The following is a 140,506-nucleotide window of genomic DNA, read 5'->3' as shown; positions in this document are numbered from 1 at the left end:
ACTGTATAATGCCCCATTCCCAGCAGTCACCTCTCCAGTCATCACCCAGACACATCCCCTGGTGTTACTGTATAATGTCACATTCCCAGCAGTCACCTCTCCAGTCACATCCCCTGGTGATACTGTATAATGCCCCATTCCCAGCAGTCACCTCTCCAGTCATCACCCAGACACATCCCCTGGTGTTACTGTATAATGTCACATTCCCAGCAGTCACATCCCCTGGTGATACTGTATAATGTCCCATTCCCAGCAGTCACCTCTCCAGTCATCACCCAGACACATCCCCTGGTGTTACTGTATAATGCCCCATTCCCAGCAGTCACCTCTCCAGTCATCACCCAGACACATCCCCTGGTGTTACTGTATAATGCCCCATTCCCAGCAGTCACCTCTCCAGTCATCACCCAGACACATCCCCTGGTGTTACTGTATAATGTCACATTCCCAGCAGTCACCTCTCCAGTCACATCCCCTGGTGATACTGTATAATGTCCCATTCCCAGCAGTCACCTCTCCAGTCATCACCCAGACACATCCCCTGGTGTTACTGTATAATGCCCCATTCCCAGCAGTCACCTCTCCAGTCATCACCCAGACACATCCCCTGGTGTTACTGTATAATGCCCCATTCCCAGCAGTCACCTCTCCAGTCATCACCCAGACACATCCCCTGGTGTTACTGTATAATGCCCCATTCCCAGCAGTCACCTCTCCAGTCAGCAGCTGAATGATCTTGTTGGCGAGTTCTAGTATCTTCTGGTCACTGTGCCTCTCATGTGTCAGTGAGCGAGGTGGAGGCACCGTGATGGGGCTCTGGGTCCTGCTCAGTCCTCCTGACACACAAGGATGGCTACTGGGTGTCCCACACTTCCCAGATGTCTTCCTCACTACTGTGTGATCCTATGTATTGAGAGAGCCATCAATAAAACTGAATGGAAAACGACATCTATATCTCATGCCTAAAGCTGGCGTCATTATAACCAACAGTATGTTAAAAGTAAAACCTGGTAAAAGAATGCAAAAGGACCATGTCACCGCTCTCCACAACTGCTCCAGTGGGGTACCATGGCAAACCAGCCAAGAGGCCACGACCATACAAGTCGAATGAGCCCAGAGGGACGTCGGACAGGCGCATCGGGAGATAGATATGCCTGACGAATAGTGGCAGTAATCCACTGAGCAATAGATCCTTTGGAGGCTAGTCAGCCACAATTGGGAGCTACCACAAGGATCAAAAGTAAAAATTGAAAGCAAGATCTCTTGGTTCAAATGGAAAGCACCTTAGGTAAAAAGAGGTCTTCGTCCGTAACACCACCCTATCAGACTTAAGGATAAGTAAGGGAGGCTTAGAAGACAGGGCCACCAATTCCAATATCCTCACAGAAAAGGCAATACCTAGGAGGAAAACCACCTTCAAGGTAAAGTAGCAGAATTTCACCATCTCAAGAGGCTCAAAAAGGAGGTGAAGAGTCTCCATAACTAAAATTTAAATTCCATGAAGGGATAGGAAGAATGTATGACGGGAGTATATGAAGGACCTCTTAAAGGAAAGCTTGCACAGCCGGAATGAAAGTCATCTTTGGAAAAGGACTGAAAGTGCAGACACTTGTCACTGTCACTCTCCCTCACCTCCCCAGTTATGTCCCTGTGTTAGACACTCCCAGATCTCACCTCCCCAGTCAGGTCCCTGTGTTAGTAATACGAATATGAGTGATGTCACTGTGACACTCCCGGGATGAGCATTTGTATTCACACTGAAAGTATGACGCTTATCCTGGACAATGCGGCAATAATTCAGTGAGACGCCCTGTCATGGAGCGCTATTAACAGCTTGTCCACACTGAAATAATCAGTAACAATTAAAGTGGGCACAATTCTACTGTGACAAAATACAACATGGATACATTTGTATATAAATTGGCTTGTGTGGGCAACATAGTGTAGAGTTCAGAGAACAGAGGATTGTTGAACCATATCTGCACAGCTAACTCTAATCAATTGATATCTTCATAAGTTTATGAGCAGTTGTATCCACACTGACAGCACGAGATTGATACTAAGAATCTGACTTCTGGGAACAGTCATTATTAAAAATTAAGACTGCAAGAGAACTGATTTATATACATCCTAATTAACTTTGTATGTGAACACAAAGGCTGATATTACAGCGAATAATAGAGTTTAAATATATTAATTTTGTGACTGACAGTATAGTTATCGACATTTTGAATCACAAATGAAGTAAATATCAGGAGTGTTCATTGACAACCCGGTACTATATATTTTAATTATTTTTTCTTTTCTTTATATCTATCTTTTAATATTTCACCTTTTTAGCTTCAATAGATGGGGATTTATTAATTGCATATATCTAATAAAAGTTATGTTTTATAATTGACCATTACATTAGAGTGTTGTTTTAGGTGGGGAATAATTAATCAATTCATAATCTAAATATATATATATATATATATATATATATATATATATATATAGTGAATGGTCGTGGTGACTGAGGCCACGGACCATGGACCCCCTCACCACAGAAGCAGGCGGCACTCCACGGATTTGATGGTGAAAAAAAATTTTATGAAGCAAAATACATGACAAGTCCAACGTTTCAACACCGCAATGGGTATTTTTGTCAAGGACACATGGTTTGCACCCTGTGTCCTTGACAAAAACACCCATCGCGGTGTTGAAACGTTGGACTTGTCATGTATTTTGCTTCATAAAAATTTTTTTCACCATCAAATCCGTGGAGTGCCGCCTGCTTCTGTGGTGAGGGGGTCCATGGTCCGTGGCCTCAGTCACCACGAACATTCACACCGTGTATGCATCTGAGGAGGGCACCCTGGTCTGTATCCACGTTGCTCCTGAGTGCCAACTATTTCTACTATATGTATATATTTATTTATTAATTAAAGATATATTTGATATTGATTGTGAAACTCTAATCGCCGTTGAGCACAATAATGCTACCACCTTTCCTCTGGTAGCACGCCTCCATATATGGCTACAATTTCTTTTGGGTAGACATTGTGAATGGGATGTAACCGTCGAATTGAACTTGTGCGGGAACGTTTGTCTGTCTGCCCCTCACCTTTCCTGTCAGCAGCTGGATGATCTCCACAGTGAGGTTTAATATCCTTTCAGTCACATGACTCCTGTCCTTGTCCATCCTCCGTGACATCATTTACGTGACTTCTAGTAAAGGGTCTCCGGTTCCTCACAGCTAAATGGTCTAAGAATAAATGTAATAATTAAAATAAATATCAGAGAGAGTTTACAAGTACCATAGTCATACAGCAACTCTGTATTACTGTCTGCATAATTCATTCTTCTAGTCTCACACATTAAGATTCCTTATAGATCTCTGGGGGAGATTCATTCAGGCTTAAGGTCTGAATATGGACACAGACCAGTCTGATACTTAATTCCAAATTGGAACTTTTAAAAAAATAAATCCCATCTCTTTGACCGACTCGCAGTCATCCGCATTGTCAGGTCTGGAGCTGCGACTCCCTCCCGTCATAGCTGCCTGAGATGTGACTGGAGTGCGGCCGGAGGGGTTACTTCCCTGACAGTGCAGAAAACACTAATGATCGCAGCACAATGGAAATGTATTGAAGTTAATGGCCGGACTGTGCAGCTAATGAGGCCCCAGGTGGCTTCCGGCATCTGACCTGCTCCATGAAACAGACGCAAACATGAAAATAAAATCTTATCTCCAAACATATAGATAAGAGTGCCCATCCCCAATTGTTCATCCCAGAGACAATGTGGCGTGTAAAGTGTGCTGATAAGCACTGCTCCTGCTGTGTTCATATATACGGATAAATGGGGGCGCTATTCCCATTTGCCACCAATTGAGCGCCATCATTAGCAGCTTCACATGACCCGGTTCCCATCACTCTGGGGGCGTGTCCAGCGTTCTCCGAGCTGCTGAGCTGCCACTGGACCCTTCCAGCACTGTTTAGGTGACGTGCACATTTCCTCCCCCAACCATCCCTCTCCGCAGGATGCTGGGGTTAGTAGGTTGGATGGTGGAGTACTGCCCGAGAAGAGGGAAGAGGAGAGGGGGGAGGCAATTGGCTGGAAAGTGTCGACCTTTTGGCTGTTGACCCTTTGACCCGAATGGCCTTTTGACCTAAGTACACCAGAGTACATTGCATCCGGGAAGTATTCACAGCGCTTCACTTTTTCCACCTTTTGTTATGTTACAGCCTTATTCCAAAATTGAACAAATTCTTTTCTCTCGAAATTCTACACAATACCCCATAATGACAACATGAAAAAAGTTTGAGATTTTTGCAAATTTATTACAAATAAAAAACTAAGAAATCACATGTACATAAGTATTCACAGCCTTTGCCATGAAGCTCAAAAAGGAGATTTATGGTAGACTTAACATTGTTAAAGCTCTTTCTGCGAGGTACACTGGATTCCACAGGGAAAACATCGGGTGTAGAGTGGACCCAGAGAAGCACCAACAAGCTAAAGCTTTAGGCTGTCCCAGGAAGTATTGGGGGGGGGGGGTGGGGGGGGGGGGGACTCCTCTATAACCCCACCTCCAGGCACTGTGAGCTCAGTTTTATTAACCAGTCCAATGCAGGAGAAGGTAAAAGAAAAGGTAGATGTTAGTCACACGACAGGAGAAGGTACCAGCAGCTAATGCCATACAAACCCATAGAAGCTAGGTGCGTCAGGGTGGTCGCCCAGTGGAACCCAATGTACCTCACAGAAAGATTTAACAATGGTTAGTCTACCATAAATCCCCTTTTCTGCAGCAGGGAACACTGTGTTCCACAGGGAAAACGTCGGGTGATATCCTAAAGCAGTTCCTCAAGGGAGGGGACGCGCCTTAGCGGGTATGAGAACCCGGCGTCCAAAGGAAGCATCCTGGGAGGCGGAAGTATCAAAGGCATAGAACCTTATGAACGTGTTCACTGAGGACCACGTAGCCACCTTGCACAATTGTTCCGTGGATGTGCCACGGTGTTCCGCCTACGAAGGTCCACCAGACCGAGTAGAATGGGCTTTAATGTCAACAGGAGCTGGGAGTCCAGCATGCGCATACGCTTGTGCAATCACCATTCTAATCCATCTGGCCAAGGTTTGCTTATTCGCAGGCCAGCCACGTTTGTGGGAACCATATAGTACGAAAAGGTTATCTGACCTCCTAATAGAGGCAGTCCTCTCTACATAAACACGGACAGCCCTTACCACATCCGTAGACCGCTCTTTGGGAGATAAGTCAGAAGAGATAAAGGCCGGAACAACAAGCTCTTGGTTAAGGTGATATGATGACACCACCTTAGGTAAATAACCAGGGAGAGTTCTAAGAACTACCCGGTTATGATGAAATATCAGACAGGTGCTTTGTCCTGTCGTCCACCCTAAGTCCAACACCCTTCTAGCAGAGCCAAAAGCCAGTAGAAACAGGACCTTGGTCGTGAGCCATTTTAGGTCCACCATCTCAAGAGGTTCAAATGGAGACTCTTGCAGGGCTTTCAGAACAATAGACAGATCCCATGGAGCCACAGAAGGGACAATGGGAGGCTGAATTCTTAACACACCCTGAGTGAATGTATGAACTTCAGGAATAGATGCAATCTTTTTCTGAAACCAAACAGTGTTAGGGTCTCCTGCCCTGTGCTGCCACGTCGTCAAGGCAACCGGGAGACAAATGCTAGCAGAGTAACCTGAGCGCAGCTGATACTCCGGTTCGGGTCTTTTGCTGTGCAGTGGTTACAGGCTCTGTGCACGGCAGGGGATCCGGTGCTGGTTTTTGTGCTCACAGTCTGTGAGGTCTGAGTGGGGCGTGGACAGCACCTGCTATATAAGGCCTCTTCTCAGGTTAAGCAGATGCTGAATCTTTGTTGGTTAGTCAGTTCCTGAAAGTTAGCCAGTACTGTGTAGCTTTGTATTTGTTGTTGCTTACTGCAAATAGGCCTGGGGATTTGGTACTACACTCTGCCAATCCAGACCTAGCAGTAAGACTGGAGTCAGTCGTTTAACTTGCTGGGGTTCTTTTGCTACTCTGTGAACTTAGCAAGTTTGCGGCTGTATTCTCAGATTTGCCTGCTTAAATCCTGTCTCACTGTGCAAGGTGTTCAGGTGTCAGTTTAGTGGCAGTAAGCTGAACCTGTGCACTGCAAGTGAGGATTAGGATTGTGGAGACTCTCCTTGTGTCTATCATTCCATCTCTGACCAAGGAGTTTACTGCCACACCCGTTGGTAACCCTTTAGGGTTTTGCTGTTGCCCTTAGCAACAGCATTTCGGGTTCTCTACGTATTAAAACACAACATCTTGCTTTTTCCATCTGAGCATTACTAATACTAGGGAGACACCCAGTTTTTTAGCCTCTGGGCTTCTCTGTTCACTTTGTGTTTATTTTGTTACCCTATCACCTTCTGTGTACGTAATGTCAAATTCCCCAGTCTGTCTGTGAGTTCATTTGTTTTGCATCCCTATCCGTTCAAACACCAGTACATTCCTGCAGGCACTGGTGTGCATAACAGCTCAGACACCAGTACATTCCTGCAGGCACTGGTGTGCATAACAAACAGACAACAAGGTAGATAAATGAACCTTGAGGGAGGCCAGATGAAGGCCTAAACCCAGGTCTTGTTGTAGAAAAGCCAAGATTCTAGAAGTTTTGAATCTGTAGGCATCAAAATTCTTATCAGCACACCAGGTGAAGTAAGAATTCCAAAATATAAAAAGTACTAAATTGCGCTATGAACGGGATTTTTTTAGCAGCTCAGTTCAAGGTTTTCATATAGTGTAAAAGTAAAAAAGCGCTTGATATGTGTAAATATGTGTATGCGCAAAACCTGTGAAAAAAGAAAGATTAGTAAAAAATGTTTACAGCCCTTTTTGGACTATTTGGGACTGGATTGCAGTTCAGCCAAAAAGAAGATCAGGATAACTATCTACCCCTATCTAAATAATTAGTCCGTAAGTTGTAAATGACTGATATTTATATTAGGAGTATCTTAACCCTGTTCGTTCTTGCTTCTTAGCAGCGGTCCCGACACCCATGGTACAAGGTGTTGTTGTTAGGTAGGCGGCTGATGTCTAGCCGCTCTTTGATCAGCGGCTGGCGGACTTGATTGGCGGCTAGCTGGCTGCTAGTTCCCCGTCCAAGCGGCTGGCGGCTTTAATTAGCGGCTAGCTGGCTGCTAGTTCCCCGTCCAAGCGGCTGGCGGCTTTAATTAGCGGCTGGCTGGCTGCTGGTTCCCCGTCCGTGTTCCACAGTCTGATTTTGCAAATTCGGTGCACAGTAGGGGTTCCTTAGTGTATAATCCAACGCGTTTCAGGCATAAGCCCTTCATCTAGGATAACTGATGGACTTCCTCAATCCCTTTTTATAGGATAAAAAAACTTTATTAAAAAACGGAAATTCAATTAAAACAGGCGGTTACCATGTGTCCTGATTTTTTGTTAGGAGTGAAAAAGCAGAAAGCTGTCCATAAAATTACTTTTTTCTTTCGATGTTTATATGGTTTTGCGCAATTCTAATAAGGTGATATGTATATAATAATATATTTATACTAATTTATAAAAAGGCATTAAGTTCTAGGTCAATGTTTAAACCCTTGGGAGTTAACGTATCCATGAAATAAATCCATTTGGTTTCTTTTTGTCTCAAAATTTGTGAAATGTCGCCTCCTCTCCAATTATTTTCCACCCTTTGTATGCCCATAAATTTTAACTTTGAAGCATCTTTATTATGACAGTCTAAAAAATGTTTGGACACACTGTGGGTCTCCAAGCCTTTTTTAGTATTTAGTATGTGCTCAGATATGCGAATCTTCAATTTTCTTTTAGTCTGTCCTATGTATCGGTGTCCACAAGGGCACTCTAACATGTAGATTACCTTTTCGGTGTCACAAGTAATTCTACCTTTTACATCAAATTCTTTTTTTGTGACATTGGATTTGAATTTCTTTATGGGCTGTACTGATGTTTGCTTGGTTGTCTTACATGCTACACATTTTAAGCAAAAGAAACTTCCCTGATTTTCCTTTAATTTGTTATCTTCAGATGGTAAATAACTTCTAACTAGACTCTGTTTTAGATTCTGTGCCTTTTTATATATGATCTGTGGTTTATCTTTGATCAGTGGTTTTAACTTGGTATCCAGTTGTAAAATATCTCCACGTTCCTGCATCCGGAGATCCACCTTGACGCAGAGAGAGGTCAGTTCGTCCAACGAATCCGGGAGTTCCCTAGTGACCAGCTCATCCTTCAGGCGATCAGAGAGACCATTCCAGAAAGCAGCTCTCAGGGCGTCATTATTCCAGCGAAGTTCAGAAGCAATGGTCTGAAAATGAACCACGTACTGGCCCACGGATCGGGAGCCCTGACGGATGCGTAGCAAGTCAGAAGAGGCCGTGATCATCCTGCCGGGCTCGTCGAAAATTCTTCGGAAGGACGTGATGAACTCAGTGTAATTGGAAACCAATGAATCAGATCGTTCCCATAGTGGAGACACCCAATCCAATGCAGAACCTTCAAGCAAAGAAATAGTATATGCCACCTTGGACCTGTCTGTGGGAAAATTATGTGCGAGTAGCTCGAAATGAACTTCGCATTGGTTTAAGAAACCTCGACAATTTTTGGGATTCCCATTATAATGGGAAGGGGTAGAGAGTTGAAGGTGTGGACTGATACCAGCCAATGGTTGAACATTGCTGGGGGCGGCAACTGGTGCGGCTACGGGAATCAGGCCCGGAATTACAGAAGCTAAGGATGCTTGAATCTGATCCAGACGACCGGACAACTCCTGGAGGTACTGCATCACTTAGCCCTGTGCTGCTTCCTGACTTTGCACGCGGGAAGCCAAGTTCTGGATGGCACTTCAGTCCGTGTTCCAATCCCCCGGGTCCATGAGGCCTGAGTATACTATCACTGACCTGGTTTGGAGGTGTTGTGGACTCGGGGTTTCTTCCGGTGACCGGGAAGAGGAACCGCAACTGGGACGCAGCAGAGACGGCCGAATATAGGTTTTCCTCATGCAGGATTTGGTCGGCAGACAGGAGGCACGTGTGGACGCTGGAGGTCTCCTGAAAGACAGAACTTGAAAAGGCGTTGATGAATCGGTGAAGAGTATCAGATGCTGGAGACACCAACCGCGCTTGAGAGCACTGGGTGCTTGGAGGCACCGAGGTGCTTGTAGGCGCTGAAGTGCTTGGAGGCACGGAGGTCACAGCTTCTGTAGCAGAATAGACGATACTCAGACGCCGGAGCTCTGCCCGGCGTCCGAATTTGAACTTCCCGCCAGCGTCTGATTGGAGAAGCGCTTGATGACGTCACCCGCACCTTCAGTGAACGCCGGGCGTAACCGTGATGTTCACACTATGAGCGCTGGACGGAGCGCCGGGAGCCGGGGACCGCCAGCGAGGACGGCTGCCCGGAGATCCAGCGCCCCCGGAGAGGCAATTACGGCGGCGGCATGACAGTCTGGGCGTTGAGGAAGTAGAAGAGGACGCTCTGTCGACAGACCCTGCAGGTTTTAGAACCAATGCCGTCTAGGCCACGCTGGAGCGACTAGAATTAGTATTCCTCCTTCTTGCTTGAACTTCCGCAGGACACTCGGCGGGAGTGACACTGGAGGGAACACGTATGGCAGCCGAAAGTTCCATGGAATGGCTTGTGCGTCCACTAACGCTGCTCGAGGATCCCTGTTCCTTGATCCCAAGACCGGAACTTTGTGATTGTGTCGAGACACCATCAGGTCTATGTCTGGTAGGCCCCACCTGTCCACTAGGAGTTGAAAGACTTCCGAATGAAGACTCCACTCTCCAGCATGTACGTTCTGGCGACTGAGGAAGTCCACTTCCCAGTTTAGGACGATCGGTATGAAAACTGACTATATTGCTGGCAGATGGCGTTCCACCCAACAAAGGATCTTTGACACTACCAACATTGCCATGCGGCTTCAAATGCCGCCTTGATGGTTTTTGTATGCCACCGTGGTGGCGTTGTCTGACCGTACTTGAACAGGTTGTTCTGTAGTAGAGGTGGGGCGAGGGTTAACGCATTGAACACCGCCAGCAACTCCAGAATGTTTATCGAAAGGAGTGATTCTTCTCTGGTCCAGCGACCCTGGAAATAGTGTTGCTCCAACACCGCACCCCATCCCCGCAGGCTGGTATCTGTTGTCAACAGGACCCAGTTGGGGATCCAGAAGGGATGACCCCTGGTCAGTTGCTGATCCTGGATCCACTAGGTCAGTGATATCCGAACCTCCGGAGTCAAAGTGATCATGTGAGACCTGATCCGATGAGGTAGGCCATCCCACTTGGAAAGGATTAACCTCTGCAGAGGACGTGAATTAAATGGGGTGTACTCCACCATGTCGAATGTCGACACCATTAGGCCAAGCACTTGCATCACAGAGTGTAACGACACTCTGTAGCAGGTAAGGAAGTATCTTATCCTGTCCTGACGTTTCAGGACTTTCTCCAGAGACAAGAACAGACATTGACTTTGTGTGTCCAGGAGTGCTCCCAGGTGCACCATGCTCTGAGCTGGGACCAGCGAGGATTTCTTCCAATTGATCAGCCACCCGTGGGCTTGTAGGAAGCTTACTATCAGTTGTAGATGACTGAGGAGGACATCGTGGGAGTTTGCCAGGATCAGCAGGGTCATCTAGATATGGCAGGATCCTGATTCCCTGACGACGGAGATGCGCCGTCATTACGGCCATGACCTTGGTGAAAATCTGACGAGCTGTAGCCAGTCCAAATGGCAGAGCCTGGAACTGATAGTGTAAATTGCCAATAGCAAACCGCAGATATTGCTGATGTGACTTGGCAATAGGTATATGCAGGTACACATACTCTCACAAACTTGTTTAGTGATTTGAGGTTGAGGATAGGCCGGAAGGACCAATTCAGGTTCGGTATTAGAAACAGGGTCAAGTCGTTACCACTGCCTCTCTGGGATAGAGGTACCGGCACTACCACTCCTGTATCCAGGAGAGAACTCACAACTTGCTGCAAAGCTTGCGCCTGTAACTGATCCCAGGGGATGACAGTGGCGCAAAAATGGTGAGGGGGGACGCCTCTTAAATGAGACTACATACCCGTGAGAGACAACTTCTCGCACCCATGCGTCTGAAGTGGTCTTTAACCAGACCTGGGTGAACTGTAGAAGTCAGCCTCCCACCCAGGGGAAAGCCCGCTCCGTCAGGTGGCAGGCTTGTCTTGTTTAGACGCAGGCTGACGGGGCGCTCAGGACTGCTTTGTCTTGAGCTAAGTGGTTTTGCCTGACCTTTTGCTTTCCCTTGAGGCCGAAAGGAACGAAAAGTGGTACCTTCTGCCTTCTATGCAGAAGAATTAGTATTTGTGAGGAAGGCAGTCTTAGCAACCGCCAGTTCAGACCCAATTTTATTTAGGTCTTCTCCAACTAAAATGTCTCCCTTAAAAAGGGAGTACCTCCAAAGGTCTTTTTGGAGTTCAGGTCCACCTTCCATGACCTTAAACACAGAATACGGCTAGCCAGGACAGACGTAGTCGACACCTTGACCGCCAACGCACCCGCCTCAGAGGACGCCTCCTGTAATAGGTGGCGCTGGTAATGTGAGACAGGTATTGTCTGGCACTGACAGATATATCGTCGGGCAGCTCATCCTCTATTGCCTGAACCCATGCTTCAAAACCTTTAGCAGCCCAAGGCGGCAATAGTGGGTCTACGTACAGCACCTGTAAGGGAGCAAATAGGATTTCAGGCATCCCTCCACACACTTATCTTTCGTTTCTTTCAGAGAAGTGACAGTAGTGACAGGCAGAGTGGATGACACCACTAGGCGGGTGACATGAAAATACACCGGCGGTGAATTTTCCCCACTTGTTACATAACTCTGCAGGGGGAGGATAGCGAGTCAAGGCCCGCTTAGAGAGAGAGGGAACTTTTTTTCCCTGGATTAGCCCAGGGTTCCTGCCGGATGTCCACCAAATTGTAAGAATGGAGTAATAGATCTTTAACCACCTTCTGCCTCTTAAACATATCAGTTTTCTTAGTGACAGTAGTGGATTCCTCATCATCATCAGTTTTTTGTAGGACTTGCTTAATAGCAACCACTAGAGCAGGAACATCAATCTGCAGTTCAGAGTCCTTGTCAGAAAAACTGATTCAGTGTCTGACAGGACAGTACCCTCCTCTTCAGATGAAACATCTGAGAGATTCGTGGATTCAGAGGAAGAAGCAGCCCGCTTAGATGACCCAGAGACACGGCAGTGACCTGAGGTAGATTAACCGCAACTGGTTAGACCAGAGGTTCTCAATCTCGGTCCTCGGGAGCCCACACAGTGCATGTTTTGCAGGTAACCCAGCAGGTGCACAGGTGTATTAATTACTCACCGACACATTTTAAAAAGGTCCACAGGTGGAGCTAATTATTTCACTTGCGATTCTGTAAGGAGACCTGCAAAACATGCACTGTGTGGGCCCCCGAGGACCGAGTTTGAGAACCTCTGGGTTAGACAAACCATCCGCTCAAGGCGGATTCATCACAGGGACAATTTGAGGCTGTAATGGCACAGGTGGTCCCATAGGGGGCGTCAAGCTTTCCACTAGAGTACCCAGTAGGTTTGAGAACGTAGCCCAGTATGGCTCCTGATTGGGTACGGACTGACTGAGGAAAGTATGACAGAGTAAACAGACCATCATACACAGATTCCCCGCTCAGGTAAATCTGTGGAGCATACTCTGCACGATGCAGGAGCGCCCCAGATTTCCCGCTCTTTCTGTAAGACATTGTACACAAATGCAACACAGAGCGATTTCGTAAGATGAAACCAGACAGAGTAGAATACCTGCCAATAAATCCGTTAGTATGTGACTGAGTCCCCAGTACACAACACCTGTGATTAATTCTGGTATTATGTGACTGAATACACAGTAGAACACCCGTAAAAGGTAAATACTGTGACGCGGTATATAAATGATCCTGACGCATCTAGTCCTTAGGGAAAGTGAAACCTCACAGCAGATACAGGCACACACAGTCACAGTGACAATGCAGATAATTATCAGTTATGACAATAAAACTGCACTGGACTAGTATACAATACTAATATATATATATATATATAATTTTTTTATTTTTTATTAACACAGTACAGTCCTAGACCGGAGGTATTTATCTATATCACAATACTCGTACAATGGGGGTCATTCCGAGTTGATCGCTAGCTGCCGTTCGCAGGCCAGCGATCAGGCTAAAAATCTGCATTTCTGCGCATGTCCAGCAATGCGCACACGCGTCATACGGATACAAAGCCTGTTGTCGTTGTGCACAGGTTCTAGCGATGTTTTCAGTCGCACTGACGGCCGCAAGAAGATTGACAGGAAGGGGGCGTTTCTGGGTGTCAACTGACCGTTTTCAGGGAGTGTTTGCAAAAACGCAGGCGTGGCTGGGCGGGTGTATGAAGTGAAATCCGGACACTAATAGGCTGCAGTGATCGCAAGCGCTGAGTAGGTTCAGAGCTACTCAGAAACTGCACAAACTGTTTTTGCAGAGCTCGGCTGCACATGCGTTCGCACTTCTGCTAAGCTAAAATACACTCCCCAGTGGGGGGGGCGGCACAGAGTTTGCACGGCTGCTAAAACTAGCTAGCGAGCAATCAACTCGGAATGACCCCCAATATATCCTGTATTTGGTACACTTTTTCTTAATGAACGCTGTCTGTACATGTAGAATACTCAAGTGTTTGTAAAGCCACAGCGCTGTATACAGGCGGCTTTACAAGGGAGACCTTGCCCTGCAGTCCTGAAGACCAGCTGCAGCTATTCCTAAGATGACGCCCAGCGTCTCAGTCAGGGAGTGAGGTAGTAGATGGTGCCCTGGGCTGGGGAGGGGCTACACGTCAAGTGCCGGCTCCCCTATGCTGGGCCTCACTGCCTGGTACTACGCAGCCTTACCAACAGGGGCGTTAGAACACCCGACCTGTACTCCTATGTCCTGGTGGATATAGTGGGGTCCCTGTGCGTAACAGCTACGAAGATGGCGTCGCAGTCCATCTCCCTAGACTGCGATCATAGCACGAGTTAGTGGAGGGTCCCATCTGGGGGACCCTCTTATCTCCTCCTTGTAGCAGACACGCGAACCAGAAGAGCGTCTGCAACCGTGTGCCTAGAACCAGAGAGTATCCGCCGCAAGTACCAACGAACCGAGCCGCGGGAGTATGCGACACCACTTGGGAGGTGACGGAGACGCAGCACTGAATGTCACTCTGATGTAGAGATGTGCCCTGTATCGCAGGGCACATCAGAGCAGCAGCGACAGTTGTTCGGTGCAGGGACCGCGTATTGGTTCCCTGCACCGGACCAGAGGCGGAGACGAGCAGAGCCGCAGCAGCGGCGCTTCAAACTTGGTGGTATTGGCAGCCAATCTGAAGCGCTGGCAGCGGGATTTCAAATCCGGCGCCGTCCACAAGCCAATCACGGCTCACGGGGCGCCGGCCAATCACGGGTGGGTGCGGCGATCCAATCGGCGCTCACCGCGTAATAGGCCCCGCCCCCAGGGTGTGATGTCAGACGCCGCCGGGAGCAAGAGAAGACGGGAGGCCGCGCTGAAGAACGGCGAAGAGCCGGGCGGTGCTGAAGAGGAGAGTACGCCGCGGGAAGAGCTCCGGTGGCTGCGGAAGAGGCCAGAAGACACCGGGCTCTAGAGAGAAGATGTCAAGCGGCGGCTGGGCGCTGAGAAGAGGCGGCGGGACGGGCCAGCGGTAGAACAGCGCAGCTGAGGACCCGGAGAGGCCACCAGGGGAGGAATGCAGAAGAGCCAACGACACTCCCCCCTGGTGCCTCTCCCACCGTAACAGGTAGGCCCTCGGTGAGGGCACCGGTTAATCCCTTCCTCCCTAGAGCACCAGGGAACGGGCATTAGGCCCGTGGGCACAGTCAGGCCACAGGCCTGTGGCGCTGCAGACAGGCACTAGGCCCATGGGTAATAGCAGGCATTATGCCTGAGCTACATTAGAGGGCATTAGGCCCTAGTTTGCGGCCACTAGGGATATAAGGTGACCCTGGGCATTAGGCCCAGGTCACCCCACGAGCCCAAAGTTAGGCGGGCGCTAGGCCCAAGGGCAAAGTCAGGCCTCTGGCCTGTGGTCAGTAAGGGGGCAGTAGGCCCAAGTAAGTGTACGGGAGGTGGGTAGGCTGTACGGCGCCCACTCCCCAGAGAGCAGGTAGGAATTTAAAAGGACAGCACCATTTAACCTTGTACTGTGATATTGTGTTGTGTGTTGTTACCATGCAGGTTTGCTGATAGTTTGTGTCTAGTTTGTTGCACCACACACACAGAGCTAGTTCGAGGGCTCTGGCGTTATAGTTAGTGTAGCGATGTTACACCAGTATAGAGTTGGGCCCTGCACGGCTGTTGTTTCTTTGCCTCCTTACAGGGACCTGTAAGTGGAGAAGGAGTTTGCAGTGCAAGATTGGCAACGGTGAGAGTAACATCTGTGTCCGTCTATCTGTCCCCTGAACGCCGAAATAGGGTTTTGCTCACGGACGTGAGAACCCCTTTTATCAACTACGCGCGAGTGTGTGTGTGTGTGTGAAAATTGGGTGGCTGAGGCTGTGATGACCTTTCACCCAAACGGTGAAGGACGCCGCCACCTCTGGGGTATCCCCTTTTCCGGTGGAAGAAGGATTGATACCCCCCCTTAAGCTGGTTTACTTTCTCCCCAGTTCGTCCGTCGTCGGCTCCGAGAGGGGATCACCGTGTCCAGATCCAACTGAAGATTTCCAGGTCCGTTGAAGGTTCCGTGACCTGAGGGCGAGAGAGTGCGGCGCCTGGTGAGTAGTGAGTCTACACCTGCACGGCAGCAGGCACTACACCGCACCGCCACCCTCTTACACCGACAGGTAACTGCGCTGCAGCCCTTGAAGTCTTTTTTACTTTTCTTCAGGCAGCCCTTCAGTTAGTGACCGCCCCCAATGCATCCTGGGACAGCCTAAAGCTTTAGTCTGCTGGTGCCTCTCTGGATCAAGATCCCACTCTACACCCCGATGTTTTCCTTGTGGAATACACAGTGTACCCTGCTACAGAAATTAAGCTATAAACATATTCCAAACAGCAGCTGCTGTATACCAGTATGACAATCGCCAAGTCCGATAGCGTGTGTCTTTCTGCACAGCTGAGGACAGGCGCCGCCCGCCATCAATGGGATTATCGGATAGAACCATCGATGGTATGATGATATGCGAGCGCACCATCGATGGTCACTGCCGAACGCGGCGCGGGACAACTGCCGCCCCCCACCCTAGTCCACCTGCCATCACCCGCGCACCCCACCCGCTCCCCTGTCACCCGCTGCCGCCGCCGAACCCCCCTCCCGCACAACACGACGGCCGCAATAACAAGTTCATGTCCCAGCATGCTGCAGCTGCACCGCTTACCTGCAAGACACCTGTACAGGAACTCCAACTTCCGGCATGCAGCGCGGCGACTTTATATACGGGGAGTGCGGTCTGAGTCCTCATTACCATACAGGGGCGGGGCCTCTGCTTCACGCTGCTGGGGGCGGGGACTGGTGACGTAATTCCCTCTTGTTACGCCCCCATTGTATGACTGCCGCAGCAGTCACACTCCTGTATATGTGTCAGTGTCACACGTGACATGTATAGTACACACACATAGCAGCAGCAGCATCACTGTAATAGTCATTCTATACCCAGTCTCCCCCTCCCTAATTATACCTGCCCCATCCCTGTGCTCCCTGTATACTGCCCCTCCCCACCCCACTGTCCTGCACCCTACACACCCCTCCTTTTCTGTCTGCCCCCCACGTGCCCCCTTCTTTTCTGTCCGTTTTCCACACGCCCCCTCCTCTTCTGTCTACCCCCCAAAGGCCCCCTCCTCTTGTTTGTGCCCCACACGCCCCCTCCTTTTCTGTCTGTGCCCCACACGCCCCCTCCTCTTCTGTCAGTGCCCCACACGCCCCCTCCCTTTCTGCCTGCGCCCCACACGGCCCTCCTCTTCCGTCTGTGTCCCACACGCCCCCTCCTCTTCTGTCAGTGCCCCACACGCCCCCTCCCTTTCTGCCTGCGCCCCACACGGCCCTCCTCTTCCGTCTGTGTCCCACACGCCCCCTCCTCTTCTGTCGGTGCCCCACACGCCCCCTCCTCTTCTGTCTGTGTCCCACACGCCCCCTCCTCCTCTGTCGGTGCCCCACACGCCCCCTCCTCTTCTGTCGGTGCCCCACACGCCCCCTCCTCTTCTGTCTGTGCCCCACACGCCCCCTTCTCACCAGTCTGTGCCCCACACGCCCCCTCCTCACCAGTCTGTTCTCCACATGCACCATCCTGACAAGTCTGTGCCCCACACGCCTCTTCCTGATCAGTATATACCCCACATACACTATATGGACAAAAGTACTCAGACGCCTGACCATAACACCAACAGGGACTGTAATGACATTGTAGTCACATACATATACTGTAATATGGAGCTGGTCCCCCTTTTGCACCTATAACAGCTCCCACTCTTCTTGGAAGGCTTTCCACAAGATCTTGGAGTGTTTCTGTGGGAATTTGTGCCCATGCATTCTGTAGAGCATTTATGAGGTCAGGCGTTGATGTTGGAGGAGAAGGCCTGGCTCACAGTCTCCGTTCCAGATCATACTAAAGGTGCTCGATGGGGCTGAGGTCAGGGCTCATCACACCATGGGGGTCATTCTGACCTGATCGCTCGCTGCAGTTCTTTGCAGCCATCAGGTCAGAACTGCGCCGGCGCCACAGTGCACCGGCGCATGGCTGTCATTGCCTAGCGATCGCCTCTGCCTGATTGACAGGCACAGGCGGTCGCTGGGCGGCACGGCGGCATTTGACCGCCGTTTTAGGGGCGCGGTCCAGCCAACACAGGCGCGGCCGGACCGCGTGGGGGGCGGGCTGCAGCGGCTGCGTGACGTCACACGTATTCGCTGCGACGAGTAACTCCCGGCCAGCCACAGGAGCTGCACTGGCCGGGAGTTACTCTTCAAGTACAAGAGCGGCAATGCTTTTATACTTGTGCGGGGAAAGGGGGGGCGGCCAGACATGCGGGGCGTACTAGCCCTGTGCTGGGCGTCCCCCCGCATGTCTGGGAAGATGTTTGTAGCTGCTACGATCAGGTCGGAATGACCCCCCATCTTTATAGTCCTTGCTTTGTGCACTGGGGCACAGTCATGTTGGAATAGAAAATGCCTTCCCCAAACTGTTACCACTAGATTGGAAGCATAGCGTTGTCCAGAACATAGGGGGTAATTCCAAGTTGATTGCAGCAGGACATTTTTTAGCAGTTGGGCAAAACCATGTGCACTGCAGGGGGGGTAGATGTAACATGTGCAGAGACAGATAGATTTGGGTGGGGTGTGTTCAATCTGCAATCTAAATTGCAGTGTAAAAATAAAGCAGCCAGTATTCACCCTGCACAGAAACAAAATAACCCACCCAGGGCCGGTTCTAAGACTTGTGGCGCCCCGGGCAAAATATGGGGGCATGGCTTCAATTGGAGGCGTGGTCACGACGCTGAAAGAAAAAATAAATAAAAAGTATACTTACCATCCCCGTTCCTGATCCAGACCCCCTCCGCCGGCGGCGGCGCTCTTCTCTCCTCTCTTCTCTTCGATCTATGGGAGAGACGTTATTACGTCTCTCCCATAGAACAGCATAGACACTAGAGGTCAATTATGACCCCTAGTGTCTGTGCCACTATGCTGTGCGCATCGCACAGCATAGGCCCTCTACACGAAGGGAAACTAGACCGTAGCATCTAGTTTCCCTTCATGGAGAGAACCTTTGCTGTGCGGTGCGCGATGACATCATCGCGCACCGCACAACTAAGGTCCTATTAATGAAGGGAAACTAGACGCTACGCGTCTGATTCCCTTCAGAGCGGGGGGCACAGCAGGGCACAGCGGGGGGGGGGGGCACAGTGGCGGATCTTGCCCTGGAGCGGCGCCCTCCGGATGTCGGCACCCCGGGCAAAAAGTACCGCTTGCCCGTGGCAAGAACCGCCACTGAACCCACCCAAATCTAACTCTCTCTGCAAATGTTATATCTGCCCCCCCTGCAGTGCTCATGGTTTTGCCCAACTGCAAACAAAGTTCCTGTTGCGATCAACTCAGAATTACCCCCATATTGCTATGCTGAAGCATTAAGATTGCCCTTCACTGGAGATAAGGGGCCTAGCCCCACCCCTGAATAACAGCCCCCTACCATTATCCCTCCACCACCAATCTTCACAGCTGGCATAATGCAGTCAGGCAGGTAACGTTCTCCCAGCATGCACCACACCCAGACTCGCCCATCTGACTGCCATACAGAAGCCTGATTCATCATTCCACAGACCACGTTTCCACTGCTCCACAGTCCAGTGTCGTGTGCTTTACACCCCTCCATCCCACGCTTGGCATTGGACTTGGTGATGTGAGGCTGAGACTGAGGAAGCTGCCGATGTCAGGAGGCAGTGAAACGCGTCTCTGTATTCTCACCTGCCAGTGACAACTGATTCTACCACTCACGCCGAGCATCAGGAGGACTTTGGACATATCTCCGGATAAGGCTCGTTGGAACGGTTAATTAGCACCAGAGCCGGGAGGACTACAAAGACGAAAAACCTGAGGCAGAGTGGTAAATAAAACTAAACATGGCCATGTCTTCTAAAGACTGTAATTATATTCATTAATTCTACTGCTTCATGATAAAATTGCTGCTAATCAGATCAGCTTCAACTAAAGTGAATATATATAAATTTTTAAAAAAAGCTGCTAAATACTATACGAACTTTGTGTGATTGAAAGCAAGTTCTATCGTATATATCATACATTACCTAATGCTATAACATCTATTTCAAGATTACAATCATCAAAGAAAGGAAACAGCAACAAATTAAATGAAACTAAGTAACCAGTTAATGGACTTAGCTGTTGCAGCTTTATAACAATCAAGTGAAACACCGGGACTCACTGAAATCATTGTATCTTTTTCCCTGCAAAAAGGGTTGGTTAAATTAAATCTGTGGAGCAGAGCATTTTCTTATATATATTATTAATTGATGTTAATGCGGTTTTTAGTTCTTTTATATATGTAAATGTGTTGTCAAGGCAAGGAAAAGCTTTTTTAATAATCTATATCCTTGGTACTAAAATAGTACTAGTGGAGAATCATCATTGTGATAATAGTTAATCAATAAATTTATTATAATAATAAATCTGCAAGCGCTATCTGCATTTCTTTTGTTTTAGTTGTTTTGTCCATTTGAAGGGGGTTGGGAAGTCCCTCTGTGTATGGTGAGCTGCATGCGGATTTGGGACATATACATGTTGATAATCAAACAAAATTAATCATATTGGCGCCAAGGGGACTACTTAAGTGTAGGTGTTCTTTCTTTTGATGTGAGGCTTGTATGCAGCTGCTCCGCCATGAAACCCATTCCATTAAGCTCCCGCCGCACAGTTTTGTCAGTGGAAACTCTTCAGCTATGGAATCAGCAGAGTGTTGGTGACTTTTACGCACCATGTGCCTTAGCAGTCGGTGACCCCACTCTGTGATTTTACAGTGTGTTCCGCTTTGTGGCTGAGTTGCTGTTGTTCCTAAACGTTTCCACTTTGTAATAATATCACTTACAGGTGACCGTGGAATATCCAGCAGGGATGACATTTCACAAACCGTCTTATTGTAATGGTGGCGTCCTATCACATCACCACGCTGGAAGTCACTGAGCTCTTCAGAACGACCCATTTTGTATCACAATTTTTTTCAAATAGGGACTGCATGGCTAGGTGCTGGATTTTATACACCTGTGACAACGGCTCTGACTGAAACACCTGAATTCAACATTAACAGGAGGAGCCAAATACTTTTATCCATATAGTGTATCTTTTCCATCACCAGCCTGTGCCCCACATGCCCCCTCCTCACCAGCCTGTGCCCCACGTGCCCCCTCCTCACCAGCCTGTGACCCACATGCCTCCTTCTTATTAGTCTGTGCCCCACATACTCCTTCCTCATAAGACTGTCCTACATTTTCCCTCACCAGTCTGTGACCCACATGCCCACTCCTCACTAGCCTGTGCCCCAGACATGACTTCCACACCAGTCTGTGTCACGCACACCCCTTCCCTCACCAGCATGTGCCCCACATGCCTCCTCCCTCACCAGTAGGTGCCCCCTTAATCACCCACAATGGCCCATATGACCCCTACTTATGAGTATATGTCAAGCATGTCCACTTCCTCACCAGTATATGCCCCATTCATCACCAATCTGTGTCCCACATGCCCCTTGCTAATCAGTCTGCGCTTCACACACACCCTTCTCACATACCAGCTCAACAGTCTGTGCTCCACATGCCCCCTCCTCACTAGTTTGTGACCCACAAGCCCCTCCTTACCAGTCTGTGACCCACATGCCCCCTCCTCACCAGCCTGTGACCCACATGCCCCCTCCTCACCAGCCTGTGACCCACATGCCCCCTCCTCACTAGTCTGTGACCCACATGCCTTCTTCTCGCCAGTCTGTACCCTACAGAATAATACCCTGAGCTTGCAATATAGAGTATGAGTCTGCAGCACAGTGGGCCTAATTCCGATGTACTTTGCACATGAGCCAGACCCTTACCAAAATGGAGATTTAATGACCTCTTAGAGCATCTGCGGTGGCTGGCTTGAGTCCTAGGCGGTCACAACCTTGACGTTGATTAACCTTCGGTCTTAATTTGTCCCTCAGTCTTCATTAGCTAGACTATTTGTGAAACTCTCCCAGACCTTAGGTCCTACTTAGATTGGCATTTAAGCAGGATTACATCAATATCATGGGTGGCTGCAGCTCATGATCACTGTGAAAGATCTGTGGTCAGTAGAAAACCGGTACCAGCAACCACCTCTACGGGAGCATGGATACTGGGCGTGGCTTCTCAGAGCATTCCTTCATTAGTTAATGACATCTGCAGATGGTATGTACCTTTGTGTGACGCAGCTCTGGAGAGGTATTATTTATGTATTAACAGTTTCTTATATAGCTCAGAAAATTGTGTTGCGCTTTATAATTGGAAACAACAGTGATAACACAAGACTGGGAAAGAACAGACAGTCATAGAGGTGGGAAGGCTGTGCTCATAAGCTTACACTCTATAGGGAAGTAGGCATTGATATAAAAGGATAGGTGTTATCTGTTGTATAATGGTCCACCAGATTGCAAAGGTTCTTGGTGGGCTGAATGAAGTGGTCACACAGCAATGTTGGCCTGAGGTCAGGAGGATGGGAAAGTGAAGAAGGAGAAAATATGTGTAGACTACCATGGGATGTAATTGGATAGGAAAGTTTATGAAGATTATTTAGGCAGTCACAGAATTTGATAGGCTTGCCTGGTGGGATGTTTTCAGGGAACGCTTGAAGGTTTGGAAACTAGAGGAGAGTCTTATTGTGTGTAGGAGGGCATTCCACAGAGTGTCACGTCTAGCAGAGTTTGAGGATCCGACAGCTGAGATTTGCCCAAGGAGGTAGCAGGCTGTTGAAGAACAAGATGAGGGGGTTGGATGTAGTTCCTTCGCATGGGACACGGAGCAATGAAGGCTGTAGGCGGGGTTTGAGAGTCAATGGAAAGTATTTATTATGTACAGGGCTGAGGTAGAGAACTGAGGTTGGTGAACGGTGACTTGAGAACGAAGTTGTAGACAAAGAACTGTGGAACTGTGAGTGAGGGTAAAAACGTGGCTGAAGACAAGAACCGTGGACTGTGACTTATAAGATGAGACTGCAGATGAAGAGCTGAGAACTGTGGACGGTAGTTTGGGTCGTGGCTGGAGACTAAAAACGGTAGACTGTGGCTAGAAAGATGAAGCTGGAGATAACGAGCTGAGGACTGTGAACGGTGGTTCGAGGACTTGGCTGGGAGCAATTATCTGCAGACTGTGGCTTGGAGGATAAGGCAAGAAACCCGGGGTCGTCCGTGCCCAAAGGGTCTTACTGGACCGGGTTTTCCAAGAGCGTCTCCATGGGCAGCAGCAGGCTAGGGATGGCAGGACTGCAGCAGCAACTGAGAACTGGCAAAGCAGGGTTAGAAGTACCAGAATACAGCAGGAATCCTGGGAGCACAGGCTAAGCACCTAAAACAGGGTTGTAACTTGAAGTACTGGCATCCCTGTCCTAAACCAGCTCCCTTTTAAAGGAAAATGTCTCCCTGGATTGTGTCAGGATTCTGTAACTTTGTCTGTCCCCGGAGGGGGCACTAGTGGGTCAGTGTAGTAGTGATAGGGGAAACTGATGAAAAGTTCCGCGCATGTGCGCTTGATATTTATTATCACACAGGGATAACGGATGACAGGAACAATGAATAATAACTTAATCCGATAAATGAATATTTCAAAAGTCACTGGTAACAAATGAGCAATGAAGATGAACTTGTAACTTGATATAAATGATAAGGCAATAATGAAATCAGATGCAGCAAACGAAACTCCGATATATAACAAACAGCAATCAAAGCACACAGTCTCTGTAGAAGCACACATGTTTAAGCCAAGCAAGGCCCTAGCACAGGCATTCCCAACCACGGTCCTCAAGGCACACCAACAGTGCAGGTTTTAGTGATATCCAGGCTCCAGCACAGGTGACTTAATTAGTAGCTCAGTTATTTTGATTTAACCATCTGTGCTGCAGCCTGGATATCACTAAAACCTGCACTGTTGGTGTGCCTTGAGGACCGCGGTTGAAAATGCCTGCTCTAGCAGGAGACAGTTCTAACACAGCAAGTTGTTAAGTGCTGAATGCAATGCACAATGCTAGATGCTGGTAATCAGGTGCACAGGCTGAGTAATGGAAGAACACCTGAAGAAAGTCTCTTACTGCAAGTTGTTGTGGCAAACTGTGGCTGGAGTTTATAGCAAACTGAAGACTGAAGAATGACAACAAGGAAACCACTGAAAACAGGAACACAGGAACTTGCACACTGAATGTGACTCGCAGGAGAGCTGGAGTGGTTGCTGGTACTTGTAGTTCCACAGGAACAGGGAAACAACTTGGAGATGCCAGAAATAGGAGACTGCTGGAAACAAAGGATTGAAGACTGGAACCTGGAACTGGAAAGGAACAGAACTGGAACTGCTGGGACCTGTAGTTCCACAGGTCCAATATACAGGGGTATCTCTGCAGACAGAGGACTGCAAACAGGAGCCGCCTGTTCACAGAATGTGACGTGTTGTCCAAGGCAATGAGACTGAGCCAGGAACTGGAGTTTATACCCCTTGGTCTGTGATGATTGGATGTTGTATTTGTGAGAACACACCCCGCTGGATTGGGTGTTCAGATCAGCTGTGAGTTAGTTGAAGCACTGTGTACTCCAGGCTGCAGTAGACTGAAAACTGGAACTGAACTGAACTGCTGGAACCTGTAGTTCCACAGTAGTGATGTGATGGAGAATGCAGATACCTGACAGATTGGATGGAAAACTAGGAACAAGAATTATGTCAGAAACTTGGTCTCCAATATGGCGGCGCCCAGTAATGTAGACCTTTTCAGACAACATGCTGCTTATTGCCCCTGGTCTCCTAGGCAGTGGTTTAGCGAGAGGGAGCCGCTGCAGCGGAGTACCGCCACCACAAGCGGACCCCCTCAGCGACATTACCGCTGCCTGTACCCCTGAACCCAGCACTGCAGCCCTCCACCGCCTCTGCCCAGACGCACGTGAAGCCCGTCCCGCGGTCCCAGCGATCCGGTAAGACCTCCGACGCTGACAGAGTGGACAAAGAAAGTCCTGCAATTGTGAATGGGAGCGAATAATGAGAGTGGATGAGAGATATAGATCTTGTGAAGAGCGAAGAGATTGGGTTGGGAGATATTTTGAGATAAGAGATGTATGTTGGTGCAGTTTGGTTAATGTACGCGTGTGAGTAAAAGTAGCAAATTATACTTACCGATAATTTCATTTCTTCAAGATACTCCATGGCAGCCATTACTCTGGGATTTATCCCTACTCCTAGATTTTAGACAGGAAGTTTTTTTTTTCTATTGTAGGCTCCGCCCCCTCTGGGAATATAGGTCCGTCCGCCCCTGGCTTCCCCAGTCTTTTGAGTGTCTCCTTGACGGAGCCTGAGAAAAAACAAAGATATATTGAGGTGGGAAAACTAGGCTGCCATGGAGTATCTTGAAGAAATGAAATTATCGGTAAGTATAATTTGCTACTTTCTTCTACGCTACTCCATGGCAGCCATTACTCTGGGATATACCAAAGCATCCTAGTAGGGAGGGAAATAAACACACAGAACCCAAATGATGCTTAAAGTAAATTTTTATGCAGTTGCTTCCTTCAGTACTGCTTCTCCAAAGTGACCACCAGAGACATCTAAACCATAGTGTCTGGTGAATGTATGGATGGACGACCACGTCGCTGCTGCACATATCTCTTTAATCAACACCTGCGCTCTTCTTGCCCAGGATGTAGCCACAGCCCTCGTAGAGTGTGCCTTAATGTGGTCTGGAACTGGTCGGCCATTTTCTTGATAGGTGAATGCAATCAATTCCTTGATCCACCTAGAAATCGTGTTTTTAGAAGGCGATTCGCCTTTTTTGACTCCAGAGTGAAGAACAAACAAATTCTTAACTTTCCGGAAGTCTCTCACTCTCTCCAAGTATATAGAGACTGCCCGCAAAACATCCAGCATATGTAGTCTTTCTTCGTAATCATCCGTTGGGTATGGAAAGAAAGATGGTAGAATGATTTCTTGACTCATATGGAAGTTTGATACTACTTTTGGCAGAAATTCAGGATTATTCCTTAATATTATTCTGTCTGGAAGAATATTCAGGTAGGGCTCCTCAGCCCAGAGAGCCTGTAGTTCTCCAACCCTTCTCGCCGAAGTTATTGCCGTGAGGAAAACTACTTTCCAGGTAAGCATTTTTAAAGAGATTTCCCGCAGAGGTTCGAAAGGTGAATCCATCAGCGTGTTCAGAACAAGGTTCAGATCCCAGGTTGGCATAACTGACCTAACTCTAGGACGTTCCCTCTTGATGGCTTGACAGAATCTCTGTACCAGGTTATCCTTCGACAACTTCCTATCCAGCAATATACTTAAGGCTGATATTTGTACCTTGATGGTTGATACTGCGAAACCCATCTGAAAACCTTCGCTTAAAAACTGCAGTACCTGAGGAACTTCAACCTTGGAGATTTCGGCATCATCTCCCAACCAATCTCCAAATTTTCTCCACACTCTATAATAGGATTTTGAAGAGATGCTCTTCCTTGCTTTCATAAGTAAGGTGACAACCTGTTCTGAAAGGCCTTTAGTTCTCAGGATTGACCTCTCAACTTCCACGCCGTCAAATGAAGACTCTGTGGGTTCGGGTGAGAGACTGGTCCTTGACGTAGTAACTCTGGTTCTACTGGTAAGATCCGTGGACCCTGTATTGCCATTCTGAGTACCGTGGGAAACCACACTCTGTTTGGCCAGTGAGGTAGAATTATTATAACTACCGCTTTCTCCTCTCTGATTTTCCATAGAACTCGAGGTATCATTGGTAGTGGAGGGAAGACATAACTGAGGCTGAAGTTCCACCTCTGGGAGAGAGCATCTGTCCCGCTGGAATTTGGGGACTGGTACCTTGAAAAGAAATGTTCCACTTTCGTATTCTGGGATGTGGCCATCAGGTCTATCTGAGGGTACCCAAACCTCTGTGTTATTAAGTGGAACACTTGAGGATTCAGCTCCCATTCTCCTGGTAATACCTCGTGTCTGCTCAGGTAATCCGCCACTAAATTGGATTCTCCTGGAACATGAAGGGCTGTTATGGACTTTAGATTTTGTACTGCCCAATCCAAAATCTTCGCTACTTCCACCCATAGATCTCGACTTCTGGTGCCTCCTTGTCGGTTTAAATATGCCACGACTGTCACATTGTCCGAGAACACTCTCAGATGAGACTGCACCAGCAACATCTGAAAACAACATATCGAATTCCACACTGCCCTCATTTCTCGTTTGTTGGAAGACATGAGTTTTTCTTGGGTGGACCATGACCCCTGGCATGTGTGACTTAACAGATGACCTTCCCAACCTGTGGCACTTGCATCTGTTTTTAAGACAGCGTACTTGGGTTGCGCTAAGGACACTGACCTCTGTCTTAAACTCTGGTCCATCCACCAATCCAGGGACTTCTTTGCTCCTTGAGTGAGGATTATCTTGTGGTCTAGGTCTCTGCCTATACGGACCGCTCTGATTATGTCCCACTGGAACGTTCTCATTTTCCACCTGGCCCAGGGTACTACATCTATCTTGAAGACAACATCCCCACAAGACGCAGGCCCAGACGTAGTGAAATGCTGTCCTCTACCTGAACCAGGGATGAAAGATCTTGAATCTTTTTGCATCGGTCTTCTGATAATGCTACCGTGTACTTCTTCGAATCTATCCAAACACCTAGGAACTGCAGACCTTGTGTTGGATCTAGCTTGCTCTTCTTCCAATTCACTAGCCAACCATGAGCTTGAAGAATCTGAAGAGTCTTCTGTACCGCTGTTATTAGAGTCGCCTTTGTACTCGCACAGATCAGCAAGTCGTCCAGGTACGGCCACAATGCTATGCCCATCACTCTCATATGTGCCACTAGAGCTAGAAGCACTTTCGTGAAGACTCTTGGTGAGGAAGACAGGCCGAACGGAAGGCAGGTAAACTGAAGATGTTTTCCAAGGACGTAAAACCTTAGAAACCTCTGGTCGTCCCTGTGAATTGGCACATGAAAGTAGGCGTCCTTCAGATCTATAGAGGCCATAAAGTCTTCCTGCTTTATCCCTAATAATATGGTCTTCAATGTTTCCATGTGAAACCTTTTCTTTATAAGAAATTTGTTTAGACTTCTTAAATCCAGAATTGCCCTGAATTCCCCTGATGGTTTCTGAATCAAGAACATCCTGGAATAAAAACCTCTTCTCTCTTCTGCCACCGGTACCTTTACAACCGCCTGTGTTTTGATGAGGTTTTCTATAATATCCTGAAAGGCTATTATCTGTTCTTTTGACGTTAGACTTTTTGACTTTACAAAATTCCGCCCTGTCGGCTTCTTTATAAATTCTATGCGATAACCCTGGGAGATTACTTTTAATACCCAGATTTCTTGAGTTGACTCCTGCCACTGATCCGCAAATCTCATTAATCTGCCACCTACTGGTGCAGCACTCTGGGGCATCATATAGTCAGAATTTCCTATTTCCTCTTCTGCCAGACTGACGAAAGGACTGCCTGGTAGTTGTTGGAGTGTATCTACCATACTGCCTACCTGGCCTGTATGACCTGGCTTCTTTAAACTGCTGTTTAGGTGAAGAAGCCCTAAACCTTGTTTTCCTATCAAACGGCAGCTTTGCGGATTTACCGCCTGACATTACATTGATTATGGACTGCAGCTTACTTCCAAAGAGGCGAGATCCTTCATAAGGAAGAGCTACCAATCTATTTTTTGAGTGGACGTCTGCTGTCCAGGTACGCAGCCACAATGACCTTCTAGCCGCTACACCTGCTGCTAATGACTTTGCTGCATATTCTACTACCTCAAGAGAGGCCTCACACAGATACTCCACCGCCTTCATTATCACAGCCAGGTCTTTCTGCAGGTGATGTCTGTATACCTGATCCTCCAAATCACGATGCAGGTTGTTCCCCCATAGTCTCAGGGTTCTGGTTGTTGACGCCATCGCTACCCCAGCCTTCAGCGTCACTGCTGATGCTTTGTGGACTTTTTTCAAGGAACTCTCAACCTTCTTGTCCATCGCATCCTTAAGCACCGCAACGTCTTCTAACAGGATGGTGGTTTTGGAAACAACTTCTGCCACAGCAGCATCCACTTTAGGCAATTCACACCATTTAATAAATTCTACATCCTGTACCGGAAACATAAGATCCAACCTCTTCATATAATTGAGACGCTTGTCCGCAGTCTGCCACTGCACTGACATAATCTCCTTCAATACTTTATGCACCGGAAAACATTGGCTTTTCTTAATCCTATCTTCAAATAAAGGATCCTGAGCATCATCCTATGCTTCATCCTTAATATTTAAAGCTCTATACATATGCTTTAGTAAGCTATCCACTATATCCAAATTAAATGACCTATCTGGCTCCTGAGCCTCCTCTGACTCTTCCGGAGAGGGACTATCAGCATAATCTAATACAACGAGACTATCCGAATCCTCAGCAGCATCTAGACTGGTCTGCGACCTGGATCTTTTAGCCCCCTGAAGCTCCTTTAATTCATCCTTTGTTACAAATGACTTTTTCATCCATTCCATCAGATCCTGAATCTGCTTAGATTGGTCCTGGGATGCTTCACAATCATCGCATAACTTGCTATGTTTATCTCCAGAAAAGCTTTTCCTACATCCAGAACAAGCCAAATGATGCTTCTTTTTACATGTTCTGTTCCTAGGAGCATCAGACACACTGCAACCAAAGCAAATGATATCCTAAGCACCCTAACTACATAGCATAATAAGTGCCCTAAATGAGACTGCTTACCATTCCTGGGCACATGTAGGCGTGGAGGGAGACATCTCTTTATCCATATCTGACAAATCTTCAGAATTCTTTCCCCGATTCTTGTTTATTCCCTTATCTCTGGGAACACTGACCACTGCTCCTCTCTCACTCTCAGTGGTGGACCGCGCCATTTTTATCCCTCTGACTCTCAGCCTCCGGGCGGCGCATGCGCAGACCGATACGCGGCAACTTCCGGTATTCGGCGGCGCACTTCCACCCGCCGCGTCCAGCGCTGCCCTCCAGGCTCAGCGCTACTTCCGCCCTCCAGTCTCCGGCGTCTCGGCGGTCACCAGCGGCAACGGGAGCGGGGGCGAGCAATCCAGCTAGGCACTGCAGTCCAGTATATTCCAAGCAGGTACCATTTATAAATCAAGCAGTGGCCTTCCATATTTGTACTGCCACAGGCAGCAATTATTATGGTTTTCTTTTAGCTTTATACTGCCACAGGCAGTAATTATAATGCTGCTCATTGATCCTGGGTGCCAAACCCCTTCCAGCCGCGGCTCACAGAGGCGCATTAGGCCAGGAAAATCCTGGTAAGCCTCATATTTGAAAAACAACAAACAACTACACTGTCACTATCTAAGGAGACAGGAAAAAGACTGGGGAAGCCAGGGGCGGACGGACCTATATTCCCAGAGGGGGCGGAGCCTAAAATAGAAAAAAAAACACGTTGATAACTATTACTGGGCGGTGGCATAATTAATTCTGTTTTGGAAATACTAAGTTTGAGGTGGCGAAATTACATCCATGAGGAAACAGCAGAAAGGCATTCAGTGACATGGACCTATACAGATGGTGACAAATCTGGGAAGGATAGGTGGATTTGAGTATCATCCAAATAATGATGATACTTAAAGCCAAAAGAGCTGATCCGTTTGCCAAGAGATGTGGTATAGAGTGAGGAAAGAAAAGGCCCTAGGAGAGGGCCTTGCGGTACTTCAACTGATAGAGGAAGTGGAGAGGAGGTGGATTCAGAGAAGCGGACACAGAACAGCTATTAGATAGGTAGGATGAGAACCAAGAAACCACGTTTGCATATTTATATTAAGACCTGCAAGAGCTGTAGAAATTCTACCCACGGCAACTGTGGTGAGAGGGCTTGTGTCTCACCACAGCTGCCCACATTTCTGTGGGATCAGCTCCCACCAAGAGAGAGGAAAACAAGGCCTGCACATTCTGCATCTGCAGTAGAAGTGTGGAACTCTGGGGCTTATGGGCTGCACAGCTCAAGGTGGAAAAAAAGAATTCCGGGTCTTCCAGCTCACCCGGAGCCAGCAGTAAGTCAGAAGCAGGAGAAAGGTTTAAAACTCCCCTCCACCCTCAGTCATCACACTTTTAAACTGTCAACCACCAGTAGACAGCGGTAGGATATTGTCCAAGATGTTAATATTGTATACACTAGGTGTAAATAAAGAAAGGAGCAAGTATTTGTAATGGTGCATGCGCAGAAGTCCCTAAGAGCTCCACACATGGGTAATACTGTGTACACACAAAGGCAGAGTAGCAATTGAGACGTACGGTATCAGAAATGTCTTGGAAAATTGTTGGGCATTCCTGAGCAATAACTGGAAAGTGGCTAACCAGATGCACAGAGATGGCTCATCTTATGGGCATGTTATGCAAGTCGCGGGCATGTAGCTGAAACTTTCCATCCACAGATGCTCAACTGTTCACACTGGAAGCCATGGGGGTAATTCCAAGTTGATCGCAGCAGGATTTTTGATAGCAATTGGTCAAAACCATGTGCACTGCAGGGGAGGAAGATATAACATGTGCAGTGAACAAGCCTAGTTTACAGGTGAAACGTACGTCCCTCTCCGGAACGGGCGGCCGCACGGTCTTAGAAAACGGAGCACGGTCACGATCTTCAATCAAGTTACACCCACCGGCTGCCGGGATATCTACATCATTGGAAGTGGTAACTCTGTATACAGTGTCTGTTTTCCAGCAGCGCCTTAGACCCTCAATCTGGATCTAACAACTCCAGTGCCTGCTCCGTATTTAGGAATGAACCTATTAACAGTCAATTAATGAATTGTATTGTAAGCCACTAAGGAATCGTAAGCCACTATCGTTTCCACACAGGGACATAAGACTTTCATCTTTGCTGCTCTCATTTAATTTTCAGGATTGAACCTATTTATCGTAAATTAATAATTGCACCGCCAGCCTTATCAATCAGGAATTGTATTGCAAGCCGCATTTGTCTCTACACAGGGACAAAGAATATTCATCTTTGTTGCTCTCATTTAATTAATTCTTTGCAACATAATCCAGTCAACTGGTTATCTACAGTAACAGCTGGCAAACCTACATAGGAGGTGGCATGGCAACTTCAAGCATTGTGTCTGTATCAAAACAGCACATCAGATCCTCTTATTTGGGTCCGACAATTCCAGTGCCCGCTTTGTTATTATTTTCAGGATTGAACCTACTTATCACTAATTAATAATTGCACCGCCAGCCTTATCAATTAGGAATTGTATTGCAAACCGTCATTGTCTCTATATAGGGACTAAGAACCTTCATTTTTGCTACTCTCATTTAATTAATTTTTTGCAACTTAATCCAGTTAATTGGTTATCTACAGCAGACATATTTAAAGTGGTAACTTCTAACTTTGTGTTTATATCAAAACAGCACATCAGACCCCCCTATTGGGTCTAACAATCCAAGTGCCTGCTTTACATTTATTTTTCAGGATTGAACTTATTTATAGTCAATCAGTGATTGCATCACTAGTCTTTTACCAATTAGCTTTACAAACACTTTCTTCAAAATTCTCTCTATATAATTTTTTTCCATTTAAGCCAATTATTACTATTCATACAGAAACTCGATTTGTATCTACTCATTTCTTGAATCAAACGGCCCACGGCCATACTACCCTGAATGCGCCCGAACACGTCTGATCTTGGAAGCTAAGCAGGTATGGCCTGGTTAGTACATGGATGGGAGACCTCCAGGGAATACTAGGTGCTGTGGGCCAGTTTCTCAGGAGACTTTACAATAAATTAATCATTCGATCATTTTCACATAGTTTTTTAGTTGAGCACATAGGCCATTTCCCAAATCAGCACACAAATCACCCGTGATTCCTGATACAATTGGCCCACGGCCATACTATCCTGAATGCGCCCGATCACGTCCGATCTTGGAAGCTAAGCAGGTATGGCCTTGTCAGTACGTGGATGGGAGACCTCCAGGGAATACTAGGTGCTGTGGGCCTTTTTCCCTCAGGAAATCCAATATTACGTTCCTCCAAGCTTACCATACATTCCGATCCTTCTGTGACCTGTATATATTGTTTTTTCCAAACAATTATACAATAATTACAATAACATTTTCACCTGCCATATCTAGAACCATATTTGGTACAATGGCAATCTAGATTTTTTTATTATTTACTTTTGTTCACCCCAGTGAATTTTTATAGCAAACCAATAAAAGTTAAGCTTTACTCTATCTCCCAGAGGTAGGACTCAAAGGGGTCTTTTCCTCAACCATATATTTTCTTCACATCTTTTTCATATTCAATCAATGAGTGCTTCCACACAAGGTTATTTTGTCTTTCTCTTGTTTTCTTCCTGAATATTAGAGACCCTCCTGATGAGGTCGCAGTAGGTGGGTCCATATAATATTTTTTGTCCAAAATGATTCTAAGAACCTCAATTCTACTTCATGTTGAATTGCAGAGCTTATTATAATTACTCTTATTAGCAGTGTTATAATAATAATAATAATCATTTTATTTATATAGCCCTCTTTCTCCAATAGGACTCAAGGCGCTTAACAGATACATAGCATAATATAGTACAGAAAATAATGAAGTACAGAACAGATTTTCATAAAATACAGAAGCATTGAGATACTAAAGGGACAATTATGGGAATGCTTGAGTAAACAGGAAAGTCTTGAGTCTACTTTTGAAGGATTCTATAGTTGCGGCCTCTTGAACTGTGCGGGGAAGTGAGTTCCATAGAGTCGGAGCCGTATGACTAAAAGCTCGACCCCCAGATGAATTACGAGAGATTCTAGGTACTGCTAAAAGTCCTTCATCTATAAATCGCAGTAATCGAGTGGGGCAGTATAGGGTCAGTAGCTGCTTCAGGTACTTTGGGCCCTGGTCATGTAATGCTTTGAAACTCAGTAAGCCAATCTTGAAGATGATTCGCCATCTTACAGGCAGCCAGTGAAGGGAGTAGAGTATGGGTGTTATGTGGCTAGAACGGGGCTGGTTGGTTAACAGCCTGGCAGCTGTGTTTTGCACTAGCTGTAAGAGGTGCAATTCTTTTGCTGGGAGACCAAGGCAGAGGGCATTACAGTAGTCTAATTGAGATGATACAAATGCGTGTATGACTTTTGGCAGATCATCTGGGGGAATGAAGTGCTTGATTCTGGCTATGTTCCTCAGGTGAAAGAATGAGGATTTGATTGTGGCTGATATCTGATGTTTAAGTGTCAAGTCACCATCTAGGACAACGCCAAGATTCCGCACACGATCAGTGGTTTGTGATTCTGAATCCCAGAGTGTTCTTAGAGTATATACATACATACAAATATACTGACGGTTTACTCAGAGGTTACTACAGACTCTTACCAAGTCACCAGAGTGCTGTAATACTTTGTTGCCACACAGCCGTATTATCAGGTATAGTCGCTCATGAACACAATAGATTATGAAAAAAGATTATAGACAATTAGAGGAGAAATCCACCTACAGAAAATGAAGGAATAATCCAACAGATTTATTCCTAACCAAGTCAAGAGCAGTGATAGAAATATATAAACAAAATGGAACCCTAAGTAAAACTGAAGTGAAGTTCCTAATACCAGAAGAGCCCATTGTACCAGTGTTATATATGCACCCATAGGTGCATAATGATCTAAATAATCCGCCAGGCTGTCCTATAGTGGTTTGGAATTGGATCAATAAGTGCTAATTTATCACAGTATGTAGATTACCACCTTCAACCTTTGGTAGCATAAAACAGGTCACATTTAAAAGACACTAGAGACTTCCTAATATTGTATGGGAAGATCTCTGGCTTGTAAGTGCCAATGTGAGCTCTCTATACACAATTATTGAACATACACAGGGAATAAAAGCATTGTCCAGAAGCTTACAGCAAACATAAGGACTTGCAGGAATTTAAAGTCAAAGGTATAACTTACATTTTACATCTCAATTATTTTTTGTTTAAAGGTATTTCTAATTTACAGAAAAGAAGAACAGCCATGGGCACCAGGTTTGCTCCAAGGTTTGCCAATATATTTATGGGGCAGTGGGAGGATCAAAACATCTGGAATAACAACCTATATGGAGCAAACCTAGTGTCCTGGTCACAATATATTGATAACATTTTTTTGTTTGGCAAGGGGATTCCTCTATGTTGGAATCTTTTTTTTAAATATTATAATAATAATAATAATAATAATACCAAAAACATCCAATTAAGCTTTGACAAAAGCCAGGCATCAGTTATATAAAGGATAATAATATTCAAACATCAAAAATCAAAAGCGTATGTCATATATCACCGCTCACAGTTGTCTTCTTGCTAACTGGATACATTCAATACCAGGCGGACAATTTAAATGTTTAAAGCGCAACTCCAGTGTTGAGCACGTTTTAAGAACAGGCTTTAGACATGAAACAGAAATATATCTCCTGTGGTTATGATAAGGAAAGAATAGAGGAGGACCTTAAAAAAGTTAATAAGATTGATAGAAAAGAACTTCTAACTGTAAATAAGAAAGGAAAAGATGAACCACCTGAAAATAAGTACTCATGGACACTGATTACTTATTACAATGCACATCACAAATAATTAGAAATGGTACTTAGAAAGCATTGGTCCTTGCTGTCAAGAGATCCTGTTTTGGGATTGTTAATCTCATTCACATCTCTCCCACAAACTCACACTCCCTATCCTGTGCCCTCTGGAATGCTACAGATCTGTTTGTAACAAACTGGTCCCCACTCATGACCTTTTCATTTCCAACTCCCTGCACCTACTAGTCACTGAAACCTGGATTACTCCCTCTGACACTACTTGTCCTGCTGCTCTCTCTGCTGGGGGCCTCACATTCACACACACACACACACACACACACACACACACACACACACACACACACACCACGACCTGGGGGTCACCATGGGGGTGGTGTTGGGATCCTTTTACCTTCTAGTTACTCCTACCAATTCGTACCACCAGAACCATCCCTTACATTCTCTACATTTGAGGTCCATGCTATACGTCTCTAACAACCAGTCCATCTTAGAGTAGCTGTAATTTACCACCCCCCTGGCATTGCCTCCAAATTTGTCGACAACTTTGCCTCCTGACTTCCACTCTGACATTCCCTCCATTATCTTAGGCAATTTCAACATCCCTATCGATATCCCCACATAATCCCCTGCCTCTAAACTCCTTAACCTCACCTCTTCACTTGTTCTCTCCTAGTGGACCTCCTCACCCTCCCATGTGAATGGGAGCTCACTGGATCTGGTCTTCACTCACCGTTGTGGTATTTCTGATTTTTCCAACTCCCCATTTACCCTCTCTGACCACCACCTGCTCTTCTTTAACCTATCTCTCTCAGCTTCCCCATCTCTCCCTCCTAAGGCTACCATCACTAAGTGTAACATTGAGTCTATTGACACCACATTCCTTTCCTCCCTGTTTGACTCACTCTTCTCTCCTATTCTCTCTCATGCCCTGAACAAGCCACTTCCATATACAATGCATCCCTTACTTCTGCTCTTGACTCTGTCGCTCCACCAACCACTATTCACCTTCGCAAATTAACACCTCAACCCTGGCACACATGGGGAAGTCACACTCTATTGCAGACTTCCTCTATTTCAAACTTATTCTCTCATCCTTCAATCCTGCCCTTTCCCTTGCTATACAGTTATTCTTCAAGAACCTCATCTTCTCCCAGTCTTCCAACCCACAGTGCCTCTTTGCCACTCTCAACTCACTCCTCTGCCCACCTCCACTTCGTCTCCGCTCCTCACTCTCTGCTCTTGACTTTGCCACTTACTTCACGTCCAAAATTTACTCCATATGTCAGGACATCACATCACACCAGACCATCAGCAACCAGCCTCCTCCCATAACTTACCACCCCTCCCCATCCCTCTCACCAACTCTTAAATCTTTCTTACATACATCTGGTGAGGAAGTCATGGCCCTCATTTGTTCCTCTCCCCATACCACCTCCCCTCTTGACCCTATCCCCTCCCGCCTCCTCCGCTACCTCTCTCTCTGTCACGCTCGGCTTGAGTTGGGGATCCGACGACTGATCAATGACAGAACAAAACACTAAGGAAAGATTAGTTCAGTTTTAATGAGACTTCAATCATACACAACGGCTAGGAGATAAGTCTGAGTGAATTCTGAAGGACGAAATGTTCGTGACTAGTAAACAATGATGAATATTGAATGAAGTGATTTATGATTTGTAAACAATGCCAAAGTTCACTGAATTACTTGTGATTTGTAAACGATGCTGAAGAACACTGAATGGAGATGACTTGTAATTTGTAAATGATGCTGAAGAACACTGAATAGAGAGATGATTTGTGATTTGTAAATGATGCTGAAGAACACTGAATGGAGAGATGACTTGTGATTTGTAAACAATGCTGATTTGTAAATGATGCTGAAGAACACTGAATGGAGAGATAACTTGTGATTTGTAAACAATGCTGAAGAACACTGAACGGAGAGATGACTTGTGATTTGATGTTGAAGAGAGGATCGCTGTGAGCACCGTCAGCAAACGGAGACCCTCTACTGGATAGTGGACCCAGTGGTTGAACTGCAAGAGGCGGTGGACTTAGAGCAAAGGACTGCAATAACAAAACTGACCACCGGGCGGCCACAGCAGAACCAAGATTCCAGGGGTTAACATGGGAGGACAGAGCTTGAGCACCTTACAGCAGCAAGTAACTCAAAGCACTGGCACCATAGCTAAGCACCCACCCCTTTTTATAAGGGAAGACTGCGCGAGATTGGCTGGACGCGAACTGGGATACCTATTAGCTAGGCTTGGTCTCCAACATGGCTGCTCCCGGCACAGAGGACACACGTGGAACCAGCACACAGCCACTACCTCTGGCCTCAGCCTCCCAGACGCTGCACTCCAGCAACAGGACACCGGGAAACAGACACCTCCGGCTGCCATGCTCCGCTTCCCAGGACCCGGATCCCGGCCTCCAGATGCTCGGCAGCCACACCAGAGGACCTCGCTGCCGCAGCTCCTATCCATCGCAGCCACACCAGCCAACCAACAGGAAGGCCGCAGGGACCAGAACCGGAGGTAAGACTCCGGATGCTGACACTCTCCTTCTGCCTATTCCCATCTTTCCCACCTTCTCAATCTCTCCCTCTCATCAGGCACTGTCCTCTCTGCCTTCAAGCATGCACTCATCTCTCCTATTATTATAAACCTACCTTGATCCAGGCACTTTCTCCATCTACTGACCCATCTCTCTTCTCCCTTTTGCCTCCAAACTCCTTGAACGTATTGTCTACAACCGCCTTACTTCCTTTCTTTCCGCACACTCACTGCTTGACCCATTCCAGTCTGGCTTCCATCCTCTCTACTGAAACTGCCCTTACAAAAGTCTGCAATGACCTCCATGCTGCTAAATCTAAGGGCCACTGCTCTCTACTTATTCTTCTTGATCTCTCTGCTGCTTTTGACACTGCGGACCACCCTCTCCTACTGCAAATCCTGCACTCCATTGGTCTGCATGATACTGCCCTCTCTTGGCTGTCTTCTTACCTCTCTGACCATTCACTCTCTGTCTCCTCTCATGACTCCCCCTCTTCTCCACTAAATGTAGGTGTACCCCAAGGCTCTGTCCTTGGTCCTCTTCTTTTCTCTCTCTATACATCCTCACTAGGTAAGCTCATTAGTTCTTTTGATTTCCAATATCATCTCTATGCTGATGACACTCAAATCTATCTTACCTCTCCGGACCTCTCCACTGCTCTCCTCACTCGTATCTCCAACTGTATCTCTGCTACCTCTTCCGGGATGTCCCAGCGCTTTCTTAAACTTAACATGTCTAAGACTGAGCTGATCATCTTCCCTCCCTCCCGCATAACCTCACCTCCCACAATCTCCTTATCTATTGATGTCACTACTATCTCCTCTAGCCCCCAAGTGCGCTGTCTTGGAGTAATCCTTGACTCCTCCCTCTCCTTCAAACCACACATTCAGCACCTCTCACAAACCTGCCGTTTTCATCTAAAAAATATTTCCAGGATCAGACCCTTTCTCACCCAGGATGCTACTAAGACCCTTATCCACTCACTGGTCATCTCCAGACTGGACTACTGTAATCTCCTCCTGACTGGCATTCCTGACAAATACCTCTCTCCACTCCAATCTATTCTCAATGCTGCTGCCCGGCTCATTTTCCTCACCAAACACACTACGTCCACCTCGACTCTCCTACAAGACCTTCACTGGCTCCCCTTCCCTTTCAGAATCCATTTCAAGCTTCTCACACTCACTTACAAAGCCCTCACCCACTCCTCTCCCATTTACATCTCTGATCTTATCTCCCTTTACACTCCCACCCGTCCTCTTCGCTCTGGTAATGCCCACCGCCTCTCCTGCCTACTGATTACTTCCTCCCACTCCTACTTCCAAGATTTCTCATATGCTGCTCCAGTTATCTGTAATTCCCTACCTCTCCCCTCAGAATCTCCACCTCTCTACAAAACTTCAAACGGGCTCTCAAGACCCACTTCTTCACCAAACCCAGCCAAACCTTCTGTTCTACATTCTCTATGTACCTCGTTTGTGTCACCCCTGTCTGTCTACCCCTCACCTTTAGAATGTACACTCTCACGAGTAGGGCCCTCTTCCCTCATGTGCTTATCCTTTCTTACTTTAATAATCTTCAACTGCACCAAATCCAGCAGTCCTCTGCCATCTGATACTTATTTCAGTGTTATCTGCTGATGTAGCTATGTTTATTTTCCCTGTACTTGTCCTATATTGTCTTCAACTGTAAGTTGTTGTTTTCCTGTTTTGATTATTTGTTTATGTACTCTGTAATTACGTGCTGCGGAACCCTTGTGGCGCCATATAAATAAAAGATAATAATAATAAAATAATACCAAAGAAGCCGGCTTATATTTATAGAAAATCTTCAAGCCTAAAATATTATCTAGTGACCAGTGCACATTTAGAGAAAGAATATAAACCTGGACAGGTCCTTTCAGTAGGCTTCTATAGATGTGGGGGATGTGCTGGATGCCGGAGCATCAAAGGGACCACAATGAAAAAATGTGATTCGGCTATAATTAATGGCAGGAACACGTTAAAGACTTTATTACCTGGCACACAAAAGAAGTGATTTATGCTATACAATGCAGCTGCAATAAACTTTATATAGGGAGAACCACAGGAACCCTAAAAATAAGAATAGGGGAACACATGAGAAATATTGAGAGGTTTAGGAACCCATTCGCTGTCTGCACACTTTAAAAAAAGAACACTCTTCCTCCGGAGAAAATATAAGGAACGTTTATAGCAGAAAACAGGTCAAAAAGAATACAAGATGTAGCTCACATACTCAGAATATTGCTAAAACAGAAATAAAACTAATTTATTTATACAATATTCACATGCCTTGTGGTTCACAGTGATTTAGAAGTAGAGTGGTTTTTATGATTTTTTTATGTTAGGTCTGTTTACGTGGGATTATTAAACTGCTTAACATTGTTTTCTATTTACCACTTTTTGTTAATGTTTTAGGAAGGATTCTGCCTTCTAAATTTGTAAAATTTTAGGATTTTTAGTGTGGCCAAATGACTATAAACCTTTTACAATACACGGACTTCAACAAAATGGCAGCCACAACCCATCAAAGATGGACATAAAACTACAACAAGATGGCCACCGCATCAAACCAGGTTCCTAGACATCTTTGAGTAAAATGACACTATCATCACTTCTGGGGAAGTGTGGCACGTCCTGGCCGCCGGCTCCATGTCAGCCTGGATGTTTAGCCGATGTGGCGGGTGGGGTTGACGCTAGGCAACGTCTGCCTGGTGGCTTCTGTGAGTTACCTGGTTACGCAGACGCAAGGCACTCACAGGAAGACAGCAGGACGTGCAGTGGGGCAGCTGCATGGAATTGTTATCAAGGGGAGGCTTGGCTTCATGGAAATGCTTATTGGCTTATACTCCTTTTATCTTCCTGGTCTGCCTCTCACTCCTTGCTGGTCATAGTTCCTGGCTGCAGCGGGATCCCTTGTCTCTTGGTTGTAGCACTAGCCGTGGATACCTTTGTCTGGTTATCTTACAACCGTCCTCTGCAGAATTCCTGTGTCCAGCTCTGTCAGTTGTATTATCTGTCTCATTGCTTATTTGTTATTTCTGCTAATACTACCCCTCATCTATTTACTATACAGTCCTGTGTTTTCTCTGTGATCTATTTCTCCTGCAAACCTTCAGTACTCTCACTGCCAGTAGCTCCACCTGTTGGTTCAGAGCTTTCAATGTTTTCGTGCTCTCACTTCTTTACAATCCAGTCCATTTTACAGCTGCCTTGTCGTTGTCTGGGACACTCCTGTCTAATATCTCTGGCTCTCCCACGTTTCCCTTACTAGTGTTATTCTCTTACTTTTGCCTTATCTTTGTGCTACTCCTCTCTTGTGTACAAGGGTCATTGCCCAGAAGATCTCTGGAAACCTCAGCCTCCTCGGAAAAAAGATTCTTCAGTCATAACACAACCCTGTTACTCTTCACACTCCAGGTGGAGGGACAGAGCTGCATGCGGAACATTCTTGATATGCCTCTTGTTGTGAGTGCATAGAAGTGGGGGCCACCCCAATACCTGACAATTTAAGGAGGTGAATTATACCCATGAATAGAAATTCAATATAATATACACACTGAGAAACTGTTATTATACATTGGTTAAACAGTATTTATGTACTACTTAATCACCAGATTGAGAGAGCCATCTACAGAATATGAACAGGGGAGTATAGTTATTTGTTATTTACCTGGCGCCTATCACCTAGTACCATTTCTTTTATGTGTTGCCTTGGAGTTGTGGTGAAAACTCTATTTACTAGTGTGACAGAATGCATTGGTTTGCGTATTGATAAGGTATCTATTGACCTATTGTTTCCGTATTATCAGGAACTTTACAGCGGCTGCTGTGTGATTCTGTGCAAGCTGAAGCCTGTTGCTGTATATGATCTAGTGACGTGAGGTTGTTTTATTCTGGACCAGCAAACCACCTACCTGTCCTATGAGGGGAAGCATCTGCTCGCTCTCACCACTTGTCAGTCACTGCTACTACAGACGCATTCATTGGAGACTAGAGTCCAAACATCTCCCAGATCAGCCACTGCTGATTTCCCCCCAGGAGCTGGAGGTAATTGGCTTTTATTGCTGGATTATCTGGAGAATATACCTACCTAGGAGGTGGCGTAACGTGAGTAACACAGCAAATCGCCCCAGAAACCATTACTGGACAGGACTCTTTGGAAACTCAGATTTCACATCACTAATCAATGTACAGTGGCTGGTAGATGCCATCAGGTAACAGCTACTTTTGAACACTGATCTGGATTAATAACAAACACTGGTGATATTGGTTAATGAGTAATCACCGACTGCAGTGGTAACTAACTAGTGAGTTCTATATGTCTTTAACAAGCATTTTGTGTATGGGTATATACATAATATATATATTGTGTGCTCATTACTACGGTAGGTGGTTTGTGGATAATAAATATTTACTGTTTTAAGAAACAATCCGGTCTTTAGTGTTAAAATGTATGCACCAAATTTTGTGATGATGTATACCAGGGAAGGCCTTTGTAGTGGGCAGATGGCCGTCTGGTACAACTCTGAATCGGGCCACAATGTCTGAGTCAGCCTCGACATTTGCCTCTACCAAGGATAAATATAAAAGTGTCAGTAAGCGCAGTCGCAGTGGTTTAACTTTTTATTGAAGCAAAGTATCATACAATCGTAAATATAAAAGATAATTAATATTGTGTACATTACAGTGTAATTAAACAATAAATTCAAAGACATTGTACAAATCTGTTGTCTGCATTTATCTCGTTTCTTTCAGACGTTCAGTCACAGAAAACGACACAAAAGTACAAGGATCGCACAGTATTGTTGATTTCGGCTAGAACATCATATTATACCAGCTATCATTCACATCCAACAAGAACTTGTTAAGAAATACTTGAGCTAGAAAAAACAAAAAGGTTTTCTACGCTCGCCCCTCGCCCTCCCATGGGACATATAAAATGGGTATCACAGAGAAATAGGTGGATGACCTCCCGATACTCTGGTCATATACCACAAAGTGTTGGTTAGGGAGGTGTGAATGTGTCATCTTACTGAAGCAGATAACGTTGCTATGTAACTCTCCCACACTTCAACATATTGCTTTACTTTTCTGTCCTTCTCTAGAGCCACTCCCACCCATTCCACTGGAAAAAGGTAAAACGGCTTTGCTAGGAATAAGGGTAATGACGGAGGCTCTGGGTGGATCCACACTTGTAGTATGAATTTGCGTGCTGCTAAAAGTCATTTTTTGCCACCTTCTGACATGGCTTGGTCATTTCAAAAATACCAAAGATTGCCCATTCTGGCAACAGGTGTAAATAGTTTACCAGGCAACATATCTACATATTTGTACCCAGAAGCTTCCAATCAGGGGGCATAACCAAAAACAGTGATAAAGGTCTGCTCGAGAATCTCCGCATTTCCAGCAAAAATATTTATGAGAGAGAAAATGTAAAGTTATGCACTTTGGGATTAAGAATAATCGGGCAGCATATAAACTAAATGGCAAAAATGTAGGGATAACGGTGGTTGAAAAGGATTTGGGTGTGCTCATCGATTATAGACTCAGTAGCAGTACGCAATGTCAAAATGTCAAAATGCAGCAACAAAAGCAAATAATAAGAATTTACTTACCGATAATTCTATTTCTCGTAGTCCGTAGTGGATGCTGGGAACTCCGTAAGGACCATGGGGAATAGCGGCTCCGCAGGAGACAGGGCACATCTAAAGAAAGCTTTAGGATCACCTGGTGTGCACTGGCTCCTCCCCCTATGACCCTCCTCCAAGCCTCAGTTAGGATACTGTGCCCGGACGAGCGTACACAATAAGGAAGGATTTTGAATCCCGGGTAAGACTCATACCAGCCACACCAATCACACTGTACAACTTGTGATCTGAACCCAGTTAACAGCATGATAATAGAGGAGCCTCTAGAAAAGATGGCTCACTACAACAATAACCCAAATTTTTTGGTAACAATAATTATGTACCAGTATTGCAGACAATCCGCACTTGGGATGGGCGCCCAGCATCCACTACGGACTACGAGAAATAGAATTATCGGTAAGTAAATTCTTATTTTCTCTGACGTCCTAGTGGATGCTGGGAACTCCGTAAGGACCATGGGGATTATACCAAAGCTCCCAAACGGGCGGGAGAGTGCGGATGACTCTGCAGCACCCAATGAGAGAACTCCCGGTCCTCCTCAGCCAGGGTATCAAATTTGTAGAATTTTACAAACGTATTTGCTCCTGACCAAGTAACTGCTCGGCAAAGTTGTAAAGCCGAGACCCCTCGGGCAGCTGCCCAAGATGAGCCCACCTTCCTTGTGGAGTGGGCATTTACAGATTTTTGGCTGTGGCAGGCCTGCCACAGAATGTGCAAGCTGAATTGTACTACAAATCCAACGAGCAATAGTCTGCTTAGAAGCAGGAGCACCCAGCTAGTTGGGTGCATACAGGATAAACAGCGAGTCAGATTTCCTGACTCCAGCCGTCCTGGAAACATATATTTTCCGGGTCCTGACAACGTCTAGCAACTTGGAGTCCTCCAAGTCCCTAGTAGCCGCAGGCACCACAATAGGTTTGGTTCAGGTGAACGCTGAAACCACCTTAGGGAGAAACTGAGGACGAGTCCTCAATTCCGCCCTGTCCGAATGGAAAATCAGATAAGGGCTTTTACAGGATAAAACCACCAATTCTGACACGCGCCTGGCCCAGGCCAGAGCCAACAGCATGACCACTTTTTCTGTGAGATATTTTAACTCCACAGATTTAAGTGGGTCAAACCAATGTGACTTTTGGAACCCAAAAACCACCTGGAGATCCCAAAAGTGCCACTGAAGGCACAAAAGGAGGCTGTATATGCAGTACCCCTTTAACAAATGTCTGAACTTCAGGGACTGAAGCTAGTTCTTTTTTGGAAGAAAATTGACAGAGCCGAAATTTTAACCTTAATGGACCCCAATTTCAGGCCCATAGATACTCCTGTTTGCAGGAAATGTAGGAATCGACCCAGTTGAATTTCCTCCGTCGAGCCTTACTGGCCTCGCACCACGCAACATATTTTCGCCAAATGCGGTGATAATGTTTTGCGGTTACATCCTTCCTGGCTTTGATCAGGATAGGGATGACTTCATCCGGAATGCCTTTTTCCTTCAGGATCCGGCGTTCAACCGCCATGCCGTCAACGCAGCCGCGGTAAGTCTTGGAACAGACAATGTCCTTGCTGGAGCAGGTCCCTTCTTAGAGGTAGAGGCCACGGATCCTCCGTGAGCATCTCTTGAAGTTCCGGTTACCAAGTCCTTCTTGGCCAATCCAGAGCCACTAATATAGTGCTTACTCCTCTCCATCTTATCAATCTCAGTACCTTGGGTATGAGAGGCAGAGTAGGGAACCCATACACTGATTGGTACACCCACGGTGTTACCAGAGCATCTACAGCTATTGCCTAAGGGTCCCTTGACCTGGCGCAATACCTGTCGAGTTTTTCCCAACAGTTTATAATCATGTGGAAGACTTCTGGGTGAAGTCCTTACTCTCCTGGGTGGAGGTCGTCCACTCCCGGAATGAAAACTGCTGACAGTGCTATCACATGGTTTTTCGCCCCGCGAAGAATCCTTGCAGCTTCTGCCATTGCCCTCCTGCTTCTTGTGGCACCCTGTCTGTTTACGTGGGTGACTGCCGTAATGTTGTCCCAGTCGGACAACACCGGCTGACCTTGAAGCAGAGGTCTTGCTAAGCTTAGAGCATTGTAAATGGCCCTTAGCTTCAGGATATTTATGTGAAGTGATGTCTCCAGGCTTGACCATAAGCCCTGGATATTCCTTCCCTGTGTGACTGCTCCCCAGCCTCGCAGGCTGGCATCCGTGGTCACCAGGACCCAGTCCCGAATGCCGAATCTGCGGCCCTCTAGAAGATGAGCACTCTGCAACCACCACAGGAGGGATACCCTTGTCCCTGGTGACAGGGTTATCCGCTGATGCATCTGAAGATGCGACCCGGACCATTTGTCCAGTAGGTTCCACTGGAAAGTCTTGCGTGGAATCTGCCGAATGGGATTGCTTCGTAGGAAGCCACCATTTTTACCCAGAACCCTTGTGCATTGATGCACTGAGACTTGGTTCGGTTTTAGGAGGTTCCTGACTAGCTCGGATAACTCCCTGGCTTTCTCCTCCGGGAGAAACACCTTCTTTCTGGACTGTGTCCAGGATCATCCCTAGGAACAGAAGACAAGTCGTCGGAACCAGCTGCGATTTTGGAATATTGAGAATCCGATCGTGCTGCCGCAACACTACCTGAGATAGTGCTACACCGATCTCCAACTGTTCCCTGGATCTTACCCTTATCAGGGAATCGTCCAAGTAAAGGATAACTAAAATTCCCTTCCTTCGAAGGAATATCATCATTTCGGTCATTACTTCAGTAAAGACCCGGGGTGCCGTGGACCATCCCTACGGCAGCGTCTGAACTGATAGTGACAGTTCTGTACCATAACCTGAGATACCCTTGGTGAGAAGGGTAAATTTTGACATGAAGGTAAGCATCCTTGATGTCCCGAGACATCATGTAGTCCCCTTCTTCCAGGTTTGCAATCACTGCTCTGAGTGACTCAATTTTGAATTTGAACCTCTGTATGTAAGTGTTCAAAGATTTTAGATTTTAAAATCGGTCTCACCGAGCCGTCTGGCTTCGGTACCACAATAGTGTGGAATAATACCCCGTTCCCTGTTGCAGGAGGGGTACCTTAATTATCACCTGCTGGGAATACAGCTTGTGAATGGCTTCCAAAACTGCCTCCCTGTCAGCGGGAGACGTCGGTAAAACAGACTTTTGGAAACGGCGAGGGGAATACGTCTCGAATTCCAATTTGTACCCCTGAAATATTACCTGAAGGATCCAGGGGTCTACTTGCGAGTGAGCCCACTGCGCACTGAAATTCATTGAGAACGGGCCCCCACCGTGCCTGAACTTGTAAAGCCCTAGCGTCATACTGAGGGCTTGGCAGAGGCGGAAAAGGGTTTCTGTTCCTGGGAACTGGCTGATCTCTGCAGCCATTTTCCTCTCCCTCTGTCACGAGCAGAAAAGAGGAACCCTTTTGTCCGCTTGCCAACCAGGACTGCGCCTGATAATACGGCGTCTTATTTTGAGAGGCGACCTGGGGTACATCCCCTTTTTTTTAAGGCAATACTTCCAAATGCCGTTTGGAATCCGCATCACCTGACCACTTTACTGGTATAATTGGACAACGCACTTATACTTGATGCCAGTCGGCAAATATTCCGCTGTGCATCATGCATATATAGAAATGCATCTTTTAATTGCTCTATAGGCAATAATATACTGTCCTTATCTAGGATATCATATTTCCAGTCAGGGAATCCGACCACGCCAACCCAGCACTGCACATCCAGGCTGAGGCGATTGCTGGTCGCAGTATAACACCAGTATGTGTGTAAATACATTTTAGGATACCCTCCTGCTTTCTATCAGCAGGATCCTTAAGGGCGGCCATCTCAAGAGAGGGTAGAGCCCTTGTTCTTACAAGCGTGTGAGCGCCTTATCCCCCCTAGGGGGTGTTTCCCAACGCACCCTAACCTCTGGCGGGAAAAGGTATACTGCCAATAATTTTTTAGAAATTATCAATTGTTATCGGGGGGAAACCCACGCATCATCACACACCTCATTTTATTTCTCAGATTCAGGAAAACTACAGGAAGTTTTTCCTCACCAAACATAATACCCCTTTTTTTGGTGGTATTCATATTATCAGAAAAGTGTAAACTTTTTCCATTGCCTCAATCATGCAATGTGTGGCCCTATTGGAAATCACGGTTGTCTCTTCACCGTCGACACAGGAGTCAGTATCCGTGTCGGCGTCTGTATCTGAGGTAACGGGCGCTTTAGAGCCCCTGTATGAGACGTCTGGACATGCACAAGCTGAGTAGCCGGCTGTCTCATGTCAACCACTGTCTTTTATACAAAGCTGACACTGTCACGCAATTTCAACAGTACATCCACTCAGGTGTCGACCCCCTAGGGGGTGACAACACTATTACAGACACTCTACTCCGTCTCCTCATCATTTTTCTCCTCATACATGTCGACACAAACGTACCGACACACAGCACACACACAGGGAATGCTCTGATAGAGGACAGGACCCCACTAGCCCTTTGGGGAGACAGAGGGAGAGTTTGCCAGCACACACCAGAGCGCTATATATATACAGGGATAACCTTATATAAGTGTTTTTCCCTTTATAGCTGCTGTATTGTTTATACTGCGCCTAATTTGTGCCCCCCTCTCTTTTTTAACCCCTTTCTGTAGTGTAGTGACTGCAGGGGAGAGCCAGGGAGCTTCCCTCCAACTGAGCTGTGAGGGAAAATGGCGCCAGTGTGCTGAGGAGATAAGGACGCCGAGAAAGGGGCGGAGCCTATCATCCGTTTTTCTGTATGTTTTGGCAGGGGTTAAATGCATCCATATAGCCCAGGAGTTATATGTGATGCATTTATTTTAGCCATATAAGGTTTTTATCGATTTATTGCGTCTCAGGGCGCTGCCCCCCCAGCGCCCTGCACCCTCAGTGACCGGAGTGTGAAGTGTGCTGAGAGCAATGGCGCACAGCTGCGGTGCTGTGCGCTACCTTATCTGAAGACAGGATCGTCTTCTGCCGCCGATTTTCCGGACCTCTTCGCTCTTCTGGCTCTGTAAGGGGGCCGGCGGCGCGGCTCCGGGACCCATCCAGGCTGAACCTGTGATCGTCCCTCTGGAGCTAATGTCCAGTAGCCAAGAAGCCCAATCCACTCTGCACGCAGGTGAGTTCGCTTCTTCTCCCCTTAGTCCCTCGATGCAGTGAGCCTGTTGCCAGCAGGTCTCACTGAAAATAATAAACCTAAACTAAAACTTTCACAAAGAGCTCAGGAGAGCCCCTAGTGTGCACCCTTCTCGTCGGGCACAGAAATCTAACTGAGGCTTGGAGGAGGGTCATAGGGGGAGGAGCCAGTGCACACCAGGTGATCCTAAAGCTTTCTTTAGATGTGCCCTGTCTCCTGCGGAGCCGCTATTCCCCATGGTCCTTACGGAGTTCCCAGCATCCACTAGGACGTCAGAGAAAAGGTGTTAGCATGCATAAAACGGGGAATGGAGACAAGGGATGAGAGCGTAATCCTGCCACTGTATAAATCATTGGTGCGTCCACACCTGGAATACGGTGTACAGTTCTGGGCACCTCACTATAAAAAGATATCTTGGAACTAGAAAGGGTTCAGAGGCGAGCCACCAAACTGGTTAAGGGAGGCACTGAATTATGAGGAAAGACTCACAAGGTTAGATATGTTTACACTGGAAAAGAGGCAGCTGAGAGGGGACATTATTAATATTTATAAATACTGTACGGGACAATACAAGGATTTATCAGATGATCTGTTTATCAAAAAAAATGCTACACAGGACACAAGGACACCCCCTGAGGTTAGAAGAAAAAAAACATTTCATACACAACGGAGGAAAGGGTTCTTTACAGTAAGAGCAGTAAGGATTTGGAATTATCTACCAGAGGAGGTAGTATTGGTGGACTCACTAAATAAGCTTAAAAATAAGAATTTACTCACCGGTAATTCTATTTCTCGTAGTCCGTAGTGGATGCTGGGAACTCCGAAAGGACCATGGGGAATAGCGGGCTCCGTAGGAGGCTGGGCACTCTAGAAAGATTTATGACTACCTGGTGTGCACTGGCTCCTCCCACTATGACCCTCCTCCAAGCCTCAGTTAGGACACTGTGCCCGGACGAGCGTACACAATAAGGAAGGATTTTGAATCCCGGGTAAGACTCATACCAGCCACACCAATCACACCGTATAACTCGTGATATTAAACCCAGTTAACAGTATGAAACAACTGAGCCTCTCAACAGATGGCTCAACAATAACCCGATTTAGTTAACAATAACTATGTACAAGTATTGCAGATAAACCGCACTTGGGATGGGCGCCCAGCATCCACTACGGACTACGATAAATAGAATTACCGGTGAGTAAATTCTTATTTTCTCTGACGTCCTAGTGGATGCTGGGAACTCCGAAAGGACCATGGGGATTATACCAAAGCTCCCAAACGGGCGGGAGAGTGCGGATAACTCTGCAGCACCGAATGAGAGAACTCCAGGTCCTCCTTAGCCAGGGTATCAAATTTGTAAAATTTTGCAAACGTGTTTGCCCCTGACCAAGTAGCTGCTCGGCAAAGTTGTAAAGCCGAGACCCCTCGGGCAGCCGCCCAAGATGAGCCCACCTTCCTTGTGGAATGGGCATTGACAGATTTTGGCTGTGGCAGGCCTGCCACAGAATGTGCAAGCTGAATTGTACTACAAATCCAATGAGCAATAGTCTGCTTAGAAGCAGGAGCACCCAGCTTGTTGGGTACATATAGGATAAACAGCGAGTCAGATTTTCTGACTCTAGCCGTCCTGGAAACATATATTTTCAGGGCCCTGACAAAGTCTAACAACTTGGAGTCCTCCAAGTCCCTAGTAGCCGCAGGCACCACAATAGGCTGGTTCAGGTGAAACGCTGACACCACCTTAGGGAGAAACTGGGGACGAGTCCTCAATTCTGCCCTATCCATATGGAAAATCAGATAAGGGCTTTTACAAGACAAAGCCGCCAATTCTGATACTCGCCTGGCAGAAGCCAAGGCCAATAACATGACCACCTTCCACGTGAGATATTTCAGATCCACGGTTTTTAGTGGCTCAAACCAATGTGATTTTAAGAAACTCAATACCACGTTGAGATCCCAAGGTGCCACAGGGGGCACAAACGGGGGCTGAATATGCAGCACTCCTTTTACAAATGTCTGAACTTCAGGTACTGAAGCTAGTTCTTTTTGAAAGAAAATCGACAGAGCCGAGATCTGTACCTTAATGCAGCCCAGTTTTAGGCCCATATTTACTCCTGCTTGCAGGAAATGCAGAAATCGACCTAGTTGAAATTCCTCTGTTGGGGCCTTTTCGGCCTCACACCATGCAACATATTTCCGCCATATGCGGTGATAATGATTTGCTGTAACCTCTTTCCTGGCTTTAATAAGTGTAGGAATGACTTCCTCCGGAATGCCCTTTTCCTTCAGGATCCGGTGTTCAACCGCCATGCCATCAAACGCAGCCGCGGTAAGTCTTGGAACAGACAGGGCCCCTGCTGTAGCAGGTCTTGTCTGAGCGGCAGAGGCCACGGGTCCTCTGAGATCATCTCTTGAAGTTCCGGGTACCACGCTCTTCTTGGCCAATCCGGAACCACGAGAATTGTGTTTACTCCTCGCTTTCTTATTATTCTCAATACCTTTGGTATGAGAGGCAGAGGAGGGAACACAAACTGACTGGTACACCCACGGTGTCACCAGAGCGTCCACAGCTATCGCCTGAGGGTCTCTTGACCTGGCGCAATACCTCTCTAGTTTTTTGTTTAGGCGGGACGCCATCATGTCCACCTGTGGACGACCCCACTGATTTACAATCATTTGGAAGACTTCTGGATGAAGTCCCCACTCTCCCGGGTGGAGGTCGTGCCTGCTGAGAAAGTCTGCTTCCCAGTTGTCCACACCTGGAATGAATACTGCTGACAGTGCTAGTACATGATTTTCCGCCCATCGGAGAATTCTTGTGGCTTCTGCCATTGCCATCCTGCTTCTTGTGCCGCCCTGTCGATTCACATGGGCGACTGCCGTGATGTTGTCTGACTGGATCAGCACCGGCTGGTGTAGGAGCAGGGATTTTGCTTGACTTAGGGCATTGTAAATGGCCCTTAGTTCCAGAATATTTATGTGAAGGGAAGTCTCCTGACTTGACCATAGTCCTTGGAAGTTTCTTCCCTTTGTGACTGCCCCCCAGCCTCACAGGCTGGCATCCGTGGTCACCAGGACCCAGTCCTGTATGCCGAATCTGCGGCCCTCCAGAAGATGAGCGCTCTGCAGCCACCACAGAAGGGACACCCTGGTTCTTGGAGACAGGGTTATCAAGCGATGCATCTGAAGATGCGATCCGGACCACTTGTCCAACAGGTCCCACTGAAAAATTCTGGCATGGAACCTGCCGAATGGAATTGCTTCGTAAGAAGCTACCATCTTTCCCAGGACCCGCGTGCAGTGATGCACCGATACCTGTTTTGGTTTCAGGAGGTCTCTGACTAGAGAAGACAACTCCCTGGCTTTCTCCTCCGGGAGAAACACTTTTTTCTGGACTGTGTCCAGAATCATCCCCAGGAACATTAGACGTGTCGTCGGAACCAGCTGTGACTTTGGGATATTCAGAATCCAGCCTTCCTGAGATAGTGCTACTCCCACCAACAACTGTTCCTTGGACCGTGCCTTTATTAGGAGATCGTCCAAGTACGGGATAATTAAAACTCCCTTTTTTCGAAGGAGTATCATCATTTCCGCCATAACCTTGGTAAATACCCTCGGTGCCGTGGAGAGTCCAAACGGCAGCGTCTGGAATTGGTAATGGCAATCCTGTACCACAAATCTGAGGTACTCCTGGTGAGGATGGTAAATGGGGACATGCAGGTAAACATCCTTGATGTCCAGGGAAACCATGTAATCCCCCTCGTCCAGGCTTGCAATAACCGCCCTGAGCGATTCCATCTTGAACTTGAATTTTTTTATGTACACGTTCAAGGATTTCAAATTTAAAATGGGTCTCACCGAACCGTCCGGTTTCGGCACCACAAATAGTGTGGAATAGTAACCCCGGCCTTGTTGAAGTAGGGGTACCTTGATTATCACTTGCTGGGAATACAGCTTGTGAATTGCCGCTAGCACCGCCTCCCTGTCTGAGGGAGCAATCGGCAAGGCAGATTTTAGGAACCGGTGTGTCAGATTGTGTTTGGTCTGTGTCCCCGGAGGGGGCGCTAGTGGGTCAGTGGAGGTAGGAGGAAAGAGACGAGGAGGTTGTAACACGTTCTTGCGCATGAGCGCAATGGTATTTATTCAGCAGATAAATATAACAGAAATGCAGCAGAAATAATAGCAGATGAAAAAGTCAATACTTGAAATGATAACAAAGTCTATGGCAATGGGTGATAGGTGAATTGAGAAATCATATCCAGAATTATAAACAACGGAATGAAAGTCAATGGAATGATTCTGGTGTGAGAACCAGAGCAGGGTTTAAAACGGAGAACTAAGACAGATGATAAGTATTGCAAACCTGAGCATTAGCAGGAGACCAACTCACAGTGCAGGTGATGGGGCACTGGCAGCAGCAAGCTGTGTCACAGGTGGAGGAAATAAACACACCTGGAGTTTAGTCTTCAACCGCAGGCTGAAGCACACAAGGTGGTGATGAGTGTGAAGCCCAATGCAGGTTGCTGGTATTGCTGAGCCTTGAAGTTCCACGGGAGTAAACAGAATCACCAGGAGTATAAGTTCTAGCAGGAACTCAGGAGAGACAGGAGCTGATCCTTTCATGCAGGTTGTCAGAATGACACAAAGTCCAGGATGCCTGTGAGGTGAAACTGTGCCTCCTATATACCCCATGGTGTACAGGGATTGGATGGAGAAAAGGAAAGTGGGTGCGGCCACGCACCGGATTGGCCGCAGCATACTAGCTGTTTGGAGACTGTCATGGCGGCGCCCACGCCGCGGCCTAGCGGGGACGCGGAGCGCACACGCCCGCTGGTTCAGGAGTGCCCCCAGGATCCAGATGATGTCCCATGGCAGGGGCATAGGTGACAGGTGACCGCAGGGAGCCAGGACGGAGTCCGCAGCGGCGGACGGATGCCAGTCTGGTAAGACGATTCCTGACAGTACCCCCTCCTTTAGGGGTGGACACCGAACACCCACGCGGTTTGGAGGGATAAGTACTGTGGAAAACACGGACCAACCTAGGAGCATGGACATCAGATGAATTCACCCAGCTTCTCTCCTCTGGGCCATAACCGAACCAATCGACCAGGTACTGGAGACGTCCATACCGGCAACGAGAGTCCAGAATCTTGCTGATCTCAAATTCCACGCCCCGCTGAGTTCGAACCTTGGGACCTGCTGGAAGAGTATTCTGGAAGCGGTTTAGGACTAGAGGTCTGAGGAGAGAGATGTGAAAGGCATTAGGAATACGAAGTGTAGGTGGTAACTTTAACTTGTAAGCCACTGGGTTGATGACACTCTCAATAGGGTAAGGACCAATGAAGCGTGGTGCGAACTTCATGGATGGAACCCTGAGACGAAGGTTGCGGGTTGATAACCAAACCCTGTCCCCCGGTTTCAAATGGGGAACCGCACGTCTCTTACGGTCGGCATAGACCTTGTAACGACTGGAGGCTTTTTTGAGGGAAACGTGGATTCTTTTCCAAATGGAGGAAAACTGGGTCAGAGCAGTAGTGGCAGCAGGAACATCTACGTGAGGAAGTTCTTGAAACTCAGGTACTCGGGGATGTTGCCCATAGACTGCAAAGAAGGGTGTCGTGTCTGTAGCAGTGTGGTAACGAAAGTTATGGGCAAACTCGGCCCATGGGAGCAGATTAAACCAATCATCCTGGGAGGATGTCACATATAGCCGTAGGAAAGTCTCAAGTTCCTGATTGACTCTCTCTGTCTGCCCATTCGTCTGAGGATGGTATGAAGACGAGAATTTCAATTTTATCTGCATGGCAGAACAGAGGGCCCTCCAAAACCTAGCAACAAACTGTACCCCCCGATCAGATATTATTTCGGAGGGTAACCCGTGTAAACGGAAGATCTCCTGTAGGAAGATCTGGGCTAGTTTCGGGGCAGAAGGGAGACCTTGGAGAGGAACGAAATGAGCCATCTTGGAAAATCTGTCCACTACAACCCAAATAGTGTTATGTCCCTGAGAAGGTGGAAGATCAGTGATAAAGTCCATTGATAGATGAGACCAAGGACGACTGGGAACTGATAAGGGTTGTAACTGACCTGCTGGAGACTGACGAGGAGTCTTGTGCTGCACACATTTTGGACAGGATGCCACGAAATCCTGGATGTCCACTTTCATCTTTGGCCACCAATATGACGCAGAAAGGAACTTGAATGTCTTCAGGACACCAGGATGACCAGTAAACTTGGATTGGTGGGCCCAAGCTAGCAACTTGGGACGGAGTTCTGGGGAAACAAAAGTCTTACCCGGAGGTGGAGCTGGAGAGACTTGAGAGGTAGCGAAAACCACGGGACTCAGGATGGAATGTGGCACAGAGTCAGATGTTCCCTCTTCTGATTCCATGGACCGGGATAATGCATCGGCTTTCACATTCTGTGAACCTGGGCGGAAATGAAGCCTGAAATTAAAACGTGAGAAAAACATAGCCCACCTGGACTGGCGGGGGTTAAGGCACTGAGCTGCTTTTAGGTATAGCAGGTTCTTATGATCCGTGAAGATGTTAAACGGATGTTTGGCCCCTTCTAGGAGATATCTCCATTCCTCGAGAGCCAGTTTGATTGCCAATAACTCTTGATCTCCCACGGAGTAGTTAGCTTCTGCAGGTAGAAACTTGCGAGAATAGAATCCACAAGGGTGGACTTTCCCATCAGATCCCTTCTGGGAGAGAACAGCTCCAACCCCAACATTAGAGGCATCTACCTCCAACTCGAACGGCCTGTTGACATCTGGCTGTGACAGCACTGGAGCAGACATAAAGGCTAGCTTGATCTTCCGGAAGGCTGCCAAGGCTTCTTCTGACCAGTTGGAATGATCTGCCCCTTTCCGAGTCAGGTTGGTAATAGGAGCGATGAGAGTGGAGAATCCTCGAATAAATTTTCTATAATAGTTGGCAAAACCCAGGAATCGCTGGATAGATTTGAGGGAGTTTGGAATGGACCAATTGGCAATGGCTTCCAATTTTGCCGGGTCCATCTGAAGATCCGATCCGGAAATTATATACCCCAGGAAGGGTATAGAGGGAACTTCGAAGGTGCATTTGGATAACTTCCCGTAGAGACGGTTCTCACGAAGACGTCGGAGAACTTCACAGACTTGTAGGCGATGAGACGGAAGGTCTTGAGAAAAGATAAGAATATCATCTAAGTAAACAACGAGGTACTTATACAGGACATCACGAAAAATCTCGTTCACGAAGTGTTGGAATACCGCTGGAGCATTACTCAACCCAAATGGCATTACCAGGTATTCATAATGGCCATCTCGAGTGTTGAAGGCTGTCTTCCACTCGTCACCACTCCGGATTCTGATGAGGTTATAGGCACCGCGGAGATCTAACTTGGTGAAGATGCGAGCCCCCTTAACTCTATCAAACAGTTCGGTAATGAGTGGTAAGGGATAACTATTCTTGACAGTAATGTCGTTGAGACCCCGATAATCAATGCATGGACGCAGTCCTCCATCCTTCTTTTTGACAAAGAAGAAACCTGCGCCAGCGGGTGACGATGACGGACGGATGAATCCTTTCTGAAGATTCTCTTTAATGTAGTTACTCATCGCCTCTGTTTCAGGAACAGACAAAGGATAGGTGCGCCCCCTGGGTGGCTTCTTGCCAGGAAGGAGATCAATGGGACAATCCCATTCCCTATGGGGCGGCAGGATATCAGCAGCTTTTTCGCAGAAGACGTCTGCGAAGTCTTGATAGACTGCTGGGAGACTTGGCTGTGACTTCACTTCGGTGGACTTAAGAGGACACACTTGGGCTAAGCAGGATTGATGACAGCGTGAACCCCATGAGGTAAGCTGCAACGTTGTCCAGTCGAACTGTGGGTTATGTAGCTGGAGCCAAGGCATACCCAAGACAATCTCCTGGGTGGCTTGAGGAATGACCAGGAACTTGATAATTTCTGAATGGAGAAATCCAACTCCCAGAACCACTGGGGTAGTTTGATGTGAAATGTTCCCTTTGGTGATTCTACTACCATCCACAGCAGTAATGTAAACAGGACAAGAAAGTTCACAGGTAGACAAGCAGAATTTGTTTACCGCAGCTTGGGAGATAAAATTTCCTGCAGCACCGCAGTCCACTAATGCTGACGCAGACTGGAGCCCAGCAGAAGTTTCTAGCGTCACTGGAAGAATGAGATCCTGTTGAGAAGGAGCTTGACAGAATGATCCCAACTTGACTCCTTCCATACAAGTCAGGACCTGGCGTTTCCCGAACGCATTGTGCAGGAGTTAATTTGATGACCCGCAGCAGCACAGTATAGGCAGAGCCTCTCTCGTATTCTTCTTGCCCGTTCCTCAGGGGTTAGGCGGGACCTATTTACCTGCATAGGCTCGTCAGAAGAAGAGGGAGGCTGAAACTGTACAGGAGGTATGAACCTTACTCTGCGAGACTCACTCCGAGCGCGTTCATTATTGCGTTCGCGGATGCGAGAGTCCAGCTTTATACACAGGGAGATCAAGTCAGACAGTTGAACAGGAATGTCACGGGTTGCCAGTTCGTCCTTGATCCGATCCGAAAGTCCGTGCCAGAAGGTTGCTACCAGAGCTTGGTTGTTCCATTGGACCTCTGCAGCCAACGTCTGGAACTGGATGACATATTGTCCCATGCTTCGATTACCTTGACGAATTTGGATTAGGTCTGCCGAAGCTGATGTTGCACGACCGGGCTCGTCAAAGATCCGTCTAAAGGTTGACACGAAGTCAGAGTAGTTACTGATCAGGGGATCAGCACGTTCCCACAGGGGAGACACCCAATTCAGAGCAGATCCAGAGAGTAAGGAAATGATGTAGGCAACCTTGGACCTTGGTGTAGGAAAGTTATGTGGCAATAACTCAAACTGTATTTCGCACTGGTTTAGGAACCCGCGACATGATTTAGGACTGCCATCATATTTGCTCGGCACGGGCAGGTGCAGACGTGACACTGGAGCTGATGCAGCCGACACAGAAGAACTTACAGCACTGGCAGGTGCTGGGGTAACAGTAGGTGAGAGTACACTTGGCAGAGACTGCTGCAGTGTATCCAATCGGGAGGACATCCCTTGTAGAAAGTGAAACATCTGCTGCTGCGCAACCTCTTGACCATCCAGACGGGAGACCAGATTTTGCAAGGCCTCTGACCCCACACTCCGTCCACCATCCGAGTCCATCGATCCTGGACTTACTGTCAGATTGTGTTTGGTCTGTGTCCCCGGAGGGGGCGCTAGTGGGTCAGTGGAGGTAGGAGGAAAGAGACGAGGAGGTTGTAACACGTTCTTGCGCATGAGCGCAATGGTATTTATTCAGCAGATAAATATAACAGAAATGCAGCAGAAATAATAGCAGATGAAAAAGTCAATACTTGAAATGATAACAAAGTCTATGGCAATGGGTGATAGGTGAATTGAGAAATCATATCCAGAATTATAAACAACGGAATGAAAGTCAATGGAATGATTCTGGTGTGAGAACCAGAGCAGGGTTTAAAACGGAGAACTAAGACAGATGATAAGTATTGCAAACCTGAGCATTAGCAGGAGACCAACTCACAGTGCAGGTGATGGGGCACTGGCAGCAGCAAGCTGTGTCACAGGTGGAGGAAATAAACACACCTGGAGTTTAGTCTTCAACCGCAGGCTGAAGCACACAAGGTGGTGATGAGTGTGAAGCCCAATGCAGGTTGCTGGTATTGCTGAGCCTTGAAGTTCCACGGGAGTAAACAGAATCACCAGGAGTATAAGTTCTAGCAGGAACTCAGGAGAGACAGGAGCTGATCCTTTCATGCAGGTTGTCAGAATGACACAAAGTCCAGGATGCCTGTGAGGTGAAACTGTGCCTCCTATATACCCCATGGTGTACAGGGATTGGATGGAGAAAAGGAAAGTGGGTGCGGCCACGCACCGGATTGGCCGCAGCATACTAGCTGTTTGGAGACTGTCATGGCGGCGCCCACGCCGCGGCCTAGCGGGGACGCGGAGCGCACACGCCCGCTGGTTCAGGAGTGCCCCCAGGATCCAGATGATGTCCCATGGCAGGGGCATAGGTGACAGGTGACCGCAGGGAGCCAGGACGGAGTCCGCAGCGGCGGACGGATGCCAGTCTGGTAAGACGATTCCTGACACGGTGGGGTGGAGCCGCCTCGAATTCCAGCTTGTACCCCTGAGATACTACTTGAAGGATCCAGGGATCCACCTGTGAGCGAGCCCACTGATCGCTGAAATTCTTGAGGCGGGCCCCCACCGTACCTGGCTCCGCCTGTGGAGCCCCACCGTCATGCGGCAGACTTGGAAGAGGAAGCGGGGGAGGACTTTTGTTCCTGGGAACCTGCTGTTTGTTGCAGCCTTTTTCCCCTACCTCTGCCTCTAGACAGAAAAGACCCTCCTTTTCCACGTTTGTTTTTCTGGGTCCGAAAGGACTGAACCTGATAAAATGGCGCCTTCTTAGGCTGCGAGGGGACATGGGGTAAAAATGCTGACTTCCCAGACGTTGCTGTGGAAACTAGGTCGGAGAGACCATCCCCAAATAATTCCTCCCCCTTATAAGGCAAAACTTCCATGTGCCTTTTGGAATCTGCATCTCCTGTCCACTGGCGAGTCCATAAACATCCCCTAGCAGAAATGGACAATGCACTTACTTTAGATGCCAGCCGGCAGATTTCCCTCTGTGCATCTCTCATATATAAGACTGAGTCTTTGATATGGTCTATGGTTAGCAGAATCGTGTCTCGGTCTAGTGTGTCAATATTTTCTGACAGTTTATCCGACCACGCAGCGGCAGCACTGCACATCAATGCTGACGCAATAGCTGGTCTAAGTATAATGCCTGAGTGTGTATATACAGACTTCAGGATCGCCTCCTGCTTTCTATCAGCAGGCTCCTTAAGGGCGGCCGTATCCTGAGACGGTAGTGCCACCTTTTTAGACAAACGTGTGAGCGCTTTATCCACCCTAGGGGGTGTTTCCCAACGTAACCTATCCTCTGGCGGGAAAGGGAACGCCATTAGTACCTTCTTAGGAATTACCAATTTTTTATCAGGGGAAGCCCACGCTTCTTCACACACTTCATTTAATTCATCTGACGGGGGAAAAACTACGGGTAGTTTTTTCTCCCCAAACATAATACCCTTTTTTGTGGTACCTGGATGTAAATCAGAAATGTTTAACACCTCTTTCATTGCCTCAATCATGCAGTGAATGGCCTTAATGGGCATTAGATTCGACTCATCGTCGTCGACACTGGTGTCAGTATCAGTGTCGACATCTGCGTTTGCCAACTGAGATAGCGGGCGTTTTAGAGCCCCTGATGACCTTTGAGACACCTGGACAGGCACGAGCTGAGAACTCGGCTGTCCCACAGTTGGCATGTCGTCAAATTTCTTATGTAAGGAGTCTATACGTGCACTCATTTCTTTCCATAAGCTCATCCACTCAGGTGTCTGCCCCCCAGGGGGTGACATCCCTTCTAAAGGCATCTGCTCCGCCTCCACATCATTATCCTCATCAAACATGTCGACACAGCCGTACCGACACACCCCACACACACAGGGAATGCTCTAATAGAGGACAGGACCCACAAAAGCCCTTTGGGGGGACAGAGTGAGAGTATGCCAGCACACACCAGAGCGCTATATAATGCAGGGACTCACTGAGTTATGTCCCTAATAGCTGCTTTTCTATATAAATATATATACTGCGCCTAAATTTAATGCCCCCCCTCTTTTTTTTACCCTTTTCTGTAGTGTAGTCTGCAGGGGAGAGCCAGGGAGCTTCCTTCCAGCGGAGCTGTGAGGGAAAAATGGCGCCAGTGTGCTGAGGGTGATAGCTCCGCCCCTTTTCCGCGGCCTATTCTCCCGCTTTTTTATGGAATCTGGCAGGGGTATTTACCTCATATATAGCCCCTGGGGCTATATATTGAGGTATTTTTGCCAGCCAATGTGTTTTTATTGCTGCCTCAGGGCGCCCCCCCCAGCGCCCTGCACCCTCAGTGACCGGAGTGTGAAGTGTGTGAGGGGAGCAATGGCGCACAGCTGCAGTGCTGTGCGCTACCTTGGTGAAGACTGAGTCTTCATGCCGCCGATTTTCCGGACCATCTTCTTGCTTCTGGCTCTGTAAGGGGGACGGCGGCGCGGCTCCGGGACCGAACATCAAGGCTGGACCTGCGGTCGATCCCTCTGGAGCTAATGGTGTCCAGTAGCCTAAGAAGCCCAATCCGGCTGCAAGCAGGCGAGTTCGCTTCTTCTCCCCTTAGTCCCTCGCTGCAGTGAGCCTGTTGCCAGCAGGTCTCACTGAAAATAAAAAACCTAAGTCTATCTTTCTTTCTAAGAGCTCAGGAGAGCCCCTAGTGTGCATCCAACCTCGGCCGGGCACAGAAATCTAACTGAGGCTTGGAGGAGGGTCATAGTGGGAGGAGCCAGTGCACACCAGGTAGTCATAAATCTTTCTAGAGTGCCCAGCCTCCTTCGGAGCCCGCTATTCACCATGGTCCTTTTCGGAGTTCCCAGCATCTACTAGGACGTCAGAGAAAATGGATTAGATAAATTCCTAACTGATAGAAATATCCAAGGTTACTGCATCTACATTATATTTAATTTTATAATACAGGTTGAACTTGATGGATATTTGTCTTTATTCAATCTCACCAACTATGATAACTATGTAAGAGAGATACAATCTGTGAAGTATGTTCAGAAACATTTCTTTATTTGTTTAAAAATATTTGAATCATTTCCAATAAAACAAAGTTGCTCAGAGTTACACCAGTGTATCACTTTCCATATATAATTCCCCTCCGCAGTGTCACATGACTTGGCTGTGATCTTTGGAAGCAATAGGAGTTGTTGTATTGTCATGAGACGCTTGAATAATGTTTATCCCCATTTGTTTGTAGATCTGCTGTAATTGGATATAAATCCTGACTGGTCTGGATGGATCACATCTCCTACATGAAAATGAATCCTTTCTGTCAAGGTCTTGGCTAAACGTAACATTTAGGGCCGGATGTAATGCCGTCCCAGTTGGCCGGAGGTGCGGGTTGCCCGTCACACTTGTAAATAACTGGTGCTTTAAAAAATGTCCAAGACATAGGGGGTCATTCCAACCCGATCGCTCTCTGCAGTTTATCGCAGCGCAGCGATTGCGTCGGAACTGCGTCGTTGCCTAGCGATCGCCTCTGCCTGATTGACAGGCAGAGGCGGTTGCACAGAAGGAGGGGGCAGCACAGCAGTGTTTGCCCGCCATTATGGGGGTGCGGTCCGGCCAACGTAGGCGTGGCCAGACCGTGCAGGGGCCGGTCCGCGCAACATCATACACAGCCGCTGCGACCAGGGGCAGAGACTATAAACTCCCGGCCAGCCGCAACAGCTGCGGAATGACCCCCATAACCACGCCTTGTAATTGATTGACGCTTTTAAAAAAAAATCAGATTTCGGCTTGCAACACGGCCCTTAGTATTTAAAAGGGAAATTATAGGATTCACAAAGACCAATGTTCTTAATTCTTTATAGAATAATCACCATTAAGCTGGAGAGGTGACTGGGGATGGCAATGTAAAATGTGAGCTGAGGAAAGGGGGGAGTAGACGACAAGAACCATAGGCTGTCAGGACACAAGTACTGTTAGGACAAACGGTAAAAATTGAATGTGGCAAAGAGGAAACAAGTGTTGAAAAATCTGACCGGAAATGAGAGACTTAATGTACTGAGAGCATAGATGTATGACAGAAGAGTAAATGTACAGTACATGAAGCCGGCAGTAAAAGCAGCATTTCCTGCAGCAGCAACCCGCCAATGCAGAAGCTCTGTGCAGGTAACGGGACAGCACAGTGTGCCAGGTGTGGTGTGAAGAGTGTCAGTGGCCAAAGATTTGTCCGGAGCAGCGGTGTCTAGGACATACGAGAAAGTGTGTTTTTGGAAGAAGATAGAGTAGGGACATAAAATAATAAAAAAGGAAGAAAACATGGCAGGTTAGGTGAATTATGGGTGCTTTGCATGAGGGAGGTACTAGAGAAAGGGATGGGTTGAAGCAAAGGAGGTTGCTATCAAAGAGAGGAGAGAAAGTTGGAAAATTTGGAGCAGAGATGGAAGAAGATAAGTCTAATTAATTATATGTCCAATGAGAGAGGATAAAAGAGTGAGGAGAAGAAGACCAGTGGCAGCTAACCTGTTAATGGGAATGTTGACATGGACTACAGATATATTCTATGGAAAGGATCATAAAATTGGGAGAAGATGAATGACTGCAATGCTGTCACTCACATGCTAGGAAGTTGGAGATCCTATACTGTCAGCTAGGAATGGTTCTAACTGGGACAGAAGCCTAAAGCCCAACGTGTGCTCCTTCCGTGGAATTGCGGGAATCCCTTTTGGTGCTGAATCTTGATAGCGGGTGGAGGATGAGGACTGGAAGAAAACCAATTAATGACAAAGGAGGATGTAGAAGAGATACACAGAAAACGTAGGGAACCAGTAAAGGAGCTGGTACCATATAGCGGGGTGTGAATTTCATGCTGGGAAATCTAGGCGTAAGCTTCAAGATAACCGGACTCAGGCTCGGTGCAGAGTTTATTAATACTTGTTATTATTAGTAATAATCACACATTCTGCGGTGCAGAACATAAACATGTAAAACATTTCTTACACAGAAAATGAAATATGAGCATGCTCCTGGGTGACCGCACTCGTGTAAAAGTTCTGTCTTACTATAACTCCCTATCCTTACACTCAGACCTATATCATGGGTTCACTCTTGTGTGACTTTTCTGATGTTTAGTAAGTACTGAATTGCATGTAAAGCATTTCCCGCATTCAGAGCAAGAATACGGTCTCTCTCCGGTGTGACGTCTCTGATGTATAACAAGTCCTGTATTACTTTTAAACCCTTTCCCACATTCCGAGCAAGAATACGGTCTCTCACCTGTGTGACGTCTCTGATGTCTAACAAGTTCTGATTTAATTGAAAAACCTCTCTCACATTCAGAGCAGGAATATGGGTATGCTCCTGTGTGAATCATCTGATGTCTAACAAGTAGTGCATTTACTTCAAACCCTTTCCCACATTCCGAGCAAGAATACGGTCTCTCTCCGGTGTGAAGTCTCTGATGTATAACAAGATGTGGATGGCTTGTAAAACATTTCCCACACTCAGAGCAGGAATATGGTCTCTGCCCCGTGTGACTTTTCTGATGTCGAACAAGAGCTGATTTAAGTGTAAAAGATTTCCCACAATCAGAGCAGGAAAATGGTTTCTCTCCAGTATGCATTCTCTGATGTCTAACAAGTTCTGAATTACTTATACACACTCTCTCACATTCCGAGCAAGAATATAGTCTCTCACCTGTGTGACTTCTCTGATGTCTAACAAGTAGTGATTTAATTGGAAAACATTTCTCGCATTCCAAGCAAGAATAAGGTCTCTCACCTGTGTGACTTCTCTGATGTATAACAAGTTCTGATTTACATCTAAAACATTTCTTACATTCAGAGCAGGAATGTGGGGATGGTCCTGTATGAATCATCTGATGTTTAACAAGATGTGAATTTACTTTAAAACATTTCCCACATTCTGAGCAAGAAAACAGTTTTTCATCTGTATGAATCATCTGATGTACAAGAAGTTCTGAATTACTTCTAAACCCTTTCCCACATTCTGAGCAGGAATATGGTGGCTCTCCTGTGTGACTCCTCTGATGTATAACAAGGTCTGAATTAAGAGTAAAACATTTTTCACATCCAGAGCAAGACGCATTTGTAATGCAGTTGCTTTTTATATGAGTAGATATTTTCTGTGTATGATCTGCGGCTGTATACATGTCAGTATGTGTGAGGTCTCCATCACATGAGACTGATTCCTCCTTTATGTCAGTAGATGGATCTTTAGATGGGTCTGTGGGTAAAAATATAGGAGGTTAGTCATTCAATGTAATTGTCCAATTCACTCCATGTGCTAACCAGCCCTTTCCTGGTGTACAGCCATACATCTGAATCTGTGAGGCCTGAGACACTCATCGAAATGTGCACCAGCCCTACGGTAAGTGCAAATTCTTCATCTGAGCAGGGTTGGCTGGTTTAAACCAAATGTTTTTTTTTGGTTTTTTTTTAAACACATTCTATTCTTTATTTTTTTTATCATGCTGTGACCACAGGCACGGTGCCGTGACTTCTTAAAAAAAGCCTATTACAGGTTGAGTATCCCTTATCCAAAATTAAAAATCCCACATTTTTGGCTCCCCTACTGAGATAATGACACATATATATGTATATTATATCTATATAATATATCTATATATACACATCATATATAATATAGATGTCATTATCTCAGTAGGGGACCCAAAAATGTAAGATTTTTAATTTTGGATAAGGGATACTCAACCTGTATAATGGATTCCCCCTGGTATTATTCCACATTCTTGTTGCTTGGTTCTTCATTTGAGTGAGCTGAACCAATGCAGTAAATTCACACACAACAGAGAAATAGGTAAGATGGGAGGGTGAACCAGATCAGAGAGGTAATAAATCTTCCTAGCATCAGCTAAGACTCCACACACTCCTCCCCAACAATCCTACATACTTTGTATGTTTTAATATATTTAGTCTACCTACATATATTCAGATGAAATAGGAATAATAAGCAGTAAAAAATGGTTTTATTGAAAGATGTAACATTAACCCTTTCAGTGGTAATTTTTTTTCATTTTGTCACGCCTCCCAAGATTGTTTTTTATATTTTTTACCTGTTGTTGCCAGGATATTCATGTGCATTGCCAGGGGTTTTACACACTAGGGGTCATACTCTTTGACAGGGTTTTCATGCACTAAGGGGGTCATTCCGAGTTGATCGTAGCTGTGCTAAATTTAGCACAGCTATGATCATGTTCCCGGACATGCGGGGGGATGCCCAGCACAGGGCTAGTCCGCCCCGCATGTCTATCTGCCCTTCCCCACACAAGTAAAAAAGCATTGCACAGCGGTGATGCTTTTGTACTTGTTGAGTAACTTCCGGCCAGCGCAGCTCCTGCGGCTGCCCGGGAGTTGCTCGTCGCATCGGCTGCGTGTGACGTCACGAAGCCGCTGCGGCCTGCCCCCCGCATGGTCTGACCACGCCCCCCACATGGTCCAGCCACGCCCCCATAATGGCCCCACCCACCCACTGCCTGTCAATCAGGCAGAGGTGATCGCTAGGGAACGACGGCCTTTGCCCATTCGGCATGCTGCGGCGCCGGTGCAGTTACGAACAGATCGCTGTGATAAACTGCAGCAAGCAATCGGGTCGGAATGACCCCCCTAAGATCCATGCTCGTTGGCACGGGGAAAGCTAGTTGCCGAGGGGAATGCTCGTTGCAAAGGAATGCGTACACACTAGGCTGTTTTATAATTCCGGTGCGTTGGATCGTCAGCTATGTCGTGCAGTGTATGCCTTAATGCAAAAAAAGAAAATAAAAACTACTTTCAAGTAAAAAAGAATATATATGATTCTCATACGTCCTAGAAGATGCTGGGGTCCAATTTAGTACCATGGGGTATAGACTGGTCCCTTGGGAGCCATGGGCACTCTAAGAGTTTAAATAGTGTGGGCTGGCTCCTCCCTCTATGCTCACTCCCGCAGCACTGCCGCCACCCCCTAACAGAGCCAGAAGATACGGTGGTGAGTAGTATGCCAACGCCCCGGTAAGCGAGGAGCCGGTGAGAATGGCGGCATTAGGGTGGGAGCGCAGCACTGATGCTGCGCTCTGGAAGGCTCAGAGGTACGTGTGCGGTGCTGTAAGGGGCGTCCTGGGCCAGCGCAATACCCTAAAAACTGGTCACAGAAAGCTACAGGGGCTTGTACTACTGTTAGCTGCAGTTTCACCTCAAGCCAGTATAATACCATAAGTGTGGGAAGGCGCGCCATTACAGTGGACGGGGCTTGTCCTCAGAGAGGATCCAGCACTCACCAGCGCCATTTTCTCCCTGCAGATCACACACAGAGACACTGACAGGGAGCGCTGCCCTCCACATAACTCCAGCTATCCTGTGCGGTACCAGGGGTTATAGAAGGGAGGGAGCGTGTTTTGTTAACGGTTTGAAGTTACTCCAGTCAGCGCCAGGCATTTATCATATAACTGCCTACTGGGGCGCTGTGTGTGCTGGCTCCTCATATTCTGTGTCTCTCTGAAATACTCTGTGGGGAAACGGTCTCTACATTTTTTTGTGTGTGTGTCCTGTGCTGCAGAGTGTTTCTCTTCTCCAGAGGAGTCTATTCCATGAACTCAGGAATGCAATATACTGTCTCAGCCTTCTGAAGCCGAACCACCGGAATTAGATTCTCTGGATAGAAGTGACATTGAAATGTTTTTACGTCACATACAGGATTCTGCAGGTTTCATGGTGGAGGCCATGAAGGACCTGGGTCATCTGAATGCAAGGACGTCTTCCATGGCTGTCTCGGCACGCAGGGGTCTCTGGCTATGCCAATGGTCTGGGGATGAGGAATCCAAGAAAAGCGTGGAGAACCTACCCTTCACAGGTCAGGCTCTGTTTGGGGAGGCATTGGATGCGTGGATTTCCACGGCAACCACAGGTAAGTCAACCTTTCTTCCCTCAGCCACTCCACCGACGAGAAAATCTTTTCTTACGTCTACAATGCAGTCCTTTCGGACTGAAAAAGGTTAAAAAGGCCAAGTTCAACTTTCTTCAAAGGTGGTCGAGGGAAATCCAGAAAACCTGCATCAACAGGTTCCCAGGAACAGAAGCCTGGTTATGCTTCCTCAAAATCGTCAGCATGACGGTGGACCTCCCACCTGGAGATCGGGCAGATGGGAGCATAACTGAGAAATTTCAGTCACGTCTGGGCGTCATCAGGCCTGGACCCCTGGGTGCAAGATATTGTGTCCCAGGGGTACAGACTGGAGTTTCAAGAACTCCCACCTCACAGATTCTTCAAATCAGGCGTACCAGCTTTGCTTACAGAAAGGACTATCCTTCAGGAAGCCATTCAAAAATTGGAAAAGGCAAATGTCATTGTTCCAGGTCCACATCATCTGAAAACATAAGATTTTACTCACCGGTAAATCTATTTCTCGTAGTCCGTAGTGGATGCTGGGAACTCCGTAAGGACCATGGGGAATAGCGGCTCCGCAGGAGACTGGGCACAACTAAAGAAAGCTTTAGGACTACCTGGTGTGCACTGGCTCCTCCCACTAGGACCCTCCTCCAGACCTCAGTTAGGATACTGTGCCCGGAAGAGCTGACACAATAAGGAAGGATTTTGAATCCCGGGTAAGACTCATACCAGCCATACCAATCACACCATATAACTCGTGATACTATACCCAGTTAACAGTATGAACTATAACTGAGCCTCTCAACAGATGGCTCATAACAATAACCCTTTAGTTAGGCAATAACTATATACAAGTATTGCAGACAATCCGCACTTGGGATGGGCGCCCAGCATCCACTACGGACTACGAGAAATAGATTTACCGGTGAGTAAAATCTTATTTTCTCTGTCGTCCTAGTGGATGCTGGGAACTCCGTAAGGACCATGGGGATTATACCAAAGCTCCCAAACGGGCGGGAGAGTGCGGATGACTCTGCAGCACCGAATGAGAGAACTCAAGGTCCTCCTCAGCCAGGGTATCAAATTTGTAGAATTTTGCAAACGTGTTTGCCCCTGACCAAGTAGCAGCTCGGCAAAGTTGTAAAGCCGAGACCCCTCGGGCAGCCGCCCAAGAAGAGCCCACCTTCCTTGTGGAATGGGCTTTTACAGATTTAGGATGCGGCAGTCCAGAAGCAGAATGCGCCAGCTGAATTGTGCTACAAATCCAGCGAGCAATGGTCTGCTTAGAAGCAGGAGCACCCAGCTTGTTGGGTGCATACAGGATAAATAGCGAGTCAGTTTTCCTGACTCCAGCCGTCCTGGAAACATAAATTTTCAAGGCCCTGACTACGTCCAGTAACTTGGAATCCTCCAAGTCCCTAGTAGCCGCAGGCACCACAATAGGTTGGTTCAAGTGAAAAGCTGACACCACCTTAGAGAGAAACTGGGGACGAGTCCTCAATTCTGCCCTATCCATATGGAAAATAAGATAAGGGCTTTTACATGACAAAGCCGCCAATTCTGACACACGCCTGGCCGAAGCCAAGGCCAATTTCTCACCACTTTCCACGTGAGATATTTTAAATCCACGGTTTTAAGTGGCTCAAACCAATGTGATTTTAGGAAACTCAACACCACGTTAAGATCCCAAGGTGCCACTGGAGGCACAAAAGGGGGCTGAATATGCAGCACTCCCTTTACAAAAGTCTGAACTTCAGGCAGTGAAGCCAGTTCTTTCTGGAAGAAAATCGACAGAGCCAAAATCTGGACCTTAATGGAACCCAATTTTAGGCCCATAGTCACTCCTGACTGTAGGAAGTGCAGAAATCGACCCAGCTGAAATTCCTCTGTTGGGGCCTTCCTGGCCTCACACCACACAACATATTTTCGCCAAATACGGTAACTTCTTTCCTAGCTTTAATCAGCGTAGGAATGACTTCCTCCGGAATGCCCTTTTCTTTTAGGATCCGGTGTTCAACCGCCATGCCGTCAAACGCAGCCGCGGTAAGTCTTGGAACAGACAGGGCCCCTGCTGCAGCAGGTCCTGTTTGAGCGGTAGAGGCCATGGGTCCTCTGATATCATTTCTTGAAGTTCTGGGTACCAAGCTCTTCTTGGCAGATCCGGAACCACGAGTATCGTTCTTACTCCTCGTCTTCTTATTATTCTCAGTACCTTTGGTATGAGAGGCAGAGGAGGGAACACATAAACCGACTGGTACACCCACGGTGTCACTAGAGCATCCACAGCTATCGCCTGAGGGTCCCTTGACCTGGCGCAATATCTCTCTAGCTTTTTGTTTAGGCGAGACGCCATCATGTCCACCTGTGGCCTTTCCCAACGGTTTACAATCAGTTGGAAGACTTCTGGATGAAGTCCCCACTCTCCCGGGTGTAGGTCGTGTCTGCTGAGGAAGTCTGCTTCCCAGTTGTCCACTCCTGGAATGAACACTGCTGACAGTGCTAACACGTGATTTTCCGCCCATTGGAGAATCCTTGTGGCTTCTGCCATCGCCATCCTGCTTCTTGTGCCGCCCTGTCGGTTTACATGGGCGACTGCCGTGATGTTGTCTGATTGGATCAGTACCGGCTGGTTTTGAAGCAGGGGCCTTGCCTGACTTAGGGCATTGTAAATGGCCCTCAGTTCCAGAATATTTATGTGTAGGGAAGTCTCCTGACTTGACCAAAGTCCTTGGAAGTTTCTTCCCTGTGTGACTGCCCCCCAGCCTTGAAGGCTGGCATCCGTGGTCACCAGGACCCAGTCCTGTATGCCGAATCTGCGGCCCTCTTGAAGATGAGCATCTGCAGCCACCACAGCAGAGATACCCTGGTCCTTGGAGACAGGGTTATCAGCCGATGCATCTGAAGATGCGATCCGGACCACTTGTCCAATAGGTCCCACTGAAAAGTTCTTGCATGGAACCTGCCGAATGGAATTGCTTCGTAGGAAGCTACCATTTTTCCTAGGACTCGCGTGCAGTGGTGCACCGATACCTGTTTTGGTTTAAGGAGGTCTCTGACTAGAGATGACAGCTCCTTGGCTTTCTCCTCCGGGAGAAACACTTTTTTCTGGTCTGTATCCAGAACCATCCCCAGGAACAGTAGACGTTTCGTTGGAACCAGCTGTGACTTTGGAATGTTTAGAATCCAACCGTGCTGTTGTAGCACTTCCCGAGATAGTGCTACCCCGACCAACAACTGCTCCTTGGACCTCGCCTTTATCAGGAGATCGTCCAAGTACGGGATAATTAAAACTCCCTTTTTTCGAAGGAGTATCATCATTTCCGCCATTACCTTGGTAAATACCCTCGGTGCCGTGGACAGCCCAAACGGCAGCGTCTGGAATTGGGAATGACAATCCTGTACCACAAATCTGAGGTACTCCTGGTGAGGATGGTAAATGGGGACATGCAGGTAAGCATCCTTGATGTCCAGGGATACCATGCAATCCTCCTCGTCCAGGCTTGCAATAACCGCCCTGAGCAATTCCATCTTGAACTTGAATTTTTTTATGTACACGTTCAAGGATTTCAAATTTAAAATGGGTCTCACCGAACCGTCCGGTTTCGGTACCACAAACATTGTGGAATAGTAACCCCGTCCTTGTTGAAGTAGGGGCACCTTGACTATCACCTGCTGGGAATACAGCTTGTGAATTGCCTCTAGCACAGCCTCCCTGCCTGAGGGAGTTGTCGGTAAGGCAGATTTGAGGAAACGGCGGGGGGGGGGGGAGACGTCTCGAATTCCAGCTTGTACCCCTGAGAAACTACTTGAAGGATCCAGGGGTCCACCTGTGAGCGAGCCCACTGATCGCTGAAATTTTTGAGGCGGCCCCCCACCGTACCTGGCTCCGCCTGTGGAGCCCCACCGTCATGCGGCGGACTTGGAGGAAGCGGGGGAGGGCCTTTGTTCTTGGGAACCGGCTGTTTGTTGCAGTTTTTTTCCCCTACCTCTGCCTCTGGGCAGAAAGGACCCGCCTTTTCCCCGCCTGCTTTTCTGGGGCCGAAAGGACTGTACCTGATAATACGGCGCTTTCTTAGGCTGTGAGGGAACATGGGGCAAAAATGCTGACTTCCCAGCTGTTGCTGTGGAAACTAGGTCGGAGAGACCATCCCCGAATAACTCCTCACCCTTATAAGGCAAAACTTCCATGTGCCTTTTAGAATCTGCATCCCCTGTCCACTGCCGAGTCCATAAGCCTCTCCTGGCAGAAATGGACATTGCGCTTATTTTAGATGCCAGCCGGCAGATATCCCTCTGTGCATCTCTCATGTATAAGACTGAGTCTTTGATATGCTCTATGGTTAGCAATATAGTGTCCCTGTCTAGGGTGTCAATATTTTCTGACAGGGAGTCTGACCACGCAGCTGCAGCACTGCACATCCATGCTGAAGCAATAGCTGGTCTCAGTATAATGCCTGAGTGTGTATATACAGACTTCAGGATCGCCTCCTGCTTTCTATCAGCAGGCTCCTTAAGGGCGGCCGTATCCGGAGACGGTAGTGCCACCTTCTTTGACAAGCGTGTGAGCGCTTTATCCACCCTAGGGGGTGTCTCCCAACGTGACCTATCCTCTGGCAGGAAAGGGTACGCCATTAGCAACCTTTTAGAAATCACCAATTTTTTTAATCGGGAAAAGCCCACGCTTCTTCACACACTTCATTTAATTCTTCAGACGGGGGAAAAACCACTGGTAGTTTTTTCTCCCCAAACATAATACCCTTTTTTGTGGTACCTGGGGTAATATATCAGAAATGTGCAATACATTTTTCATTGCCTCAATCATGTAACGAGTGGCCCTATTGGACATTACATTAGTCTCTTCGTCGTCGACACTGGTATCAGTATCCGTGTCGACATCTGTGTCTGCCATCTGAGGTAGCGGGCGTTTTAGAGCCCCTGATGGCCTTTGAGACGCCTGGGCAGGCACGAGCTGAGAAGCCGACTGTCCCGCATTTGGCATGTCGTCAAATTTTTTATGTAAGGAGTCGACACTTTCACGTAATTCCTTCCATAAGTCCATCCACTCAGGTGTCCGCCCCGCAGGGGGTGACATCACATTTATAGGCATCTGCTCCGCCTCCACATAAGCCTCCTCATCAAACATGTCGACACAGCCGTACCGACACACCGCACACACACAGGGAATGCTCTGACAGAGGACAGGACCCCACAAAGCCCTTTGGGGAGACAGAGAGAGAGTATGCCAGCACACACCAGAGCGCTATATAATACAGGGACTAACTGAATTATATCCCCTTATAGCTGCTATAATAATTATACTGCGCCTAAATTTAGTGCCCCCCCTCTCTTTTTTACCCTTCTGTAGTGTAGACTGCAGGGGAGAGCCAGGGAGCTTCCTTCCAGCGGAGCTGTGAGGGAGAAATGGCGCCAGTGTGCTGAGGGAGATAGCCCCGCCCCTTTTTCGGCGGACTTCTCCCGCGTTTTTAAAACTCTGGCAGGGGTATTAATTTACACCTATATAGCCTCTGGGACTATATATGTGATAAAGCTCAATATTTATCGTATATACAACCCTTTATGAGGTCTAAGAACACTGTACGCTGTTTACTTAAGAAGTACCGTAAGGGTACGCAAATTGCGTAACGATCGCTCAGCCGTAGGCGAGACGCTCAAGCGTCACGTTCGCTCACGGCCCAGAGATCACAGGCAAGCACTCTGTTGGCTATGACTAACGTAATGATTCGCTATGGCGTAGCGGACGCTCGAGACCACGAGGAGATCACCAGCGGCGCAGACGCTCACAACGCTATACCTTTATGTCTAAACCTTTTATTAATGAAATACACAGAATACCTTAATGTGAATACAGGGTGTAAGTGCAACCTTGTGTAACCTGACTAACTACAAAGCTGCTTGAGCGTCACCGACGCTCAAGTGAACACTTAAAACTATGAGAAAATACACAGATACTGGTTTAGGGTCCAAAGCCTATTATCTGTATTATAACTATTATACTTGCAAAAAGAATCACAGTACAAATGATACACTACAATATAACAGAGACTTCCTAACCAAATAACTATACAAGAAATACAATACAATACTATGCTGATCTAATGCAATACAATACTAGTCAATGGGAGATACGAGAGAAGGAAAAGAGAGAGAGAGAGAGAGAGAGAGATACATATATATATGAGAGAAATGGCTCACAGAAAGACAATGATTACGGAGAGAAACTTACGCACAAGGGTAAACGATCGCATGCGCCTGGACATCCAGCACCCGATTTTCAGCAATGAGAACCGTTGAAGAGTGAGCGCTGGATGTGGTCGGCCTGCCTATTTATGCCCCACACACAATGCAATCTTACAGTCCCTACAATCCCATTGTCCATTGGACGTCGGAATTCGGCCCTGCATCATAACAAAAGGTCATAGGTTGATTCATACAGGTGGGCTGTGACGATCTCAAACAGCTCAGGTGGGCGGGGAACTAGGTGCCCGCCGCATACCTGAGTATGAGTAAATAGTAGAAATGGACATAAACTTCTTATGTCCATAACTATTCGCACGAGCGATTAATACGCTCCAAACCAACACCGGAATATTGCTATTTAAATACTCTTCCGATGGGTACCAAACACTACTGCATGACTCCTGTTAGACCCTTCCTACGATACAAAGAGGGATTCCTCAGCTCAGGGACATTCTATATTAACCAAACTTTCAGAATCTATCAAAGGGACCATGATCTACAAACTACATTATTACTGAAAATATGTAACGAATGAGTCGCACGCTACGATTACATAAACTCTACCGTAAATACGCATACCGTGCGCCCGCGGGTGCACGCTATTGCGGGTATGCGCCTTCACGGGAGAGCGTACGCATGCGCAGCGCAGACCAGTGTGCGGTGCAAATATGGCAACGTGCATAGAGATTTTTCTGACTTTGACAGTCCACCCTTTGGCAGTCAATAATAACTGCCACTTCCTGAAAACATTTCAAAAGGAGAAAAATATATGTCAGGGGTTAATTCATTTCCATGGTTGGGTAAGGGAGGAGAGAGGAGTAGGTGTGAAGAGGGTATGACCTAGTGTGATAGCAGAAGCATGTGTGTATGAGTCCATGTTTGGGGGGTCATGTATCATCGTGCCGTACGTGTTGTAAATCAAGCTTCGAGGTATTGCGAAGTATACATTTGAATTCCTTCTTATCCCGTGGTACAGGTCTGTGGATGGGCTGTCAAACTTTACCGAGCTCATTTCGGCTTTCAGTTGTAACAAAATGGGGATGCACATTTTAGTTGATGATACATGAATGGGGGAAGTATGTGGTTGCTGATATCTGTGCCTGTATTCCCTATACTATGTGTGTTATTACCTGAGGGTTGTAGGGATGAAGATGAAGAACACTTATGGAAAATGCAATGATATTCTATGTCAGGTAAATGTACATCTGTCGTCGAAGTTTTGTTCGGTATCAGTTGAAAGTCGTCTTCTTTGCGCTGTTTTGCTCCTTAGGCATGAGCAACAAGCTTTGTCAGTGCCATCAGATTTACAAAAATGTTGGGCTAGCGTGAGTTTAAAAATACTAGGGAAACTGGGGATCCATGGCAAAGTTCATCAAGTGTCCATATCATAGGTTGTCAAAACTTCATCTTTGGTGCTTGTCTGTTGTCTGTATAGTGTCTCGTCAACTTCCTCGTCCAAGGGGGTCTTTGTATCTTGGAGAAAAGCAGAAAAACAGGTGAAAGAAACGGACCGTATAATCGCATTTTCATCACATTCTGGTTTCTATCATTGGGTCATAAATCAAATCCAGGTTAATTACAGTTTCCTCACTCCTCAAGCTCATCACTTTTGTACTTTGTTTGCACCTCATTAAAGCCTGCCCGCATCTAAATATCAATCCAATAGATATAGCAACACCTAAGATACATAGGAGGAACTTTCCAACATCCATTATGACTCCTTGAGCCCAGTCTCCTAAACCGGAGAACCAATTTCGCGGGTTCAACCATGACACCCAACCAGTCAGCTCATTACCTACAGCAGCAAGGGTGAGATTGTGTTTTCGACGAAATTCCCACTTCAATTGGAGAATATCGTCCATCTTTTGGTCTATGACCTCTACTGGATCCTCGGTGCTATTGGTGATATACGTGCAACACTTTATGCCGTACTGTGTTGCCAATGTAACACAATATCCGCCTGTTACTGCTGTAAGATAATTAAGAACCATTCTATGCTGAACTAGTTCTGTTTTATAAGCTTGAAGTTCTCTTCCAGTGTATCTGAATGTGTCATCATACATTTCAGTGATATTATCTAACAAATTGGCGAGTGCGGAAATGTATCTATAATTCATCACTCCTCGAGCGGTGCGAGTGAAATCTAACGCTACCAGAACCTGAATCCCGGTGGATTCATGGATAAGATCAGAGGCCGGGTGCTCTAACCTTTCTGACAGTTGTCTTTTAACTCGGTGCTCGTAATGAGTGTGAGTATAAGGAGCTTGGGCACCACGGTGTGTGTCCTTCATTTTGTCATGTGTAACAGTCATCACTTCAGGCAATACTTTTCCAATATAACACAATCCTTCAGAGTTTGGGGCAAGCCACTTGTACGCCTTTCTCCCGCATATGAAATATGCATCATCGGGGAGAACATATGGGACAGAGAAGGACATTACCATATTACACACCTTCCAGGTGAATTCTCCTGACCCTAATTCTTCCATCTGCTTAATGCACGTATCGGTTTGTACGATATGTGCACAGTATCCTGGTGATACCTCTCCAACTCTAGTAATCCTATTTCCTAAGGTATATCGATACCGGAAAGATTTTCCTCTACTGGCTATGTGGCGTACAAGCTCTGTATCTGTAGGCATTCTATCTGCTCTGTGTGAAAAGGTCATGGTAAGGTTGCTCCATGACACTTCCCAATTTCCCGGCTTACGGGGATTGGAGATATTAAAACATAAGAGGGACCTATCCACATGGTATTGGTGGAGCTTCAAACTAGGAGGGCTGGAGATGTTAAACCTCCGGTCCACCGGTCTCCCACTGCTTAGCTCAAGTACCTCCCCTAACGTTAAAGGAAATGGCACTAGCCCTGATTTGCTATGACCCTGAGGTACTTGAGAGCATACCCAACAATCTGTTTGGTTTAATACGTTACCCACTAAGGAGCGATAGTCACTCAATGGATGCCGGTCCATATGGATATTAAAACTGGATTGGCATTTCTTTATGCACCCATCCTCAATCAAATTGTCACAGAGCCTACAGATACAGTTTTCTTCAGCTAACAATCCATCACAATTTCTTCTATCGGATCGTTTTCTGATACTCGCCTTTGCTTGTTGGCTTGGTTGATCTTGGAAAACTGCGCCTCCATCATCATAATCGGAACCCATTCCAGAACCTCTCTCGACCTCTATGGTACTCTCGCCGGAACAGACTGCTCTGGTCAACATCATGGTTAACATCAAAATCCGGATCACAGTCTCTTGGGGCAAGTCCATCTTTGAGGAGGAAATAGAGAAGAATGAGAAGGGGGAAAAAGAAATTTTTAAGGGAGAGGGGGATGGGAAGTGGAGAAAACAATAAAAGGGAGAAGGGGGTCAACAACTGCTTTCGGTCTTCAAGGCTCAGGTGCCGCCTCAGTCCTCCTGGAACAGACACTCCAGTGATACAACCTCTACCGTCTGTTCCTTATCACGGGACTTCTCTGGATCAGCAACCTTTTTGCAGTGGGATGAATGGACCCAAGTCTCTCTCTCAGCAACCTTCAATGCTGTGGTGCTAGTCAATAAGACCTGGTATGGTCCTTCCCATCTATCAATAAGACAACCTGAGCGTAGAAAATTTCGTATCATTACATAATCCCCAGGCTCAATGTCATGACAATTACTATCTGGTAAATCAGGAATCACCAACTTCAGATTATCATTTTGATTCCTCAACTGTTTACTCATGTTAATCAAGTATTTTACAGTTACTTCATTGTTACATTTCAAATCATCCTGAGGGTTAATCATGACATGCGGTTGTCGACCAAACAAGATTTCAAAAGGGGACAGATTAAGAGGGGACCTGGGAGTGGTTCTGATACTGTACAATACAATGGGTAAAGCTTCTGGCCATGTCAATCCTGTCTCTGCCATCACTTTACTCAATTTATTTTTAATAGTGCTGTTCACTCTTTCGACCTTCGCACTCGCCTGTGGACGGTACGGAGTGTGCAGCTTGCTATCAATTCCCATCAACTTACACATTCCTTGAAAGACATCACCTGTAAAATGGGTACCCCTATCACTTTCAATGATTCTAGGGATACCATATCTACATACAAATTCCTGCACAATTTTCTTAGCTGTAAACATAGCGGTATTTGTAGCTGCTGGAAATGCTTCGACCCAATTCGAGAAAACATCTATACAAACAAGTACATATTTCAAATTTCGACATGGGGGTAATTGAATGAAGTCAATTTGTATTACCTGGAAAGGGCCGCCGGCAGGTGGGATATGGGATGGTTCTGTAGGTATTGCTTTTCCAATATTCTTTCTCAGACAGGTAAGGCATGACATTGCTCTTTTACCCGCATGAGAGGAGAATCCTGGGGCGCACCAGTATGCTCTTACCAATTTGCACATCCCCTCCCTGCCTAGATGAGTCAGCCCGTGAGCTGCTTCAGCCAGACATGGAAGGTATGTCCTGGGGGCCACTGGTTTACCATGTCCATCCGTCCAGAGCCCTGAGGACTCCTGGCCATATCCCTTTGCCTTCCAGACTGCCTTTTCCTGTGTGGAACACAAATTCTGCATCTCACACAACTTCTGTGTGTTGATGGTATTAAATACCATCAGTTGTGTGGTGTCTGTCTGTATGGGGGTAGCAGCTGCTAACTTAGCAGCTTCGTCTGCTCGGCTGTTACCAAGTGATACCGGGTCTTGGCTATATGTATGTGCTTTACATTTGATAACAGCCACTCTGTCGGGTTCCTGTATCGCTGTTAGAAGCCTTTTTATGTGAGTTGCGTGCGCTACCGGTGTACCAGCTGCCGTCATGAAATTTCTGAGGCGCCATAGGGCTCCGAAATCATGGACTACCCCGAATGCGTATCTAGAATCGGTGTAGATATTGGCTGACTTACCCTTAGCCAATTCACATGCTCTGGTTAGGGCGACCAGTTCAGCAACCTGGGCTGAGTGAGGTGGGCCTAGCGGTTCAGCTTCTATGGTGTCTTGGTCATCTACGACTGCGTATCCAGTACACAAGTCTCCCGAGTCTGACTGTCTGTGACAACTACCGTCCGTGTAGAACGTGAGTTCTGCATCTTCCAGTGGGTTGTCACTGATGTCAGGCCTTGCGGTAAAATTTTGGGTCAAATATTCCATACAATCATGTGTATCTTCCTTTGTATTGAATCCTCCTTCCCCAGCACTCTCACCTTCCACCCTTTGTGCCTGACCAGGCACACCTGGGAGATATGTTGCAGGATTTAATGCACTGCATCTCCTTATGGTGATGTTTACGGGGGCCATTAGTGCCAATTCCCATCTTGTAAACCTCGCTGATGAGACGTGTCTGGTTTGGGCAGAATTCAATAAGGCTGATACTGCATGTGGCGTATGGATTGTGAGGTTGTGGCCTAGCACGACGTCTTCGCTTTTTGTCACTAGCAATGCTATCGCAGCAACGCTTCGCAAGCATGTGGGGAGGGATCGCGCTACCGTGTCTAGCTGAGCGCTGTAGTATGCAACTGGCCTGCTGGCATCACCGTGTTTTTGGGTTAGTACACCTGCTGCACAACCAGCACTTTCTGTTCCGTATAGTTCAAAGGGTTTCCCATAGTCTGGCATACCTAGTGCTGGCGCCTGCGTTAGGCACTGTTTGAGTCTCTCAAATGCTGTTTCGGATTCGTCTGTATGCGAGATCCTATCAGGTTTGTTTGAGGAGACCATTTCCTGCAAAGGTAACGCCAATATGGAAAACCCTGGGATCCAATTACGGCAATACCCACACATTCCTAAAAACGTCCTGATCTGTTGCTGGGTTTGTGGCAGTGTCATGTCTCTAATTGCTTGGATTCTATCAGCGGTCAGGTGTCTCAGTCCTTGTGTTAGACAGTGTCCCAAATATTTTACCTTAGTTTGGCATAATTGCAACTTGTCTTTGGACACCTTGTGTCCGGTGTCTGAAAGATGAAACAGGAGCTGTTTCGTATCCTTCAGAGATGCTTCCAGTGAATCTGAACACAGTAATAAATCGTCCACATACTGTATCAATACTGATCCACTGTCTGGTTGGAAAGACTGTAAACAATCATGCAAAGCCTGAGAAAATATACTTGGACTATCTATGAAACCTTGGGGTAATCGAGTCCACGTGTATTGGACTCCTCTGTATGTGAATGCAAACAAATATTGGCTGTCAGGGTGCAGAGGTACCGAAAAGAAAGCGGAGCAGAGGTCAATAACAGTGAAAAATTTGGCAGTGGGAGGGATTTGCATTAGGATGACAGCTGGATTTGGCACTACGGGGAACTGACTCTCAACTATTTTGTTAATCCCCCTTAGATCCTGCACTAGCCTGTAACCCCTCCCCCCACTCTTCTTAACAGGGAAGATGGGACTATTGGCAGTGCTGGACGTTCTTACTAGAATGCCCTGTTGTAGCAAGCGCTCTATTACTGGGTAAACTCCTAACTCCACCTCTGGCTTCAGAGGATATTGTGGGATTTTTGGAGCTATCCTGCCATCTTTTACTTGTACCACTACTGGAGCTACGTTTGCCATTAATCCAGTGTCCTGTCCGTCTTTTGTCCAAAGTGACTCTGGTATCTGAGATGTCATCTCTTCTATTTGGGATGGATTCCTATTTGTCATAATGGTATGTGACATTAATTTTGATGGGGAGTCTAACATGTCTCGCACTTCCTGAGCGTGTTTCTCAGGTATGTCCAAGAATACACCTTCAGGAGTACAATAAATGACGCACCCCATTTTACACAGTAAGTCTCTTCCCAGGAGATTGGTTGGTGCCGATGCAGCCAGCAAAAAGGAATGTTTGGTATGCAAAGGCCCTATTGTAATCTCGGCTGGTTTGCTAACAGGGTAGTGCTGGACTACTCCTGTTACTCCCATGGCTGGAATTGTCCTACCAGTGGTTCTCATGCCCACTGTCGAATTTATCACTGACTTGGCCGCCCCTGTGTCTACAAGAAAGTTTAAAGTTTTACCAGCTACATTGATTGCGACCTCGGGTTCACTTTCAAGGTTGGCAATCAATTTCACCGGCTGCAGATTACAGGTATGGCCACACCCCTATTGGGTATGGTGACCTCCCTGAATCCCGCTGGCAGCAACTATTTGTGAGGGAGATAGTTGGGAACTACCAGAGGCATGCCAGTCTCTGTTTGGGGGATATCTTTTTGTTTCCCCTGTATGTGGCTCATAGCTCCGTTTCTGCGGACCTTGCTCCCAATGTCGTGTGTCGTGTCGTTGTCTAGGGGTTTGGTATGAGTTTCGTGGATTCTTTACTCTACAATCTCGTGCCATGTGTCCCTGTTTGTGACAAGAATAACAAGTAACCATACTTGACTTACCCACAGGATTTGGTGATACAAACAAAGGCTGCCTTGTGGTCAGAGCCTGTATACTTACTGACATTAATTTGTCACCTTGTTGTTCCCTGTGTCTGGTGATGTTTCTGTCGTGATCAATAGCAGCCTCTCTCAAAGTAGCCACAGACAGACCTCGCCAACAAGGTTGCGTGGTCTGTACCCTAGTCTTCAATGACTCTTTTAAACCATCCATCAGTACCGATACTGCTACTTCCCGATGGTTTGTGTCTGTTTTAATGTCCTCTATACCTGTGTATTTTGCCATTTCTAATAATGCTCTGTGAAAATACTCTGCAGCTGTCTCTGACTCCTTCTGTTTAATGGAGAATATCTTATTCCATTTAGCTACTGCTGGGAAATACTCTTTTAGCTGCAAGTTTATTCTTTTCACATTATCTTGGTTGTACACATCTGTAAGAGGTACATCATGATCTAGTCCGCAATCAGCCAAAAATTGAGTTGCGTCGACATTTGAGGGTAAACATGCTCTCAGCAATATCTGCCAGTCTTTATTGTTGGGCTCTACAGTGTTACCTAAGTCTCTGATGTATTTTTGACTGGCAACTAAGTCTTTTCTAGGGTCAGGAAATTCAGACACTATGGTCCTTAATTCCATTCGGGAAAATGGAGTGTACATGGCGATGTTCCTAATGGGAGTGGCTCCTGATGCGTCTGTTTTCCCATTTGGTACTGCTATTACTCTAACAGGTGTGATTCTAACAACCTCATTCTGTGTAGATTCTACAGGCTGTGGTGAAATAGTTTCAGCATAATGCATGGTGCCGTACTTACCAGTTGATACGACCTCACCTATCCCTCCGCTAGGGACCTTTACTAATCTCGTGGGTGGAGCTGTGCCTACTGTGGTCTCTGCTATGGTGGCTGCTAGAGAGAGCGCTGAAATCGTTGCCGATTCGTCCTCTTGATCACACTCCTGAGGAAAGTTCAAAACAGGGTACAACTTGCACGGGTCAATACTTGCATGGGTTAATGAGTTAACATTATCATTAACATTTACACAGTTACTAAGTGATTTTGTGTTACACCTTAGTGCGTCTTTCTCCGTAATCAACTTCTCTCCTGATATATATGGTGGCGGCGGGGCCGTGGCAATTAATTTTCTGTTAGTGCCAGATCCCGCCGCCTGAGCCAAACCTCTCTGTATCTCACCTTCCTGTTGCCACAACTGTAAATAATCATAATGCTGAATTCGTCTCTTTGTTGATTTTATGAGACATATCCTCCTCCTTAAATTTTGTAACACTTCTGAGCTGAAGCTCCCTATTCTTGGGAATTTCTCCCCGTCATGCACAGTCATTCTCTCCCATTCATCACATAAAGTTTCTGTGTGACTTCCATATTTCTCACACATGATATACCTGGCCGACCCAATTGGCCGGACCACTGAATCAACCTGAACCGAGGTTGATCGCCCCCTACCTGAACAAGTGGCCCCCATAGTTCGAAAGTGTTGCTTTATTTAGCCAACCCTTTACGAAAAACCAAATGCCAATAATAGGCTGACGGTGGCGGTTTACCGAGTACCCCACTCACTCGCCCACGCCGACCTATACGACCTGATCACACCGATATGGTGCTGGCGTACTCGACCTAGGGCCCCTATGGAACCTTCGGTTTACTGGAACATATGAGGGTTACCCGCAGGACACTTACTCTTTCCAGTAAAGGTGGGGTTGTTAGATAGTTCCTGAGTGACCAGCGAACTTCCCTTAAAATAAAAAAAATTACACAAATCACGTCAGAATGTACAAATAGCGTTTGTGACCCCTTTACTCTAATGGTATTAGGTCAGATTACTAACTACTGCACACACTTACGTGCGGTCCAGTCGTTCAGTACACAAACAACTAAGCTTATGTACGGAAAGACCAATGGAATCGAAACTTACGACTGCGAATTCCTTCAGCCAGAGCTTATATGGCCTATATGGGTGTTGCACCAACCCTTTTCGGTGTTGTGCCTGTGAACTGTATAGCGGACTTCCTTGTCGGCTGTACCTGGACCTCCTGGTCTGTTATGACCTCCTGGTCTTGTTACAGTATGACCTCCTGGTCTTGTTACAGTATGACCTCCTGGTCTGCTATACTCTAATGCTCAAAATTGTATTTAACCAGAGATGCCTCCCTAGCCACCGTGCACGTCACTTACACGCATGTACCTCACGAGTACTCGACTTTTCTTGTGGTTCAACCTTTAAAATTGTAAAAACACTCACTCATCACATGTACACTTTTGTTTCTATTTCTATTTCTGCGCAGAAAATTTTCTTCAGCCCAGCTGTGTTACTAATTAGGAGCAGGATCTGTTAATTTAAATTTTTGGATTTCCAAAAATAGACTTGCGTTATTTACCGCCTGTTGCGCTATTTACCGCTGTGCGTTACTTATCACGTTGCGTTAAAAATCAACTTATCGTGACTTGAGCTACGTGGGCGTAACCGGACGCTACGTTGCGTAATGAACGCTGCGTGCGTCGGCCTTTGGATTGCGTACGCTAGTCTTTGTTAGAGACACGTGTACGCAAAACAAAGATCCACCGTAACACAATATACTTTTATCAATGTAAACGATCCCTGATCATCTACCGCGTACCCCACTGGCTTTGCCTTATCTCCCAGGCAAACCTGTGTGTTTGTCTACACTTTTAACTATTACCTCTATCCTTAAACTATGAAATAACAGCAAGTCTCTTTTAGCACTTTTCTATCAACTATAAAAACTGGCAGACAGGATGGTGATATACGACAAATGAAATACACAGATGGAAAAGAAGTGCAGATATATATGTATGCGTGCGTATATACGCAAGACAGAAGAAAAATAAACAGTTTAAAACAAAAAACAAAAAACACAAGCGTTTTGTTCTTACCTCCGGTTCCCGGATTCCTTCAGCACTCGTTATCTAAGCGAAGCAGACGCTTATCCCGTCAGCACTACGAGACAACCTCCCGCCCTTTGCTGAGGGATAATGTCTGCTGATCTACCTAGTGCAGATATGTGAAGGACAGGACGAGCCGCCAATTGATAAAGCTCAATATTTATCGTATATACAACCCTTTATGAGGTCTAAGAACACTGTACGCGGTTTACTTAAGAAGTACCGTAAGGGTACGCAAATTGCGTAACGATCGCTCAGCCGTAGGCGAGACGCTCAAGCGTCACGTTCGCTCACGGCCCAGAGATCACAGGCAAGCACTCTGTTGGCTATGACTAACGTAATGATTCGCTATGGCGTAGCGGACGCTCGAGACCACGAGGAGATCACCAGCGGCGCAGACGCTCACAACGCTATACCTTTATGTCTAAACCTTTTATTAATGAAATACACAGAATACCTTAATGTGAATACAGGGTGTAAGTGCAACCTTGTGTAACCTGACTAACTACAAAGCTGCTTGAGCGTCACCGACGCTCAAGTGAACACTTAAAACTATGAGAAAATACACAGATACTGGTTTAGGGTCCAAAGCCTATTATCTGTATTATAACTATTATACTTGCAAAAAGAATCACAGTACAAATGATACACTACAATATAACAGAGACTTCCTAACCAAATAACTATACAAGAAATACAATACAATACTATGCTGATCTAATGCAATACAATACTAGTCAATGGGAGATACGAGAGAAGGAAAAGAGAGAGAGAGAGAGAGAGAGAGAGATACATATATATATGAGAGAAATGGCTCACAGAAAGACAATGATTACGGAGAGAAACTTACGCACAAGGGTAAACGATCGCATGCGCCTGGACATCCAGCACCCGATTTTCAGCAATGAGAACCGTTGAAGAGTGAGCGCTGGATGTGGTCGGCCTGCCTATTTATGCCCCACACACAATGCAATCTTACAGTCCCTACAATCCCATTGTCCATTGGACGTCGGAATTCGGCCCTGCATCATAACAAAAGGTCATAGGTTGATTCATACAGGTGGGCTGTGACGATCTCAAACAGCTCAGGTGGGCGGGGAACTAGGTTTCCCGCCGCATACCTGAGTATGAGTAAATAGTAGAAATGGACATAAACTTCTTATGTCCATAACTATTCGCACGAGCGATTAATACGCTCCAAACCAACACCGGAATATTGCTATTTAAATACTCTTCCGATGGGTACCAAACACTACTGCATGACTCCTGTTAGACCCTTCCTACGATACAAAGAGGGATTCCTCAGCTCAGGGACATTCTATATTAACCAAACTTTCAGAATCTATCAAAGGGACCATGATCTACAAACTACATTATTACTGAAAATATGTAACGAATGAGTCGCACGCTACGATTACATAAACTCTACCGTAAATACGCATACCGTGCGCCCGCGGGTGCACGCTATTGCGGGTATGCGCCTTCACGGGAGAGCGTACGCATGCGCAGCGCAGACCAGTGTGCGGTGCAAATATGGCAACGTGCATAGAGATATTTTTCTGACTTTGACATATGGTGTAGATTTGCCAGCCAAGGTGTGTTATATTGCACTCAGGGCGCCCCCCCCCCAGCGCCCTGCACCCATCAGTGACCGGAGTGTGAGGTGTACATGAGGAGCAATGGCGCACAGCTGCAGTGCTGTGCGCTACCTTGGTGAAGACTGAAGTTTTCTGCCGCCGATTTTCCGGACCATCTTCATGCTTCTGGCTCTGTAAAGGGGACGGCGGCGCGGCTCCGGGAACGAACACCAAGGTCGGGTCCTGCAGTCGAACCCTCTGGAGCCAATGGTGTCCAGTAGCCTAAGAAGCCCAAACTACCACCAGTTAGGTAGGTTCGCTTCTTCTCCCCTTAGTCCCTTGTAGCAGTGAGTCTGTTGCCAGCAGATCTCACTGTAAAATAAAAAACCTAAAATATACTTTCTTTCTAGGAGCTCAGGAGAGCCCCTAGTGTGCATCCAGCTCAGCCGGGCACAAGATTCTAACTGAGGTCTGGAGGAGGGTCATAGTGGGAGGAGCCAGTGCACACCAGGTAGTCCTAAAGCTTTCTTTAGTTGTGCCCAGTCTCCTAAGGAGCCGCTATTCCCCATGGTCCTTACGGAGTTCCCAGCATCCACTAGGACGTCAGAGAAATAAGATTTTAAACCTACCGATAAATATTTTTCTCCTAGTCCGTAGAGGATGCTAAGGACTCTGTAAGGACCATGGGGTATAGATGGGCTCCACAGGAGACATGGGCACTTTAAGACCTTTTATTGGCCGTGAACTGGCTCCTCCCTCTATACCCCTCCTCCAGACCTCAGTTATAGGAACTGTGCCCAGAGGAGATGGACATTTTGAGGAAAGGATTTTGTTAAGTAAGGGTGAGATATATACCAGCTCATACCACAACACACCGTACAAGCTGGGATATAACTAAACCAGTTAACAGTATGAACAAATAAGATCAGCAACAGGTTGATCTGAACTGCAACACAACCCTTGTGTAGACTTATCAATAACTATGTACAAGTACTGCAGATTTATTCCGCACTGGGACGGGCGCCCAGCATCCTCTACGGACTAGGAGAAAAAGATTTACCGATAGGTTTAAAATCTTATTTTCTCTTACGTCCTAGAGGATGCTGGGCACTCCGTAAGGATCATGCTCAAAGCTCCAGACCGGGCGGGAGAGTGCGAATGACTCTGCAGCACGATTGAGCAAAAAAAGAGAGGTCCTCATCAGCCAGGGTATCAAACTTATAGAATTTTGCAAAAGTGTTTGAACCCGACCAAGTAGCTGCTCAGCAAAGCTGTTATGCCGAGAGGCCTATGGCAGCCGCCCAAGAAGAGCCCACCTTCCTAGTGGAATGGGCCTTTACCGATTTTGGTAACGACAATCCAGCCGTAGAAGGGGCCTGCTGAATCGTGTTAAAGATCCAGCGTGCGATAGTCTGCTTGGAAGCAGGAGCGCCAACCTTGTTGGCTGCATATAGGATACACAGAGCCTCCGTTTTCCTAATACGAGCTGTTCTGGCTACATAGATTTTTAAAGCCCTGACTACATCAAGGTACTTGGAATCCTCCAAGACATCCGTAGCCACCGGCACTACAATAGGTTGGTTCATGTGAAACGACGAAACCACCTTAGGTAGAAATTGTGGACGAGTTTTCAATTCCGCTCTATCCACATGGAAAATCAGATAAGGGCTCTTGTAAGACAAGGCCGCCAATTCTGACACCCTCCTTGCATGACCACTTTCCAAGTGAGAAATTTTAACTCAACAGTTTGAAGTGGTTCAAACCAATGTGATTTAAGGAACTGTAACACCACGTTAAGGTCCCACGGTGCCACTGGGGGCACAAAAGGAGGTTGGATGTGCAGTACTCCCTTCACAAAAGTCTGCACTTCTAGAAGAGAGGACAATTCCTTCTGAAAAAATATTGATAAGGCCGAAATATGCACCTTAATGGAGCCTAACTTTAGGCCCATATCCAGCCCCGCCTGTAGAAAATGGAGAAAACGACCCAGCTGAAAACCTCCGTAGGAGTATTCTTGGATTCACACCAAGACACATAATTCCTCCAGATACGGTGATAATGTTTCACCGTTACCTCCTTCCTAGCTTTAAGCAGAGTAGAGATGACCTCTCCTGGAATACCTTTCCTAGCTAGGATTTGGTGTTCAACCGCCATGCCGTCAAACGTAACCGCGGTAAGTCTTGGAACACACACGGCCCCTGTTGTAACAGGTCCTCTCTTAGAGGAAGAGGCCAAGGATCTTCTGTGAGCATTTCCTGAAGATCTGGATACCAGGCCCTTCGAGGCCAGTCTGGAACAATGAGTATCATTTGAACTCTTGTTCTTCTTATGATCCTCAATATCTTTGGGATGAGTGGAAGTGGAGGGAACACATAGACCGACTGATACACCCACGGTGTCACTAGTGCGTCTACTGCTATTGCTTGAGGGTCCATCGACCTGGAACAATACGTCCGAAGCTTTTTGTTGAGGAGTGACGCCATCATGTCTATTTGAGGGAGTCCCCAACCGTTTGTCACTTCTGCAAAGACCTCTTGATGAAGCCCCCACTCTCCTGGATGGAGATCGTGTCTGCTGAGGAAGTCTGCTTCCCAGTTGTCCACTCCCGGGATGAAAACAGCTGACAGATCGCTTACATGATTTTCCGCCCAGCGAAGAATCCTGGTGGCCTCCGCCATCGCTGCTCTGCTTCTTGTTCCGCACTGGCGGTTTACATGTGCCACGGCTGTGATGTTATCTGACTGGATCAGTACAGGTAGGTTGCGAAGAAGATGCTCCGCCTGTCTCAGGCCGTTGTGTATGGCCCTCAATTCCAGCAAATTTATGTGCAGACAAGCCTCCTGGCTTGACCATATTCCCTGAAAATGTTTTCCTTGTGTGACCGCTCCCCAGCCTCGGAGGCTCACATCCGTGGTCACCAGAACCCAATCCTGGATTCCGAACCTGCGACCCTCTAGGAAGTGAGCACTGTGGAGCCACTACAGGAGATATCCTGGCCCTGGGGGACAGGCTTATCATCCGATGCATTTGGAGATGGGACCCTGACCATTTGTCCAGTAGGTCCCACTGAAATGTTCTTGCATGGAACCTGCCAAACGGAATGGCCTCGTAGGCCGCCACCATCTTTCCCGACACTCGAATGCATTGATGAATCAACACTCTTTTTGGTTTCAGCAGATCCCTGACCATGTTCTGGAGTTCCAGAGCTTATTCCATTGGGAGAAAAACCCTCTGCCGTTCTGTGTCCAGAATCATGCCCAAAAACGACATTCGAGTTGTCGGCATCAACTGCGACTTTGGCAAATTTAATAGCCAGCCGTGTTGTTGTAGTACCCTCAGAGAGAGTGCCACGCTTTTCAGTAACTGGTCTCTTGATCTCGCCTTTATCAGGAGATTGTCCAAGTACGGGATAATTGTGACACCTTGCTTGCGCAGGAGCACCATCATTTCCGCCATTACCTTGGTGAAAATCCTCGGGGCCGTGGAAAGCCCAACCGGCAACGTCTAAAATTGGTAATGACAATCCTGCACAGCGACTCTCAGGAACGCCTGATGAGGAGGATACATGGGGACATGAAGGTATGCATCCTTTATGTCTAGCGACACCATAAAATCCCCCCGTCCAGACTGGAAATCACTGCCCGGAGAGATTCCATCTTGAATTTGAATCTTTTCAAATACAGGTTTAGGGATTTTAGGTTCAGAATTGGTCTGACCGAGCCGTCTGGCTTCGGGACCACAAATAGAGTTGAATAAAACCCCTTTCCCTGTTGCAACAGGGGAACCGTGATAATCACTTGCTGTTGACACAGCTTTTGTATCGCAGGTGAAACTATTTCTCTCTCTGAGAGAGAAGCTGGTAAGGCAGATTTGAAAAATCGGTGTGGAGGCATGTCTTTGAACTCCAATCTGTATCCTTGGGTTACAATTTCTAGCACCCAAGGATCCAAGTTCGAATTAATCCAGACCTGGCTGAAGACGTGCCCCCACCGGTGCGGACTCCCGCAGCGGAGCCCCAGCGTCATGCGGTGGATTTGGTAGAGGCCGGAGAGGACTTCTGCTCCTGGGAACTAGCCGCAGCTGGTGTTCTTTTCCCTCTACCCTTGCCTCTGGCGATGACGGATGATCCACGTCCCTTTCTGAATTTATGAGACCGAAAGGACTGCATCTGGTATGGAGGCATTTTCTTTTGCTGTGGGGGAACAAAAGGCAAAAAGAAGACTTACCCGCGGTAGCTGTGGAAACCAGGTCCGCGAGGCCGTCCCCAAACAAAAGTTCACCCATGTACGGCAAGGCCTCCATAAAAGTCTCTTGGAGTCAGCATCACCAGTCCATTGACGGGTCCACAACGCCCTCCTAGCTGAAATTGCCATGGCATTGGCCCTTGATCCCAAGAGGCCAATATCTCTCGCAGCCTCCCTTAGGTATAACGCTGCGTCCTTGATGTGACCCAATGTCAACAATACACCCTCCCTGTCGAGGGTGTCCATGTCAGATGACAAGTTATCTGCCCATCCTGCAATCGCACTACTCACCAATTCCGACGCTACCGCCGGTCTGAGCAGGGTTCCCGTAGTTGCATAAATCGATTTCAAGGTAGTTTCCTGCCTGCGATCTGCAAGATCCTTTAGTGTCGCCGTGTCTGGAGACGGTAGAGCCACCTTTTTGGATAAACGCGTCAAAGCCTTATCTACCGTGGGTGATGATTCCCACCATAACCTGCCCTGTGAGAGGAAAGGATACGACATAACAATTCTCTTAGGAATCTGCAGTCTTTTGTCTGGAGTTACCCAAGCTTTTTCAAATAGAGCGTTCAGCTCATGGGATGGGGGAAATGTTACCTCAGGTTTCTTCTCCTTAAACATACAGACCCGTGTGTCAGGGTCAGAAGGGTCCTCTGTGATATGTAATACATCTTTTATTGCAATAATAATGTACTGAATACTCTTGGCCACCCTTGGGTGTAACCGAGCGTCATCATAGTCGACACTGGAGTCGGAATCCGTGTCGGTATCAGTGTCTGCTATCTGGGTAAAGGGACGTTTCTGGGACCCTGATGGGTTCTGTGACACATTAATATCCATGGATTGTCTCCATGCTTGGTTCTGGGACTCAGATTTGTCCAACCTTTTATGTAATAAAGCCACACTTGCATTCAAAACATTCCACATGTCTACCCAATCAGCAGTCGGCGGTGCCGTCGGAGTCACTATTACATTCTGCTCCGCATCCTCTCTGGAAGAGCCTTCCGCCTCAGACATGTCAACACACACGTACTGACACCCCCACACACACTGGGATATAGGGGACAGACCCACAATAAGGTCCTTTAGAGAGACAGAGAGGGAGTTTGCCAGCTCACACCCAGCGCCACTGCAGTCTGAAATATTAATAACGTCCCAGACCTGTAAGCGCTTTTTGTATCACACTAGTACCAAATTAATGTGCCCCCCCCCCCCCCCCCCTCCCTGATTTGCACCCTGTTACTTGTATACAGCGGTGAAGGGAGTCCGGGAGCAGCGTCTCTGCAGCAAGCTGTGGAGAAAATTGATCTGGTTAGAGCTGAGGGACTAAGCTCAGCCCCCCTCGATGGCGCGCTTCGGTCCCGCTAATTTTTATACTGGCGGGGTTCTGTATATACTGCCCATGCAGTATCTATGCGTGCTGCCAGTGAACTTTAATGAGGTAATTATTGCTGCCCAGGGCGCCCCCCCTGCGCCCTGCACCCTTGCTGTGCCTCGTGTGTGTGTGTGTGTGTGTGTGGGAGCAATGGCGCGCTGCGCGGTACCTCATGAAGATCTGAAGTCTTCTGCTGCCTTTGAAGTCTTCTTGCTTCTCATACTCACCCGGCTTCTATCTTCCGGCTCTGTGAGGAGGACTGCGGCGCGGCTCTGAGACGAACAGCTAGGCGTACCATGTGCTCCGACCCTCTGGAGCTAATGGTGTCCAGTAGCCTAAGAAGCAGAGCCTATCAGTAAAGTAGGTCTGCTTCGCTCTCCTCAGTCCCACGAAGCAGGGATCCTGTTGCCAGCAGTGCTCTCTGAAAATAAAAAACCTAACAAAGTCTTTTTCCAGAGAAACTCAGTAGAGCTCCCCTAGTGTGCAACCAGTCTCCTCTGGGTACAGAATCTGAGGTCTAGAGGAGGGGCATAGAGGAAGGAGCCAGTTCACACCCATTAAAAGGTCTTAAAGTGCCCATGTCTCCTGCGGAGCCCGTCTATACCCCATGGTCCTTACGGAGTCCCCAGCATCCTCTAGGATGTAAGAGAAACATGGGTTACTACTCAAACCTATTTGTGGTACCGAAACCGGATGGTTCGGTGACGCAAATATTGATCCTAAAATCTTTAAACCCCTATTTGAGGGAATTCAAGTTCAAAATGGAGTCTCTGAGAGCGGTCATCTCAGGTCAGGAGGAAGTGGAATTCCTGGTATCCCTAGATATAAAGGATGCATAACTTCACATTCCGATTTGGCCGCCACACCAGGCTTATCTCAGATTTGCTCTGTTACTATCAGTTACAGGCACTGCCATTTGGCCTCCCCACGGCACAGAGAGTGTTCACCAAAGTAATGGCAGAAATGATGCTACTCCTCCGCAAGCAGAGAGTGAACATAATTCCATACCTGGACGATCTACTGATAAAAGCATCTTCCAGGGAGAAAATGTTACAGAACATTGCTCTCACAACTCGAGTACTCCGGGATCATGGCTGGATCCTGAATCTTCCAAAGTCACATTTGGAGCCGACAAGGAGATTGTCTTTCCTAGGGATGATCCTCGACACGGAAGTGCAGAAGGTGTTTCTACCGGTGGAGAAAGCATTGGTGATACAATCAATGGTCCGGGATGTCTTGAAGCCAACCTGGGTATCGGTTCATCAGTGCATTGGCCTTCTGGGGAAGATGGTTGCCTCTTACGAGGCTCTACAGTACGGAAGATTTCATGCACGGTCCTTCCAACTGGATCTCCTGGACAAATGGTCGGGATCTCTACTTCACATGCACCAGAGGATACGTCTGTCTCCGAAAGCCAGACTCTCGCTCCTCTGGTGGCTGCAAACCTCTCACCTACTAGAGGGCCGCAGGTTCGGGATTCAGAATTGGATTCTTCTAACCACGGATGCAAGTCTCAGAGGTTGGGGAGCAGTCGCCCAAGGGGAAACCTTCCAGGGAAGGTGGTCAAGTCTGGAATCCATTCTTCCAATAAACTTTCTGGAACTACCGCCTGTAGAAGACCGTTGTACATGGCCCTTAGTTCCAGAATGCACATCTTCTGCAAGATCAAGCCATTCAGGTTCAGTCGGACAACGTCACAGCGGTGTCCTATATAAACAGGCAGGGCGGAACGAAGAGTAGAGCTGCAATGTCAGAGGTAACAAGAATCATCCTCTGGGAGGAAAGACACGCGGCGGCGCTGTCAGCAATCTTCATTCCAGGAGTGGACAACTGGGAAGCGGACTTCCTCAGCAGACACGATCTCTATCCGGGGGAGTGGGGCCCTACACCCAGAGGTGTTTGCAGAGGTGACAAGTCTTTGGGGCGTACCTCAAATAGAATGATGGCCTCACGCCTCAACAAGAAGCTTCGGCGGTACTGTTACAGGTCGAGGGATCCACAGGCAGTGGCAGTGGACGCCCTGGTAACTCCGTGGGTGTTCAAGTCAGTGTACGTATTCCCTCCACTCCTGCTCATCCCAAGGATTCTCAAACTAATCAAAAGAACAAGAGTTCAGGTGATCCTCATTGCTCCGGGCTGGGCAAGAAGGGCTTGGTACGCGGATCTTCTGGAGTTACTACTGGAAGATCCGAGTCCTCTTCGAGAGGACCTTCTGCAACAGGGGCCGTTCGCTTATCAAGACTTACAACGGCTATGTTTGACAGCATGGAGGTTGAACACCAGATCTTAGCTCGGAAGGGCATTCCCAACAAGGTTATTCCTACCCTGATACGGGCTAGGAAGAGTAACGTCAAGACCTTACCATAGGTTTTGGAAAAAGTATGTGTCTTGGTGTGAATCCAAAAAGTTTCCTACAATGGAATTTCAACTTGGGCGGTTTCGCCTCTCCCTGCAAGCAGGAATGGATGTGGGCCTGCGCTCCATAAAAGTCCAGATTTCGGCCAGAATCAATTGGCTGCCCTTCCTGAGGTTCAGACTTTCTTGAAAGGGGTTCTGCACATCCAACCTCCCTTTGTGCCTCCTACGGCACCTTGGGATCTTAACGTGGTGCTGCAGTTCCTGCAATCGGATTGGTTCGAACCTTTACAGGAGGCTGAAGTCAAGTTTCTTACTTGGAAGGCTGTCACACTGTTGGCATTGGCATCTGCTAGACGTGTGTCAGAATTGGGGTCATTGTCCTGCAAGAGCCCCTACTTGATTTTCCATGAAGATAGAGCGGACCTCAGGACGCATCAGCAGTTTCTTCCAAAGGTTGTGTCGGCTTTTCATATCAACCAACCTATTGTGGTGCCAGTGGCTACTGACTCCTCAATTACCTCAAAGTCCTTAGATGTTGTGAGGGCTTTGAAGATTCATGTGAAGAGAACTTCTCGTCACAGAAAGTCAGATTGTCTGTTTGTCCTTTATGATCCCAACAAGATTGGGTGTCCTGCTTCTAAGCAGATGATTTCTCGCTGGATCAGGTTCACTATCCAGCATGCTTATTCTACGGCAGGATTGCCGCGTCCAAAATCGGATAAGGCCCACTCTACTCATAAAGTGGGTTCTGCCTGGGTGGCTGCCCGGGGTGTCTCTGCTTTACAACTTTGCCGAGCAGCTATTTGGTCTGGGTCGAACACGTTTGCAAAGTTTTACAAGTTCGATACTTTGGCCTCTGAGGACCTTAAGTTTGGTCAATCTGTTCTGCAGGAGCCTCCGCGCTCTCCCTCCCATACTGGGAGCTTTGGTACATCTCCATGTTACTAATGTGGACCACAGCATCCTTTAGGACATATGAGAAAATAGGATTTTAATAACCCACCGGTAAATCCATTTCTCGTAGTCCGTAGAGGATGCTGGGCGCTCTCCCAGCGCTTCATTTTCCTGCAGTTGTTACTTGGTTCAGTACTGCCTTGTTACTTGGTTAAGTAATGTTGTTCAGCGGTTGTTGACTTGTTTCAAGCTAGTTAGCTTGGTTGTCTGTTATGTGTGAGCTGGTGTGAATCTCACCACTATCTGTGTATTTCCTTCTCTCGAAGTATGTCTCCTCGGGCACTATTTCTAGACTGGGTCTGGTAGGAGGGGCATAGAGGGAGGAGCCAGCCCAGACTATTAAACTCTTAAAGTGCCCATGGCTCCCAAAGGACCCATTTATACCCCATGTTAGTAATGTGGACCCCAGCATCAGAGCCGTAACTACGTGTGCGCCAAGGGGGCTTGGCACACAGCGCAGTTGCCCTGGGGGCGCACGGCCAGCGGCATGTAATGAGTCAAATTGACTCATTACATGCCGCCTCCGTGCGCCGCGCTGTGAAGCTGAAGACATCAGCGGAGGCCGGACGCAGCGGAGAAGGAGGAGGGAGGGGGAGCAGGGAGCCGCAGCAGCGCTATGTTATTGGTAGTAAGCGCCGCTGCAGCATCCCCCTCTCCTTCCGTATTGGCTGCCCGGCAGCCAATACAGAAGGAGAGGGGGTTGCTGCAGCGGCGCTTACTACCAATAACATAGCGCTGCTGCGGCTCCCTGCTCCCCCTCCCCCTTCTCATCTCACTGCTGCCACCGAGGGAGCAGCACGAGGAGCCTGTCAGCGGGGAGAAGGTAAGTATATCCCCCCCCCCTCTCTCTCTGTCTCTCTCTCTGTCTCTCTGTGTCGGACACCGCCTGCCGCAATGTGTAAAAAATGGGACTGGCTGCCGCAATGTGTAAAATGGGACTGGCTGCCGCAATGTGTAAAAAATGGGACTGGCTGCAGCAATGTGTAAATTGGGGTCCTGGCTGCCGCAATGTGTAAAATGGGACTGGCTGCCGCAATGTGTAAAAAATGGGACTGGCTGCAGCAATGTGTAAAAAATGGGACTGGCTGCAGCAATGTGTAAAAAATGGGACTGGCTGCAGCAATGTGTAAAATGGGGTCCTGGCTGCCACAATGTGTAAAATGGGACTGGCTGCCGCAATGTGTAAAAAAGGGGGACTGGCTGCCACAATGTGTAAAAAATGGGACTGGCTGCCACAATGTGTAAAAAATGGGACTGGCTGCCACAATGTGTAAAAAAGGGGGACTGGCTGCCGGAATGTGTAAAAAATGGGACTGGCTGCCGCAATGTGTAAAATGGGACTGGCTGCCGGAATGTGTAAAATGGGACTGGCTGCCGGAATGTGTAAAATGGGACTGGCTGCCGCAATGTGTAAAAAATGGGACTGGCTGCCGCAATGTGTAAAAAATGGGACTGGCTGCCGCAATGTGTAAAAAATGGGACTGGCTGCCGCAATGTGTAAAAAATGGGGACTGGCTGCCGCAATGTGTAAAAAATGGGGTCCTGGCTGCCGCAATGTGTAAAATGGGACCGGCTGCCGCAATGTTTTAAAAAGGAGACTGGCTGCTGTAATGTGTAAAAAGGGGGACTGGCTGCCGCAATGTGTAAAAAGGGTCTATCTGCCGCAATGTGTAAAAAGGGGGACTGGCTGCCGCAATGTGTAAAAAAAGGGTCTATCTGCCACAATGTGTAAAAAGGGGGACTGGCTGCCGCAATGTGTATAAAGGGGGACACCGTCTGCCGCAATGTGTAAAAAGGGGGACTGGCTGCCGCAATGTGTAAAAAGGGGGACTGGCTGCCGCAATGTGTAAAAAGGGGGACACCGTCTGCTGTAATGTATAAAAGGGGCTCTACCTGGTGTAGTGGCGCTACTGTGCAGCGTAATTTGAATAATGTACACTACTGTGCACCGTAGTATGAATTGCTATTATTTTGTGACCACGCCCCTTCCCCGTGAAGCCACGCCCCTGGATTTTTTTTGCGCACTGCCCCTATCTTACATGGGGGGCGCCAGTGTTGTTACTTGCACACAGCGCTAAAATGCCTAGTTACGGCACTGCCCAGCATCCTCTACGGACTACTCAAAAAGGTTTTACCGGTAGGTAATTAAAATCCTATTTTTTCCCAACCCCGCATCTATGATTTACCATGTAATCAGTGGAACATCTCTGTACGCAAACACCTTTAGCAACACTCCCATAAAATGCTACCTGTACGTGCATCTTTTTATTCACGCCCCACCCCGCGTTACAGTTCACATTTTCCAGACCACCTAGCAGGTGCACAGGTGTATTCATTACTCACACATTTTAAAAGATCCACAGGTGGAGCTAGTTACATCACTTGTGATTATGTGAGGAGACCTGGGAAGCGTTAACTGTTGGTAACTCTCTAGGACTGGAGTTGGCTACCCCTGCTCTATATCCTACTGGTAATGGTTGGATAACTACATTATTTTATTTTATAATTGTTTAACTCCTAAACCAGGTTATTGCCTTAACCCACTAATTGTTGTGTACTTACTATAGTGGTGCTTCAAAGTTTGTGAACCCTTCAGAATTTTCTACATTTCTGCTGAAATTTGGACTAAAACTACCTCAGATTTTCAGTTCTAAAACTAGATAAAGGGAACCAAATCAAATGAGACATAGAAATGAGACGTGCTCATTTTCATATTGAGGAATGATCCAATATCACATATCTATGAGGGACATAAGTATGTGAACCTTTGCTTTCAGTATTTGCTTTCAATAACTACATCTGTTTCCAGTAATTGTTGATTAGTCCTGAACATCACCTTGGAGGAATTATACCCCATTCCTCTACAAAACAGCTTCACCTCTGTTATGTTGCTCGCTTCAGGTCCTTCCACATCATTTCGATTGGATTAAGGTCAGGACCTTGACTTGGCCAATCCAAAACTTTACATTTATTCTTCTTTAACCCTTCATTGGTCAAATGACTTGTGTACTTGCTGTATGATCCACGTTCTCCTGAGATATAGCTCATGTACCTTTAGAATATTCTGGTATAATTCAAAATTCATTGTCACATCAATGATGGCAAGTGATCCTGGGTCAGATGCAGCAACACAGGCTCAAACCATGATACCACCACCACCACCACCACCACCGTGTTTATGCAGGAATGCAGTGTTCTCCTATCTCCAAACATAACGCTTCTCATTTAAGCCAAAGAGCTCTATTGTGGAATCATCTGTCCACAAAACATTGTTCCAGTAGCCTTCTGGATTGTCCAGGTGATCTTTAACAAACTGCAGATGGGCAGCAATGTTTCTTTTTGGAGAGAAGCTGATTTCTGTTTGCAATCCTGCCATGCACACAGAATTGTTGTTAAGTGGTCTCATTAACATTAGCTAATGTGAGAAAGGAAAAAGGTGGCTGCGCTGCAAGGGGGAAAGAGCAATGATCCACTAAATGTGTACAATTAAAAACAAATTTATTAAAAGCGCTAACTGATTAAAAAACAGTAGTATTCTGTACATTTAAATGTGTCATGTGCATACACAAAAAAAAATATATATGAAATGAGAATTTTGTTACCCAGATTAATGGTTCAGGACATGTATCATAAAGCTCTGTAGAATCCGTTCCAAATAGTGCCCTGGAGTGCTAAAAGTCCAGTTAATATTCCACTGTGGAGAGTCCCTTTTATATGGTAATAAGAGAGTCCTTTGCAAATTCCATATGCCGCTAGAGGATTGAAGATGGAATGCAGTGTCCCATGTGCAGTGGGTACCTCATGCAGTGCGGTATTGGATGGTGCCTCCCTGGGACTCCTCTGGAAAACTGGAAAGAATTGGTAGGGGCTGGTCCGGATCTAATTGAGAAAATGTCCTGCTCCAATGGGTAAAAGCCTGACGCGTTTCGCTGCGTATGCCTTGCAGCTTTTTCAAAGGTATACTGAACTGTCTGGGTTTGGGCTTTATATACCCTAGACAAAATGGTGGCTTAATTGGCACCTGGATGCACATTTCCTGTTAGTTACATATATATCTCTTTCTAATAATAAAAACAACTAAAATGTGTACAGAAGACAGACCTACTTGTATATAAGAAACATTAATAATGACGAATTTGCATTTCAAGTAATAATAAGTATTTTTTGTTTTGTATTTGGTTCATTAGACTCTAGCTGTGTAGTAAATTGAACCAATTAGAGCTTTTGTTTATTGCTCTATAACCATGGAGACCGTTCCTAAAGGGAATTCATAGGTCGAATTAGGAGTCATGTGACCCATAGTTATCATGTGCTTAATGTCACATGATCAGTATGAAAAAACCTTTTATTTCATTTCTGGGCTATATAGTTATAAGCAAGCCCTATGTTCTAATGTATAGAGGGAGCGGCTACTGGTGGCTTGTTGTGATTAATATGTTTCTATCTATATATTTGTTTGATTTCGAGGGGCCCAGCGTTTAACTCCCGGATCGTTGCTATAGCAACGGGAACCGGAAGTGATGTGGGTCTTGAATATGTTAATAGTCCCTCTCGGGCCGTCGCCATAGTGACGTGGCCCGGAAAAGACTCGTCCTTTAATGGCGCCTCACACTTAATACGTCGGGCGGAGGGAAAGTAACGTCCTCCGTCCGTCGTCATGTACGTCGCCATGGTAACGCGGCTTGTTTTGGCCGTGTTCTCTTCGGCAAGGAACGTGATCACGTGTGCGGAAGTCCACGCGTCACTCCTAGCCGGTTTCCATGGTGACCCTGCAGCATCGTGTATTAAACATAGCGTGCTGCAGGTGCATATGCCACATAGTAGCACCATCTCTAGTGTTTAGATTCTGTCATATTTGGCTGTTGGAACATAAAGGCAACAAACTAATATTTACAGTATATTGATTATACACTAAACCAATTGTTGTTCATGGGAATGTTATATTGAAAAATGCTTGGTTAAACTGGATATCAGTATCTCTTTGTTACTGATAGTATCGGACCAGGGAAATGGAAATATGTTGAAGGGAAGGGGAAAAAAGGGGGGTTGGGAGGGAAGAGAAACAAATAGGACTAATTAAATATAAAAAAATAAATAAAGATCACTAATTAAAGATTTTTTTGTTAGAGATAAGAGGATGATGAGTGGGTGTTTAAATCAGATATTACAAGAAAGGTATATACTAAATCCAAGAAACCATCAATTTATTATATTAAATGATCATGTTTAATTCTACTGCCTCATTGAGGCCATCCGGATGGATAGACCCCATCCTGAACATCCAGTAGACCTCCTGTTGGCACAGTTTTTTGAAGCGGTCCCCTCCCCTATTTGTAATAGGAATGTGTTCAATTCCTATTATTTTGAGGCTTTTTGGGTCCCCGTTGTGATGATCATTAAAGTGTTGGGAGACACTGTGTGTAGAAACCCTATTCAGAATGTTTCTACGATGTTCAAGAAACCTGATCTTAAGTTTTCTAGTAGTGCGGCCTACATAATATAGGCCGCACCCGCATTGAAGTATATATATGGCATATCGAATTACAATTAATATGACTTTTGATTTTATATTGTTTCTCCCCCTTATCAGTATTTACATATTGTGTTTTTTCTATATATTTGCACGTGATACACCTAGTGTTTCCACATTTATAGAATCCCATTATTGGCGGAAGCCAGGGTTCTCTAGTGATGTTGATTTTCTTCTCAGGCCTTAGATGGCTGGGTGCAAGCGAGTTCTTTAAGGATCGCCCCTTCCGAAAAATGAAAGCTGGTTTGGTTGGGAGGACATCTCTTTTTTTTTTTTAATAAAGTAATTTTTATTCAATAATATGTAGATTGAGTTACAGACATTGCATATCAACGGCATATCACATCATCACATTAATCACATCTTCGTTTACATACATTTTGTCAGCCCGTCTGAACTTGCAACATCTGCAACCAGTATATAAATCAACATATCTGTTTTTTTAATTTTTACCCTTAAACTAACCCACAAAAGGGTACATAAAAAGAAAAATAAAAATAAATAGAAATAAGAAACATAGTGAGAAATAGTCATCTGAACTAGGACCTTATCAGTCGCATATGTATTAAGGCAAGCCCGCAGAGCTGCGCTGTCAGCCTTTTAGACATACATCATTATACATTAGATCAGTGGCACAATAGCTCTTCGGTATCCACTATGATTGAGGGACTAGGTGAGAGTGGGGAGATTCCAGCCAGCGAGACCAAATTCTTTCAAACTTGGCCGATGCGTTCTGTTTCATATAAATATATCTTTCCTTGAGTATTGTGTCGTTAACCAAGGTCTTGAGTGCAGAGATTAAAGGACCGCTAGGGGCCATCCAGAGTCTCGCAATGCACACCTTAGCCAAGGCACATACACTGCGAGCATATAGATCGACCGGGCCAGTCTCAGAAGTAGAGCCTCCTATCCCCAAAATACAGAATTGTGGGGTAAGCAGTCCGCCAGTCACTCCCGTACTCTCCAGCACCGATCTAACCCCCGACCAGAACACCCGTAGTCTTGGACAATCCCACACCATATGCCAAAATGTTCCCATATCCGCCTCGCACTTAGGGCAGAGACCAGATCTGCCAGTCCCAAAAGAGGCCAGTCTAGCTGGAGTCATATATGTTCTATGTAGAATGAAGAATTGGATTTGTTGGTATCTGAGGGATTTGGTGACCGTGGCGGGGTATTCCAGAGCAAGAGCCCAGTCCTCCTCACCCATGAGACCTACATCCTCCTCCCATTTTCCACGGAGACGTGTCAGCGGGTCCGCATGGATTTTGGTGAGAAGATATCCATACGCAAGGGAAACCATCTTAGTTCGACCCAATGTAGTTACAAAGGTCTTGATGGGAAATGGGAGGATTCGCGGGGGGGAATCCGCAAACTGGGACTGAAGGGCATGTTGAAGTTGAAGGTATCTGAAAAAATATGAGTTAGGTAAGCCAAACTCATCTTTCAGTTGCTGAAAGGATTTGAGTGAGTCATTTAGGTAGAGTTGGGAAATAGAGACCACCGATCTAGGGGCCCACACCTCCCGTCCCTCAAGCGCATGCAACTCAGGAAGCCAGTCAGAGTACCAAAGGGGGGTGTCTGGGTCCAGGTCGACGTACCCTAAGAGGTCTCTCAGGGCCCGCCATATTTTTAAGGCCTGAAAAATAATAGGGGGAAGGAACCGGGCCCCGCTCCCACTCAGCAGCACCTGTATAGGAGAGAGGTGAGGAAAATAGCAGCGGATAAACTCACACTGCAAGGTATCATCACCAGAATCCCGCACCCATACACTAATGTGAGTAAGCTGAGCAGCGTAGTAATACATCTGGAAATTAGGCAAGGCTAGGCCGCCATCAGAGCGCAGCCTAGTAAGAGTATTTAATTGTATCCTAGGTCGTTTGTTAGCCCAAACAAGTGAGGATAGAACACTATTTAGTTTCCTAAAGAATGTTGGATAGATATATACAGGGGATTGAAGTATAATGTATAGGAGTTTGGGCAGTATGATCATTTTAATGAGATTAACCCTGCCAGACACCGTCAATGGAAGCCTACACCAGGTTTTGGATTTGCACACGATCTGCTGCATGGTCGGGTCCAGATTCAGAGGGATGAAATCAGAAGGGTCATTAGTTATTTGGATTCCAAGGTATTTAAATTGTGTTGTCCAACATAATGGTAGGGAAATTTTTGGAACAGTAGGAGGGAGGCCTATGACTGGCATAATATATGATTTAGACCAGTTGATCAGAAGACCCGAGTGAGCACCAAAGTCCTCAATCACACGCAGTAGAACGGGCATTGACCTGGCGTAGTCCTGCAAAAATAATAACATGTCGTCGGCATAAAGTGCTATCCTATCCTCGCGTGAGCCCGTGCAAATTCCCACAATATCTGGGTGTGATCGTATCAAACAGGCCAAGGGCTCGATGGCCAAGGCAAACAGTGCGGGGGATAGGGGACAGCCCTGTCTGGTACCCCGGGACAATTGAAAGGAGGGGGATACATAACCATTCACCAAGATCCTGGCACTCGGATGCTGGTACAATAATTTAGTCCATCTGATATAGTTGGGCCCAAAGCCCATACAAGACATCACCTCCCATAAATAGGCCCATTCAATACTGTCAAAGGCCTTGGCCGCGTCCAGCGAGACCACAGCCGAGTCAGAAGGGAAGTCACGTGGGAGTTGTAAAATGGTATACAGTCTACGTAGGTTGATAGATGTGGACTTCCCAGGCATGAAACCAGTCTGATCTGGATGAATGAGGGAGGTGATCACTGTATTAAGTCGTACTGCCAATATCTTTGCCAGGATCTTGGCGTCGGTGGGGATTAGGGATATCGGTCTATAGGAATCCGGAGACCTAGGGTCTTTACCGGGCTTCGGGATCACTATTATAATTGCCTCTGACATAGAGGGGGGAAGTTCGTTATTGGAAAATATATCTAGGAATAAGGCATGGAGCCTGGGCCCGAAAAAATCAACGTGAGTTTTGTATACTTCTGAGGGAATTCCGTCACACCCCGGGGCCTTGCCATTGGGAGACATACCAATAGCCGCAGTCACCTCCGCGAGCGTCAAGGGTGCTTCCAGTGCCTCACGGGCCTCGGGGGGGAGCACTGGTAGCGAGATACCCGCCAAATAGTAGGAGAGATCCATAGTGGAGAACGTCAATTGTGAACTGTAAACTTTGGTGTAGTAGGAACGAAATAGCTGCGCAATGTCCGGTGTGGTGTCAACAAAGGACCCATCCCCATCGGACATTTGTGTAATTACAGTCCCAGGGCGATCCTGATGTATCAGCCGGGCCAGGAGGCCACCCGTCCTATCAGCCTGCATATAAATATTAGTGGCCCTAAAGAGGAGGGACCGTGAGTTTTTATCGGTCAGGTGGGCAAGCCACGCCGACTGGGCCACCAGCCGGGAGGACATCTCTTAATAAGTTGTCTTGTTTTAGAATACTATAATTTTTCTTTATAATAGATTTTATTTTAGGACAATAGTCATTATAAGTGGTGATGAAAGCCAAATGGTATTCTCTATCTATTTCAGAGTTTTTAGTAGATCCCCTCTTCTTAGACAATAACGTATCTCTATTCAGCCCTCTCACCTCTTCTAGTGTCTTATACAATAAGGGTGTGGGGTATCCTCGTTGTTCTAGTGAGTCTATCATATTTTTAGCTTGTAGTTCAAAGGACTTTATGTCAGAACAATTACGTCTAAGACGTATAAGTTGGCTCCGAGGTATACTTTTCTTCCAAGGTGGATAATGTGCACTAGAGTAATGGAGATAGGCATTTGATCCTACCTCCTTGACATGATTGGAGGTATGGATTCGTCCATTGCGTGCCTCTAAGTTCAGATCCAAAAAGTTGATACAATGAGAGTGATACTGGTGAGTGAATTTCAAATTATATGTGTTGTGATTGAGAGAATTGACAAATGCTTGTGCTGAAAGTGCATCCCCATCCCAAATGATGAATAAATCGTCTATGTACCTGCCGTAGAGGACCAGGGACGCGCCGTGCCCGCCACCCCACACATGGTGGTCCTCAAATTGACCCATGTATAGGTTGGCGTACATTAGAACATAGGGCTTGCTTATAACTATATAGCCCAGAAATGAAATAAAAGGTTTTTTCATACTGATCATGTGACATTAAGCACATGATAACTATGGGTCACATGACTCCTAATTCGACCTATGAATTCCCTTTAGGAACGGTCTCCATGGTTATAGAGCAATAAACAAAAGCTCTAATTGGTTCAATTTACTACACAGCTAGAGTCTAATGAACCAAATAAAAAACAAAAAATACTTATTATTACTTGAAATGCAAATTCGTCATTATTAATGTTTCTTATATACAAGTAGGTCTGTCTTCTGTACACATTTTAGTTGTTTTTATTATTAGAAAGAGATATATATGTAACTAACAGGAAATGTGCATCCAGGTGCCAATTAAGCCACCATTTTGTCTAGGGTATATAAAGCCCAAACCCAGACAGTTCAGTATACCTTTGAAAAAGCTGCAAGGCATACGCAGCGAAACGCGTCAGGCTTTTACCCATTGGAGCAGGACATTTTCTCAATTAGATCCGGACCAGCCCCTACCAATTCTTTCCAGTTTTCCAGAGGAGTCCCAGGGAGGCACCATCCAATACCGCACTGCATGAGGTACCCACTGCACATGGGACACTGCATTCCATCTTCAATCCTCTAGCGGCATATGGAATTTGCAAAGGACTCTCTTATTACCATATAAAAGGGACTCTCCACAGTGGAATATTAACTGGACTTTTAGCACTCCAGGGCACTATTTGGAACGGATTCTACAGAGCTTTATGATACATGTCCTGAACCATTAATCTGGGTAACAAAATTCTCATTTCATATATATTTTTTTTTGTGTATGCACATGACACATTTAAATGTACAGAATACTACTGTTTTTTAATCAGTTAGCGCTTTTAATAAATTTGTTTTTAATTGTACACATTTAGTGGATCATTGCTCTTTCCCCCTTGCAGCGCAGCCACCTTTTTCCTTTTTTTGTGATTATATTGGGAGTGACTTCCCTCTAAAACTAGGCTGCTGCTTAGCCGAGCATCTCGCCTCACAGCGCCCAAATATCCTTGGGTATATACTATCCTTTTTCGCATAATGTGAGAAAGGCCTTCAGTTGCTTAGCGGTTACCATGGGTTCCTTTGTGACCTTGTAAACTTTTAGACGCCTTGCTCTTGGCGTAATCTTTGTTGGTCGACCACTCTTGGGGAGGGTAATAATGGTCTGGAATTTCCTCCATTTGTATACAATCTGACTGTTGATTGGTGGAGTCCAAACTCTTTAGAGATGGATTTGTAACCTTTTCCAGCTTGATGAGCATCAACAACTCTTCTTCTGAGGTCCTCAGAAATCTCCTTTGTTCATGGCATGATAGACTTCCTCAAACGTGTTGTGAACAACAGACTGATAGTTCCCTGTTCTTTTAAAAAGACAGGTTGTCCATGCACACCTGATTGTCATCCCATAAATTGGAAATACCTTACTCTAATTTCACTTTCAAAATATCTGCTAAGCCTAAAGGTTCACATACTTTTGCCACTCAGATACGTGATATTGGATCATTTTCCTCAAAAAAAATATTTAAAAAAATTAACGCGTCTATTTTTTTTGTCTCATGTGTGTGATTCGGTTCTCTTTATCTTCTTTTAGGACTTGTGTGAAAATCTGAGGTCGTTTTAGGCCAAATTTCAGCAGAAATATAGAAAATGCTGAAGGGTTCACAAACTTTCAAGAACCACTGTATGTCTTCTATCTGTATGTCGGACATTTCAACTAAACACATTTTGAAAAAACAAAAACAAAAAACACGTTATCCTTACATTATAATACATATAATTTATAGTAGTCCATGGACTTAAACTCTTGCAGTGCTGGTGGTACTGGGAATTTTCTCTCCCGCACCCCGTGTTCTGCAATCCACACACATTGCCACTGGTGCAGCCCTGTAGCTTCTATACCCGATACTGTACCGCACAGCACTGAGGGACTCAGCAGCCGGAAGCAATGTGGGGCTGTGGTGAAACATATATACGTTTTTCTTAATTAATTTTACATTTTAGTTATTTATACATGACGCCTAGCGCCGACACTGCCCATAATGGCACCACCCCAGAGGGCGTACCATTCTGAGACCATGCCCACCATTATGGCTACGTGGAACATGGTCCCAGCCACAGTAAGAAAGTATTAGAAGCCAAGGAGCATGTAGGTTCCAGCTAGATCTGTGGATAAGAAGCCTCCACTCTCCTGAAACTAAGGGGTTATATTTACTGAAGTGCGGGTTTTAGATTCTAATTGTCTTCTAGAAGGTGCTAGATAAATAAAAAGAGAATGTGATTGGTCGCTATGGAAAACATGCCAACTTCTACAGACCCACACATTAGTAAATATACCCCTTAGCATTACCAAACATACTCCTAAGCATGATCACTTTTCTGGACAGTAAGACAATGGGATTAATGTATCAAGAAGTAAAAAATAGGATTTATATTATCTACCGGTAAATCCTTTTCTCGTAGTCCATAAGGGATATTGGGGAGACTTAATACGATGGGGTATAGACGTGGTCCAAAGGATCCGGTGCACTTTATATTTCTTCACTAGGTGTGCTGGCTCCTCCCCTCTATGCCTCCTCCTACAGGCAGTTATAGGTAAAATAGTGCCTGAAGGAGAAAGGACATACACGAGAGAAGGAAACATAACAAAGAGTGGTAAGATTTATATACCAGCACACCACGAACATATAACAACCGGCAATAACAACATCTGAACAGGTAACCACATAACGAGAACCTGCAGAAAAGTCAACGCACTGAGGCAGGCGCCCAATATCTCTTATGGACTACGTGAAAAGGATTTACTGGTAGGTAATTCAAATCCTATTTTCTCTAGCATCCATAGGGGATATTGGGGAATCTAGTACGATGGGAACGTCGCAAAGCTTCCGGAATGGGCAGGGACGTGTGAAGACTACTTCAGCACCGCCTGCCCAAACTGGGTATCCTCTTTGGCCAGGGCATCAAACTTGTAGAACTTAACAAATGTTTTCTTCCCCGACCAGGTAGCGGCTCAGCACAGTTGCAAGGCTGAGACTACACTTAGGAACAGGAAAGCTGCCGACACATGGGCCTGTTGGATAGTAAGCCTAATCCAACGAGCAATGGACTGCTTCGAAGCAGGACAACCCTTTTACTGCGCATCATAGAGCACGAACAAAGAATCTTTCTGATCCGAGCCGTTTGCTTGCTATAGATCTTCAAAGCTCGTCCATCATCTAACGCCACCAGAGGAGGTGAATAGTCAGAATTTGAAGGAACCACAATAGGTTGATTCAGTGAAACGCGGAGACCACCTTTAGCAGGAACTGCTGTCCTGTACAGAGCTCCACTCTGTCCTCGTAAAAGTCCAAGTAGGGAATCTTACACTATAAGGCCCCCAATTCTGAGACACTTCGAGCTCAAGCCAGAGCCAATAACATCACAGTCTTCCACGTGAGGTACTTGTCTTCAACCATCATCAGAGGTTCAAACCAGGAGGACTGTAGAAATTCCAACACTACATTAAAATCCCAGGGTGCCGTAGGCGGCACAAAAGGAAGTTGGATGTGGAGTACCCCTTGCAAGAAGGTCTGAACTTCTGGCAACAGTGCCAATTTCTTCTGGAAGAAAATGAAGAGATCCGAAGTCTGGACCTTAATGGAGCCCAGGCATAAGCCCTTATCCACACCAGCCTGCAGGAAACGTAAGAAAAGTCCCAAGTGGAACTCTGCAGGTGGATAGGCGTGTTCCTCGCACCAAGAGACATATCTCTTCCAGATATGATGATAATGTTTTGACGTCACAGGTTTCCTGGCCTGAACCATGGTAGCAATAACCTTTTTGGAAAGGCCCTAGGATGTTCCGCTCAACCTCCATGCCGCCAATTGAAGACGTCGTAAGTCCGGGTAGACGAACGGTCCCTGTTGAAGAAGATCTCTTCTTAGTGGGAGAGGCCAAGGGTCTTCGATGGACATGTCCAGAAGATTTGCGTACCACGCCCTCTGAGCCCGAACAGAAGTGCCTGGACTCCTTGATTCCCGATTCGCTTAAGCACACTTGGCAGCAACGGAATCGGGGGAACCAGGTAGACCAGCCGGTAAGGCCAAGGTGACGTCCGTGCATCCACTGTCCTCGCCTGAGGGTTCCTTGTTCGTGAGCAATACCAGTGAAGCTTCTTGTTGAGTCGAGAAGCCATCATGTCTATTTGCGGGCAGCCCCACCGGTTGATGACCTGATGGAACACCTGCTGGTGAAGTCCTCACTCCCCCAGGTGGAGATCGCGACGACTTAGGAAATCCGCTTCCCAGTTTACCACACCCGGAATGAAGATTGCCGACATTGCTCTTGCATTTCTATCTTCCCAGGGGAGTATTTTTGACACTTCTTGCATGCAGGCTCTGCTTTTTGTCCCTCCTTGCCGATTGATGTACGCCACGGCTGTGGCGTTGGCCGACTGTACTTAGATCGCGTGATCCCTGAGCAGAGGAGAGGCCTTAAGCAGAGCTTTGTAGATCGACGGAAGTACCAGAAAGTTGAGGCTTTTCATGGGCTGACCACCTGCCATGGAACTGCGCCCCTTGGGTGACAGCTCCCCATCCACTTAGACTAGCATCTGTCGTAAGGAGGGTCCAATCCTGGATCCCAAAACTCCGTCCCTCCAGTAGATTGGAGGACTGCAAGCCACCACAAGAGGGAAATCCTGGCCTGAGGTGACAGCTGAATCATCCGGTGCATCTGTAGATGTGATCCGGACCACTTGCTCAGGAGATCCAACTGAAATGTTCTGGCACGGAACCTCCCATATTGGATCGCCTCGTATGAGGCGACCATCTTTCCCAACAATCTTATGCAAAGATGGATGCACACTAGAGTAGGTCGGAGCACCATGCGGACCATCTCCTGAAGTGTTCTCGCCTTGTCCCCTGGTACCTTCTAGGCCACAGTATCCAGCAACATCCTCAGGAACAGGAGCCTTTGAGTTGGCTCTAGGTGGGACTTCTGTAAGTTGAGGTTCCACCCATGGTGTAACAGAAGGTGGATAGTGCGGTCGATATGGAGCAATAAAAGCTCCCTATATCTTGCTTTTACCAGAAGATTGTCAAGGTAAGGGACAACATTGACCCCCTGGACCATTATCTCCGCCATCACCTTTATGATTAACTTCGGAGCTGTGGACAGGTCGAAGGGCAGGGCCTGGAACTGGTAGTGATCGTCCAGCAGGGCAAACCTCAGGTACGGTTGTGAGGTGGTCAAATCGGAATATGAAGGTAAGTATCCTTGATGTCCAAGGAGACCTTGAATTCCTGTTTCTCCAGGCCCGCAATCACTGCTCGCAAGGATTCCATTTTGAACTTGAAAACCTTCAGGTAAGGATTCAAGAACTTCAGATTCAAAATGGGCCTTACCAAACCATCCTGTTTTGGTACCACAAACAGGTTGGAGTAATAACCCTTGCCTCGTTGTGGTATTGGTACAGGAACAATGACGTAGGACTGGACCAACTTTTGGATGGCCTGTTGCAACATAACCTGCATAGACTTCAAAGCTGGTAAGCTTGATTTGAAAAATCGTTGGGGAGGAGCACCGTCGAACTCCAGCTTGTAGCCCTGAGAAATAAGATCCCTGACCCAGGTATACTGGCAGGAAGCCTACCAGACGCGGCTAAAGTGACGCAGTCGAGATCCCCTCGGGGTGGGTGGGCACCGTCATGCTGAGGTCTTAGTGGAAGCAGAACTGGTGGTCTGTTCCTGAGAGCTGGTGCTTGCAGGTTTTCTTGATTTACCTCTGGTGCCTCTATTCGTATTTGAGGCACCTCTAGCCTTAGAACAAAATCTGTAAGACCGAAAGGACTGCATAGACAGCCCCGTGCAGGAGCGTCTCGCCGGCGGGGCCACAGAGGGGAGAAACGTGGATTTCCCAGCAGTATCTTTGGAAATCCACGTATCCAACTCAAACCCAAAGAGCCATTCCCACCGAAAAGAGGAGGGAATTCACACTGCATTTTGATTCTGCGTCCGCAATCCAATGACGCAACCACAAAGCCCTGCGCGCCGACATTGCCATGGCAGAAGTACTAGCATTCATATTTCCCATCTCCTTAAGCGAGTTACACAGGCGGCGTGTAGTGTCCTGAATGTGCTTGAGGAGAGTCACCATAGTGACCGGCACATAGCTCTGGAGAGGCCCTCCTGAATCTGAGTAACCCACATATGAATGACATGGGTCATCCAGCTATGACCGGCCTCTGTGATACACCTGCTGCCACGTAAATAGATTTTAGCGTAGTCTGTATTTTCTGGTTCCCAGGATCCTTCATGGTAAAGGAGCCCGGGGCAGGCAGCACCGCCTTTTTAGACAGTCGAGAGACTGATACCTCAACCCCTGGGGCTTCCACCCAAAACTTCCTGCCTTCAGGAGGAAATGGGAAAGTGCGCAGCGTCCTCTAGAGGGAGCTTTAACACGTCCCGTATAGCCAAAATTAGGGGTTCAATACCCCGAGCAGAATTGGAATCCCCACTAATGGGATCCAAGTCTTCCAATCTTCCTGTATATCCTCATCTGTATCAGAGAGTAGAGCAGGTAAACCAAGCTTTTGTGGACCTGCATGAGAGAGAGCGGGGCTGTGTAACATCTGCCCTAGCAGCTAAGTCTGCAACAGCTTGTTGTAGTAGCTGAGTTTTAAGTACATTAGCAGTGAGCTGGGATGACATATCAGACATCATGGTTTGAAGAGACTCTAGCCAGTGGGGCACTGGACCCTCTCCCACAGCCCCTTCACTGATTTGTGAAGATTGGCTGCATTGTTCACAAGAAACAGAATCAGATGACAATAGAGAGAATCTGGTGTGGCATACACTGCATAGTTTGTGTTTACCCAAGATTCACAGTAAGCACAGTAGAGGGGAGGAGCCAGCACACCCAGTGAAGAAATTTAAAGTGCACCGGTTCTTTTGGACCCCGTCTATACCCCATCGTACTAGATTCCCCAATATCCCTTATGGATGCTAGAGAAAGAGTGGAGATGTGGACCACGAGAAAAGTTGCCCCTAGCAACCAATCAGCTTTGAGGTAGCATTTATATAGCATCACATATATATGTATAACATACATTAGTGCTGGTATACGACTTGTCTCAGACGCAAATCAGAAAAGTATTTCATTTACAGATATTATTACTCTTATTGCAAAGGGAGGACAATATGTAATGTCAGGAGGATCTTGGGATATGCGACACCACATCTCTTTCCACTATTCAGAGAATGAATGGCTACAATGTTTCAAAGGCCAGAAAGATGTTACACCTAGTGTTGTATACCAAACACCAGAGAGTGTGGGGGGGAGACTGGTCAGATCTCTGGGCTGGTAACACATAGTGACATGATGTGAAGAGTAGAGCAGGAGTATAATAGGTTCTGATGGCTCCTGATGTATGAGATACACCAGAGAGTATGGGGAGGAGACTGGTCAGATCTCTGGGCTGGTAACACACAGTGACATGATGTGAGGGGGAGAGCAGGAGTATAATAGGGGCTGATGGCTCCTGACTCCTCCAATGGGCAGATACTTTGCCCTGATTAGTCTGTACTAACAGTAGATGGTGGAGAATAACAGATTGCTGTAGTGACTGAACAAGGAGAATATGTGATTATTACTCACCTGTGCTGATATCTGTAGGGATTTCCTCCTCCTTACACTGCTGATCACCCATCACATGCGTCTGCTCTTCTACTTTTATATCTTCTACTTTAACATCAATAAGATCTTCACCCTAAATAACATCAAAATATCAGTGTTCAATATTCAAACACCTTCAGTACAAATCCTTAAGTGTATATTCATCTGTATTTCAGTATTGTGTGAGACCCTACCAGACCCTCCTGTAGGACACTGTGATTCTCCAATGTATGGTCCTGGGAATACAGAGGATGGGAACATCTCTCTGGGGTATTCCTGTTACTGGCCCCATCTGTAGGAGACACACAGTGACTGAGTACATTGTATATATGTGATTATCAGATGATGTGTAGCTAGGTGGCCCCCATAGCTGCTCTCTCCATTACACTACATGATAGTCTCCTCTTACCCAGTGATGTGAGGGGCCGGGGATTCTCCATCATCACGTCCTTGTACAGACCCCTGTGTTCTTCTATATACTCCCACTCCTCCATGGAGAAAGAGACCGTGACATCCTCACACCTTATAGGAACCTGACACACACAATGATACAGTCATCACCCAGACACATCCCCCGGTGTTGCTGTATAATGTCCCATTCCCAGCAGTCACCTCTCCAGTCATCACCCAGACACATTCCCTAGTGTTACTGTATAATGTCCCATTCCCAGCAGTCACCTCTCCAGTCATCACCCAGACACATCCCCTGGTCTTACTGTATAATGTCCCATTCCCAGCAGTCACCTCTCCAGACACATCCCCTGGTGTTACTGTATAATGTCCCATTCCCAGCAGTCACCTCTCCAGTCATCCCCAAGACACATCCCCTGGTGTTACTGTATAATGTCCCATTCCCAGCAGTCACCTCTCCAGTCAGCAGCTGAATGATCTTGTTGGTGAGATCCAGGATCTTCTGGTGATTGTGCCTCTCATGTATCAGTGAGTGAGGTGGAGGCACCGTGATGGGGCTCTGGGTCCTCCCCAATCCTGACACACGGTGATGGCTGCTGGGTGGCTCACACTCTCCAGATGTTCCCTTCACTACTGTGTGATCCTGTGTACAACATTTATTAAATTCTACCATGTGAACAGTAGATGCTTACATACATGTACCGTGTCATTAATACTAATAAAACCTGCTGCATTAGAAGAAAGCAAAATCTGCATATTGGGCTGATATATCAGATAGTAAGGAGTAAATTGATTTTGCACATTCTGGTCAGTTCAGGGTCATCAACAAAACTTAAAAGATTAAAAAAATAATCATATAAAGTTTTATTGGAGAAATAATGAAAACATCACATATAAAAATAATCTATAATCGCCTCCTTCACTATTTTATCACCAATGTCCTATCTGCCTATAATCTGCAGGCCTCTGCTGTCATGTATGAGACAAGAGGACATGACATTCCCAGAATCCCTCACCTCTCCAGTCAGCACACAGATGATGTCCAGGAAGAGATTTATTATCCTCTCAGTCATATCCATCTTCAATGCCTGGTGATTGTCCATCATCACGTCCTTGTACAGACCCCTGTGTTCCTCTATATACTCCCACTCCTCCATGGAGAGATAGACAGTGACGTCCTCACACCTTATAGGAACCTGACACACACAATGATACAGTCATCACCCAGACACATCCCCTGGTGTTACTGTATAATGCCCCATTCCCAGCAGTCACCTCTCCAGTCAGCAGATGAATGATCTTGTTGGTGAGCTTTAGGATCTTCTGGTCACTGTGCCTCTCATGTGTCAGTGAGCGAGGTGGAGGCACTGTGATGGGGCTCTGGGTCCTGCTCAGTCCTCCTGACACACAAGGATGGCTACTGGGTGTCTCACACTTCCCAGATGTCTTCCTCACTACTGTGTGATCCTGTGTATTGAGAGAGCCATCAATAAAACTGAATGGAAAACGACATCTATATCTCATGCCTAAAGCTGGCGTCAATATAACCAACAGTATGTTAAAAGTAAAACCTGGTAAAAGAATGCAAAAGGACCAGGTCACCGCTCTCCACAACTGCTCCAGTGGGGTACCATGGCAAACCAGCCAAGAGGCCACGACCATACAAGTTGAATGAGCCCAGAGGGACGTCGGACAGGCGCATCGAGAGATAGATATGGCTGACGAATAGTGGCAGTAATCCACTGAGCAATAGATCCTTTGGACGCTAGTCAGCCACAATTGGGAGCTACCACAAGGATCAAAAGTAAAAATTGAAAGCAAGATCTCTTGGTTCAAATAGAAAGCACCTTAGGTAAAAAGATGTCTTTGTCCGTAACACCACCCTATCAGAATTAAGGATAAGTAAGGGAGGCTTAGAAGACAGGGCCACCAATTCCAATATCCTCACAGAAAAGGCAATACCTAGGAGGAAAACCACCTTCAAGGTAAAGTAGCAGAATTTCACCATCTCAAGAGGCTCAAAAAGGAGGTGAAGAGTCTCCATAACTAAAATTTAAATTCCATGAAGGGATAGGAAGAATGTATGACGGGAATATATGAAGGACCTCTTAAAGGAAAGCTTGCACAGCCGGAATGAAAGTCATCTTTGGAAAAGGACTGAAAGTGCAGACACTTGTCACTGTCACTCTCCCTCACCTCCCCAGTTATGTCCCTGTGTTAGACAATCCCAGATCTCACCTCCCCAGTCAGGTCCCTGTGTTAGTAATACGAATATGAGTGATGTCACTGTGACACTCCCAGGATGAGCATTTGTATTCACACTGAAAGTATGACGCTTATCCTGGACAATGCGGCAATAATTCAGTGAGACGCCCTGTCATGGAGCGCTATTAACAGCTTGTCCACACTGAAATAATCAGTAACAATTAAAGTGGGCACAATTCTACTGTGACAAAATACAACATGGATACATTTGTATATAAATTGGCTTGTGTGGGCAACATAGTGTAGAGTTCAGAGAACAGAGGATTGTTGAACCATATCTGCACAGCTAACTCTAATCAATTGATATCTTCATGAGTTTATGACAGCACGAGATTGATACTAAGAATCTGACTTCTGGGAACAGTCATTATTAAAAATTAAGACTGCAAGAGAACAGATTTATATACATCCTAATTAACTTTGTATGTGAACACATAGGCTGATGATATTACAGCGAATAATAGAGTTTAAATATATTAATTTTGTGACTGACAGTATAGTTATCGACATTTTGAATCACGAATTAAGTAAATATCAGGAGTGTTCATTGACATCCCGGTACTATATATTTTAATTCTTTTTTCTTTACTTTATATCTATATTTTAATATTTCACCTTTTTAGCTTCAATAGATGGGGATTTATTAATTGCATATATCTAATAAAAGTTATGTTTTATAATTGACCATTAAAATAAGATTTTACTCACCGGTAAATCTATTTCTCGTAGTCCGTAGTGGATGCTGGGAACTCCGTAAGGACCATGGGGAATAGCGGCTCCGCAGGAGACTGGGCACAACTAAAGAAAGCTTTAGGACTACCTGGTGTGCACTGGCTCCTCCCACTATGACCCTCCTCCAGACCTCAGTTAGGATACTGTGCCCGGAAGAGCTGACACAATAAGGAAGGATTTTGAATCCCGGGTAAGACTCATACCAGCCACACCAATCACACCGTATAACTCGTGATACTATACCCAGTTAACAGTATGAACTATAACTGAGCCTCTCAACAGATGGCTCATAACAATAACCCTTTAGTTAGGCAATAACTATATACAAGTATTGCAGACAATCCGCAGTTGGGATGGGCGCCCAGCATCCACTACGGACTACGAGAAATAGATTTACCGGTGAGTAAAATCTTATTATCTCTGACGTCCTAGTGGATGCTGGGAACTCCGTAAGGACCATGGGGATTATACCAAAGCTCCCAAACGGGCGGGAGTGCGGATGACTCTGCAACACCGAATGAGAGAACTCAAGGTCCTCCTCAGCCAAGGTGTCAAATTTGTAAAATTTTGCAAACGTATTTGACCCTGACCAAGTAGCAGCTCGGCAAAGTTGTAAAGCCGAGACCCCTCGGGCAGCCGCCCAAGAAGAGCCCACCTTCCTTGTGGAGTGGGCCTTTACAGATTTAGGATGCGGCAGTCCAGCCGCAGAATGCGCCAGCTGAATTGTGCTACAAATCCAGCGAGCAATAGTCTGCTTAGAAGCAGGAGCACCCAGCTTGTTGGGTGCATACAGGATAAAAAGCGAGTCAGTTTTCCTGACTCCAGCCGTCCTGGAAATATAAATTTTCAAGGCCCTGACTACGTCCAGCAACTTGGAATCCTCCAAGTCCCTAGTAGCCGCAGGCACTACAATAGGTTGGTTCAAGTGAAAAGCTGATACCACCTTAGGGAGAAACTGGGGACTAGTCCTCAATTCTGCCCTATCCATATGGAAAATCAGATAAGGGATTTTACATGACAAAGCCGCCAATTCTGACACATGCCTGGCCGAAGCCAAGGCCAATAGCATGACCACTTTCCACGTGAGATATTTTAGATCCACGGTTTTAAGTGGCTCAAACCAATGTGGTTTTAGGAAGCTCAACACCACGTTGAGATCCCAAGGTGCCACTGGAGGCACAAAAGGGGGCTGAATATGCAGCACTCCCTTTACAAATGTCTGAACTTCAGCAGTGAAGCCAGTTCTTTTTGGAAGAAAATCGACAGAGCCGAAATCTGGACCTTAATGGAACCCAATTTTAGGCCCATAGTCACTCCTGACTGTAGGAAGTGCAGAAATCGACCCAGCTGAAATTCCTCAAATGGGGCCTTCCTGGCCTCACATCACGCAACATATTTTCGCCAAATACGGTGATAATGGTTTGCGGTTACTTCTTTCCTGGCTTTAATCAGCGTAGGAATGACATCCTCCGGAATGCCCTTTTCTTTTAGGATCCGGTGTTCAACCGCCATGCCGTCAAACGCAGCCGCGGTAAGTCTTGGAACAGACAGGGCCCCTGCTGAAGCAGATCCTGTCTGAGCGGCAGAGGCCATGGGTCCTCTGATATCATTTCTTGAAGTTCTGGGTACCAAGCCCTTCTTTGCCAATCCGGAACCACGAGTATCGTTCTTACTCCTCATCTTCTTCTTATTCTCAGTACCTTTGGTATGAGAGGCAGAGGAGGGAACACATAAACCGACTGGTACACCCACGGTGTCACTAGAGCGTCCACAGCTATTGCCTGAGGGTCCCTCAGTGATCGCGCTGTGCGAAAAAAATTGTGGGTCCTAGGGATCCCTCACTATAAAAAATTGGAGTCCTACTCCACCGTTTCTGGGTCCCATCACACTTTATGAGGGGTGAGGGAAGGTTGCAGTTGGGACTGTGCGGGGGCCAGGTGGCATTTAGGATAGAGGGGTAAAAAAGCAAGTAGCAGTTGGGGTGAAGCAGGGAGAAGTTGGGGCAGAGCGGGGCTGTAAAGGCAGGCAGCGCTGGGGGTAGGGAGAGAGTAAGTTCAGACAGTTGAAACAGTGTTGGGGTGGCTAGTGGCAGGCAGTGCTTGGAGTAGTTAGGAGTTAATTGTAGATAGCAGCTGTGGCAGTACTGGGGGGCAAGGAGGGATTTAGGGGCAGGAAGTACTGGGGGTCGAAGAGAGGCATAGCTAGATAGCAGCTAGGGCAGTAGTGGGGGCATGGAGGGGGTTAGGGGCTGGTAGTATTGGGGGTATAGAGGGGGCATGAGTAGATGGCTTGGGTGGTACAGGGTGGCAAGGAGGGGGTTAGGGGCAGGCAGTACTGGAGGTAGAGATGCGGCTTGGGTAGATAGCAGCTGGGGCAGTACTGGAGAGCAAGGGGGGGGTTAGGGGCAGAAGTACTGGTAGGGAGCGGGTATGGATAGATACTGGGGATCGAAAGGGGGCATGGGTAGATACTGTGGGTAGGGGATAGCTGGGTCTGTACTGGGGGCAAGGAGGGGGTTAGGGGCAGGAAGTGCTGGGGGTAGGGAGACAGCATGGGTAGATACTGGGGACAGTGGATAGATGGGACAGTGCAGGGGGTCAAGGAGGGGGTTAGAGGCAGGAAGTACTGGTGGTAGGGTAAGGGTAGATGGCTGCTGGGGCACCGGAGACACGACCTCTACACACGTGTGTGGCTGGCAGCGGGGACCGTGGGCGTATATGACAGCACCCCTATAGTACTATACACATCTTACCAGGTGCCGAGTGCGGGAAGTAAGGCTGAGGAAGTAGCCGCGGCTGTGTGTGGGTACTCTCCAATGATGGCATCCTGGTCAGCGTAGCTGCAGCCGAGAAGAGGATGCTGAAGCGCTGGGTGTGTAGGAGGGGTGACGGCTGGTATCTAGGAGGCGATGTCCGGTGCTCGGCAGATGCTCCTTTCGGGACTCGTGAGACGGCTCTGCGCGTGACAGCTCGGCCGGTCTCTGTCACAGGGAGAGGGTGAAGGCTGAAGACAGACATTCTGCTGCCCAGGAGATACGCTAGCTGCAGCTGCTGTGTGGGTTATTACTGTGAGGCAGTGGGATCAGGCCGCTCTGATGCAGCTGGCTGCTGTCAGTGTATCAGGGCAGACAAGTGGAGCAGGTCAGTGAATTCTTATTGGCTGACACGGTGCACACAGGCATCAGCGCGTCCTGCAGGACCCGCTCTCATTTTTAAAAACTGAGTCAATGCGCTATAACACGTATTTTGTGATCACTGGAGGGTGTTACAGAGAGAGGGGGAGGAGCAGGAGATAGGGAGGGGAGCGAGTGTGTGTGTCAGAGACGGAGAGAGAGAGGGGAGTAAGAAAGAGAGACAGCGTCAGGGAGAGAGAGACAGCGTCGGAGAGAGAAAGAGGGGCATTTAAGAGGGTGTCAGGGAGAGAGGGAGAGGTGCATGAGAGAGTATGTCAGGGAGAGAGATGGAGAGGAGCATGAGAGTGTCAGGGAGAGAGATGGAGAGAAGCATGAGAGTGTGTGTCAGGGAGAGGCACATGAGAGTGTGTCAGGGAGAGGTAGGGAGAGCTGCATGAGAGAGAGGCACATGAGAGTCAGAGAGAGGGAGAGGCACATGAGAGAGTGTCAGGGAGAGAGGGAGAGGCACATGAGAGTGTCAGGGAGAGGAGCAAGACAGAGTGTCAGGGAGAGGGAGGGAGAGCTGCGTGAGAGAGGGAGAGGCACATGAGAGTGTCAGGGAGGGAGAGGCGCCTGAGAGTCAGGGAGAGGCACATGAAAGAGTGTCAGAGAGAGGAGCAAGACAGTGTCAGGGAGAGAGAGAGAGGGAGAGGCACATGAGAGAGAGTGTCAGGGAGAGGGAGAGGCACATGAGAGTGTCAGGGACAGAGAGGGAGAGGCACATGAGAGAGTGTCAGGGAGAGGGAGAGGCGCATGAGAGAGAGTGTCAGGGAGAGAGAGGGAGAGGCACATGAGTGTCAGGGAGAGGAGCAAGACAGAGTCAGAGAGAGGGAGAGGCACATGAGGAGAGAGTCAGGGAGAGAGGGAGAGGCACATGAGTGCCAGGGAGAGGAGCAAGACAGAGAGTGATAGGGAGAGGGAGGGAGAGGCGCATGAGAGTGTGTCAGGAAGAGGCACATGAGATTGTCAGGGAGAGAGGGAGAGGCATATGAGAGATTGTTAGGGAGAGGCGCATGAGAGTGTCAGGGAGGGAGAGGCACATGAGAGATTGTCAGGGAGAGGCGCATGAGAGTGTCAGGGAGGGAGAGGCACATGAGAGATTGTCAGGGAGAGAGGGAGAGGCATATGAGAGATTATCAGGGAGAGGCGCATGAGTGTCAGGGAGGGAGAGGCACATGAGAGAGAGTCAGGGAGAGAGGGAGAGGCACATGAGTATCAGGGAGAGGCACATGAGAGACAGTGTCAGGGAGAGGGAAGAGCAAGACAGTGTCAGGCAGAGGGAGAGGCGGTTGAGAGAATGTCGGGGAGAGAGGGAGAGGCACATGAGAGAGTGTCAGGGAGAGAGAGAGGCACATGAGAGAGTGTCAGGGAGAGGCGCATGAGAGTGTCAGGGAGAGAGTGAAGCGAGACAGAGTGTCGGGGAGAGGGAGGGAGAGGCGCATGAGAGTGTCAGGGAGGGAGAGGCACATGAGAGAGAGAGTCAGGGAGAGAGGGAGAGGCACATGAGTGTCAGGGAGAGGCACATGAGAGAGTGTCAGGGAGAGAGAAAAGCAAGACAGAGTGTCAGGCAGAGGGAGAGGCGCATGAGAGAATGTCGGGGAGAGAGGGAGAGGCACATGAGAGAGTGTCAGGGAAAGAGAGGGAGAGGCACATGAGTGTCAGGGAGAGGCGCATGAGAGTGTCAGGGAGAGGCACATGAGAGAGAGTGTCAGGGAGAGAGAAGAGCAAGACAGAGTGTCAGGCAGAGGGAGAGGCGCATGAGAGAATGTCGGGGAGAGAGGGAGAGGCACATGAGAGAGTGTCAGGGAGAGAGAGGGAGAGGCACATGAGAGAGTGTCAGGGAGAGAGAGGGAGAGGCACATGAGTGTCAGGGAGAGGCGCATGAGAGTGTCAGGGAGAGAGTGAAGCGAGAGAGTGTCGGGGAGAGGGAGGGAGAGGAACATGAGAGTGTCAGGGAGAGAGAGGGGCAAGACAGAGTGTCAGGGAGGGAGAGGTGCATGTGAGAGAGTTAGATATAGAGGAACAAGACAGTGTCTGTGAGAGAGAGGGGAAGGCAGCATGAGATACACTACCAACTACAGCAGCTCAGGCACAGGTCTCTGAAGGGGGCAGGCAGTTCATTGCGTTAAGCCCCGCCCCCTAATTACCCGCGAATCGCGGCATGACCTGCATGTACTAGGGGCAGACACTGCAGACTGACTGACTGGACCAGTCTTTAGTGCTTCCCCCCCCCCTACCCCCCTCCCTCCGTGCTACATCTTCCGTGGCTGCCTCCAGCCAGCTACCGCGATACACAGGCTGCAGCCACCGCAGTGATTTCCAGTCAGCATAGTACTCAGATTCTCCTCCACTCTCTCCCTTCCTCCACGGCCAGAAGTGAAGGGGAAAGGTACATTCCTCCGGCCGGACAGCCTCACCTCCTCCCTCAGCGATGCGGACACCTGCCAGCACACTATAATGAGTCAGGCTGACTCACTGTAGTACCTGGCTGTCTCTTGCATAATGCCGCCGGCCGCTTCATTGAGGCTAGTTCTGCCCCCTCTGTCTCTGCTGCGGGATCGCAGCTGAGACGATCGTAACAGGCAGCTTGAGTCCACTACACTACAAACCCCTGCTGTCACGACACTGACTGCTGTGATAGCAGGATAATCCCTGTTAAATGTGCGCAGTGCAGACGGTGAGGGGAGGCGGGGCGGTAGAACACACTGTGCATGGTCTCCTCCCCTTCCAAGTTCCCTTCCTCTGATGCCCTGGAGACGGAACTGACCGACAGCGCAGGACAGCGCTGCTGGTCAGAGCGTGTCCTGAGGGACCCGGTGTTTTTTTATTTTTGAGTCCCCACCATCAATTCTCGGGCAAAATACGCGCCATAGCGCAATTTTGCGATCACTGGTCCCTTGACCTGGCGCAATCTCTCTCTAACTTTTTGTTTAGGCGGGACGCCATCATGTCCACCTGTGGCCTTTCCCAACGGTTTACAATCAGTTGGAAGACTTCTGGATGAAGTCCCCACTCTCCCGGGTGTAGGTCGTGTCTGCTGAGGAAGTCTGCTTCCCAGTTGTCAACTCCCGGAATGAACACTGCTAACAGTGCTAACACGTGATTTTCCGCCCATCGGAGAATCCTTGTGGCTTCTGCCATCGCCATCCTGCTTCTTGTGCCGCCCTGTCGGTTTACATGGGCGACTGCCGTGATGTTGTCCGATTGGATCAATACCGGCTGGTTTTGAAGCAGGGGCCTTGCCTGACTTAGGGCATTGTAAATGGCTCTCAGTTCCAGAATATTTATGTGTAGGGAAGTCTCCTGACTTGACCAAAGTCCTTGGAAGTTTCTTCCCTGTGTGACTGCCCCCCAGCCTCGAACGCTGGCATCCGTGGTCACCAGGACCCAGTCCTGTATGCCGAATCTGCGGCCCTATTGAAGATGAGCACTCTGCAGCCACCACAGCAGAGATACCCTGGTCCTTGGAGACAGGGTTATCAGCCGATGCATCTGAAGATGCGATCCGGACCACTTGCCCAAGAGGTCCCACTGAAAAGTTCTTGCATGGAACCTGCCGAATGGAATTGCTTCGTAGGAAGCTACCATTTTTCCCAGGACTCGTGTGCAGTGATGCACCGATACCTGTTTTGGTTTCAGGAGGCCTCTGACTAGAGATGACAGCTCCATGGCTTTCTCCTGCGGGAGAAACACTTTTTTCTGGTCTGTGTCCAGAACCATCCCCAGGAACAGTAGACGTGTCGTAGGAACCAGCTGTGACTTTGGAATGTTTAGAATCCATCCGTGCTGTTGTAGCACTTCCCGAGATAGTGCTACCCCGACCAACAACTGCTCCTTAGACCTCGCCTTTATCAGGAGATCGTCCAAGTATGGGATAATTAAAACTCCCTTTTTTCGAAGGAGTATCATAATTTCTGCCATTACCTTGGTAAACACCCTCGGTGCCGTGGACAGCCCAAACGGCAGCGTCTGGAATTGGTAATGGCAATCCTGTACCACAAATCTGAGGTACTCCTGGTGAGGATGGTAAATGGGGACATGCAGGTAAGCATCCTTGATGTCCAGGGATACTATGTAATCCCCCTCATCCAGGCTTGCAATAACCGCCCTGAGCGATTCCATCTTGAACTTGAATTTTTTTATGTATATGTTCAAGGATTTCAAATTTAAAATGGGTCTCACCGAACCGTCCGGTTTCGGTACCACAAACATTGTGGAATAGTAACCCCGTCCTTGTTGAAGTAGGGGCACCTTGACTATCACCTGCTGGGAATACAGCTTGTGAATTGCCTCTAGCACAGCCTCCCTGCCTGAGGGAGTTGTCGGCAAGGCAGATTTGAGGAAACGGCGGGGGGGGGGGGGGGGGAGACGTCTCGAATTCCAGCTTGTACCCCTGAGATACTACTTGAAGGATCCAGGGATCCACCTGTGAGCGAGCCCACTGATCGCTGAAATTTTTGAGGCGGCCCCCCACCGTACCTGGCTCCGCCTGTGGAGCCCCACCGTCATGCGGCGGACTTGGAGGAAGCGGGGGAGGACTTTTGTTCCTGGGAACCGGCTGTTTGTTGCAGCTTTTTTCCCCTACCTCTGCCTCTGGGCAGAAAGGACCCTCCTTTTCCCCGCCTGCTTTTCTGGGGTCGAAAGGACTGTACCTGATAATACGGCGCTTTCTTAGGCTGTGAGGGAACATGGGGCAAAAATGCTGACTTCCCAGCTGTTGCTGTGGAAACTAGGTCTGAGAGACCATCCCCGAATAACTCCTCACCCTTATAAGGCAAATCCTGGCAGAAATGGACATTGCACTTATTTTAGATGCCAGCCGGCAGATCTCCCACTGTGCATCTCTCATGTATAAGACTGAGTCTTTAATATGCTCTATGGTTAGCAATATAGTGTCCCTGTCTAGGGCGTCAATATTTTCCGACAGGGAGTCTGACCACGCAGCTGCAGCACTGCACATCCATGCTGAAGCAATAGCTGGTCTCAGTATAATGCCTGAATGTGTATTTACAGACTTTAGGATCGCCTCCTGCTTTCTATCAGCAGGCTCCTTTAGGGCGGCCGGAGACGGTAGTGCCACCTTCTTTGACAAGCGTGTGAGCGCTTTATCCACCCTAGGGGGTGTCTCCCAACGTGACCTATCCTCTGGCGGGAAAGGGTACGCCATTAGTAACTTTTTAGAAATTACCAATTTTTTATCGGGGAAAGCCCACGCTTCTTCACACTTCATTTAATTCTTCAGATGGGGGAAAAACCACTGGTAGTTTTTTCTCCCCAAACATAATACCCTTTTTTGTGGTACCTGGGGTAATATCAGAAATGTGTAATACATTTTTCATTGCCTCAATCATGTAACGAGTGGCCCTATTGGACATTACATTAGTCTCTTCGTCGTCGACACTGGTATCAGTATCCGTGTCGACATCTGTGTCTGCCATCTGAGGTAGCGGGCGCTTTAGAGCCCCTGATGGCCTTTGAGACGCCTGGGCAGGCACGAGCTGAGAAGCCGGCTGTCCCGCATTTGGCAAGTCGTCAAATTTTTTTATGTAAGGAGTCGACACTTTCACGTAATTCCTTCCATAAGTCCATCCACTCAGGTGTCCGCCCCGCAGGGGGTGACATCACATTTATAGGCATCTGCTCCGCCTCCACATAAGCCTCCTCATCAAACATGTCGACACAGCCGTACCGACACACCGCACACACACAGGGAATGCTCTGACAGAGGACAGGACCCCACAAAGCCCTTTGGGGAGACAGAGAGTATGCCAGCACACACCAGAGCGCTATATAATACAGGGACTAACTGAATTATATCCCCTTATAGCTGCTATAATAATTATACTGCGCCTAAATTTAGTGCCCCCCCTCTCTTTTTTACCCTTCTGTAGTGTAGACTGCAGGGGAGAGCCAGGGAGCTTCCTTCCAGCGGAGCTGTGAGGGAGAAATGGCGCCAGTGTGCTGAGGGAGATAGCCCCGTCCCTTTTTCGGCTGACTTCTCTCTCGTTTTTGAAACTCTGGCAGGGGTATTAATTTACACCTATATAGCCTCTGGGGCTATATATGGTGTAGATTTGCCAGCCAAGGTGTGTAATATTGCCCTCAGGGCGCCCCCCCCCCCAGCGCCCTGCACCCATCAGTGACCGGAGTGTGAGGTGTACATGAGGAGCAATGGCGCACAGCTGCAGTGCTGTGCGCTATCTTGGTGAAGACTGAAGTCTTCTGCCGCCGATTTTCCGGACCATCTTGCTTCTGGCTCTGTAAGGGGGACGGTGGCGCGGCTCCGGGAACGAACACCAAGGACGGGTCCTGCGGTCGATCCCTCTGGAGCTAATGGTGTCCAGTAGCCTAAGAAGCCGAAGCTAGCTGCAAGCAGGTAGGTTCGCTTCTTCTCCCCTTAGTCCCTCGTTGCAGTGAGCCTGTTCCCAGCAGATCTCACTGTAAAATAAAAAACCTAAAATATACTTTCTTTCTAGGAGCTCAGGAGAGCCCCTAGTGTGCATCCAGCTCGGCCGGGCACAAGATTCTAACTGAGGTCTGGAGGAGGGTCATAGTGGGAGGAGCCAGTGCACACCAGGTAGTCCTAAAGCTTTCTTTAGTTGTGCCCAGTCTCCTGCGGAGCCGCTATTCCCCATGGTCCTTACGGAGTTCCCAGCATCCACTAGGACGTCAGAGAAATTAGAGTGTTGTTGTAGGTGGGGAATAATTAATCAATTCACAATCTAACTACAGTATTTGCTGGCGTATAAGACAACTTTTTTGCCCTGAAAAACATGCCTCCAAGTGGGGGGGGGTCGTCTTATACGCCGGGTGCACTTCAGTTGGGATAGACATAGCTGCCATAGTGGCCTTCCGATACTCGCCCGGTGCCCATAGTGGCCTCCCGATGCCCGCCCACCTCATTCTACATACCATCCATTATCGCGCGGTATCCAGTGCGGCCGCGGCGGGTCACTAGTGCCAATTACAGGGAGATGCAGGGACTGGCCGGAGGCGCTGCGGTCGCGTTGTGGCCGTACAATGGTGACAATGACAGGTACTGTAATGGCACTAATACTAATGGCACTCATGTGAAACCGGTAACAATAAATGCACACAAGGGTATACTTTTATACATTTTACAACTTTCTCCTCGCCCCCTCCCCCCTTCTTATGCATACCTTGATAAATACTCCCTATCCAAATCTCTTATCAGGTCATAATATACAGTATGTCACAAATCTGATGTTCTTTTACGTTTTGTTTTGTGTGTGGAAGGGGGTAGTCTTATACGGCGAGTATATAACAAACTCTATATTTTGAGTGGAAATGTTGGGGGTCGTCTTATACGCCGGCAAATACGGTTATATATATATTTATTAAAGATATATTTGATATTGATTGTGAAACTCTAATCGACGTTGTGCACAATAATGCTACCACCTTTCCTCTGGTAGCACGCCTCCATACACGGTTACAATTTCTTTTGGGTAGACATTGTGAATGGGATGTAACCGTCGAATTGAACTTGCGCGGGAACGTTTGTCTGTCTGCCCCTCACCTTTCCTGTCAGCAGCTGGATGACCTCCACAGTGAGGTTTAATATCCTTTCAGTCACATGACTCCTGTCCTTGTCCATCCTCCGTGACATCATTTATGTGACTTCTAGTAAAGGGTCTCCGGTTCCTCACAGTTAAATGGCCTAAGAAAAAAAAATTAATAATTAAAATAAATATCAGAGAGAGTTTACAAGTACCATAGTCATACAGCAACTCTGTATTACTATCTCCATAATTCATTCTTCTAGTCTCACACATTAGAATTCCTTATAGAGCTCTGGGGAAGAATCATTCAGGATTACGGTCTGAATACGCACACAGACCAGTCTGATACTTAATCCCAAATTGGAACTTTTAAAATAAATAAATCCCATCTATTTGACCGACTCGCAGTCATCCGCATTGTCAGGTCTGGAGCTGCGACTCCCTCCCGTCATAGCTGCCTGAGATGAGACTGGAGTGCGGCCGGAGGCGTTACTTCCCTGACAGTGCAGAAAACACTAATGATCGCAGCACAATGGAAATGTATTGAAGTTAATGGCCGGACTGTGCAGCTAATGAGGCCCCAGGTGGTTTCCGGCATCTGACCTGCTCCATGAAACAGACGCAAACTATATAAATATAATCTTATCTCCAAACATATAGATAAAAGTGCCCATCCCCAATTGTTCATCCCAGAGACAATGTGGCGTGTAAAGTGTGCTGATAAGCAGTGCGCCTGCTGTGTTCCTATATACGGATAAATGGGGGCGCTATTCCCATTTGCCACCAATTGGGCGCCATCATTAGCAGCTTCACATGACCCGGCTTCCATCACTCTGGGGGCGTGTCCAGCGTTCTCCGAGCTGCTGAGCTGCCACCGGACCCTTCCAGCACTGATTAGATGACGTGCACATTTCCTCCCCCAACCTTACCTCTCCGCAGGACGCTGGGGTTAGTAGGTTGGATGGTGGAGTAGTGCCCGAGAAGAGGGAAGAGGAGAGGGGGGGATTGGCTGGGAAGTGTCGACCTTTTGGCTGTTGACCCTTTGACCCTAATGGCCTTTCGACCTAAGTTCACCAGAGTACATTGCACCCGGGAAGTATTCACAGCGCTTCACTTTTTCCACCTTTTGTTATGTTGCAGCGTTATTCCAAAATTGAACAAATTCTTTTCTCTCGAAATTCTACACACAATACCCCATAATGACAGCATGAAAAAAGTTTGAGATTTTTGCAAATTTATTACAAATAAAAAACTAAGAAATCACATGTACATAAGTATTCACAGCCTTTGCCATGAAGCTCAAAAAGGAGATTTATGGTAGACTTAACATTGTTAAATCTCTTTCTGCGAGGTACACTGGATTCCACAGGGAAAACATCGGGTGTAGAGTGGATCCAGAGAAGCACCAACAAGCTAAAGCTTTAGGCTGTCCCAGGAAGCATTGGGGGGGCCTCCTCTATAACCCCGCCTCCAGGCACTGTGAGCTCAGTTTTGTTAACCAGTCCAATGCAGGAGAAGGTAAAAGAAAAGGTAGATGTTAGTCACATAGAACCACATTCTCACGACAGGAGAAGGTACCAGCGGCTAATGCCATACAAACCCAGAGAAGCTAGGTGCGTCAGGGTGGTCACCCAGTGGAACCCAGTGTACCTCACAGAAAGAGATTTAACAATGGTAAGTCTACCATAAATCTCCTTTTCTGCAGCAGGGAACACTGTGTTCCACAGGGAAAACGTCGGGTGATATCCTAAAGCAGTTCCTCAAGGGAGGGGACGCGCCTTAGCGGATATGAGAACCCGGCGTCCAAACGAAGCATGCGCGGAGGCGGAAGTATCAAAGGCATATAACCTTATGAACGTGTTCACTGAAGACCACGTAGCCACCTTGCACAATTGTTCCGTGGATGCGCCACGGTGTCCCGCCTACGAAGGTCCACCAGACCGAGTAGAATGGGCTTTAATGTCAACAGGAGCTGGGAGTCCAGCATGCGCATAGGCTTGTGCAATCACCATTCTAATCCATCTGGCCAAGGTTTGCTTATTCGCAGGCCAGCCACGTTTGTGGGAACCATATAGTACGAAAAGGTTATCTGACCTCCTAATAGAGGCAGTCCTCTCCACATAAATACGGAGAGCCCTTACCACATCCGTAGACCGCTCTTTGGGAGATAAGTCAAAAGAGATAAAGGCCGGAACAACAAGCTCTTGGTTAAGGTGATATGATGACACCAGCTTAGGTAAATAACCAGGGAGAGTTCTAAGAACTACCTGGTTATGATGAAATATCAGACAGGCAATTTGTCCTGTCGTCCACCCTAAGTCCAACACCCTTCTAGCAGAGCCAAAAGCCAGTAGAAACAGGACCTTGGTCGTGAGCCATTTTAGGTCCACCATCTCAAGAGGTTCAAATGGAGACTCTTGCAGGGCTTTCAGAACAATAGACAGATCCCATGGAGCCACAGGAGGGACAATGGGAGGCTGAATTCTTAACACACCCTGAGTGAATGTGTGAACGTCAGGAATAGATGCAATCTTTTTCTGAAACCAAACAGACAAGGTAGATAAATGAACCCTGAGGGAGGCGAAATGAAGGCCTAAACCCAGGTCTTGTTGTAGAAAAGCCAAGATTCTAGAAGTTTTGAATCTGTAGGCATCAAAATTCTTATCAGCACACCAGGTGAAGTAAGAATTCCAGGCAGATGCCGGCTTATGGGCTTTCATCATAGTTTGTATGCCTCTGAGAATCTTTTGGCCCTCAGGAGTGATTCTTCAAGAGCCACGCCGTCAACGCCAGTCTGGCCAGGTCTGGGTAGACACGGACCCTGTACAAGGAGGTCTGTATCACTGACCTGGTTTGGGGGTGTTGTGGACTCTGGGTTTCTTCTGGTGACCGGGAAGAGGAACCGCAACTGGGACGCAGCAGAGACGGACGAATATAGGTTTTCCTCATGCAGGATTTGGTCGGCAGACAGGAGGCACGTGTGGACGCTGGAGGTCTCCTGAAAGACAGAACTTGAAAAGACGTTGATGAATCGGTGAAGAGTATCGGATGCTGGAGACACCAACCGCGCTTGAGAGCACTGGGTGCTTGGAGGCACGGAGGTGCTTGTAGGCACTGAAGTGCTTGTAGGCGCTGAAGTGCTTGGAGGCACGGAGGTGCTTGGAGGCACGGAGGTACGGGAGCTCTGGAGATCACAGCTTCTGTAGCAGAATAGATGATACTCAGGCGCCGGAGCTCTGCCCGGCATCTGAATTTGAACTTCCCGCCAGCGTCTGATTGGAGAAGCGCTTGCCGACGTCACCCGCACCTTCAGTGAACGTCGGGCGTACCCGCGACGTTCACACTATGAGCGCTGGACGGAGGGAGCCGGGGAACGCCAGCGAGGACGGCCGCCCGGAGATCCAGCTCCCCCGGAGAGGCAAGTACGGCGGCCGCGGCATGACAGTACCCCCTCCTCTAGGAGTGGCCCCTGGACACTTTCCTGGTTTCGTAGGGTGTCTAGAATGGAAAATCTGGATTAGTCGAGGCGCTGAGACCTCAGAAGCCTTTATCCAACTTCTCTCCTCAGGACCATAACCTTTCCATTCCACCAGATATTGCAGATTCTTATGATGGTAACGAGAATCCAGAATAGTTTTGATCTCGAAGTCTGTTCCGGTTTCAGTTTCTACTGAGGTGGGATTAGAAGACTTTGAATGAAATCGATTAAGGACGAGAGGACAAAGAAGAGAAACATGGAAGGCATTCTGTATACGTAGGTGAGAAGGTAAACCCAACTTACAGACCACAGGATTCAGGACTTGTAGCACGGATAAGGACCGATGAATCTTGGGGCAAACTTCATAGTGGGCACCTTTAACCGGAGATTGCGTGTGGAAAGCCATACCCTATCACCAAACTTGTATTAAGGAGTGGCTCGCCGTTTCTTATCCGCGAAGAACTTGTATTGGACAGAAACCTTTTTAAGACTAGCATGAATCTTACTCCAAATTTGTCTGAAGTGTAGTAGAGTGGAAGTTACAGCTGGAACCTCTTCTGTCGGAAGAATTGGTAATTCCGGAACTCGTGGGTGGAATCCATAGTTGATGAAGAACGGAGACTCGCCAGTGGAAGAATGAAATGAATGGTTATGGGCAAACTCCGCCCAAGGTAACAACTCCACCCAGTTGTCCTGTGAAGGGGAGAGATAAAGGCGGAGGAAAGTCTCTAGATCTTGGTTGACTCGTTCCGTTTGTCCATTCGTTTGGGGATGATTGGCAGATGAAAATAAGATTTTACTTACCGATAAATCTATTTCTCGGAGTCCGTAGTGGATGCTGGGGTTCCTGAAAGGACCATGGGGAATAGCGGCTCCGCAGGAGACAGGGCACAAAAAGTAAAGCTTTTCCAGATCAGGTGGTGTGCACTGGCTCCTCCCCCTATGACCCTCCTCCAGACTCCAGTTAGGTACTGTGCCCGGACGAGCGTACACAATAAGGGAGGATTTTGAATCCCGGGTAAGACTCATACCAGCCACACCAATCACACCGTACAACTTGTGATCTAAACCCAGTTAACAGTATGAGAACAGCGGAGCCTCTGAAAGATGGCTTCCTTCAACAATAACCCGAATTTGTTAACAATAACTATGTACAATTATTGCAGATAATCCGCACTTGGGATGGGCGCCCAGCATCCACTACGGACTCCGAGAAATAGATTTATCGGTAAGTAAAATCTTATTTTCTCTATCGTCCTAGTGGATGCTGGGGTTCCTGAAAGGACCATGGGGATTATACCAAAGCTCCCAAACGGGCGGGAGAGTGCGGATGACTCTGCAGCACCGAATGAGAGAACTCCAGGTCCTCCTTAGCCAGAGTATCAAATTTGTAAAATTTTACAAACGTGTTCTCCCCTGACCACGTAGCTGCTCGGCAAAGTTGTAATGCCGAGACCCCTCGGGCAGCCGCCCAAGATGAGCCCACCTTCCTTGTGGAGTGGGCCTTTACAGATTTAGGCTGTGGCAGGCCTGCCACAGAATGTGCAAGTTGGATTGTGCTACAGATCCAACGAGCAATCGTCTGCTTAGACGCAGGAGCACCCATCTTGTTGGGTGCATACAATATAAACAACGAGTCAGATTTTCTGACTCCAGCTGTCCTTGCAATATATATTTTTAATGCTCTGACAACGTCCAGTAACTTGGAGTCCTCCAAGTCACTTGTAGCCGCAGGCACTACAATAGGCTGGTTCAGATGAAATGCTGACACCACCTTAGGGAGAAAATGCGGACGAGTCCGCAGTTCTGCCCTGTCCGAATGGAAAATCAGATATGGGCTTTTGTAAGATAAAGCTGCCAGTTCTGACACTCTCCTGGCCGAAGCCAGGGCTAGAAGCATGGTCACTTTCCATGCGAGATATTTCAAATCCACCTTTTTTAGTGGTTCAAACCAATGAGATTTTAGAAAGTCCAAAACCACATTGAGATCCCACGGTGCCACTGGAGGCACCACAGGAGGCTGTATATGCAGCACTCCCTTAACAAAGGTCTGGACTTCAGGGACTGAAGCCAATTCTTTTTGAAAGAAAATCGACAGGGCCGAAATTTGAACCTTAATAGATCCCAATTTGAGACCCATAGACAATCCTGATTGCAGGAAATGTAGGAATCGACCCAGTTGAAATTCCTCCGTCGGAGCACTCCGATCTTCGCACCACGCAACATATTTTCGCCAAATTCGGTGATAATGTTGCACGGTTACTTCCTTCCTTGCTTTAATCAAAGTAGGAATGACTTCTTCCGGCATGCCTTTTTCCTTTAGGATCCGGCGTTCAACCGCCATGCCGTCAAACGCAGCCGCGGTAAGTCTTGAAACAGACAGGGACCCTGCTGAAGCAAGTCCCTCCTTAGAGGTAGAGGCCACGGATCTTCCGTGATCATCTCTTGAAGTTCCGGGTACCAAGTCCTTCTTGGCCAATCCGGAACCACTAGTATCGTTCTTACGCCTCTTTGCCGTATAATTCTCAATACTTTTGGTATGAGAGGCAGAGGAGGAAACACATACACCGACTGGTACACCCAAGGCGTTACCAGCGCGTCCACAGCTATTGCCTGCGGATCTCTTGACCTGGCGCAATACCTGTCCAGTTTTTTGTTGAGGCGAGACGCCATCATGTCCACCATTGGTCTTTCCCAACGGGTTACCAGCATGTGGAAGACTTCTGGATGAAGTCCCCACTCTCCCGGGTGAAGATCGTGTCTGCTGAGGAAGTCTGCTTCCCAGTTGTCCACTCCCGGGATGAACACTGCTGACAGTGCTATCACATGATTCTCTGCCCAGCGAAGAATCCTTGCAGCTTCTGCCATTGCACTCCTGCTTCTTGTGCCGCCCTGTCTGTTCACATGGGCGACTGCCGTGATGTTGTCCGACTGGATCAACACCGGTTTTCCCTGAAGCAGAGGTTCTGCCTGGCTTAGAGCATTGTAGATTGCTCTTAGTTCCAGAATGTTTATGTGAAGAGACGTTTCCAGGCTCGTCCATACTCCCTGGAAGTTTCTTCCTTGTGTGACTGCTCCCCAGCCTCTCAGGCTGGCGTCCGTGGTCACCAGGATCCAATCCTGTATGCCGAATCTGCGGCCCTCCAATAGATGAGCACTCTGCAACCACCACAGAAGAGACACCCTTGTCCTTGGAGACAGGGTTATCCGCAGGTGCATCTGAAGATGCGACCCTGACCATTTGTCCAACAGATCCCTTTGGAAAATTCTTGCGTGGAATCTGCCGAATGGAATTGCTTCGTAAGAAGCCACCATTTTTCCCAGGACTCTTGTGCATTGATGTACAGACACCTTTCCTGGTTTTAGGAGGTTCCTGACAAGCTCGGATAACTCCTTGGCTTTTTCCTCCGGGAGAAAAACCTTTTTCTGAACCGTGTCCAGAATCATCCCTAGGAACAGCAGACGAGTTGTCGGCATTAACTGGGATTTTGGAATATTCAGAATCCACCCGTGCTGTTTTAGCACTTCTTGAGACAGTGCTAATCCCATCTCTAGCTGTTCTCTGGACCTTGCTCTTATTAGGAGATCGTCCAAGTATGGGATAATTAATATGCCTTTTCTTCGAAGAAGAATCATCATCTCGGCCATTACCTTTGTAAAGACCCGAGGTGCCGTGGACAATCCGAACGGCAGCGTCTGAAACTGATAGTGACAGTTTTGTACAACGAACCTGAGGTACCCCTGGTGTGAGGGGTAAATTGGAACGTGGAGATACGCATCCTTGATGTCCAAGGATACCATAAAATCCCCCTCTTCCAGGTTCGCTATCACTGCTCTGAGTGACTCCATTTTGAACTTGAACTTCTTTATGTACAGGTTCAAGGACTTCAGATTTAGAATAGGCCTTACCGAGCCATCCGGCTTCGGTACCACAAAAAGAGTGGAATAATACCCCTTCCCTTGTTGTAGAAGAGGTACCTTGACTATCACCTGCTGAGAGTACAGCTTGTGAATGGCTTCCAAAACCGTCTCCCTTTCGGAGGGGGACGTTGGTAAAGCAGACTTCAGGAAACGGCGAGGTGGATCTGTCTCTAATTCCAACCTGTACCCCTGAGATATTATCTGCAGGATCCAGGGATCTACTTGCGAGTGAGCCCACTGCGCGCTGTAATTTTTGAGACGACCGCCCACCGTCCCCGAGTCCGCTTGAGAAGCCCCAGCGTCATGCTGAGGCTTTTGTAGAAGCCGGGGAGGGCTTCTGTTCCTGGGAAGGAGCTGCCTGTTGCTGTCTCTTCCCTCGACCTCTGCCTCGTGGCAGATATGAATAGCCCTTTGCTCTCTTGTTTTTAAAGGAACGAAAGGGCTGCGGTTGAAAAGTCGGTGCCTTTTTCTGTTGGGGAGTGACTTGAGGTAGAAAGGTGGATTTCCCGGCTGTAGCCGTGGCCACCAAATCTGATAGACCGACTCCAAATAACTCCTCCCCTTTATACGGCAAAACTTCCATATGCCGTTTTGAATCCGCATCGCCTGTCCACTGTCGCGTCCATAAAGCTCTTCTGGCCGAAATGGACATAGCACTTACCCGTGATGCCAGTGTGCAGATATCCCTCTGTGCATCACGCATATAAAGAAATGCATCCTTTATTTGTTCTAACGACAGTAAAATATTGTCCCTGTCCAGGGTATCAATATTTTCAATCAGGGACTCTGACCAAACTACCCCAGCACTGCACATCCAGGCAGTCGCTATAGCTGGTCGTAGTATAACACCTGCATGTGTGTATATACTTTTTTGGATATTTTCCATCCTCCTATCTGATGGATCTTTAAGTGCGGCCGTCTCAGGAGAGGGTAACGCCACTTGTTTAGATAAGCGTGTTAGCGCCTTGTCCACCCTAGGAGATGTTTCCCAGCGCTCCCTAACCTCTGGCGGGAAAGGGTATAATGCCAATAATTTCTTTGAAATTATCAGCTTTTTATCAGGAGCAACCCACGCTTCATTACACACGTCATTTAATTCTTCTGATTCAGGAAAAACTATAGGTAGTTTTTTCACACCCCACATAATACCCTGTTTAGTGGTACCTGTAGTATCAGCTAAATGCAACGCCTCCTTCATTGCCAAAATCATATAACGTGTGGCCCTACTGGAAAATACGGTTGATTCGTCACCGTCACCACTGGAGTCAGTGCCTGTGTCTGGGTCTGTGTCGACCGACTGAGGCAAAGGGCGTTTTACAGCCCCTGACGGTGTTTGAGTCGCCTGGACAGGCACTAATTGATTGTCCGGCCGTCTCATGTCGTCAAACGACTGCTTTAGCGTGTTGACACTATCCCGTAGTTCCATAAATAAAGGCATCCATTCTGGTGTCGACTCCCTAGGGGGTGACATCCTCATATTTGGCAATTGCTCCGCCTCCACACCAATATCGTCCTCATACATGTCGACACACACGTACCGACACACAGCAGACACACAGGGAATGCTCCTAACGAAGACAGGACCCACTAGCCCTTTGGGGAGACAGAGGGAGAGTTTGCCAGCACACACCAAAAGCGCTATATATAACAGGGATAGCCTTATAATAAGTGCTCCCTTATAGCTGCTTTATATATATAAAAATATCGCCATAAATTTGCCCCCCCTCTCTGTTTTACCCTGTTTCTGTAGTGCAGTGCAGGGGAGAGACCTGGGAGCCGTCCTGACCAGCGGAGCTGTGAGAGGAAATGGCGCCGTGTGCTGAGGAGATAGGCCCCGCCCCTTTTCCGGCGGGCTCGTCTCCCGCTATTTAGTGAATCCAGGCAGGGGTTAAATATCTCCATATAGCCTCTGGGGGCTATATGTGAGGTATTTTTAGCCTTTATATAGGTTACATTTGCCTCCCAGGGCGCCCCCCCCAGCGCCCTGCACCCTCAGTGACTGCGTGTGAAGTGTGCTGAGAGGAAAATGGCGCACAGCTGCAGTGCTGTGCGCTACCTTTAGAAGACTGCAGGAGTCTTCAGCCGCCGATTTTGGACCTCTTCTGACTTCAGCATCTGCAAGGGGGCCGGCGGCGCGGCTCCGGTGACCATCCAGGCTGTACCTGTGATCGTCCCTCTGGAGCTGATGTCCAGTAGCCAAGAAGCCAATCCATCCTGCACGCAGGTGAGTTCACTTCTTCTCCCCTCAGTCCCTCGTTGCAGTGATCCTGTTGCCAGCAGGACTCACTGTAAAATAAAAAACCTAAGCTAAACTTTTTCTAAGCAGCTCTTTAGGAGAGCCACCTAGATTGCACCCTTCTCGGCCGGGCACAAAAATCTAACTGGAGTCTGGAGGAGGGTCATAGGGGGAGGAGCCAGTGCACACCACCTGATCTGGAAAAGCTTTACTTTTTGTGCCCTGTCTCCTGCGGAGCCGCTATTCCCCATGGTCCTTTCAGGAACCCCAGCATCCACTAGGACGATAGAGAAAATTTGAGTGTAATTTGTAATGCTGAGCAGAGGGCTCTGACAATGCTAAATTCCTATGTCGTATAAACAACCCTTATGAAGCTAAGAACACTGTACGCTGTTTACTTAAGAAATACTGTAATGGTACGCTATTTGCGTAACGATCGCTCAGCCGTAGGCGAGACGCTCAAGCGTCACGTTCGCTCACGGCCCAGCGATCACAGGACACGTTATTGGTTATGTCTAGGGGAAAGATTCGCTATGGCGTAGCATACACTCGAGACCACGAGGAGGTCACCAGCGATGCAGACGCTCACAACACTATACCTTGATATTAAACCTTATACCGACGAAACACACAGAATACCTTTAATGTGAGTACAGGGTGTAAATGCAACTTTGTGTAGCCTGACTACCTACAAAGCTGTTTGAGCGTCACCGACGCTCAAGTGAACACTTAACACTATAGAAAATACACAGATACTGGTTTAGGGTTCCAAAGCCTATTAACTGTATTATATCTAGTATACTTGTAAAAGAGTAACACAGTACAAATGATACACTACAATATAACAAAGACTTCCTAACCAAACACCTAACTAAGGGATAAACTACAATACTATCCTGGCCTAACACAATACAATACAATACTATAAAGTTTAGTCTAGGGGAGTTACGAGAGAAAAGAGAAAATAGAGAGAGAGAAATAGACACAGAGGGAGAGAGAGGAATTGGCTCACAGAAAGACAATGATTACGGAGAGAACTTACGCACAAAGGGTATGATCGCCTGCGCCTCGATATCCAGCTCCCGATTATCAGCAGATAACCGTTGATGAGAGAGTGAGAGCTGGATGTGGTCGGCCTGCCTATTTATGCCCCACACACAATGCAATCTCCTGGTCCTACAATCCTTCAGTTTATTGGACACAGGAATTCGGCCCTGTACTGTAACCAAAGGTCATAGGTTGATTCATACAGGTGGGCTGTGCTGAGTTTAAACGGCTCAGGTGGGTGGGAAACTGGGTTTCCCGCCGCATACCTGAGTATGGGTAAATAATAGAAATGGACATAAACTTCTTATGTTCATAACTATTCGCACGAGCGATTAATACGCTCCAAACCAACACCGGAATATTGCTAATTAAATACTCTTCCGATGGGTACCAAATACTGCTGTATGACTCCTGTTAGACCCTTCGTACAATACAAAGAGGGATTCCTCCGCTCAGGGACATTCTATCTAAACCAAACTTACAGAAACTATTGAGGGGAACATGATCTATAAACGACATTAATTGTGAACTTTTGTAACGAATGAGTCGCACGCTACGATCACATAAACTCTACCGTAAATGCGCATACTGCGCGTGCGAGTGCACGCTATTGCGGGTATGCGCTTCCACGGGAGAGCATACGCATGCGCAGCACGGACCAGTGTGCGGTGCAAATATGGCAGTGTGCATTGAGACATTTTTCTGACTTCGACAGTCCACCCTTTGGCAGTCAATAATAACTGCCACAAAATATTTAAGGAGAAAAATGTAAGTCAGGGGTTAATTGATTTCCATGGTGGGGAAAGGAGGAAGAATGGAGTAGGTGTGAAGAGAGTATGACCTAGTGAGAAAGCAGGAGCATGTGTGTATGAGTCCATGTTTGGGGGGGTCATGTATCATCGTGCCGTACGTGTGGTAAATCAAGCTTCGAGGTATTGCGAAGTATACATTTGAATTCCTTCTTATCCTGTGGTACAGGTCTGTGGATGGGCTGTCAAACTCTACCGAGCTCATTTCGGCTGTGGTTGTAACACAATGGGGATGCACATTTTAGTTGATGATACATGAATTGGGGGGGTATGTGGTTGCTGCTATCTGTGCCTGTATTCCCTATCGACTATGTGTGTTATTACCTGAGGGTTGCAGAGATGAAGATAAAGAACACTTACGAAAAATGCAATGATATTCTATGTCAGGTTAATGTACGTTCGTCGATTGAGGTCTTGATTGGTGTCGTTTGATTGCAGTCTTCTTCTTTGTGCTTTTGCTCATAAATCGTGAGTAAAGCAAACAACGTCCATGGATTTACAAAAAATGTTGGGCTAGCGTGATTTTAAAGTTCCTAGGGAAACTGGGGTACCCATGGCATTGTCCATAAAATCTTGTATATCAGGTCGTCTGCTCTTCTTCTTTCCATCTTTCCGTTGTCGGCCCCTTGGCTCATCAGGTCCTTCGTCTACGTGGGTCTTTGTACCTCGGAGGAAAACATAGAAATGGGTGAAAGACGGACCGTATACTCATTACATCATTACGTCATGGTTTCTAGCATTGGGTCATAAATCAAATCCAGGTTAATTACAGTTTCCTCACTCCTCAAGCTCATCACTTTCGTACTTTGTTTGCACCTCATTAAAGCCTGCCCGCATCTAAATATCAATCCAATAGATATAACGACACCCAAAATACATAGGAGAAACTTTCCAACATCCATTATGACTCCTTGAGCCCAGTCTCCTAAACCGGAGAACCAATTTCGCGGGTTCAACCATGACACCCAACCAGTCAGCTCATTACCTACAGCAGCAAGGGTGAGATTGTGTTTCCGACGAAATTCCCACTTTAATTGCAGAATATCGTCCATCTTTTGGTCTATGACCTCTACCGGATCCTCGGTGTTATTTGTGATATACGTGCAACACTTTATACCGTACTGTGTTGCCAATGTAACACAATATCCGCCTGTTACTGCTGTAAGGTAATTAAGAACCATCCTATGCTGAACTAGTTCTGTTTTGTAAGCTTGAAGTTCTCTTCCAGTGTATCTAAACGTGTCATCATACATTTCAGTGATATTATCTAACAAATTGGCGAGTGCGGAAATGTATTTATAATTCATCACTCCTCGAGCGGTACGAGTGAAATCTAACGCTACCAGAACCTGAATCCCGGTGGATTCATGGATAAGATCAGAGGCCGGATGCTCTAACCTTTCTGACAGTTGTCTTTTAACTCGGTGTTCGTAGTGAGTGTGAGTATAAGGAGCTTGGGCACCACGGTGTATGTCTTTCATTTTGTCATGTGTTACAGTCATCACTTCAGGCAATACTTTTCCAATATAACACAATCCTTCAGAGTTTGGGGCAAGCCACTTGTACGCCTTTCTCCCGCATATGAAATATGCATCATCGGGGAGAACATAAGGGACGGAGAAGGACATGACCATGTTACAAACCTTCCAGGTGAAATCTCCTGACCCTAATTCTTCCATCTGTCTAATACATGTATCAGTCTGTATGATATGTGCACAGTATCCTGGTGATACCTCTCCCACTTTAGTAATTCTATTTCCTAAGGTATACCTATACCGGAAAGATTTTCCTCTACTGGCTATGTGGCGTACAAGCTCTGTATCTGTAGGCATTCTATCTGCTCTGTGTGAAAAGGTCATGGTAAGGTTGCTCCATGACACTTCCCAATTTCCCGGTTTTCTGGGATTGGAGATGTTAAAACATAAGAGGGACCTATCCACATGGTATTGGTGGAGCTTCAAACTAGGAGGGCTGGAGATGTTAAACCTCCGGTCCACCGGTCTCCCACCACTTAGCTCAAGTACTTCCCCTAACGTTAAAGGAAATGGTACTAGCCCTGATTTGCTGTGACCCTGAGGTACTTGAGAGCATACCCAACAATCTGTTTGGTTCAACACGTTACCCACTAGAGAGTGATAGTCACTCAATGGATGCCGGTCCATATGGATATTAAAACTAGATTGGCATTTCTTTATGCATCCATCTTCAACCAGATTATCACAGAGCCTACAGATACAATTTTCCTCAGCTAACAATCCATCACAATTTCTTCTATCGGATCGTTTTCTGATACTCGCCTTTGCTTGTTGGATTGGTTGATCTTGGAAAACTACGCCTCCATCATCATAATCGGAACCCATTCCAGAACCTCTCTCGACCTCTATGGTACTCTCGCCGGAACAGACTGCTCTGGTCAACATCATGGTTAACATCAAAATCCGGATCACAGTCTCTTTGGGCAAGTCCATCTTTGAGGAGGAAATGGAGAAGAATGAGAAAGGGGAAAAAGAAATATCAAGGGAGAAGGGATGGGAAGTGGAGAAAAACAATAAAAGGGAGAAGGGAGTCGACAACTGCTTTCGATCTTCAAGGCTCAGGTGCCGCCTCAGTCCTCCTGGAACAGACACTCCAGTGATACAACCTCTACCGTCTGTTCCTTATCACGGGACTTCTCTGGGTCAGCAACCTTCTTGCAGTGGGATGAATGGACCCAAGTCTCTCTCTCAGCAACCTTCAATGCTGTGGTGCTAGTCAATAAGACCTGGTATGGTCCTTCCCATCTATCAATAAGACAACCTGAGCGTAGAAAATTTCGTATCATTACATAATCCCCAGGTTCAATGTCATGACAATTACTATCTGGTAAATCAGGAATCACCAACTTCAGATTATCATTTTGACTCCTCAACTGCTTACTCATGTTAATCAAGTACTTTACAGTTACTTCATTGTTACATTTCAAATCATCCTGAGGGTTAATCATGACATGCGGTTGTCGACCAAACAGAATTTCAAAAGGAGACAGATTAAGAGGGGACCTGGGAGTGGTTCTGATGCTATATAAAACAATGGGTAAAGCTTCTGGCCATGTCAATCCTGTCTCTGCCATTACTTTACTCAATTTATTTTTAATAGTGCTGTTCACTCTTTCGACCTTCGCACTCGCCTGTGGACGGTACGGAGTGTGCAGCTTACTATCAATTCCCATCAACTTACACATTCCTTGAAAGACATCACCTGCAAAATGGGTACCCCTATCACTTTCAATTATTC

At 47.2% G+C, this 140,506-nt stretch overlaps 1 protein-coding gene and 2 pseudogenes across 1 annotated transcript; 2 read left to right on the top strand and 1 right to left on the bottom strand.

Annotated features, from left to right (window-relative positions):
• Nucleotides 1–32,404: 32,404 nt before the first annotated feature.
• On the top strand, nt 32,405–32,522 carry LOC134983649 (5S ribosomal RNA; annotated as a pseudogene).
• A 122-nt stretch (nt 32,523–32,644) lies between these two features.
• On the top strand, nt 32,645–32,762 carry LOC134983656 (5S ribosomal RNA; annotated as a pseudogene).
• A 28,675-nt stretch (nt 32,763–61,437) lies between these two features.
• On the bottom strand, nt 61,438–125,896 carry LOC134983615 (oocyte zinc finger protein XlCOF22-like). Its single transcript, XM_063949292.1, has 8 exons — nt 125,760–125,896; nt 113,326–113,517; nt 113,067–113,246; nt 112,505–112,693; nt 112,049–112,172; nt 111,834–111,931; nt 111,622–111,733; nt 61,438–64,638 (listed from the first exon to the last, which is right to left on the bottom strand). The coding sequence occupies exons 1-8, from the start codon at nt 125,850–125,852 to the stop codon at nt 63,488–63,490; spliced, it is 2,139 nt and encodes a 712-aa protein (XP_063805362.1). The 5' UTR covers nt 125,853–125,896; the 3' UTR covers nt 61,438–63,487.
• Nucleotides 125,897–140,506: the final 14,610 nt, after the last annotated feature.

The sequence above is a fragment of the Pseudophryne corroboree genome, assembly GCF_028390025.1.
Source record: "Pseudophryne corroboree isolate aPseCor3 chromosome 3 unlocalized genomic scaffold, aPseCor3.hap2 SUPER_3_unloc_2, whole genome shotgun sequence".
Classification (NCBI taxonomy): Eukaryota; Metazoa; Chordata; class Amphibia; order Anura; family Myobatrachidae; genus Pseudophryne; species Pseudophryne corroboree.
The sequence above is the reverse complement of the archived record's forward strand: the minus strand, read 5'-3'. Positions and strand labels throughout refer to the sequence as shown.

What these genes read in the sequence shown, in the direction of transcription:
- LOC134983615 (XM_063949292.1), bottom strand. Translation starts at nt 125,852, where the DNA reads ATGATGTCACGGAGGATGGACAAGGACAGGAGTCATGTGACTGAAAGG. An exon ending in CCGGCCCCTCACATCACTGG is followed by an intron (nt 111,932 to 112,048) that starts GTAAGAGGAGAC and finishes TGTCTCCTACAG; the next exon opens with ATGGGGCCAGTAACAGGAAT. An exon ending in GTGTCCTACAGGAGGGTCTG is followed by an intron (nt 111,734 to 111,833) that starts GTAGGGTCTCAC and finishes GATGTTATTTAG; the next exon opens with GGTGAAGATCTTATTGATGT.